General features: G+C 39.5%; 5 protein-coding genes across 6 annotated transcripts; 3 read left to right on the top strand and 2 right to left on the bottom strand.

The window, feature by feature from the left end:
- Positions 1 to 4,004: 4,004 nt before the first annotated feature.
- LOC306758547 (histone-binding protein N1/N2-like) lies at positions 4,005 to 13,101 on the top strand. Its single transcript, XM_079243874.1, has 13 exons — positions 4,005 to 4,117; positions 5,321 to 5,401; positions 5,495 to 5,601; positions 5,688 to 5,984; positions 6,056 to 6,126; positions 6,203 to 6,279; positions 6,357 to 6,430; positions 9,025 to 9,213; positions 9,303 to 9,475; positions 11,043 to 11,119; positions 11,218 to 11,287; positions 11,372 to 11,511; positions 13,037 to 13,101. Exons 1-13 carry the CDS (start codon positions 4,017 to 4,019, stop codon positions 13,041 to 13,043), a joined length of 1,464 nt encoding a protein of 487 aa, XP_079100000.1. The 5' UTR covers positions 4,005 to 4,016; the 3' UTR covers positions 13,044 to 13,101.
- Positions 13,102 to 15,306: 2,205 nt separating this feature from the next.
- Positions 15,307 to 44,033, bottom strand: gpbp1l1 (GC-rich promoter binding protein 1-like 1). 2 transcript variants are annotated; one of them, XM_079243065.1, is made up of 12 exons: positions 43,776 to 44,033; positions 40,962 to 42,355; positions 40,345 to 40,465; positions 34,395 to 34,524; positions 30,817 to 31,145; positions 30,626 to 30,701; positions 30,317 to 30,513; positions 30,071 to 30,214; positions 27,623 to 27,778; positions 25,279 to 25,403; positions 25,104 to 25,206; positions 15,307 to 15,931 (listed from the first exon to the last, which is right to left on the bottom strand). In XM_079243065.1, exons 3-12 carry the CDS (start codon positions 40,408 to 40,410, stop codon positions 15,761 to 15,763), a joined length of 1,497 nt encoding a protein of 498 aa, XP_079099191.1. In that variant the 5' UTR covers positions 40,411 to 40,465; positions 40,962 to 42,355; positions 43,776 to 44,033; the 3' UTR covers positions 15,307 to 15,760. The 2 variants fall into 2 exon arrangements, with proteins under 2 accessions (XP_079099191.1, XP_079099192.1); XM_079243066.1 differs by having other exon boundaries at positions 40,351 to 40,465.
- Positions 44,034 to 44,340: 307 nt separating this feature from the next.
- LOC306758794 (transmembrane protein 69-like) lies at positions 44,341 to 45,989 on the top strand. Its single transcript, XM_079244183.1, has 3 exons — positions 44,341 to 44,472; positions 44,666 to 44,711; positions 44,834 to 45,989. The coding sequence occupies exons 2-3, from the start codon at positions 44,673 to 44,675 to the stop codon at positions 45,536 to 45,538; spliced, it is 744 nt and encodes a 247-aa protein (XP_079100309.1). The 5' UTR covers positions 44,341 to 44,472; positions 44,666 to 44,672; the 3' UTR covers positions 45,539 to 45,989.
- Positions 45,990 to 53,299: 7,310 nt separating this feature from the next.
- On the top strand, positions 53,300 to 87,905 carry scp2a (sterol carrier protein 2a). The gene is made up of 16 exons (XM_079243966.1): positions 53,300 to 53,632; positions 55,235 to 55,292; positions 55,401 to 55,472; positions 56,026 to 56,157; positions 56,923 to 56,987; positions 58,659 to 58,785; positions 60,000 to 60,063; positions 60,147 to 60,233; positions 60,349 to 60,499; positions 60,573 to 60,720; positions 61,909 to 62,016; positions 69,353 to 69,506; positions 73,114 to 73,210; positions 74,883 to 75,012; positions 81,259 to 81,338; positions 87,168 to 87,905. Exons 1-16 carry the CDS (start codon positions 53,579 to 53,581, stop codon positions 87,261 to 87,263), a joined length of 1,623 nt encoding a protein of 540 aa, XP_079100092.1. The 5' UTR covers positions 53,300 to 53,578; the 3' UTR covers positions 87,264 to 87,905.
- Positions 87,906 to 93,195: 5,290 nt separating this feature from the next.
- slc1a7a (solute carrier family 1 member 7a) lies at positions 93,196 to 136,793 on the bottom strand (the record flags this gene model as incomplete). The annotated part of the gene is made up of 11 exons (XM_079243646.1): positions 93,196 to 93,459; positions 97,375 to 97,474; positions 97,781 to 97,915; positions 103,629 to 103,823; positions 104,685 to 104,918; positions 106,534 to 106,633; positions 106,744 to 106,975; positions 110,824 to 110,866; positions 115,638 to 115,853; positions 131,151 to 131,230; positions 136,653 to 136,793. 11 exons carry the CDS (start codon positions 136,791 to 136,793, stop codon positions 93,196 to 93,198), a joined length of 1,740 nt encoding a protein of 579 aa, XP_079099772.1.
- Positions 136,794 to 138,637: the final 1,844 nt, after the last annotated feature.

Here is a 138,637-nt window from a genome sequence, read left to right as displayed (position 1 = left end):
TTGACTGCTCTATGAAGGGTTAAGTGCAACTTTAAATTTAGTAAGGCAAAATCCACACAGAAGAAAAGTGAAGAGGGTCAGAGAGTAAATAACACATTAAAACCGCTTTTCCAGACAAATTAGAGCGTTCTTCTAATATACGGTTAAATATGTTTTATGTTATTTTGTTTGAACTTTATTTAGATACAAATTCAAAAATACCATTTTTATTGTTTTCAATGATAACTTTATTTTATTTTACATAACCTGAACACTTTCATTCTTTAATGCCAACTACACATTAATTAAAAATCTGGAATACAGACAGAGAAGCATCTTCCATATATGAGTAGAAGCTTTCCAGAAGATGACATAATTAGCTGATTGATTAGGGACCGGTGAGGGTGTCAGGACTTGGTATAAAAGTAACATTCCACATAAGTTTGAACTTTCCCAGCAATGGTGGTTTGTAGCTCTTTATTTTGTGTCAAACCCAGTCAGGAAATCATAAACTGGTTTACAAAAACCTTTCTCAATAAAAGATTGGAAAAGAGCAAAGGTCTATCAGCATTTACAATCCACAGTATTTTGAAACAATTCAAGGTGGTTTCTTTTTTGTGGGAAGTGGCATAATGTAACACAGAGATGTTTCTACATAAACTTTTCATTTAAATTTGTTCATGTTTCTAAATATTAACAACTGCTTTGAGAAAACTGTAAAACAAATTCACTTAAACATAATTTAACCTGATTAACTATCTTTATACCATTTCAGAGGCACATCAGCAGCAGATCAATTCCTTATTGTTACTTGTTGCTTTCACAGATAACAACTAGAACAACTCTATCTTAATGGACAACTTTATGAGCACAGTCAAAGGTGTTATACTGTATCTGCTTATTGCAGAGAACAGGTGCAAAACTAAGTGATTAATGTGATTCATATTCCATCTTAATATACTGTCTATGAGGTGACAAACTTCATGTCAGACACTTATTACACTTAAAGAAGCAAAAATCAGCAGAGGTAAAGTAAATGCCACATATTATACTCTCAGTTTCTCACTGAGTCTATGTATTCAGAACTGACAGGGGTTGTTTTCATCTCAAACAGCCCCCCTCATCTCGTTGCCTCTCTCGACTGTCACCAAGCAATATCCTTGCACGCGGTTGCCATAGCACAGCATCAAGGGCCAGATAAGAGGGGGGCACATAATAGCCTTTAGAAGCACCCCAATGAGCGAGTGATCAAACACTGTCCTGTGTTCATCTCCCGTCTCACAAGATCTACATAATTGGTGCATGTGCTCCACTACCGATTCCAAAGCAGCTGGATGTTTCAAAGGTACTTCAGGAACCATCATCCTGGTTCATTCATACCCCCAACTCAGAATAACAAAGCAGCTGTCATGCTACAGATGCAATGGTGGATTGAAAATTAATGAAATCATGATACTTTTGATTCAGTGTTAGTAAATAAATGGTTTCTGTGGGTGTTTATGTCAAGGTGTGCCTCATGTTCAAAGCTCCACATATATACTGTACGGACCCTCGCTGCTATTTAAAGAGACCTAAATTGTTTCCCACAAAGTCCATTTTTCTCCCTCAGTGTTTTGCATTGAATACTCCTCTGTTAGCCCACTGTCATGGGATGGATGAGACCTAACTGTTTCCATGCTTCTATAAATCAATAAATCTGTACAACCAACACTGATGTGCTTAGTGTGGATTTAATCAGGATCTTAACAAGATTGTATCCTTAATAAGGACAGAGGGAGAGATGTTGAGCAGTGAGAGGTCGATTGAGCGGCAGGTTGAGACTTGTCCTGACAAGATGGTGACGCAAGAGAGCCAGCAGGAAGAGCTCAGAGAGGAGGCGTCACTCACAGCAGGAGATGACAGGAGGGTGCAGCACACAAATATATCAGCACACACTTGTAATAGCATAACACAGTTTTTAAAAGTTTTAAATGTGTCAGAATATAATTGTTAGTTTTGTCTGGACCAAAGGGTCAGAAGTGACAGAAAAGATACAACAGGCACATATTATGACCCTTCCACCACCGTGTTCAACACCTGCACATCTCAACTGACTTAAATTTCGCTAAAAGTGCTGCTTTGGTCCCATCTTTCCTAAGAGCTTGTAGTTCTTCAATAAATGTTGTTATATTTCCAAACCTAAGCTGTGCTTCCATGTTTGTTTTGGAAATAAAAGGCTTTATTTTGTCAGCCTGTTCAAACAAACCACACTTGGTTAGCCTGTTTTAATTACACTGTGTTTTTAAACACCATTCAATGGAAACGCCTGTAAATCGTAATTGTTTTTAGTCAAAACATACAAATATCCCTTTTATTTAGTGAAAAACGAATGAAAACAAAGCTACTGTCAGAACTTGAACATTAAAATAGCTAACTGAGATCCATAGAGTCTGGGATGCAGTTTCATAGAGCTTTGTCTGACCTTGGGATGAACTTGCAAAGGATGTCCATGCCTGGGAAGATTAGTTGACTGTTTATATAAATGCTCACGCTTGACAGTTATTCATAAATCAAGTGCACTGAAATAGCAACAGAAGGCTGCTTCATACACTTTTAATGCCTGTGATACCAATAAGAGTCCACATTTGAAGTTTTTTACACAGCTTCTGCTTTCTGTCTACGTGTTTGGTAAATACAAAATGTAATGTCATATTTGCGGTTTAGCTGAAGGTGTAACCAGATTTTGGAACTTTGAAAGGACCAGAAGATTATTTTTTATTATAAACAGGGACAGAAAACATTAAATTGATGTTTTATAAATGTATAATGCACATAAACCCAGTTTGTCTGTCTAAGTCTTGATCTGATCCTTTTATTTGTTCTGTTTCTTCCAGTTCACTTAACTTTCAGACATTCCCACAATATTTTGTTTTTTACAGAACATTTGATTTGATATTTTATGAGATCCTGAGGGGAAAATACAAAACTATAACTCTCAGTAACAAGCAAACAAACAACATTGCTAATCTCTTTAAACCAGGTCATCTGCACATATAACAATATATAATATACATTAAAACTTGAGCGTCACATCGTTATTGAAACTGTATGTTTGCTTTGGGGAAAAAAACCAAGCATGGAAAGTATTCTGTCCACTCCCATCATCCACCTTCTTTATCAGATAAAAAGGTAAAAGGTGATTAAATAGAATTTTTATCCCTTACATGGCCATAAATAATGAAACAGTCTTCCTTTGCTTTCCGTTCATTTTGTACACGTGTGGTATGCTTTAGTTGTGTATTTGGTTCCACTGGTGTAACATACATCCACATTAACCAACATACATTCACATTAACCATTCATCATGTATAAATTTGTATAAAATTTATTCATTTGCTTTGAACCCTGCACAAACACTTCCCATTGCTCATCTTTTTCTGTAAATCCAACCTCCATTTTTTTTCTTTTTAACATTGCTTTTTCCAGTTTTCTTTGATTTTTAACCTCAATGATGGTTTTTTTTCTTGTGTTATTTCGTTTTGAATATTCCTCATCTTATCAATCCCTTTGACCTCCGATGGTAACCATGGAAACATTATTCTTAATCCCTTCAGTTAACTTCTGTATGGTGTTTATTATTATATTTGGTCAGCTATCTGATTAACTGTGATGTTTACTGGAAAAAGACTAACTTGAGTCAAAGCAGAAAGTAGGTTTTGAACACGAACTACTTTTTTTAGTGCGCTGTACCTTTATGTATTCTCCCGCGCTGCGGAAATCCACCGGAAACAGCGCGAGCCTTTCGCGCCAAATTAGAACAACCAGCTTCAATAGTTTCAGTCGGAGCGGCGCGAGAGGACGACTGAGAGGGCCGCGTGCACGCTGAATTCATCATTTATCCACCGTCTTTTCTCCCAGACAAGGTAGGAGACAACTTAATTTAAGATGTTTTATTCATGTGTCACGGTTTTTCTGAACGGTTCCGGCTGAAATGGTTTGGCACGTGGTGTGTTTCAAGATGCCTCCATTGTCTCTTTTTAAGTTGTAGTTTAGCAGTCATGGAGGAGGCTAACAAGCTGGTGGGCGCCGGGAAGAAGTACCTGGTGATGGGGAAGGCGGTGGAGGCGGTGGGCGCCCTGCAGGAAGCCTGCGGCATGCTGTGAGTCTGCGGCTCCTGGAGCTCTGCACACACCGTTCATAAGGAGCTGGCTCTGTTTGTCTCACTTACAGAGCTAAAACTCAGAAATAGCTTCATCTGCACATATTTAGTTTGTACAAAAACCCTTCCAGAAAGTAATCACTGAAGTCAACCCTCGTGTGTCGCTTTAATTCATACCATTTCTGATCACTAGAGGGTGGAAAAGTTTCTAAAACTGCTGTAAAATATTAGATTCCTCAAAACTATTAAGTCAAGATAAATTTTACTGTTTTTTTTTCTCTCTCTCTCTCAAATGAAACCCTGACAGTACAAAATGTATCATGTGTAATAACTAAATAAGGCAAATAATATGATCATAGTGGATCCTTTTGATTTAGTCAATGCTAAAAAAGGTGCCGAAAGAAATGTTATTACTCATCTTTGGTATATTTAGGATTAGGAAGCTGTTTTTATTTTTATTTTTTTCAAGCTTTATGTATTATTACGTATTCTAGTAATATGTGAGAACTGAAGTTCAGTGAACGATTTGAGGAAGAATTGCGGACAAAATATGAATCTGTTATCTTTTTGTTGCAGGTTTTTTGGGGAAGACAGCTGTATATTTTTTTTTACTGGTGTACTCTTGACCTTTTCTAAGAAAATGTTTTAAATTTTATCCCATAATAAAACTACTATCTGACAACAAAATCTTTTTAAAATGGGTCAAATATAATATAACGCAAAATAGAGAATAGAGAAATAAAATAAAAATTCAGAATGTCAAGGGGATCACTATATCTATAAAGCTTCCCTTGGCAAAGTAAATTTGGTCAGCAGAACACAGTATCCAGACGATAATTCTGCTTGCCTAAATGTTGGACAAGACACAAACAAAATAAAGTGAGGCCAACGTAACCAAAATGAAGGTAAAAAATGGTTTAAAAAAAAAAAAAAAAAGACCTGTAGACAAAAGATTAATAACAACTTTCAAGGACTAAATAGGGTCATCTTGATATTTATAAAAAGTACAAACTAGATTTTAAGGGAAACACTTTGACCTGCTATGTAAGATAAAGTAAATTAAACAGAAGTTAATGTGTTCTTTAATGTGTTTTTATAATGCAAACAAGAGGTGTGTTATGCATACATGCAAGCAGGTGGTGATACGTACCGAGAAGTCTCTCAGCTTTCTCGCACCAGCTGACACAACTTTGTCTATTTCAGAGCTAAAAAGTATGGAGACACAGCAGATGAGTGCGGAGAGGCTTTCTTCTGGTGTGGTAAAGCGCTGCTGGATTTGGCACGGTGTGTTTATGGATAAATCATCATGAAATCGTATTTAAGGTATGAAATGATGTCTCTGTTAGACGGCAGGCCTAACGTGCGCTCTGCTCATAGGATGGAGAACTCTGTCCTGGGAAATGCTCTGGAAGGAGTGCCGGAGGAGGACGAGGATGAAGACAAACCCAAAGATTCAAACGTCGACAGCACAGAGAACGTTGATGGTAAAGAACCAGGTTGTCTCCATTTTCCTTTTATGGTTCGTTGTGTGTTCGGGGAGCCTGTCCTGACTTCTCTCTGTCCTCACCAGAGAAGACCAGAGATGAGCTGAGGGTCCAGGTCTACGACGCCATGGCCGAGAAGAAAAACGCTGATGCTGAGAAAGTTGGCGGGAAGCAGAGCGCCGGAGCTGAGGACGCCAAGGCGGAAAAGTCGGAGGATGTCGACGATCAAGAGAAAATGGAAAAAGTTGAAGAAGACCGGGAAAAGAAAAGCGAAGTCGATGGAGGGAAATCGGATGAAACTGGGAAGGAAAACATGACAGAGACTGACAAGGAACCAGCTGGCGAGGAGGAAGAATCTGCAGACAAACAAGAGGAAGCAGAAGGTGATTTCTTCTATTTTCTGTCTGAATGTTGACTGTAGTCGCTGTATATTTATGTAGTTTTACTGTTTTAGATGATGAGGAAGAGGAGGAGGACGTGGAGGGTGATGCAGAGGAGCAGGGCGAAGGAGACGCTGCTGAGAAGGTACGGCCCACATCTGCTTCCACATGTCAGCAGTGTGTTTCCAGATTTTAAAAGCATCTTTATGAACCAAACGCAGGACAGCGAGGATGAGGAGGTGGGAAACCTGCAGCTGGCTTGGGAGATGTTGGAAGTGGCTAAAGTCATTTACAAAAGGTAACGGATGTTAGGAGCTACTGCTCAGAATGTCGTCCCCATCGAGGCGTAAATCCTCTTTAAATGCTTTCCATCAGAAAGGACACTAAGGAGGACCAGCTCATGGCGGCCCAGGCTCATCTGAAGCTCGGTGAAGTCTCCGCTGAATCAGGTACCATCAGTTCTTCATCTGTTTTCCTCTTAACTGGCTCCTGATGTTTGGCTTCATGTCAGCCGAGTGCTCGGAGTGTTAGGGGGAAGTTTTACAGCCTTCCGGTGGAGAACCACAGGATTAAACCAGGTTCACCGTAGGGCTGGGCGATTAATCGGATTTTAATTTCAACTAGAACCAGCTATTATTGAAATAATGGCAAATGTGAATGCCCATTTATTGAACTATGCTGAATGATTGAAATTAAATTGCATAAGTGTAAGAAATTGGGGAGGGAAAGCACAACTGACATTTTATATAATTGCTCCACATCAGGATTGAACCCATGAACTTCTGGATTGAAGCACACTGAGTTACTCACTACACCATTAGTACTCTTAGTTGCACCTTGGAAAAGGCGTTAAAATTTTTTTCCAATTGGGATGGAAACGCCTTTTTTTCACGTCCAGCAGGGTGTAATTAGCGGGATTGCAAAAACATGTGTGAGGTTGAACTAAACTCCAGCGAAGATGTGAAATACATTGTTCAATGTGAAAAACTTTAAAAAAAAAATTTTTTTTTTAAGACTTATCAAAGTGTTGAAATGTTGCAGGGAGCATAGTTGGAACAAATCCTTCATATTTAACTGGGACATTTGCAAATAAATCCCTTTACTCCTTGAAGTGTGCAGCTGAGACCAATAGCTCACATTGAGCATTCTGCAGAACTGCATGCCATCACACAAGCAACAGCCGACAAATGGAGCTATATGTTAAATGCTGTATGTGTACCTGTGTCCTGGTGCACAAAATGGACCGATTGCTGAGCTGAATTCCGTTTTTAACATTTTAACATTTGACAAAAATGTGAATAACTTGAAAAGTTTACATGTTAGAAAGACCAAAAGTCGTAGAACATATCTCCCGAATGGGCTGAAGAGTTTAATATTTGAATGGTTGAAGTGAGGAAAAAGGTGTAGGAGGAGTAGCGTGCCAAACATTTTGCAGGAAAAACAATGGGGATGGCAACTTGATGAACCAGACACTGCAAACCGGTGCAGAGTTGAATCCCTGTTGAAGCAGTTTTCTGCTCATTATGCAAAAACTGACCAATCGCAGAGCTGAATTTTTGCACCATCCAATGGGTTTGAAAGACTTTCATCCAATCACAAGGCTGAAATATTTTATTTTACGAAATGCTTAATATCACAAACTAAAAAGATTTTGAAACGACAAAAGTCGCAGCACACATCTCCTGAAGGAGCTGCAGGGTTTGAGACGCGAACGATTGGAGTGACCTGAACGGCACAGGAGAAGTAGCGCGGCAAAGTTTGGCGGAATAATAGAAATGGCCAAACAGGATCTCAATAATGTGAATGCCCCCATGGGCATTCACATTAATTACGATCTGAGTTTTCAACGATCATAAAACTAAAAGGGTGTGATTATTTTCCTCTCTGCAGTTTCCTCTCCTGCTGTCTTCAGCTGCTAATCGAGCGTCTCTGGCGTTGCAGCGCTGTGCTGTAAATTCCTCCCACAGCCGCTTTGCTTTCATTCAGACACTGTTGCCAACTTGGCGACTTTCTCGCTAAATCTTGTGACTTTTTTTTGTTAAAAGCGACAAATCTAGCAGCTTTTACTGGAGTTATTAGAGACTTTTCTGGTGTTTTGGCGACTGACTTGAAGGCACATATTGTTCTGCAGTTACTGTAAGGAAGGAGCAGCGGGAGCCTCTCCCGTCCTAAAGCACTCCCAGGCGGCCAGTCTCAGTCGGCTCCGGCTGCAGGTCAATGTAGAATAACTGCAGTAGGTTGTGGAAGTTCACCTAAACATAGTTTATACCATTGTCACTGACAACTGGCTGCATTATTTTCATCTAAACGCACAAGTAGTTCTGCGAGTTAAACACTGTAATATCCCTGTTACGGGGCGTTACCATAGCAACGGGTTAATCAGCTGGTTCAGATCAGCTGTCTTAACAGGTGAAAGAGAGAGTGTTGTAGCATAAAAACTACATCCAGGCCAACATGAAATACTTTGTATAATATAGTATATTTAGCAAATGTAAAAAAAAAAAAAAAGAATACAAATTTTTTATAAATTGATTCCTGTGTGGGACCATATTAAAAGCAGATTAAACAACTCTGAACCGTGCATTATTAGGATATAATGCCCGACGCCGAGTTGAGAGCACCACGATGTGCAGCGTTGTTTAAACCTTACTCATATTTATCTATTCAGTTTTCATCAGTATTTGTCAAGACAAAGCTTCATGTAATTTGTCTTTCTCTCATTTCTGGCCACGGTTTAACTATATTCATGTTAAAGATTATGGATAATTGTGTTAAATAATCGAGATCTCAATTTCACTTAAAATAATCGTGATTATAATTTGTTATAATCGAGCAGCCCTGGTTCACCCAACATTTTTCAAACCCAGTTGTTGCCTTTTAAAACTACATTTTAAATAGATTTTAAGGTGAGTCAGATTTATTCAGATGGAGTGAAGTGCTCAACATGAGGTCTCAGAAACATCTGTGACAGACCCGTCAGGCTGAGGACAGGAAACTAGCGTTAAGCCGAGACTGAAAATGTTTTTCTGTCTGATCGTCTCAGGGAATTACACACAAGCGCTGGAGGACTTCCAGGAGTGTCTGAAGCTGCAGGTGACCCACTTGGATTCAGACAGCCGCCTCCTCGCTGAGACGCACTACCAGCTAGGCGTGACCTACAGCTTGAACCTTCAGTACAGTCAGGCCATCGAGTCCCTGAACAGCTCCATCTCCGTCATAAAGAGCCGCCTGGGTAGCTGCAGACGCCTGCTACGCTTTCCTTTTCACCCGACACCGATGGAGTCTCATCTGCAACGCCGCTTCCTTTTATTTTACCTTCAGAAAAGCTGCAGAAGATGCTAGAGGAAGCGGACGGTCCAGAAGCTCTGCCAGATGAGAGGAAGGAGTTGGAGGAGCTGAAGGCTCTGCTACCGGAGATCCAGGAGAAGGTGGAGGACGCAACGGAAGGCCAGAAGACGGCGAGCAGCGCCGCCGAGGCTGTGAAGGGCGTACTGGTGAGTTTCTGATGAGGAGCGCTCTTCCCTCCTGACGACTCGCTCTACGACGTGCACAGGGAACTTATTTACCTGCTCTTCCAGTTACGTTTTTGTTCTGTTTAGCATGTATGTAAGAAACTTTTAACATTTGTTTTGAAAGTATTTTCAATTTAGCTTTATTTGTATAGCGCCTCTTCACAGCAATGTTGTCACAGGACACTTTATGTAGCAGACCCCCCCCCCCCGACTCAAGGATGAGACTTTACTGATGATTTTTTAGGTTTAATGGCAGAAAACCTGCAAATTCACCGTAAGAGCTGGGAAATACACAGAAAAGGCATTTAAGTTAGAATCTACACTCCTTTACAATACATCCTTTACAATAAATTTAAATCTGGCAGTAAACTCATGAAATTGATTTATGTGGCAATATAAACATCCAAATAGTCCCGTTATAAACATATTAAACATACCTTTGTCCTCTAACAAGGGGGCTGCTAATCATCCAAAGAAAACTTTCTTTAAAATGAACATTTTTACCGTCTTTTTAGTTGCCGTTAAGAGCGCTCGCACCGCCACAATTAATGGGCAGCAGTACCTTCATAATAAAAGCGTTGATGGTACGTTAACAGTAGCAAGTGCTAAAATAAAATATTACCTTAAAGAATTACTTGTGGTTATTTACACTTTACATACACATAATTTCAAGCCAATTCATACATAATCTATAATAGAAGCCAACTGATTGCATCAAGTCATGACTTTGATCCATTCCCCCACCCTGAGCGTGCACAAGGCGACAGTGGGAAGGAAAAAAACTCCCTTTTAACAGGAAGAAAACCTCCGACAGAACCCGGCTCAACTGGTTGGGGTGGAGAGGACAGGAAAGACAGAACATCATGGACACATAAATGCATATTTCTGTGGTTTTTGTCATTGCAGCAAACATGAACTTGTAATATTTGAATGCAACATCATGGTTGATGTAAAAGAAATGCCTCCAGTATGCACTGTAAAGATTTCCAAAGATGACTGGTTTTATGGTCTGTGCCCTCATTATGCACTGGTTTCTCTTCTAAACCAGTTAAAATACAGTCAGTTTCATCCAAACACACTTCCTTTACCACACATTAACAAATTTAAATAATCTGATTATTAAGTAATAATGATCTAACCCTGGGGTCTCTGAAGCCAATATGCCCACCGTCCTGCAGGTTTTCCACGTATTCCTGCTACAACACACCTGACTTAATCAAACAGTCCATAAGCTTCAGCACAGTGACTTGTCAGGTGTGTTGGAGCAGGGATATATTGAAAACCCACAGGACTGACCCCCAAGGACTAGATCTGGACACTCCTGATCTAAGCTACTTATAATATAATGAAAATAAATGATGGTAAAAATATAAATATCTATTTTACGCATCGGTAGATGTACCAAAGGCCACTAGTCTTTCATTGTGTAGAAATATTATTTTAATTAAATATAAAACATAATTTTTTTTCCTTTTCAGTGGCTCATTAAAGATCAGCTGGTTGTTGGGTTTACTGTACAAGTTACATTTATTTATTTTTTTCCTGCAAGGATGGAGGCTCCACATCTGGATTCTCTGGTTTTAGTGTAAACAGCAGCGATTCTTCGTCCAGTTCAGGGGTGAGACTGTTTTTTTTTGAGAACTGTCGCTTAAATCACTCACACAGAAGTCTTTTATTGTCTCATGTTTTTATATCCCCCCCCAACAGGTTAAAAGTGCGTCCAGCACCAGTTCAACCAGCGCACAGACCTCCTCGGCCCCGGTGTCCAACATCTCCCACCTGGTCAGGAAGAAGGTGAGGGGTTGGTCGGCCAACGTCACACACATCTGCTGAGGCTGAAAACATTCACCTTGTCTGACCCGGTGTTCTGCGTTTCAGAGAAAACCAGAGGAAAGTCCGGTGAAGGAGGGAAACGTCAAGAAGGTGAAGCAGGACGACAATCACGAGCCTCAAACCAACGGAGTTCACAAAGCCAACGGAGAGTCCAGCGGACAAGCCGGCGACATGGAAGTGGCGAGGTGAGGCGCTGTCCTGACCAGACTTTAAATCATCTTCTTATTAGATCTTCATCTGTTTGGGACCAGAAGGAACATTTTGATCTAATAAAACCGTCCAGTTCCTTCACGCCAACACAAACTGCTGCATGTTTTACAAAACATCCACAACTTCCAGCAAACGTTTAACATTTTTCAGCCGAGTGCAGCACATAGGGTCGTTCGACAAGGAAATAAGTATTTCTCCCCTTTAGGAACGCTGTTGTATTATGTTGTTGGAAAGCATGACTGGTCACCTTAAAGACGCATTCTGTAACTTTTTTTTACCTTAACCCTCTGGGGACGCCGTCATCGTCGGTGATGCCAGGGACTATGTTGTTCAATCGAGCATAACTTTCAAACCATGAAAGATAGAAACTTACTTTTTTTCCCCTCTTAATCGGGAGACTCCGGGCTTTCAGACGGTAGTTCTGGCATCACTGTAGCCCATTCATAGGGGATAGTGTTGTCAAAATAGATGTTCTAATCAAAGCCTTTGTGTTTGGCGCATGACACGTTTTTGTCCAATCAGAGCCGATGATGCCTCAGGAAACGCCTCCAAACAGTGTCAATCACTTTGCATCGGTGTCATTCGCAGTCGGATAGCTGCCTTCTGTATTTACAAGACCGATAAATGATGAAAACAACAGCTTTAACGCACGCATACCATGCGTAATTGCTCAAACAAACATTTGCATTACTCAAGTAATGCAAATTACTAACAGATGTATAACTTGGTAACAGATACAGTGTGTGCAGCTGACAGTGATTTCGGAAAACTGCTGTGCTTCAGTCCCCTTCAGTACCTTTAGTCATGCTTCAAAATTAAAATATTTTATAATTATAAGCAAAGGAGCCTCATTTACATCGCAGTTTATATTTCAATTCAAAATAATAATAAATAAAAAAAAAAGGTATAGGACATTATGGGGCAATGAAAGGTGGTGTTTGTTAGCATTTAAACTGGGGGAGAAAAAAAAAAAGTCAGGTGAGGTTTATTTCTCTAAAATACTCTTGGTCCCCTGAGGATTAAAACGCCGCGTCCCAGACTTGTTCGATGACACAGTGACATCTAGGGCTGTGACGGTAGGCTGTTGTCCCGATTCCATCCAGATTGTTTTTGGGTGCCGATTCGATTTAAATTGCGATTTTCACCATTTGTTGATATTGCTGATTTTGTAGATTAAAAATAAAAAATAATACAAAACTTTTCTCTTTTTTTTTTTTGGGTCATTTTTGTTAATTTCAATTCTGAAAAAACATAGCTAGACCATCATTCTGGTGGGGGCAGATAATATAAGAATTGACTTCTGCTGCTCCTTATTTCATTCAGATTTAACTTGAAGATATGGTCAAGTTTTAAAATGTTTTGATTTATTGAATGAAACAAATAAGAATAAAGTCCAGTATGTAATGATGAGCTGGGTTTATAAAACAGCTCAGTTAGACGACGGTGAAGGTCGACGTCTGCGGTATCACACGTCTAACTCCAACCCGTGTTCTCTTCTAGTCACTGAGGACCCCGACTCGGCAGCGTCGGCCTGAACCTCCACTCTGAACAAGCTCCTGTTGTTGTAAATACGTCTTTCTCAGTGTTTTTTTGTTTCTGTACGTTTTGTGTGAAGTTGAATAAAGACTGTTGGATGAAGCTCAGATTGTGTTCGTGGTCCCTTTAACATCTTCGAGCTTTGACGCATGAACTGGTCTAACGGTGGATACTCAGCTGGTGGTCCAACTCACTTCCTGCAACAAAAAGTCCTTCAGTTTTATTTCACTTTTTAGTTTTACTGGTTTTTAACCATTTTATCCATGTAAGGTTGTTTACCTGGTGCTGCAGCGGTAGTGGGCCCCGGAGGAAGGCCCTTAAAGCACAACATAAAAGCCCACTGCTCTGACTGGAAGTAGAACAAATGGAGGAAAAACTAAAGTATGCAGTTTGGGTTAATGTTAATATTTTTCCATTTTAATGTTTTTTTTTTAAATTAGAAATTAATCAGCCTTGCAGAATTTAGTTGCAGCAAAATCCTTTTTTTCTGTATTGGAAATTAAGGTTTGATGGCGAACAAAGCAGACAGCACAGATTTTACAGCACAGCCTACGCAGGAATCTCCATTTCCAGTCCTGCAGCTTTAAGATGTTTCCCTGCTCCAACACACCTGACTCCAAACTTCTCAGATTGTTAAACTGTGTCTGAGTTGGGTGAAGAGTAATGGCCAAAGAGGTCTGGAGTTGGTGATCACTGGTGGACAGTTTTAACTTCATCTTAACTGGGAGGAAAAACCTTACAAAGTATCAGAAAACCACACCGAATGCAGATCAGGACGCCGGCGGGTTCCTCCGTTTGGTGACGCAAGTTTATTTTGCTGCTTTGGAAAGCGTCTCATTTAGATCACAACTCAGATGAAACTATTATCCTGAATGAACACAAAGGTCCTTCCCACAACAATCATGCAGTCGTACTCATAGGTGATCCTCGACCCAGGTCCTGCAGGTATTAGAAGTTTCCCTGCTGCAACACACCTGATACAAATGCAATAGATCTGACCAGTCTGATGCTGAGCCTTTAATCTGAGTCAGGTGTGATGAAGCAGGGAAACGCTGGAGGTGGGAATCCCTGCTAACAGACTGGAGTGTGTAATCAGGGCGAGAGTCGTTTTAAAGAATCCCAAAACGATTCTCAGTCCCGCTGTCCGTCTCGATCCTTCATTATTTCAGGTTTTCTGCTGAAATAATTTTTTTTTACTTGAAGCCTGTTTTTCCCATTTCCGGTCCACAGCTCCCCCCTTGCCTCGCATGTTTTATATGCAACCCTACTTAAACACACCTGAATAAAATAAAGAACTTGAGGTAGTTCAACCTGACTCGGGTGCTTTGGAGGAGGAACATGTTTAAAACATGCAGGGGCACCTGAGGACTGGAATTGAGAAACGCTCTGTTGGAAACCAGCACACTGATGTAACTGGTCTATTCTTACTGCTATATACTATAAAATATGCTAAATGTCCAAATGACAATAAAAACCAAGTATTTGCACACTGAACCTTTTTTTTTTTTTTTTGCCCCCAAAATAAGACACATTAATATAAAAATCATGTGAATTTCATTCAAGGGAATAAACCCACAAGCCTGTCATCTCAGACCAGTGACCTGCTGGTTTTCTAAGTGTCCCTGTTGCAACACACCTGATTCAGATCCATGTGTATGTAGCAGACATGTGCAGAGCTTGTCTGAGTCAGGTGTGTTGCAGCAGGAAACCGGTCCTCGAGGACCAGGATCTGACCTGATCTCAGACTACAACCACGCGTAGCTTTCTGCATAACCACGTTGTTTAGCGACCGTAGCGCCTCTAATCCAATCAGAACAACCTTCCACTAGACGTCTCCAACGTGATATGGTTCGGTATCAGTAAATAGCAGTCTTTAATCTCGTCCTTCGCCGTTTGTCATCTATGTAAAGCGGTACTGAGGACACAACGCGCCTGGACAATGGAAAACGCCAACACAGTTTTGAGGACCTCCATACTGTTAAAGACAAAGGTCACACGTGATGTTGTGGTACTTTGTGATGACGTTTCAAAGCCTAAAACTCCGGTTCCATATGTCCGCATGCAGACGGACAATTTGCACATCTTCACCTTGGTTGGAGGTTTTTTTTTTGTCTAATTGAAGAAAAAAATCTTTTTGTGAGATACCTGCACCGTGTGGACAAGGCCAGTAAAACCACCGGCTGTAAAAACACCACAGTAGTCGGATTCATATTGAAACATATCAGCTTATCAGGAACCAATTTTTATTAATATCATTAATGTGTCATCAGCATCATCAATGAAATGAGTTAGTCTGTTTAAAGCAGAATCAAGTGTGCATTCATTGCCCTTCTTTTCTTGATGAACACTTCAGTTCCACAAAGCGAGGAAGAAAAAGGTGAAGGAGTTGGAGGGAGGAGGTCGGAGGGGAGCAGGGGGGAGGTCAAAAAGGTCAGGGACTGCAGTGAAGGAGGAAACGCAGGGAAAACGACGTCTGGCGGAGCAGGAATCTCCCCCTTCACTGGGATATGATTGGTTTTTCCCTTGTGCAAGAATGACAACAAAAACAAAGAAAAATCAAAAAGAAAATTTGAAATGGTGCTCTAAAAACAAAGATGAGAGGAAGAAGGGGGTTGCTTGCTGGGATGTGTTGTTGGCTGTTTTTTTTTTTTTGTGTGTTTATTTCATTTTTTGTTCCATAAAGCCACGTTAGGATTTGATGCAGTCGTCGTCGTCAGAGGTCTGGCTGCTGCTACTGGTTTCGGACTCGGAGCCCTCCTCCACGTGCGCCTCCGCCACACTCCTCCAGGGGGTGAAGTGGAGGGTCACGCCTCGTGTCCTGGGGAGAACCCCGTTCCTTTGCATGCCGTTCTTCTTCAGCTGGTCAAAGCAGGCAGAGAATTACTAACAGTCATCACATACAGCGGTGGTTAGACATTTACACACACTCCTAGATGAATGTCACTGTGATTTAGGCTTTTAGTAGTTTATTTGAACCGTTTTTACCCCTGAAGATATGTCTATACAATGTCAACAATGTCTTTTCGACATGTCCGATAATATCAGTGTACCGATATTATCGGTATATATTATTGGTATATCGATAATATCGACATACCAATATTATTGTGTAAAGTTTTGTCATTAAAGGAAAAACAGATACAGATCATTTCCAATATTGCATTTTAATGCCAAAATTGGCAGATAATATCAGTATACCGATAATATCAGTATACCAATATTATCGGTATATCGATATTATCGGCCAATACTGGCATTGAAATGCAAAATTAGAAATGATCTGTGTCAGTTTTTTCCTTTAATGAGAAAACTTTACATAACATGCAGATATAGATCAAACACTTCAGCTAAAGCCCTTCACACACGAAAACAGATGCGAATAAACAACATGTGAATAATTCAGAGGGGAATTATTGAAGTCTATGCACAACAAGTACGACGCCAAATTGTGAATAAACGATGAAAAATCTAAAACAAATTGAAAAAGGTGGATTCCACATCAAGCCACAACAACAGTGTTGATGCTGCAAAGGTAAAGATGAGACAACACAGTGGACACATCACATTCTAGCAAGGAGAGGAGAACTTGGGGAGTTTCATTGTTTCATCCAGGATCTGAAGCTGGACCATGGCCACTTCAGGACGACTTTAAGACATCCGCGGGACAGTTGGAGGATTTAGCAGCTAGCTGCTCGCTTTAAGAAGCAGAGAAGAAATAATAAAGACGCTCAGCCACAATGATGCAAAGTTAAACTGAAATAGCAGCGAAAGTGACGCCTGCATAGCTGCAACCACTGATCTATCAGTCAACAAGCCTTCTCTGATTGGTCGATTATATCTGTCATATGGGAATTAAAAAAAATCTACCTTAGTTCGACAAAATAATACTTGTAAAATTGCTGAACAAAATTTTGTTACTGATGTGACTTTACACTGAGCCGATAAGAAATTCTGCCGTGTGAATTATTTGGTCAAAATGTTTGGATTAGACGCGTAAAGACCTTCAGACTCCTCCAACTCTAAATGACAAAACATAAGAGATGTCATGTATAGTTTTTCAGATATTTTTGTTTGTGTGGCACAACTCATTCCAAAAACATCAGTATCGGTTGATATCGGAAATTAAGACTTGAACAACATCAGTATATCGTATAATGGGGAGGGGGCGCAATCTAACAACCATTTATTTACAAACAAAAGCACAAGTGCCAATTTAAATTCATTTAGGATTTTCTCTAAACCACATGAAGGTCTAAATGATCCATAAAGGTCTCAAATATTCTTACATCCCATCTAATGAGTGGCTGTAGCTCAGGAGGAAGAGCAGTCTTTCTATGTGCCAAAGTGTCAGGTATTTAAGTTGCTTTGGACAAAAGCATCTGCTAAACGACTGTACAATAGAGTAGAATAGTATTTGGTTCAACATGGTGACCGGCGCCTGTGGTCTTAGCTTTAGCTGCTAACGTAACACGTGATGCTGAATAATTTACAGGTTTCTAAACTTTTCCTGCAGGGCGGTTTTCATTCACAACAATGAACGGCAGATTTCCCGTAACAGCAGCTACTGAATGAAGGACATCAGATCATGCTCATCTACATGACCACTTCAGTTATCTGAAAACTGATCAGACGTTTGGTGCCCATGTTAACAGGATCATTAGCTACGTTTCTCGTTAATCCGGTCGGAGATTCTAGCCGACATGTTTACACGGACACTAGAATAAAGTAACCAGTTGATCATGAGGTCTGCTTTATTTTGGCAGGTCAGCTTCATGTGCTGCAGCAGCTTCATGGTATTTCATTTGCAGTGTCTCCGCCGTGGCACGCTCAGATGAGCATCTCACTTTTTATCAATTAATGTTTAGGTTTTTTTTAATTAACCTGCGTTCGGTTAAAGAGACAGTATTCAGGGAATGATGTATTTCGGGGAATATGGGGGTGGGGGTGTGTTTGCTCTCTGTCCTTTTGTGTGAAAAGAGCTTGTGTCTGTATTGTTTTTAAATGTCTTGTTATCTACAGTTTGTTTTAATCCATATGACTTGATTTTAAAGCACTTGTAAAGCACTTTGTGTTGCCCGTGGCATGAAAAGTGCTCAAGAAATAAAGTTTGATTTGATCTCGGGCGATATGCTGGATTTCTTGTGTACTCTGTAGTATTGCTTCGTGAGCAAATGAAAGTTAACGCTTCATGTGCCAAAACTCTGACTAAACTTCGCTGATCTCCTGTTACCAGCCGACCCTCGGCCAGTCTTTTTCAGTCAGGTTGTTTCTGTCATCAGGACTGTTTCCATTTATCTGAAGATGGCAAGCCAGCCCAGAGCTGCCTCTACGGTATAATAAAACTGTCTAATAAGACCTTGTTTAGTCTGCGGGGCTCCTTCTGGATACGGTTTTCATCGCATGTATGTTCTCTTTCTTCCTGGATCTTGGACAATGTGCTGGTCCCTCTGAACAGTTCTTAAAATCAATACCAGACCCATCAACCAAGGAACTGCTGATTGCATAAATATTGTATAATACACCTTAAGGTCAAACCTTGTTCTTATTCTGTTTATTCACACTTAAGCACCCTAAAGAACCACCTTGTGGGTTAGTTGCAAATTGTAGTTGGATTCATCCTCCTAGTCCGTAACTGTTACTTAAAGCTATTTGATCACTTGTATTTACACGATGGACAGATTTTGAATGATTGTAAACATTTTGGACGCACAACGCCTAATAGTTGGAAAGAAGAAGAATTTCCCTTTTTCCCCTCATCTTTAACCTCCTGACCTTCAAAATGCCTGATAATCCTGAACTTTAAGTTTTAAATAAAAACATATCCTCCACAGTCCTGTTATGTTTAGCTGCAGACATTTTTCATGTCTTCCCTGACATCACTTCAAGTACACACAAAAACAACATTTATTCCTGCTGATCCGATGATGAAAAGATTTAAACCAGCTTTTTTCTTTTCTGATCAGCGGACATGTTTACTCTGACTGGACGTTGGGATTGGATCAAACGTGCGTTGCGTAAAACACAGCTACTGAGGCTGCAACAGATTTCAGATCGCTGCATGTTTGAGTTGTTCCTAAAAGTTTCCCTTTCATTCAAAGGAAAAGGTTTGCGTTTACAAATCAACAAAACATGAACAATAAAAGTGTGTGAGGATGATACGTTATGCTGACACACAGAAGAGAGAAGAGGTAGTAAACCATAAGATCTGCAGGGAAACAAATGAATGAGGATTAAAATGATGATCAAACAACATTCACATTCAGGTTTTTGGATGGAAACTAATAAATATCTGTATGGATAAGAGAAACTTCCAAATAAATGTTAATTTCTGGGGGCTTCCAAGATGGCCGCGATCTAGAAGGACACGTTCGAACCTGCTCTCTGCAACAATCCTGCTTAATCCTTAAATCTGGTTCTCAAAGCGCTCCAAAAGTGTGGAAATCGACGTAGAAATGTCAGGCGGCGGGAAAGGGACGAAAAACAAGCCAAAAGCATCAACGCAGTCTAAGTTAACTAACTTTGGCCAGCATAATTTGGACCAGTCCGTTAGCAAGGAAGCTAACACTGCTACGACGGATGCTACTACAGGTAGCAATGCTACATCCACAGCTAATATGGAGGGTACCAAGGATAGCATGGACAGTGCTGCGATGTCATACGTCAAAGACCACCACCAACTGCATCTGGTGAAAGACGAAATACTAGGGGAGATACGTAACCTGAAAGCTGAGGTTACAGGCAGATTTGACAACGTACTAAAAGCAATAGTAGACACGAGGAAGGAGGTAACCGAATGCACCGAGCGGCTATCTCAAGCGGAGGTGCGGCTGTCTACCGTGGAGGACGAACAGGCTGATTTGAAGGCTGTAGCTGAAAGTTTACAAAGGAGAAATAAATTCCTTGAAAACAAAATAATTGATTTGGAAATGAGATCACGTCTGAACAACCTCAGATTGGTCGGCATCCCTGAAAACAGTGAGGGCTCAGACATGTGCGGATTTTTGGAGAACTGGCTGCCTGACGCGCTGGATCTGAACCCTTTGCGTTCTCCGCTAGTTTTGGAAAGAGCACATCGCGTTGGACCAAGGAGAGATCCAGACGTGCCACCGAGGGCTGTAATCATGAGATTTCTAAACTACAAGCAGAAAGAAATGGTTTTTAGAGCCGCAAAGTCAAAGAAAGACTTTCTCTTCAAGAACAAGCGAGTAAGATGTTACGTTGACGTCGCCACGGAGGTGCATCGACAGCGCAAGCAGTTTGACGGTGTCCGCGAACAGTTGCGTCAACTTGGGGTGAGGCATGGCATTCTTTCCCCATCTACTTTGATCCTGACGTACAAGGAGAAGGTACACAAGTTCACTTCCCCAGCGGAGGCCAATATCTTTGTTAAGAAGATCCAGACAGACACGGAAGAAACAGACTAACTGGCTTACAGTAAATAATAAGATCGACCTTTAATGTAAATTGTTTTATAGGCCATGGCTTTTATTTACCTTTTTTGTTGTTCAACTGGAGCAAATACTGATATTGTTCTTAAAAGGATGCATAATCTAAACAGTAAAGCAGGTGTCTGGTAAGACATGTTTTGATATGTCAGCGGTTGGAAGCAGAGTATTTCAGGGGAAAACCCAGGTAGCTGGGAAGGGTTGGGATGTTTTTCTCTTGTTTGTAATTTTTAGTTCATGTTCAGTGTTCTACTGTTTGTTTCCACTCAGGCACATCTATATTATGTATTTTTGGTTTTGCTTAGATGACACAGAAATATGAGATTCAATATACTTCTTGGAATTGCAGGGGCCTACAAAAAACTAGGAAGATCAAGCAAGTTATGAACAAAATAAAAGATTTGGGTTCTAAAATTGTTTTTCTACAAGAGACACATACTCTTGAGGAGGACAATATTAAAATAAGCAGGAGGTGGCAGGGATCTTTATATGCATCTTCATTCACATCTAGAGCTCGAGGTGTTATTACTTTAATTCATAGATCAGTACCTTTTCATGTTACAAACGTTATGAGACAAATTTGGAAGATATTTGATAATACAGGGGTCTATATTACACGAAACATTTAATTTGGTGAATATATATGGACCAAATAACGACGATGACCACTTTTTTACAAATATTTTTTTAACTATTTCCTCTCTTCCAGGAAAGATTATCATTGGTGGAGATTGGAACTGTGCTTTGGATCCTCGTCTAGATCGATTCTCGGGAGTTGACCAAACTCATTGTAAAAGCAGAGTAGTCATCCAGGATTTTATGAAGGAATTACAGCTAGTGGATGTCTATCGTCATTTAAACCCTACAGTTGCAGCATATTCTTGTTATTCTAAAACTTTCAACACATATTCTCGCATAGATTACTTTTTGGTTTCTGCAGACCTATTGACAAAAATTTTAGATTGTACCTACGATAGTATCACAATTTCAGACCATGCTTCATGTAATATAAAATATCTTCAAAAAAATTTAAGGGTAGACCCTCCTAGATGGTGCTTACATCAAAAATGGCTTTGTTTTGTATCAAATAAAATTGATGAATATTTTAGTATAAACACTACGCAGACCACAGCCTGTGTAAGATGGGAAGCTTTTAAGGCCTGCATAAGGGGTCATATAATTTCTTACACCTCTTCAAACTCTAAGGAGCAACGTAAAAAAAGACTACAACTGGAGGAAAGAATAAAAAAGCTGGAGGAGCAGTTGTTCAGAGACAAAAATGCATCGGTAGAAAAAGAGCTGTTGCTGTTAAAAGCACAATATAACAAAGAATCAGCAGACCGTGCAGCTTCTAATATATTAAGGTTAAATCAATCTTTTTATGAACAGGGAGAACAACCCGGAAAGATCTTAGCATGGCAAATTAAGCAACTTGAGGCACAAAAAAATATAACTTCAATAATAAATTCAAAAGGAGAGTCAATAGTGGACCCGATAGAGATAAATAAAGAGTTCAGAAATTTTTATGAAAAACTATATGACTCCCGGGACCAAATTCATCCAAATACTCAAAATTCATTTCTGGATAAGATAACCATACCAAATGTTGCAGATGATATTAGTCAACACTTAGATGCTAAGATCAGTGAAGAAGAAATAATCAAAGCAATTGATAATATGAGCTCAGGTAAAAAAGCAGGACCTGACGGGTTTCCAACTGACTTTTATAAAAAGTTTAAAAGAAAATTAGTTAAACCAATTTTAGAAATGTTACAAGAAGCTTTTATAAATGGTACACTTCCTAATTCAATGACCGGAGCTTTAATTATATTATTGCCTAAACCAGGCAATAAATGCGAGAATATGAGACCAATAAGTCTGCTTAATTCAGATATAAAGATACTTAGTAAACTATTAGCAACCCGTTTACAAGACACTCTCCCTTCAATCATCCATAGGGATCAAAATGGCTTTATTATAGGCCGCCAAGGACTGCATAATGTTCTTAACATCATTCAAGGACTAGATAACACCACAGATACGGCCCTCCTTTCCCTAGATGCTGAAAAAGCGTTTGATAGGGTGGAGTGGACCTATCTTTTCAATGTCTTAACACGTTTTGGTTTTGGTCCCTCCTTTCGAAAATGGGTTCAGTTGCTGTACTTACATCCAAGTGCAGAGGTTTTAACAAACAAAAACATTTCTAAACCAATTCTTATTAAACGTGGATGCCGACAAGGGTGTCCGTTATCCCCTCTGCTCTTCACTATAGCAATGGAACCCTTTGCTATAGCTGTACGGTCACATTAAAAAATTACAGGAATCACAATTGGTCAGGCAGAGCACAGGCTTTCATTATATGCGGATGACATAATACTATTTCTTTCACAACTGAATTCCTCTATACCTGCTTTGATGAAACTAATTGATGAGTTTGGTCGCATTTCAGGGTATGTAATTAACAAATTGAAATCATCTATTATGTTGCTAGATAAAGAAGTGCGAGAGAATCCACCTATAGCCGTTTCACAGTTCACTTCGGTTTCAAAGTTTACTTACTTAGGGATACAAATACTTCCAAATTTAGATTTGATAGTTCAACATAACTATGAATCACTAACTAAAGAAATTACAAACAGTATCAATAGATGGATGCTTCTCCCCATGTCTTTAATTGGTCGAATTAATATTTATAAGATGAATATACTTCCGAAGGTTTTATATGTTTTCCAGAATATTCCCTTGCCGCCTCCTGCTGACTGGTTTAAAAAAATTTAAGAAGTTGATTCTGCAGTTTTTATGGGCAAATCAGCGTCCTAGAATAAGGCTGTCCCTTCTTAATTTGCCTTACAATGAAGGAGGCCTGATGTGTCCAAATATATTATGGTATTACTGGGCTGCCCAGCTCAGATCCATAAGGTATTATTTCAGCACAAAAGATGTTCCCCAGTGGACAGAAATGGAAAGTAACACTTTAAGCCCTTCAATGCCTCTGTACCTCTTCTCTGAAAGTAAAGTTAATTTGATTAAGAAAACTAGAAATCCAATTGTTAAAAACATGGTTAAGGTATGGTATAATGTAAAAATATTTCTTAAAGAACCTTCTATTTTATCTCGGCTCACCCCTATCTGGGGAAATCAGGACTTTATCCCTGGGAGAGCTGACGCAGTGTTTAAGCAATGGGCTTCAATTGGACTGAGAAAGATTCAAGATTTATACTCAACAGGCTCAGATTATATGATGTCATTTGAAGAGCTTAGGCACAAATATAATATTGAAAGGAAACATTTTTTTAAATATCTCCAACTCCGAAGTTATATATTAGCAAAACAAAACAATTTATTAAAAACCCCCAATTCAGAGTTAGAAGAAATGATTACTAAATGTGCGTTAAAAAAGGGAGCAATCTCCGAATTCTATAATTTATTACTATCAAACTCTTTAGATAATTCAATCTTAAAATTAAACGCTTGGAAGGAAGATTTAGATTTAAATGTGTCACTGGAAGAATGGGGGCTGGTTTGCAAAAAAGCTCACAAGCAAACTATCAACTCTAGGTTAAGATTATTACAATACAAATGGCTTATGCGAGTGTATGTTACCCCAGTAAAATTAAATCGATACAATCCAAATATTTCAGACACATGTACAAAATGTGGAGAAGAAAAGGGAACCTTTTTCCATTGTATTTAGGAATGTAGAGAAATTAAAGCTTTTTGGGTTGCAATAACGCAAACTATGAAAGATATTATCTCAAAAAATTTACCATTGGATCCTTCTATTATAATTTTAGGGTTATATCCCAAGAACATGGGGTTTACAAAAAGCGAGCAATATTTTGTTGATATCTGTTTATTGCAGGCCAAAAGGTTAATAGCGTTGCACTGGAAAAATATTAGAATACCAAGTATTAGACAGTGGACTAATCAAATGCTGGCTGTTCTTCCTCTGGAACGAATCACTTTTCTATTAAAAGGAAAAAAAGATGAGTTTGAAAGTATATGGAGACCATTTATGTTGTTTGCCGAAGCCATGGACTTGACTGAGGATGAAGAAGAGGAGAATGCCTAAGAACTGATTTGAATAGATCTGGATACGCTTTAGGGATTGTAAGGCCTGGACATTCGTGGGGCTCTCTGGGCTCTCTACTGGGTCCAGCCGGGTATCGAGACTGAAAATTTGAAGAATAGTATGTTCATTCATTTGTTTAGTGCCACATAGTGTCATATGGCAGTCCCTTGCCCTGGATTTAAATGTAGATTTGACTGCATCAGATTTTATTGTTTTATTTTTTTGGTGTGTGTATCTGAGAGGATGTTTGTTTTGTTTTGTTCTGCTAAATGTTTGTGTTTAATTTTCATTCAAAAAACCAAATAAACACATTGTTGGGGAAAAAAAAAAAAGTTAATTTCTGCAGCTTAATTGTTGTTTTGAAAAAACCTTGAAGCTGAATGTTGTTCAGACATCATATCCTGGAAACAAAGAGGCTCAAATAAATCATTAAAAAGCCTAAAAGGGACGTGACATTCTTACTGGTTGTCTGTAAATCTGACTGGATGTCTGTAAATGGGCTGGATCATCTCACCTGTTCAGTTTTAGTCTGAAACTCTCTCAGTTCATCTTCTGTCAGAGGCAGGAAGTTGTCATCGTTTTCTGGGTACTCCTGCCAACCCATGGCCTTCAGCAACCTAAAACAAACAAACGAGTTAGTTAAAATCTCTATATGTGCATCTAATAGAGGAGTGTTTGCAGCGTCTCACCTGTGCTCTGCCTCCAGGGAGCTGGACAGGTGTTCAGTGTCGGAGTCACTGAGGGAATAGGACAGACCGTTCTCATGGCAGACTTCCTCACTGTAGGCTTTGGGCTCTGGGGTGCTGCTTTCACCCTGAGGAAATTCACACCGGAGAAAATGTTGAGAAAAGTTAAAACAAACTATTCCACTATTTATTTGAGCCGTCGCGATGTGCCACGAATCGGGTCAATAATGATTCAGAAATGTTCAAAACATTTCATGATAGTTAAACAACAGAAACTTGGCTTTAAAGAATGGCAGGAGCATTAAAGTCACGCTGCCGCCTGAACACTTAAATCAGTCTTCGGCAACTAGATTAGACCTGGTGCCAAAATGTTTCTGACCAACCAATGAGCATTCAGTTCCAACAAAACCAGTTATTTTCCTCCTCTTTCCGTCTGGTATATGTGGTCCTGACTGCAACATTTCTTTGATGGTTTAGTAACCGTGCTGCTCTGGTTTGTTGCCTCCAGTACAGGAAACCTACGACAGAAGCAGCTGTTAAACTTTCCGGTTCCAAACCAGCTCGGCAGGCTGAGTAGAGGAGAATCTGCAGCTAGCTTCGGTTTAAACTCCATTCACTTTACCCACCACCTGCTAGCTTCGGTTTAAACTCCATTCACTTCACCCAGCAGCAGCTAGCTTCGGTTTAAACTCCATTCACTTCACCCAGCAGCAGCTAGCTTCGGTTTAAACTCCATTCACTTCACCCAGCAGCAGCTAGCTTCGGTTTAAACTCCATTCACTTCACCCAGCAGCAGCTTGCTGCAACTAGCTTCGGTTCAAACTCATAGCTAGCTGCAGATAGCTTCAGTGTAAACTCCAGTCACTTTACCCAGCAGCAGCTAGCTTCGGTTTAAACTCCATTCACTTCACCCATCAGCAGCTAGCTGCCGCTAGATTTGGTGTAAACCCCCTTCACCCAGCAGCAGCTAGCTGCCACTAGATTTGGTGTAAACTCATAGCTATCTGCAGCTAGCTTCAGTGTAAACTCCATTCACTTTACCCAGCAGCAGCTAGCAGCAGCTAGCTTTGGTGTAAACTCATAGCTATCTGCAGCTAGCTTCAGTGTAAACTCCATTCACTTTACCCAGCAGCAGCTAGCTTCGGTTTAAACTCCATTCACTTCACCCAGCAGCAGCTAGCTGCCGCTAGATTTGGTGTAAACCCCCTTCACCCAGCAGCAGCTAGCTGCCGCTAGATTCGGTGTAAACTCATAGCTAGCTGCATCTAGCTTCGACGTAAACTCCCTTCACTTTACCCATCAGTGGTGAAGCTGACACAGGACTCTGCTGGAACCAGAAGAGCTGTGTGGTGTTTAACGCTAAAGCTTGCAGCAAATCATTTGCATCTGAACGGGCAGTTTCCCATAGCTAACTTCCTCTGATCCTGACGTAGCTGACGTGCTGTACGTTTCTCCCTCCTCTCTTTAGTTTGACCATTCCTAAAGTGGCCAAGCAATTCTTTTAACACAGCTCTGTAAACAGCAGCATGTCTGTGCATTGACAAATAACTCTTGCAATAAGTTTTTAATCAAAAGAAGACGCCTGTTTCCAACCACGGACCAGAAGTTCCGCTTCCGTCCGCACAGCAAATCGTAAAGATACCACAGATACCCAGCAGATGGCAGCAAGTGCCCAGCTCTGATGCTCAAAGGTCACAATCCTGCAGGTTTTTCCCTGTATCCCTGTTCCATCACGCCTGACTCAAATTAATCAGTCATTGTGCGGAATTTCATTGGCTTTTGGATCTGTTTAATGGAAGTCAGGTGTGTTGGAGCAGAGATACATGGAAAACCTGCAGGATTGTGGCCCTCGAGGACAGAGCTGGGCATGTGATATTTACTCATCGGGTTTAAAGACCAGAAATATTCTGGTTTTTATAGACATGAGAACAGACAAGGCCAAGACAAGACCTACTGCATTCGCAAGTTGTTCAAAGTCAAAATAAAATCTTATAGTAATTCTACAAACATTCATTTAGGTTAGAGGAGGGAAAAAGCTGCTGCTTGTTGTTCCTAACTGTGTGTGTTGGATTAATTTATGGTTTGACATAAATAGGAGATAGTGCAAATTAATTTGTTTGGTTACATGAATTAATAGATACTGAATGGAGTATAAAGTAGTATAAAGGAAGCAATGGAGTGAGGAAAAAAACTCTTTGGGGGAAAACAACAATTTAAAATCCTAATAATCATATCGCATTGATTCATAATAGAATCTAGTCGTGACGTATCTAAGCACACCCCTAATAATAATAATCCATTAGTCCCCCGACAGTCTCTCTGCAAAGGTTCCAGAAAGCGAGCTCACCTCTCCTGATGTTCCTGGGCTGCTGCTCGTCGTCAGCTCTCCGGTGCCTTCGTCCTTCAGAGCTCGCAGGAACTCGCTCTTACGATCCGGACCACGCCGCATCAACTTCAACCTTGACGGAGCGATGTCTATGGGAGGAGTCGTGCTGGAAGGGTGCTGCACGCAACAACAGGAACAAGTTACGAAAAGGAGAAAAAAAATTAGGATACTTTACTTAACTATGTGGGTTGACTGTGATGAAAGTGTTTGAAAATTGGGAAAGACATTAAAGCATAGAATGAATCAGGAAGTTAATACAGTTTAATGGAGGATTTCAGGTCCAAGTAAACATGCTTTATCCCCATACATGCTTGTAGGGGAACATCCTTCCTATTTTAATCAAGCTAAGTTATATCTAAAGCCTGCAGGATAGCTGCACTGAGGGCTGGAACTGGACATCTCTGAGTTAGATCACCTCTTAATGTCTGATGACGATTGACCTCCCTCCTTTCTTAAAAACAAGCCACAAATGACAGAAAAGGCAAAAAGATGTTTTGCTTTTACTTTTCTTGTCGCTTCTGTGAGTTTTAGGAAAATAAAATCTACATAATAATGAAACGTGCTTAAGATATGTGTTGTAAAACAAAATGCAAGATCTTGTTATTGTAAACAACAACAACATAACTTAACTACCAGGGAGATGCTCTCTCGGTATGAACAACATGAAGCTTCAATTCACTTTGTGTGACTTCAAACTTACTTTAAGGCTGAAATAAATTAAAGAGCTTCCTCTTGGGGGAACTAAAGGCTTCCTCCCACCATCCAAAGACATACGTCTAAATGTTCCCTCAGTGTGGGAGAATAGTTGTCTGTCTCTCTGGCCTGCTAATTGCTGGGATAGGCTCCAGATCCCTGTAACTGGACTAAGCAGTGGGAATAACTCTTGCTCTGCCACAGTCAGAATGGAAACGAAGCAACTGAAGCAGTAGCATGAGGATGATGCTAAACTCTGTAACGGTTCAGGTATAATCCTTTATGGAAACTGGTGATGTAGAGATTGAGCTCCGACATCATTCACGCACAGAATTGTGGGAGTAATCTGCAGATTTTGGGTGTGACCGCTGACTTTTTAACATAGCTTTAGCTGCGGCTCTCCTATTTTTAATCTCTGTCTTAACCAGAATTTCTGAAGTGTCTTTCATCTTATAATTTAAAGTGTTTACAGCTTCAGGATCGGCGCAGAAAAGGAAAATAACCAGCGGATTTCCGTCCTCTGGTTCTGTCTGGGTGCAGTGAATACATTAAACCTCCCAGAGAACAGCAGATGAAGGCAGAAACTTTTACAGCTGCTGTGCTTCTGGCTGATCGGAGCTTGAATACGAAGGACAGTTTGGGTTTCATGAGAGCAGAAGGAAAGACGGCTGCATTTACAGCGTGTCAGATGAACGGGACAATGACAGAGGAGGGAAGGTGGGAGCGACACCTGAGGATTCATGTAGAAAGTGTTATTGGCTATAAGTACAGGATATTAAATCATAAAGATCTGGATAAAACTCCCATGTGCAGATGAGAGCATCACTTTCCTCCAGCAGAATCTGATCGTTTGTTGTTCTGTCACCGGACTGTTTGCTCTTTTCAGATGTATCTAGTCGGTCATATTGTTCTTGTAATACTGTAAACACAATTCCCTGTATTTTTCATATTTGCATTGCTTCTGTTCCTTAAAAACCAAGACGTTTTAAATTAAATTTCATTTAAATTAGGAGACAGTTTCCCATTGCACAGAGGGAATGTGTGTCCGGGCTTCTGACATAAAGTATATAAATTGCTAAGTAGCTAAAATAAGAGTTTTGCATGGGTAGGTACACATACATAAACGTTGGTAAGTGTGTATATATTTTGTATACAGATGTAAATGTAGTTGGTGTGTGTATGTATAGGCTTTATATATGTGTGCAAGTATATGTATAGGTTTATGTAAGAATCGTATGCATCTATGTATGTAAACAGGCATGGACATGTTTACCACCTGGCCGTCTGATTGAGGCTTCTCAACTAAATACTTTAGCGTCAAAAATGAGTATGCACACTTCTATGTGTTGTTGTTATGTGATGTTGTGGGACTGGAAAGGTTGCTTGTTTGAATACTTAAACTATGAATGTAAAAAAAAAAAAAAACGTTTTAAATGAAATTAATCCTGTATATTTAGACGTCTTTATCTTCAGCCTTGTTCTGAGTCTGAGGTCACCAAACAAAACCAGCTTTAATAACTGATGAATGGATGAACTGCTGTGTTTAGTCGACTCTTTACCAACTACGGAAGCCCAAAGAGAGCGTTGTTGCCGTACGTTATAAAGACGGGCAGGAGAAAAGGAAAAGATTTTTATCAAACAAAACTGAAATTAATCCCTAAAATGATTCCCCTCCCAGCCCTGATATGAAGTCATGAAGTGGCGTTCTGTTCTCACCTCTTTCTGGGCGTTGTGCTGCGGGGCGCTGACTGGCGTGCTGGGTTTGGCTGCAGAGACGGGGCTGGTGAAGACTGAATCTCGGCCTGTCACGTGGAGGCCAGGCTTTGTGATCTCTCTACCGCCAGATTTCCACTGGGTGCTCTGGAAAACAGGACGTGTGTGTGTGTGTGTGTGTGTGTGTGTCAGAAACACATCCACATCTCTGAGGGACTAAATAAAACGCTGCGTAGCTGTTTGCCGTACTTTGGTGGGGGCCACAGCAGGCTTTGGGACCAGGTTCTTGTAGACACTGGAGCCTGTGATGGGTGTCTTGCTGCCATTGGTGGGCAAGGCGCCGGCAGTGGCAAACCCTGCAGAGAAGGCTGTGTTCGGGTCCTCCTTGGAAACCTTCTTTATAACCAGCATTTTGGACACCATCTGTTTGCCACTGGGGGGATTTTCTGGAGCACATGCAGGACAATCAGAGAGGAGGACAATGATTGATAAACTCTTAAATAAAACCACAAGTTGAATCATAACGATTTGCATTAAGTGCAGACTGGAGGTTCCTACCCCACACCCCAGCATGGGGAGCGACTGCTCGCATCTGAGTCCCAGGCTTTCCAGTTGTTTCAGGGTTGAGGGAAGGCTGAAAAAGACTTTAATTATTCTACCGTCCAAAATTTAGCCAATTTAACTCGTGTTTACATCTGAGAAGAAAGGTGCACATGTGAGCTCAGTCTAAAACTCTAAAATCTACTCACAAAGTCCTCCTCCACAAACTTCAGCTTGTCATCTTTGCCGTCTTTGCGTTCCTCGTTGGGAAACTTGTCCTGATACGAGGTTCCCTTGCGGGAATGGAAGTTGCCGTTTCGCTGCCTGTGCCCCCCCTGCCTGTCCCTTTCACCTGCTCCCCGCTTGGGATGGCGTCCCTGGTGGTGGTGGCCATCCTGGGCACCCCTGGGGGCTCCGTGCCAGCTGGGTGTTTCCTTCCAACAAGAGCCCCCCGCCAAACCACCATGACCTCCTTTGGCCACTCCAGAGTCCACAGAGTCGTGTCTCAGTAGCAGCGAAGGCTGCTGCCATCCGTCACCTTCACAAAACAACATACGGTACATGAAACATGCCAATTGTGTTGAAGCAAAGCCAAATATTAAGTGTCTGTTAACATTTATCAGCTGATGATTCATGAAGTACAAACTTGGTGGAGCTAATTTTAGTTTTTTAAGGGGGTGTATTTCTGTGTTGGGAAGCTTTCACTGGTTTCCAGTTAGCTTATTTAACTCAGTAATATCTGTCATTCCAGATGTGATGCTAACAAAAACAATTAAAAAAAACCAAAAAAAAACCATTGAGGACTGCAGACACTCTGACCAGGGAAGGGTTAGAGGATGTGAAAATGTAGATTTCTGAGAGTATAAATATATAGATAGGTGTATGATCACCTGTATAGGTATATATGTCATTGCTTTGTGCCTGTGAGTGTATGTGCATAAGTATATATGCAGATGTGTGCGTGTCTATATGTATTATTTTTTGCATTTAGTTATTTCTTTTCCATAAAACAAAACAAAACAGAAAACTGACTATTTAAGGGATTATTTTAACAACTGCAAGGAAAAAAAGATTATAATTGTAAAGGGGGGAGGAATACATAAGCATTGCTTCATCCCGCTCCTTTTCTGACTCTATAATAATTGCTACTTTTTTAACCTGTTGATTAAATTTTGTCTGAAATGAAGAAATATCTAAATCTAAATCTGAATAATAACTAACACAAGGCTTCACACCTGAAAAGCTTAATTAAATGGGGGTTAAAAAGACTCATTAAGGTGTCTCCAGCTGCATCATCTGATTTAGTTTTCAAGCTGTGTTCATTTGTAATAACACCACAAAGATGGCGAGCTGCTCATCTTTCAGTAGGCTTCAGCAGCTGTTGGGGCAAGATTCACTCGGATTAACCACTTCATCACTGGGCTGTTGTTCTGTCTTGGCTCAGGAATCACTAAAAATAAGTTAAATATATCTTATCAAGTGTCAGAATGAAGGTGTGCTACCATGTCGGAGTAAATTCCCCTGGACCACAGTGGGAAATGAGTAGAGTAATGTCTGATGAGGAGAAGCTAAAGAAGTGAACCTGAGCAGATTTACAGATGTTTTAACAGAGGCGTAACGCAGGTAAATATCTCAGGAAGCCATCGGCAGGTATGTTGATGATCAACACTATCAGTGGTCAGAGTCGGGAGAATCCAGCGACAGACCCCAAATTCACATCAGAAACACCCAGAAAGAAGTAAAGCCCAAAATATTATATGAAAGGAAGCATGAATACTTCACTAAAACACCTCTTTCATCTCCATGGAAACCAGCAGGACCTTTATGATTTATTACAAATAGGGATGCACCGATACCAATACCAGTATCGACTCAATACCGTGCGTGTACTCGTACCTGGTATGAATAAAAGTGTTCTGATACCACACTAGTCAAGCCGACCCAGATGTGTTCGATGACATTCTGACATGTTTTAAAAGAAATAAATGCCTTGAATGTTTAAATGTGACATTTTATGTTACACTAAAAGCTCGATCTTTGTTTCAAAACCACACATTTATAGTTGTATTTAGGTAAAATGTGACAAATCAGAATAAAACTAGCTGAAATTGTTAGATCTGTAATGTTATTATATTTGTATTGGTGAGGGAACTTCAGAAAGGATGGGTCGTTTATTACAACCTAATGAAATCTAACAAAGTTATAACAGCAATAATAACCATAATCACAATAATGTTCATGTTTGTGAGACAATCTGTATTAATAATAAAACATCAGCAGCTGCTAGAGCTTTAACTAGGACTATAGCTTGTTCCATCCTCCATGAGGAGAGAGAACTGAGTTCTTGTTCTCGTGGCTGCAAGAACAAGAAAAAATGTCTTGTTCGTCAGGTCCATCCATCCTCCAGGAGAAGCAGGTCTGCAGTGGGGAGGGATCACTGCGGGGGGCGATGTCTGCTTTGATGTGCGATGAACCCGGTTGTTACCTCCGCCGAGGAGGTTATGTTTTTCTTGTCGTCTTTGTGCTAATGATAACTTAAAAGGTTACGGATGGATTTTTATAAAAATTTTCAGGAGTTGTTGGAAATGTAAATATGAAGAACTGATTAAATTCTGGTGGTGATCCGGATCACTGTTTGGATCCAGGATTTGTTTAAAATGATTCTTTAACATTGTGCTTGGCGGAGGTTTCCGCTCTCCGAGTGCTCTTCTAGTTTCATATTTAACGAGCAACTTCGTGCACACGGCTGGGCCCGAGTGTTTTAATGCCACATGTAGAAATGTTCGTAATTTCTCACCACCTCGATCAGCTGTTTTATCAAAACAGTAAAAAACGCAAAGCAGCAACTCCGCTTCATGCTTTCTCCGTGTTAACCACGCCCACCTCACATGTCCAACCAATCACACGATACTTCTCGGAGCCCCGCAAGAAAAAAGTTCTGCCAGCCCGATGTGTCGAGAACTGCCTTCAAACACGTCCGCGAGAACAAAATGACGTCATTTTTCTTCTCGGAGCCTCGAGAACAAGAAGAAAGTTCTGGCTTCTTGTGGAGAACATAACGAGCTTAACAGGTCTGAACACATCACTCCAGTTTAAACATTAAACTGGTTTCCAGTCAGTCACAGGACAGATGTTAAAGCTTTGCTGGTTGTTTACAGAATCCCAGAATACATATAAACCTGCAGATCTTAGATCCAAAGACTCAGGTCAGCTAGTCCAGACCGGAGTCCAGACCAGAAACCAGACAAGAGACCAGACCAGAGTCCAGACCAGGGACAAGACCGGAGACAAGATCAAAAACAAGATCAGAGACCAGTCCAGAGTCCAGACTCCAGACCACAGGCCAGTCCAGATCAGAATCCAGACTCCAAACCAGAGTCCAGACCAGAGTTCAGACCAGAGTTCAGACCAGAAACCAGATCAGACTCCAGACCAGAGTCCAGACCAGAAACCAGATCAGAGACCAGATCAGAGACCAGATCAGAGACCAGACTAAACCTGGAGAAGCAGCATTTAGCCGTTACGCTGCAGACACACCACATGGAGACACTTTTACATCCAGTTTAAAACCATTTCTTTTCTCATGAACCTTTTTTTTTTTTAATTAGATTTTTTAGATAGATTTTTGCTTTTTCTTGTTGTTTTTTATGCTTTTAATGTTTCATATAAAGCACTTTGAATTGTCTTGTACATGAAAGGTGCTCTACAAATAAACTTGCTTTGACTAATAAAACAAAAGAAAAACAAGACTTTAAAGCAGCGTGCCGTGTGATGAATGAGGCGTTACCTGCTGGAGCGCGCAGGGAGCCGTTGTTGAAGAAACCATCAGAGGAGTTGTGGCGGCGGCGGCTCACAGCAGTTCTTCCGTCTCTGTGGTGGTGAGGCTCACCTTGTTTGTCAAGGTTGGCAGCAGGGGACTGCAGGAGGACAGAAAGGGGACGTCAGTCAAAGGGGAAACATGACAGCTCAACAAGCAGAAAGTTCTTTAATGAATGTGTTTCATGGTCAACAGACAAGGATAGAAGGAATTTCTCTTTCACGCTTTCAGGATTTTCTGTTGGTTCAAGCCTAAGTTTCTCCTCTCCTCATCTAGAACATTTAAGTAACTCAGAGAGCATTCACACCAGGATAGTCGAGGGACTCGGCTCAACTGGGCGGAAAATTCAGAGAAACTTTGCATCTTTTTCTATTTGCTTTGATTTCAGCAACAAGTAAGTGAGCAATAATCCAGCATCACATCCGAAGTCATTTCCTACATCACCTAACCTCTTTAGTTCACTGTGTTGTCTGTTTGCTTTCACACTGCTCCAGGATTCACTTGCAAGTCAACTGAGACACTCTCCTATTAGCAAATCTTGACGCTTGCAAGTTTCCACAATGTCTACGGTTACATGATGTTTTTTAATTTGGAATTAAAAATTCAGAATTAACATATTCTCCTACGAGTTTACATGAAAATAATAATTCACAATGGAGGTTTACATGTAACACGTCACTTAATTCCTCTTTAGAGCGGCGGGTTGGGAAGGGTTCTGATTAGACAGAGGGTGCACGTGACGTATGACGTCTACTGGAAATAAACAAAGTCGGCTCCCTGCTTCTCATCTTTTCAGTCATAACTTGTAAAAACTACATAATAAGTCCCAATTTCACCACTATTTTTATTATAAATGTGAAGTAGCAGCTCAACACCAGCATACTACTTCACTTTCTGCAGCAACTGAGAAGGAGAAGAAAGATAGACCACCGAACACGAAAGGCAAAACAACACGTGTCATCGGGACAGGACAAGGTAACGAGCATGCTCAGAACGACCGGAATAAACTTAGAGCAGAATGAAGGTTTACATGACAGAGGAATGAAATAGATCAGAATTAAAATGTGAATAAACCAGCAGCTTACATCGGAATTAAGTTTAATTCCGAATAGAAATTTGCATTAGGAATTAAGTGGTCTTTTTTCTTTTTTCATCAGTTTAAAGCGGAATTAATAAATAAATAAAGAGGATATTTAAACTCCCATGTAAATGCACGGGATGAAAAGAACATTTAAATAAAAAAAATATTGATGATCTATGTGGAAATGTGTTACTTATGCATGTATCTGGAAGTATGAATGTACCAGTATCTGTATTTGTGTGTACTGAGCCATGTACATATTAACTGATCCAATGTATCCACCTTCATTTGTACCGTCCCCCCCCCCTTTTTTTGTTAAGTTAAAGGGCACATTTACACCAGCCTTTCTGATTCGTATCCTGGTCCGTCACTTCCTGCATGCAGCGTAGCATTGCATTGTGGGTAAACACTAGGGCTGTGACGATATGCTTTTCTCAGATTCCAATTTTTTGGGTGCCCATTTGATTTCAATTCTCACAATTCTTCAATATTCTTCAGCTTTTATAGCACATCACACCGTTGTCTTCAGCTTTCCTCACAGATACTAATGTCTCCTTAGACGGGACAAAGATACAGTAAACGGTTGTGTTTTTATTTAAACCTCCCCACCCGCACGCACGCACGCACGCACGCACGCACGCACGCACACACACACACCTAGAAAGTCTGCTGCTACCCTACTGAGACCTGTTGCTGCTCCTTCGGCACCCCTTGGAAAAGTTTCTAAATTAGTTAAAACGTAGGGAAGGAAACTGAGTTGTTTAATCTCAAAATGTTTTGTGTTTAACAGACTGCGGGTGTTCAGATATCCTAATCATAATATCGGGTCCAAAGGTTTTATTTCTCAGCCCATCCCAGTGAGCAATAAGGAACTATGAATCCTTATAAGAGAAAAAAACCTTCACCACAAACACAAACTGAAGCCTGAACCATGAGAAGTAAATGCAGACTGATCAGTCAAAGTGAAAGTCAAGTCATCGGTCGAGAGGACATCAACTTTGTACTAGTTTAGGTTGTAATGTCACAAACAAGGCCAACCTGCCTGATAAAAACACCCCCGGTGTTTCTCATTACTGTGCCAAGGCCCACAGTTTGAGGCATTCAATGGCTAACCAGGCTTACAAACACAACCGTGAGAACGAAACTAAACACCAAGCTGGTTTGCAACTGATATTCAGCTAGACCTGCTTCCCAGTTAGCCATGGCCTGCTGAATGGATTACACAACGCCCTCGGCTCAACAGTCTACCTTCAATAAATCCTCCTAGGATCGGCCGCTTGTCTTCAGCCTCCCTTTTGTGTCAGTGATAAGTTCACAGAAATATCCCGTCAAACTGAAATGAAGCCGTTAAGAACAGAAACCTGGATGAAGAGACAGTAGTTAAATACTGTCACATAACGGAAGTGCTTTGCAGATAGAGCTGGGCGATTAATCCGATTTTAATCTCAATTATGATCTGGGTTTTCAACGATGATAAAAATAAAAGGGTGTGATTATTTTTCTCTCTGCAGTTTCCTCTCCTGCTGTCTTCAGCTGCTAATCGAGCGTCTCTGGCGTTGCAGCGCTGTAAACTCCTCCCACAGCCGCTTTGCTTTCATTCAGACACTGTTGCCAACTTGGAGACTTTCTCGCTAAATCTGGAGACTTTTATTTGTTAAAAGCGACAAATCTAGCAGCTTTTACTGGAGTTATTGGAGACTTTTCTGGTGTTTTGGCGACTGACTTGACGGCACATATTGTTCTGCAGTTACTGTAAGGAAGGAGCAGCGGGAACCTCTCCCGTCCTAAAGCACTCCCAGGCGGCCAGTCTCAGTCGGCTCCGGCTGCAGGTCCATGTAGAATAATTGCAGTAGGTTGTGGAAGTTCACCTAAACATAGTTTATACCATTGTCAGTGACAACTGGCTGCATTATTTTCCTATACATAGTTCGGTGAGTTAAACACTGTAATATCCCTCTGTTACGGGGCGTTACCATAGCAACATGTTAACCAGCTGGTTCAGATCAGCCGTCTTAACAGGTGGTTGAGAGAAACGCGCTGCAGCCTGACAGCGGTTGTTTGAAATAAAACATACATCCAGGCCAACGTAAAAAAGTTCCTATATAAGCGGAAAAAGCAGATTAAACAACTGGAACCGTACATTAGACGGTTATAATGTGCGACACAGAGTCTAGAACACCACGATGCGCAGCGTTGTTTATAAATACTGGATAATTGTGTTAATAATTGAGATCTCAATTTCAGTCAAAATAATCATGATTATAATTTTTGTCATAATCGAGCAGCCCTACTTTGTAGATGCAGGTTAATGATTTCCAGCACCATTAAACTGCACCTCCTGGATCCAAACGTTGCTCACTTCATTTAAGTTCCACTAAAAGAAGACAATTAGTTTGCACTGCAGGGATGAAAACATTGAGATGAAAATGCAATCAGAGGAGTAGTCAGTAGGATTTATAATCAGCTAGCCACAGATAAAGCTGTTGTCAACGCAGCCCTCAACAACAACAACCTGAATAATCACTTCTAATAGTTAATTAGCCGTTATTTAGGCTCATGTGGGCGCCATCACCGGGCTCATTTTGTGGGATTTCCTACCAATCAGCGCTGCAAAAATCCACACTGTGAGTTTTGTCGACTATTCATCACTTCAGAAACACAAACGATTCAAAGTGAAGTGGCACTCGGTGGCCTCAGAGTGGTGGTTAAAAGTCAAAGCAAAACACAACAGCTGGGCGAAAATAACCTGTCTGAGGCCAGTGTTGATAGCAATAAGTTGTGCAGCAGGCTGTTGTGGATTACCAATAAGCAATGCTGACTTGAGATAACGTCAGGTCTTTTCAGGTCAGGCGTAAATGCGGAGATGTTGACAGAAAAACGGACGACATGCATGCTCATATTTTCTCCTGAGAACCTATTACAATAATATATTTGTTGCAAAGAAATGATTTCTGAACAATTATAGGCTAATCTCCGGAGTGTAGACATAAAAGACTTGTTTTAAGGTGGTAAATACTTCGTATTTAAATGCAATCTGTATCATCTCCCCCCCACTGCTGCTTTACATCTTCACGTCTGTTAGCAACACATCCTTCATAAAGGTACCGACTGTCTTGTTGACCCTCTGCTGAACCACACGATGACTGCACTGTCTGTCCCTGAGGACAAGTTCCCATCAACTCTACACACACATACACACAAGGTGTTTCTGCAGTGACTGTGAGACACACTCAAATTTTAGTCAGCTCACAAACCTTCACACACACAAAAAACCTTACCAAGATACATTTCCTCTGCTCAGTTTGGAGATTATTTTGTTTTTAAAATGAAAATTAAACAAAACCCAAATAAAAACCTAATGCAAGAGGAGAAAATCTCTGACAAAGATCCAGAGTTCCTCTGTGTGTGCAGTAAAAATGACAACGGATAAACTTGATCTAACTCCTGGAGCATGGTACAATTAAATTCAATGTAATCTCAGGAAGCTAATGCTAGGAAATGTCAACACCTGGGAGAAAAAAAAGATACTTTACACAGGCTATAAAGCAAAACAATGAGATATAGCCTGCGTGAAGCCATGATCCCTGGTGAAAACAACAAATCACTAACAACATTTGCACAATGGGCGTCCTCACGCTAACGCAACATCAGCTGCTTCAGCAAGGCTGCAAACTTATAGATGCCACACCTGCCATGTAAGCAGTCATTAAAGAAACGAATCAAGCATTAATCTGAGATTGAAATCATCATGTCCCTTTTTCATTGAAAGATTTTGCTCTAGAGGCCGTTACTGGACAGTGCTCGACAGGAAGGGTGGTCAGAGAAAGACGGGACGATGCACAGCAAGGTGACCCTAAGCCGGATCCGAACCTGTGCTGAAGGAGCCGGAGCCTCTTTATTTGACCCGGTTGCTCCACCAGCCATAAACATCCTGTTTTTTTTGTTTGAATACACGAGTCTCCCCTATCAGTAGTTTTCTCAGAACAACTGATGAGATTTTTCCCTCAGATCTGTTTCTGTACTTCCCCAGGTGCAGCTCGGACACACAGGACGAGCTTTACAGAGGTTGCTTTGGGTTTTTGCTTCTCTCCTTTCAGCCCAGTGCTTCGCCAGAAACAGATGCAGCATTTTCATGTTTTTAAGAGCTGTGTAGTGTTTAATTCTCACATTTCTGGACATCCTCTGTGCTTGTGCTAGTCACCAGCCACTGCTAAACTCTGGGAGGAGACTTAATCCTCCTCAGTTCAGGTGACGCCACACAGATGGGAGGCTGCAGCGGTCAAAATTCATTCAACTCATCTATTTTCTAGTTCATTTCACTCTGTAAACGCAAAAAAATCTCCTGCACTGGTGGGGAAAACGGATCCAAGGAAGGATTAGCGTCTTTTCACATTTCAAAGATGGTAGGATCTTAAAACATTGTACTTGTCAAGTACATAAAGTCTATGACAAGTGAATAGACATCTGATCCCACTCAGGCATAAATATTTGACTTCAGAAACTGAAGGGAAACTTTAATAAACACACTTTATAATTTAAGTTTTGGTTGACTAAATCTAATTATAGATTAGTCCTCTAGTTCATTCATTCAACTTTGACTTAAACTAAATCAAAATTTGCTTTCAAAGATGACCAAAGCTCAGGCAGTCGCCCCAAAAGAGGACATTATACTGATTTCTAATCACTGTGTGAAACCCAACTCAAACCAAATGCTCAGCTTTAATCCATAGCTGCATCCAAGCAGCTCTGCCTCATGAGGACCAACGTGGGAACTCTCCTTCCCATCTACAAGCAAAAGTCCTGAAGTTTGATGAAAAAGAGAATAAATAAAGCACACACCTCTACCTTGGCAGGCTGGGGCGTGGAGAAGTTAAGCCAGGCAGGGACAAAGTCATGCTGCGCCATTTAGGTCCAGTGTTTCCGGTCAGTGGATCGAGGCATCAAACCTCATGGCCAGGATCTGATGCAAAGAAACAGAACAAAACAATGGGACATTTTCTTTTTACCATTTTACAAATGAAAGCACAGAAAAACAGATAAAACTCCTCTGATCTGTGTCCATTTTGGATTATATGTCATCTGTTTCAAGTCATTTGTCTGCCATCAGTGATTCTGAAATTCACAGCACGAAGGTCTCCTGCAGGATGAGCTGAAGACGAGACCTATTCTTAGCAGAAGACAACAAAGCTGCACTTGCTGCAGCTGTGGCTGTGAAGCTGATAACGTGTCGACAGCTCGGATGGAAAAACATCTTGAAATATTCTTTTGGAAGAGAAGTTTGAAATATAAATAGCTTACTGCTTTAATTAAAAAAAACAAAAAAAACCAGTCTCGACTTTAAAACCTTTCTGTTCATCACAGGCAGTGAAGAAACGGCTCTAATCATAATATGTCTTGTGAGAACAGCTGGACACATCTGTCCTGTGCAAGTCAACGAGGCCGAACATGAACATTACCCCAGAGTTTGTGGCTCTGAAGTCCTCTGCCTCCTCTCTCGGTCTGGCTGGGCTCGGTTCCTCAGGCTTGTTGGCACTGATCACAATGCGCTGACAGACGGGGAGCAGCACACCGGAAACTCCCACTCCCACTCCGCCAGGACAGTGAAGCCCCTTTCTCCAGAGGCAGATCCCTTCGTCCAGGGTGAAACACTTGGGAGTCGAGTCAAAGGGTTTGCAGGAATGATCTGGAATGGTGATCCAGAGAGCTGGCCAAGCAGGAAAGGAGGAAGATGATTGAAGCTGAAGCAAAAGATGTCTGCAAGAGGCAGGTTTTCCTTCTTTAACCAGAATCCAAAGCAGTCCTTCTAGCAGTCACGTCTCTGATGAAATCTATCCAACTTTTATTCCTCGCAAGCTGAATCCTTCAGTGTTTACTGTCATGAATAAAACTCAAAACCAGTATAGATTAGATGCTGATTGGCAAAAAGGAATTGATGCAACAGGTGTTTGTCCTTAGTGGTGATGAAAAGCCAACCCGTGTGATTTTTTAATGTGAGGAAAAAGTCTGTGAAAATCGTCCGCCCTGAAACATGGACAGTAGTTGTTCAACAGTTCCACTTTGACACCAGATGGAGGAAGAGAGACAGGTGTTGTCCTGCCACACTGTGTGCCAGAAAGCGTCTGAGTTGATTCACCTTTCACCGAATCATTTTAATATCTACTTGATCGCATGCTAAAAAAGAAAAAAAAAAAAGAAAAAAAAAGAAAAAAAAGGAGTTCAGAGACAGTCTTTCATTGGCAATGAAGGTCACTGGAAACCACTGCTCACCTCATTAAACTGGTGAAAAAGACTGTCTTCAATTGAAGAAAAATAATAAGCAAAAAGTTTCAAAGTCACATGACAATGAAGGAGGGAAGGCCCTATGTTACATTGCTGTCATTTTTAGGTTGGGTTAGTGAAATAGAGACGTCGCTGAACGGTGCATCGTCACGCCAGTTCTACTTTCACGTATTTTACAATCACATTTGTAAGACGCCCATTTATACAGCACAATTTCTCTGACTGAAGCAGATAGAGAATTCAGCTCTGATTTCATAGATGTGTGAGGTTAAAAGTCAAAAGGCCTTCATGAGCATCCTTTAGCAACAACTAAACTTTGTCCAAAAGAAAAAAAATAACCTCCGAGGAAACGCTTCATCAACTTCTTTTTCTGATCATGAAAAACTGCGGGGAAAAAAGAGAAAACAAAATAGCATGCATCCACCACTGGTAAAAATGGGTATTTTCTTTCCTTCTTTTTACACGTTATTTTGCCTCCCTCGCAAAAAAAAAAAGAAAAGAGGAAAATTCAGTGCAGTTTTGAATTTTCTTGCCGATGGTTCACAGTAATGTGCACAAGACCAGACTGGATCTGCAATAAAGACACAAAGAGCATTAGAAAAATGATTTCAATACTTCAGGCTCAAATATAAATAGTCACTTCAGTGGTTTACTAGAGGACTTTGCTTGAATTAAACAGAATGCTATAAAAAAAATTTAAAAAAAACCCATTAAAGATGCAAACACTGAACGTATTTCTGTTGAAGCACAGAGTTGTTGTCTGGGTTAAAGTTGATGTTGGTTGACTGAAAAAAAAAAGTTTGTTAGTCTATTTTCAGGCTAAATAAATAAAGCACACATAAATTTTATTGCCACTTTAATCAACCCTCTTAAATATGGTTGCATCAGGCTTTTTTAAGAAGAAAAATACAGTTTAAACTGACCATTTCCTACAAATTTCTGCAGCTAGTAGCTGAAGCATGTCAAGACTATTAAAGAAGCTACTCCTTTACCGAATACTCCTGTAACAACCCAAAATACCTTCAAATTCAAGACACATCCAACCTTACAAAGAAACTACTTTGAACCTTATCATATAATTTGAGAAGTGTGTGAATAAAGCAAAACCACGTCACGACTGTGTGGATCCATTTCACACTGAAATCAGGCTCTTTCATAAAATTCTGTCGGCTTCTGCACGTGAAATATTTATACCAGCATAAAAATAACACCAACTCCATCTTCTTCTGCACTTCTCCCCAAGACTGCTGCATGTCTAAACAGGGCCCAGTATCCCTATGCTGTCTGTAAACATGCTGAGAAACTGGGCTTAAAATCCCAGTCTGAAAATCTTCAAGCATGCATTGATTAAATCAGCTCCAAAACTTAGGCTTTTTGCACAACTAGACACTACAGATAGTTAATGTAGAGTCACTGAACTATATTACGTAACAGCTCAACATCAATGAGTTGGACATAATATGCAGCATAAACTTCACTATGAAACAATTCTCACGTGAATAGCAACGACACCACTGCAGCTATGTTTCAGTAGCAGTCTGTTTAATACCAGGATAAAGTAAGCGAAGCCCACATGCTTCAAAACACTGCAGCAAGACCAATTCAATACTTACACTACACGCACGTTTCACCAAGCTAGCAGGCTAAATGATATGGTTTAAAGTACATCAAGACAATTAAAGACGAAAAGCGGTATCGGTATTTCGTATCTAGTCTGTATTAATCATAAAGCAATAAACATAATAAATCTGTCTTAACTAAATAGCTAGAAAACTCTGTAATTAACCAAGGTTTAAGTTAGCCTAGCAACTGTTAGCCGACGGCTAACGCTACTTAGCCTGCTAAGTCGCACCAACTGAACTGTGAAGTTTTTTAAATGACTCATTGCAGTCATCGAGCTTGGCCAGGTAAAAAACTGTTTGTTAAGTTTAAATAGCATAAAACAATCTTTTTAAGCAACTGTCACAAGCATACAAAGGAGGTAAACAGACCTGGCTCGACTGGAACAACACTGTTTCAAAATGGCTACCTTAGCAGCGGTAGCACACATTTATCTGCTAGCTACGTGCTAGCGAGCTAACTTGCAGTGTTTCATGGCGAAACCGCGTACTTTCTTCTTTCCACAAAGCAAATAGTCCCAGATAGAAAATGTTGAAGATATACATATAAGATCTGCAAACACTAACGAAACTGTTCTTTTTCACAATTACAAACTTCTTGGTGAATAGGGCTGTCGATGTTTGTTTGGGTTTTAGGTGCGCTTACCACTGGCGCTGGCACTGAGCAGACTCAACTGAGCTACATTCAAGAGTTGTCGTCATTTTGCAACGTAATGAAGATCCAATGTGTTTTCCGAATCCAAACTTTCTAAACAGTAGAATTTGTAAAAACACATCTCTTTATATATATATAGGACTAATAAAGCACTTACACTTATTAAGTGACTTATTATCAGACTATTTGTCTGATAATACAAATAATGGGAATTTGTAACTCTGAATACAACTTAATACGTCCCCGCCACTGACAGAAAGAGCAATCGATACCAGACTCTGTCTTACTCAGCCCAAGAAGACAGGCGTTTAATCGACTACGGATAGAATGGCAGCGAGCAAACGACCTCTACTTTAGCTAGTTGCCATTAACTTTATTATTTATTTGGAAATACATTTTATCGACCCAGACAAGGTATTTACTGTAAAAAAAAATCTTAACCGGTAACGTTTAGGTACCTGAGGTTGTTACACCATTTGCATTGTCTCAGAGAATGCTAAGATTGATAGCAACTTTAGCTTGGCGTGTCCATATAAACACATGTAATATGTGTGCATGATATTGAGTGTGTTTTATTATTAAGGCTAACAGAATATGTCTTTTGCAGTTTAGAAATGATGAGATTTGCATCAGGAAGACGGATAATATCAGGGGTAAGAATAAAATGACTTATTGCAGCTGATAAATAGTTAATTAATCCAATAGTAGCTACTGTGTTTGTCAGTATGTTGAGGAAATAATTATATAAACTCCATTCTGATTGTTAATGTCCCAGATTCCGGTGTGGAGATGCATCCAGCAGATTATCAACACACCAAACTGCACATCAAAGGCTCTGCAGAAGTGTCATGTCCACACCGCCGTGTTTCTGCCCCTCAGACCTACTTCCACAGACAGGTTGCTGAGCATCAGGTCCATGAGCTGGCATGCCTCACGTCTGTGCCATGGGAAATCACATGACCCTTCAAATCAAAGCAGCAGCAAAGAAGGTTTTAGCATGAAGGCACTCATCCAGGCACCCAAACCTGCTCTGTACCTCGGCTTCTCTGGGCTCATCCCCTTCCTGTCTGCGCCTCTGCTGATGGCTGCCACACAGTCCTTCTACCCTGAAGTTGCATATGCTCAGATGGTGTATGGAGCCTCTATAGTGTCCTTTCTAGGAGGTGCCCGCTGGGGATTTGCCATCCCTCCTGGCAGCCCTGCTCAGCCAGACTGGATGAACCTGGGTAACAGCGTAGTGCCGTCGCTTCTAGCCTGGTTGGCACTGCTCTGCAAGGACAATATAACAGAGGGAGCCCTCATTGTCATCATGGGACTGGGTCTGTCGCTGCATTATGACCTGACCTTGCTGCCTGGCTACCCTGCCTGGTTCAAAGCCATGAGAACTGTCCTGACTCTGGTTGCCACCTCCTCACTGGTTGCTATGCTGGCACTTAAAAAATTCTGCACTGAGAGAAAAATAAAAGAAATTCAGAAGTGATTTAAGGAAAACTGTTTTTCACAAAGCCATCTGTACTTAATAAAAGTTCAAAGATTGTCCAGGATGTGCAGACAGCTTATTCATTCTGACAATTTACAGATCCAGTTTTTACCAATTATATGATGTTGGAAATATTTAAATTGAACTTTTTTTTTTGTTTTCTGGACAAATGTGGTTTAAATTTTCTTTTTATTTAGGATATTGGAAGGAAAGGCAAGTAAAATTTTCAGCTTGAGGATCCTTCATGACAATCTCTGCAGGTTAAAAGTACACTACTAGTCAAAAGTTTGGGCATACTGGGTTTAAAGTGTGTCCAAACTACATAGGTTACTTGGAAATAGATGTTACTATAAAACATTTGAAATTGTTAATAAACATCTCTTGAATAGATACATATAACATTGTCAGCCATATTTATCAAATAAATATAAATTATATAAATATGTTAGTAAAATGGGTCTTTTGCTAGTATGACATATACATATAATATATTCATCAGTTATGTAATAAAATATATGAATAGACATTGTTCCTGATTTATTGAGCATGTAATAGAATTATCTTTTATTAGTTTTTTTTTGTCAATGATACATTTACTTTCATTTTTTGCTTGCCTATAATGTGAAATGTTCTGCTTTCTGTGTGTCGGACCCCGGGAAGAATAGCTGCAGTTTTGCTGAAGTTAATGGGGATCCAAATAAAAAGATAAGATAAAGATAAGGTTTTTCTAAAGGAAATGCTTAGTTGTAGAGAGCAATGCTGCAAAAATTAAACAAAAGTTTTATGTGACAATAAAGTTACATGCAGAGCCTTCAACACCATGACCAGACCTGCTGGATCTGTGAACTAAATGATCAAACCCTTAAAGATGCATACACCAATTCACTCAAAAAATGGGGTCCTTCAGAACAAATTTGATGGAAAAAAAGTGTAAATGTCTATGGCAACTTGTATCAAAAGGTACAAGCATTCATGCATGTTGGTGATGGCTGCAAAGCAAAGGAAACATTACACAAACATCCACTTTAAATCCATCATTAACAGATTCGGGGGTCAAAATCTAAACCAGAAATTCAGCTTTATTGTGCTATGATGCTTAACGACAGAACAATCCCGCTATATGATCTGCGGCAGTCCTATTTATAAACATTCACAAAAGCTCATTTCTAAAAATGATCAAACTAAAAGTGCGTCACATCTCTAAACGTCCTACATCATGAGGATGTGGACAACATTGGACAAGAAACGCCTCCAGGAGAACCAAGAAGGGGGGCTATTTGACTCAAACAGCTTCTTAAATATTAACAAATCAGAAATTAGATATAGACTGCAGTCAGAATAGTTGGAAGCACAAAGGCACTAATTCTAGCTTCACTATTGAACATCTGTTTTGTTGTGTTGATCGGTGTTACAAGTTTGTAAATAGTTGTGGGTAACACGGCACATGCATAGGCATTTACTCTTCAGGACATTTTTACTTTTAACTCATCAAGATGTGGAACTAACTGCAGGTGATGTCTGCCCGTTACTTTAATAACTGAACTCGTATCATTCTGCCAAAGAAAAATAGTTCCTAACAAGTAGGATCCCCTTAATACATGAAAAGTGTTTGAGGGAAAAATAAGTGGTTACATCATGTTAGCTGGTTAAATGATGGCAGTTTTGAGCCCAACCAGCAGACACTTAGTGGAGTAGCTGTCCTTCCACAGTTTAAAGCGAAGTTCGTTTTGTGAAGTTAATTAAGTCAAAAGTGAAACACGGCGTGCAAAAGTCATTATTTTTGTGGTGTATCATTTTCAGGAGTTGTTTGCAACAGTACATGTCAAATAATACTGGTTTCGCTCCAGTTGTGTAAAAACAAGATGAGCTAAATCAACCAGTTAGCGGAAAAAATTCAGGTAATTATCTCTAAATAAATATGTTTTGTAATTCAACGTTCAGAAGTTAGACTGCAGATGCCACGACAACTGACAAGCAGTGGAATTTACAGCAGGATATGTTCACAAAGTCTCCTGTAGAAACTGAGCTGCTGCTGCACGGCTGCGCCAAATATTCAAGTTTAGAGAAAAGACTGAACATGAAACGTAAAATGTCCAAACGTTTAATTTGCTCACACTGTCTGTTAGGTTCAACAGGTTTAACCAAGATGTACCGAAAACACCTCGCACTTGTCTTTCAGGGACAAAAAAAAGCAGTGCACACCTCATCACATCATAGCCTAGAATATAATTCTCAGTCCTCACAAGCAAACTAGTTCAACCAAAACACTATCAAAGACATTGTTAGCTCTCCATCTGCATGAAAATGAATGAATATATAGATATAATGTAATGTAACTTCTGAGTGTTATATTTTATTATTAACAGAGCAAAATTTGGATTGTCTTCATTAAATCTTACTCCAAGGTTTTTGGAAAGTTAGCAGCCGTAGTGTACCAGGAAATGTCTGTCAGCAGTCTAAACCTATCGCAGCATAACTAAGGGATAGCTAGATAGCTAATCTAACTATAGGACTTATCAAAATATTTTAACTTAAAAGCACGTTGTTTTTTAATGTTTTACAGTGATCTGTATCATAGCAATATCTCTGCCCTTTGTAACAAACCAAATTGTGAGGGAAAACGGGTAAAAATCCGTGGAGTTCTTGTCGTGGTTGGACCTACACCTTACAAATAAATGCATTGGAGGCGCATGGAGACCCATCCAAGATGGCGGCGCGATGAGACGTCAGCTCGGATAGGCGGCGTGATACAATCTACGTACTATAAATACCTAATTACACATCAAGTTAAATTGACCAAACTCTGCTGCCAACAAGCTCGCGTCACACCCAACCTATAAGGCTCCGTCAGTGCATGGTGATGCCAAATAGAGAAAATAAAGGCTGTGCAACATGTGGCAGGACTGGATGAGCAATTAGGCAACGTTTTGACGTGTTCAGGTCACATGACTAAAAAGCTATTGAACTTAAAAAAAAAAAAAAAAATTCACAATAAATACCACAAGATGAAAATAGAGAAAATAAAGGCTGTGCAATATGTGGCAGGACTAGCTGAACCATTAGGCAGTGTTTGAAGTGTGTAGGTCACATGACTAAAAAGGTATTGAACTTCAAAATATTAAAAAAATTCATATAAAATCCCACAAGATGAAAATGAGGAAAATTAAGGCTGTGCAATGTGTGGCAGGACTGGATGAGTAATTAGGCAGTGATTTTAGGTGTGTAAGTCATGTGAGTAAAAACCTATTGATGTTTGAATTAATTAAAAATTCATATAAAATAGGACTAGATGAAAATGGCGAAAATAAAGGCAGTGTGGAACTCACAGATAAATCGTAAACTGTTTAAAATTGTTTTGACATTCATAGCCCCTGTGGTTGCGGAGATAGTTATGTTTAAATTCTGCTATCGTTAATTTGTTGACGGTCCCTAACTATCCGCCGGTGGTGAAGACCGCTGTGGTGAAATTTGCTGTCACAACCCCACGACAAAGCAGCTTAGGGTTGGCAATTCATTACCAACCCTAAGCTGGAGACTGGGTGTTCGAATATAGATGGAAGGTATGAAGTTGAGAAGACCGTTGCATCGTGCATCTTAACCCCACGACGAGGTGGCTTTGGGTCGGGAGACTGGGTGTCCGAATATCTGTTGAATATCAAACATCAAACTAACTTTACCTCGCTGACCAGGACGTGGTGCGAGCCCTGCATGTCAGGCGAGCAACACTCATGCCTTTGATCATCTCAGAAGCATGATGTATCTGAAGAGTCCTGCACTGGTTTAGAGAAAGATCCTCTTTGATGAGGACTTTCTCCTTGATCCCATTCTCTACAGCCTTGTTGCAAAGGGACAAAGTAGAGTTACATTATAAGATATATTTGGTCCATAACATGGTTTGAAATGTGGGCTAAGTTGCTTTCTGAGCACAGGAAGATGCCACAGTTGTCATTGTCCCTCCGCCTCCATTGGTTGGGAAAGGTGACCCTCCATCCTTGTAGTCCTCCATGGTTCCTGAACACCTTACTTTAAAAACAAGGGTAAAGTCCAAAATTAGAAAACGGAGAGAATATGAGAAAAATATAAATACTGCTGCTTTCAAAAAGTGAGTAATATTTAAAACCTCAGAAGAGTGTGTATTTAATTAATATGTTATATGTAGCCCTACACACTTTTAACGTCATAATATATATATATATATAATATAGATCAGAGATATTTTCAGTTAAAGTTAAATTTATTATTTTAGGCTGAGATTACTTCACTTGACCCAAGTGCTTCACAAGAACAACAGAACCTCAGATTTTACATAAATAAATAAAAGGTTTACAGATATTTATATTAATAGAAGGAGGGAAACCAAATTTGTTGTGTGGATAAAAGATATGTTATCAATCCATCTTGTCCCATCCCCCCACCCTAGCAAAAAAAGCTCCCTGTTGCCCAATGGGCAAAGGAAATGAGAGAAATTTACAATGTGTAAATGTGTCCAAAGTGCAGCTGCATTTTCAAAGAGAGAAAAGGTAACCTCGTTCTTATTTTTAAGTCAATCGAAATATGAACCTATATGTTTTGCAACTTTTATTATAATTAAAAAAAACCATCTCTTATTAAAAAAAAAAAAAAAAAAACCACATCTATTATAAAGTGGCACAAAAATAAGCTCCTTTTTTTGCTTTTTCTACCCATAGGGTTCTTTGGAAAGGGAAAATTTGGCGAGCTGATTGGAATTTATAGTGATGAACAGGAGTGCTGTGACAACTGTGACATGTGAAAGATGTTTTATTTCTTTATGTCTTGTGTTGCTTTTGTTGTGTCAAACACATTTGTACCTAAAATTACAGATGTTATTTACATAAAGGAAATAATTGTAATAAAAAAAAACAAAAAACAATTTAGCTCATTTAGTCTTGTAATGTCCTTTTATTTCATAAGCTTATAATAACAGCTATTTTACAGATGTGTTATTTTGTTACCAGATATTTGAAAAGTAAATGACTTATTAATCGTATCACTTACCAATGAATGTGGGTTTAATCCTGGAGTTTAACTATCAGTTTTGGTTTCTTATTATGGTAATAAACATGAGCTCCAACAAAAAAGGCCATTAACATCAACAGGCCAGACCAGCAGTGCCCAAAGTTGATCCTCAAGGGCCGCTGTCCTGCAGGTTTTCAATGTATCCCAAAATCATTACTTCCATTAAATCAAATTTAAAAAAAAAAGTTTATTTATATAGCACCTTTCAAACAAGAAGCAGCTCAAAGTGCTTTATATATATTAAAACAACAAGTAAAACAAATAGACACATCATCATTCACCCACACATACTGACACACCCCCAATCTCATGTTGCCTGATAAAGCTTCTAAAATAGTCTTCCGTCTCTTTAACCGAGAATAATAGTAATAATAATAATAATAATAATAATAGTAAAAGAATAAAGATAACAGAGGTAACATCTGGCTTGGCAGAATGTGAGGAAATGATATCCTGGGGGTCCCCTCACACCAGGGGCCAGCACACCCATAACCATAGCGTGCTTCGCCACTGGAATGGCCATACGTAGGGTTGGCCCCGATCCGTACCACAGCCAAATGGCTGTAATACAAGAGCCAACCTGTCGGAGGCCATCCCCATGGCAACGACCCAGCAAATTGAATAGGCAAGGCCCCCAGTGTGGTGGATCCCCATGATGAAAACTCTGGAGTAATAGAACGTAAGATAAAAAAAAAAGACTATAAGACCTAAAAGGAATCAGCTAAGAACACAAAATGAATAAATAAATACATAATAAAAGTGAGCATAAGACAATTAAAAGGATTCGACAGCCAATGAGGTTCTGAAGAAGGACTGATTATTTTGAGTCGGATGTTTTGGAACAGGGATACATGGAAAACCTGCTAGATTGTGGCCATCAAGGTCCGAAGATGGACACCCCTGGGCGAGACTGCAAAATGCACGTTTAGCTAGCAAATAAATTAAGTAAGCCAACAAACAGCAAACATTTACAAACTCTAAGATGAATAAGTTTGCCGTCTAACCAGTGACTCGCCTTTGGGCACTGCATGGTCTCAAGTTGGTCGGTTCATCTTTGTCACAGGAAGACAAAGTCAACAACTGTCAAGAGTAATAGAGGTAAACAAGATATAAAGAAAACATAGCAAAAAACCAAAAAACAAAACGAAACAAACAAACGTACTTAAACTGAAACCAGAATCACTGAAAAAATAGATTAACTTAAAATGTCTGTTAGTGCGTAAACCTACAGGACAACACAGTGTCACATGAAAAATATATGGGGTGAAAAGTGTTCAAAGGAGGGTGAGCATGCCAATGGAACCCCACCTACACAAAACTAAGAGGACACCAACATCTGGGCGATTGGCAGCCATCCCCGAGATCAGATCCCAGCCACATGAGCCTGAAGTAAGTGTCTGCACAGGAGGTCGCAGAGGGAGGCCCAAGCCAAAGACATCCACTATCAGTTCATTGGTACAGGTCCAAATGAGACGAGACCAACCGGGAACCCGCCGGTAACTGGCCGCCAGGGGCAGACAGAGCACAGGATGCACAGCCCCAAGAAGCAGATTATTTGGTTTTATTTCATTTTTTTAATACATCAATCGTCCATGGGCAGTCACTCCAGATGTGTCTCTGATGAAGTTGTATCAAAGCCCCTTTATACGCATACATGAGCCCTTTCATGCATGAATTAATAAAAAACAATGCAAGATTTTCTTTAAATACAGTATTTTACCTCTACAGACAAATGCAATGATACTCTTTCTGTTTATTCATGATATTTACAATTGATAATGACTTATGATTTATTTTAATGTATTCAATAAATATCTGTAAAATAGGATACCATGTAATCAGAATTATACTATGTAACTCTTTTAAAAAATATAGCTTTATCATTTTTTTTTCTGTTTTATCACAAATGCAAACTTGCATAATTACTTTTTGCTCAATGATACCATATATTGCTTTATTCTTCATTGAGTGCCTAACGGATAACTCTAACATCCACTCAACTGGTTTATTTACAAAAATACCACCCTCATTCGTAAATATGCACAAAAAAACGCTTGTAAATAGATGCCCACTATAGGGGACACTATGCATGAAATGATATTATTTATGGTCCTGATTTTTAAGCCATTTCCCACAATGTTGCGCCCTCTCCTGGCGCCAGTAAGAATGGCCATTGTCACTGTTCAGGAACGGCAAATGCCTTTTGGAAACGGCAAATAGCCGCTTTAACAGAACGACAAACACCGTTTCCAAGCGGCAATTCAAGTCTAGCAGTTTTAACAAACCTATCTCATGACAGACAGACAGACAGATAGACAGACAGATAGACAGATAGATAGATAGATAGATAGATATCCATCCATGATTAACAGGCCGGGTAGGCTAAGATGGTCAAGCTAAAATAAAACTATAAAGAATACCGAAGCATATAAACCTATAACCGATGCAAAAGATGGCAAGTGGTGTTTTTTGTTTCTTTTTCAAAAACATGATTCATTTTAACAATCGAAAATGTGGACAAATCCCCCGTAGGAAATAAATGAATAAATAAATAAATTAGTAAATAAATAAATAAATAAATATATGTACACAAGGTTCCAAATTAGCAAATATTAAATGTGCTTATACTTTAGTGGGTGGTCCTGCTGTAAGAGGTTCACGACCAATCAATCATGACAAACCAGTTAGAGGCGGAGTTTGCTGTTGGGAAGAGGCGTTGGCCGTTCTGCAGCAGCTTAAACATGTGAAGAGGTGTCACTTAGCCTTTAAATTAAATTAAAATGGCTTCAACAGCCAAGTTTCTGCACATTTAATGGGCATCAGGTGTTTTGGAGCAAGGATACACCGGAACCCTACCAGACTGGAGTCTTTATTAGCCAGTAGAGAAAGACATCTGTTGTTGTATAGACGATCTTTGTTGTAGGAGTTGGACTGAGGTTAACGCGCACTGATCTCGCGCACAGACAGCTGTTTCTGCGTGGAGACCCAGCTGGACAGACGACCATGGCACCTGGGAAGAAAAACAGAGTGTTTGTCATTGGTGTGGGAATGACAAAGGTATTTTATTTCTATCTTTTGCATCAGTTTTAAGACGCTTCCGTGGCGAAGTTTGGGGGTTAGCATAGCTAGCTAACGCAAGTTAAACTGAGATAACTAGCAAGTAAAGTTAAAGTTAACCAGGAGTTCATGGTGTGAAGGACTGAGGGGGGTAACTTGGCAGTTCTTGTTGTGCAAACAGTCCTCTGACTGCTCGTGGTACATACCAAAACATTACCAAACCCAGTTATCCCAAAATAAACTAAAATCCATGTGTTTAACATGGTTTATTGTAATGATGAAGTTACCTAGTTAGTTCCTAACTAGTGTTAACTGAATGGCCTACCTACTTCGTAACCATATCTACTTATCTGATGCCTGCTGTTTCAAGGTTTCTAGATCATAGTTCATGTTCAGCAGAGGAACAAAGTGGGTCAAAGGTTTTCTCTTCAGTGGTCAGATCTGTTAAAGTAACAACACAGCTAATGTTATAACTAGTTAAAGTGACAATAAAGAGGTTTCTGGGTTCCTATCTGCATGACAGCACATCTGGTGGATTTAATTTGTTTATACTTATTAAAAACTAATTTCATGCTAGCTAGTTAGATTTAATGGGGTTTGTAAAGGTAAGTAAAAGATCTAGAGCGCAGATATGTTTACCTAATGTCAAAAAAGGACAAGAATACAAGCTGGGAGGGATGCTTGCACATTTTGTTTGTTTTATGAATGCAATTTATACTAAATACCTTCAGCTCTAAGATGGCAAAGTCAGGAATGTCCATAGTCATTGATACATTAAGATATTAAGTCAATATGCTAGATGTAGGGGTAGTAGTTTCTCGATACAGAGTTAAAATATTCCAGTTTATATAGCTGAAGAAACAATGTTGGAGTCACCACACATAAAAATGTCTGTTTAGTTTTTTAAAATTTAGACAAAGGATAAAGAAAATGCCTAAATAGTTTTATTTAAACAGCTGATGTGAGGGGGCATAGACTGCTAAGGCAAGGGTGGCCAATTCTGGTCCCTGAGAGTCAGATTCTTGCAATGTTAGGAGTTTCCCTGCTGCAACACACCTGATTCAAATGAACGGGCAATTGGCAGACTTGTGCAGAGTTTGATGTAAAGCTCTGCACAGGCTTGCTAATCAAGTCTGATGTTTGTCAGGTGGGTTGCAGCAGGTAAATTTCTAACTTTTGCAGGACTGCAGCTCTCGAGGACCGCAGTTGCCCCCGCTGCACTTTGGTATTTCTGCACATAAAAATGCAGACTGAGGACTCAAACTCATGTGGATGGCCATGGAGTCAGAATTGAGAAAGGTGGGGGTGAATAGATATTTTTATTAGATCTTTTTTTTTGTTTTCTTCTTCTTTTTATGATTATTATTGTTAATAATATTAAGTTTTTCCACCTGTGTGTTGTAAATAAAGTGTGTGTTTTGATAAGTATGCATTATGAGAAAGTGATAGACGAAAAAAACTCACCCTCAGGCAGCATAAATGATATCAGTGTCCACAGAAACACTATCTGTTAATAAAATACCTTTCAGAAAGATTGAATTTAACATGTTTTTCGTAACATGTTATCCCTGATTTGCCTGAATTTTCTCTGTTTTGGTGCAGTTTGATAAGCCCGGAGCCAGAGACAACTATGACTACCCGGATATGGCAAAGGAAGCAGGTCCTCATATTTTTACAATTATGGATGTTGTTCATTCACTAAAGTGACACCATGTATAAGTATTTACATCTGTTATTAAAATTGTTGCAATTTTTGTCTACAACATAGGTGAACGGGCTCTAGCTGATGCAGGAATCCCATATTCAGCTATTGAACAAGCATGTGTGGGATATGTCTATGGTAAGATGTTGTTAAAACATGTAATACATAATATAGGATAAGTTTATTCAGTCAGCAATCATCAGTTAATATAAATACAACAATAACGCCAAATGTTTCACAGACTGAGCAGGTTGAGGCAGAAGCTAAATGCTCATATATGCGTTGCCTACATTATAAATTAAAAACAACTGTCAACAACTGAAAATGGAAAAGAAAATAGAAGTAAACCAAAAAGAAAAATAATTTGTGCTTAAATTTCTCAAAATTTATTTTACAAACCACTATTTTAAAGACTCGTAATGAATTACACATCTAAATTGTTCCAAAATAAATACATTTTTTAATACATTTAACAGCTTTTTGCACATTAAACATACAAACACATCTGATATACTTGCTTTCACGTGTTGAGAAAAACCTTAGAACAGAATCTGGGAATAAGTTATGTTAATATCATCACTGGATTCTTGTTAATAGTCAGCTTGCAAAAGGTGCAAATATTTGATCATTTTAAGGCCATATAAAATAACTTTAAGGACATAATACGCCTTATTTGGCACTTCTGTCTCAGGGGACTCCACATGTGGGCAGAGAGCCATTTACCATAGCCTGGGCCTGACTGGGATCCCCATCATCAATGTGAACAACAACTGCTCAACAGGCTCCACGGCTCTCTTCATGGCTCGCCAGCTGATCCAAGGAGGTGAGACGGAACAAAACCTTCAATATCATAAAGTCAGAACCTTTTAAATGGTAATGGTAGCTTTCCCCAATACAGATTCCTAATGGCTGTGGTTTGATGTAGGTTATGATGGCTCATTATGATGGCTGTTCCACTAGGTCCACCTTGCTAGTACAAGGTTGGACCTTGTTTTGCCTTCAGAACGGCCTTCATTCTTGGTGTCATGGATTCAACAAGGTGTTGGAAACATTCCTCAGAGGTTTTGCTCTGTGTTGACATGAAGCGTCACACAGTTGCTGCACATCCATGATGAGAATCTCATCCTATATGATGAGTCTCTGTGAATTCTAGCCTCAAATTCCTGCTCTTAGCTGACAGAAGTGCCACCAGATGCGGTCCTCAGTGGTTATTTGAGTTCCTGTTGTCTTTAAATGATCTCCAACCAGTCTGCCCATTCTCCTCTGATATCAACAAGGCATTCTGGTCCAGACAACTGCAGCTCACTCGATAGTTTCTCTTTATCAGACCATTCTCTGTAAACCCTACAGATGGTCGTGTGTGAAAATCCCATTAGATCAGCAGTTGCTGAAATACTCAGACCAACAACAATGCTGCATTTAAATCCTCTTTCTTCCACATTCTGACGCCCAGTTTGAACTTCAGCAAGTCGTCTTGACCACGTCTACATGGATTGAGCAGATATTTGTTCATAAAAAGTGTCTGGTCCATGTGAATAGAAACAGTGTCTGCAGAAATATGTCTGGAAAGTTTTCTTTGACTTCGCAGGTCTTTCTGATTGTGTGCTTGCTCTTGGTTTTGAGAAGATGGAGAGGGGGTCTTTGTCTGCCAAGGTATGCTTCTACATGCTGTTTACAGTAAATGACGAGTCGGAGTTCATAAAATATTGTTCACTTTGTCATGTCTGGAATTCTGTTACAAATGTAATTGTTGCTTTGTGTGTTACTGCTGGTCATTTTTACTGGAGACCAAGTAGTTCCTGCTGAGATGACTGGTCAAACCTCGTCCCCCCCACTAAGTTAACACTGACCAGCTGTACTGACTGCAGGAACTTTGGGGTTTATTTCCACAACTACTTTAGTTTCCTCCACTGCAGGAGAGATCATTTACTCCCAGCATTTTATTTCTTCTAATATAGAAAGGGATAGCATTTGCAAGAATTTGATAACTACAGTTATTGTTTGCAAATTTACCAGATCGTAACTGTTTCACCCTGTTAAGCAATCTGTGAGCTGGAGTAGTTACACAAGGTTAAGAATTAACAAGCGAGAGAACCTGTTCAGGGAATAAAAGCATTAAATTAGCTCAGTATAACACCAATCTGTGGATCAGGAGTGTCCTGCTCTGGTCATTGAGGGCCACAATTCTCCAGGTTTTCCATGCATCCCTGCTCCAACACGCCTGACTCAAATGAATCAGTCATTGTGCTTAAATTCAAAGGCTGTTTGATTAAGTCAGATGTGTTGAAGAAGCAGGAATACATGGAAAACCTGCAGGACAGTGGCCCTCGTGTCTTTGGACACCCCTGGCTTAGATCATTATTATTTTATAATTAGATTATTTAAACTACGATGGACTGGCGAGCTGTCCAGGGTGTACCCTGCCTTTCGCCCAAAGACTGATGGGATAGGCTCCAGCTTCCCGCGACCCTTCATTGGACTAAGCAGTTAGGATAATGAATGAATAGATTATTTATATTTGTTAATGTGTAACAAAAGAAATCGTGTTTGGATGAAACTGTGACTGTATTTTAACGATCTTGGAGAAACCTGTGCATAATGTGGGTAAAGGCCATAAAACCCAGTTATCCTTGGAAATCTACAATAAATTCAGGAGGGTTTATTTTTCCTTTTACATCAATCTTGATGTGTCCCTGCGATGGACTGGCGACCTGTCCAGGGTGTACCCTGCCTTTTGCGCAAAGCCAGCTGGGATAGGCTCCAGCTTCCCCGCGACCCTGAATTTGGATTAAGCGGTTTAGAAAATGGATGGATGGATGGATCAATCTTGATGTCACATTCAAATATTCCATGTATCCCTGTTCCAACACACCTGACTCAAATGAGTCGGTCACTGTGCAGATCTTTATTGGTTGTTGGATCTGATTACTGTGAGCCAGGTGTGTCAGAAAAGGGATACATAAACACCTGGGACAGTGTAAATGGGTCCTAATCATGGCGAAGGTCACAGCGGTGGCAGTCCTGTAGCACCACCCCAAATAAACCTGTGACAGGGTTTGGTGTGATTCTTCTGTCCCACACTGCTGCAGTTGTGTTGAAAGCCTCCTCCCAAAAGCCTTTCAGCATCTGGCAGGACTGGAACAGGCGATCGGCCTTACACTTGGACCGTTCTCGTCACACTGCAGTTAAAGTCAGATAACAACACAGCAGTGGTTATATCTCTTATAAAGAATGTCTGGAATGTTTCCATATACAAATATATGTTCTTTCTCTGACACTCTGGTTTTCTGCCTTCTTTACAAACTTTGTTTAAAATGCTTGTAGTTTATGGATCGGACCAATCCCATGGACAAGCACATGGAGGTCATGATCAACCGCTACGGGATGGTGGCAGCACCAGCGGCACCACAGATGTTTGGCAACGCTGGCAGGGAGCATATGGAGAAATATGGTAATACACACAGCACAAGTGCACATGGCAATTTTAAACATCTTTATACTTTTCATTATGTAGAAGTTTGGTTGTTTTTTTAATTGTTCCTATCGTAACATTACTGTTAACTTGAGTAACATTATCTTCACTCTGTCACCATCAAATACATGAACGAGAGAAACTAAGTAACAGTAGAGACTCACATTGATTTCAGAGCTTCATGGCAGAGAACAATCCAAACTAAAGGAACTAGTTCCCATTGGTTTAGTAAAACACTGCAAAGTCAGGAAATGTGGCTCAGACTAGGGCTGCTCGATTATGACAAAAATTATAATCACCCTTATTTTAACTGAAATTAAGATCTTGATTGTTATAACACAATTATCCAGTATTTTAAACAACGTTGCGCGTCGTGGTGTTCCAGACTCTGTGTCGCGCATTGTAACCGTCTAGAGCAAGGTTCGGAGTCGTTTAATCTGCTTTTACCGCTTATATGGGGACTCTTTTACGTCGGCCTCGATGTTACTTTTTATGCCAAACAACCGCTGTCAGGCTGCAGCGCGTTTCTCTCATTCACCTGTTAAAAGACGGCTGATCTGAACCAGCTGGTTAATGCGTTGCTATGGTAATGCCCCGTAACGGAGGGATATTACAGTGATTTAGCTACCAGAACTATGTATAGGAAAATAATGCAGCCAGTTGTCAGTGACAATGGTATAAACTATGTTTAGGTGAACTTCCACAACCTACTGCAGTTATTCTACATCGACCTGCAGGTGGAGCCGACTGAGACTGGCCGCCTGGGAGTGCTTTAGGACGGGAGAGGCTCCCGCTGCTCCTTCCTTAAAGTAACTGCAGAACTATATGTGCCTTCAAGTCAGTCGCCAAAACACCAGAAAAGTCTCTAATAACTCCAGTAAAAGTTGCTAGATTTGTCGCTTTTAACAAATAAAAGTCTCCAGATTTAGCGAGAAAGTCGTCAAGTTGGCAACAGTGTCTGAATGAAAGCAAAGCGGCTGTGGGAGGAGTTTACAGCACAGCGCTGCAACGCCAGAGACGCTCGATTAGCAGCTGAAGACAGCAGGAGAGGAAACTGCAGAGAGAAAAATAATCACACTCTTTTAGTTTTATGATGGTTGAAACCCCAGATCGTAGTTGAGATTAAAATCCGATAAATCGCCCAGTCCCAACTCAGTCGTTACATAATTTGAAAATGTTGGCTTCTCTTTCAGGCACAAAGCCGGAACACTTTGCCAAGATTGCCTGGAAAAACCATAAACATTCCACCAACAACCCGTAAGACAGCCATCGCTGCAGTCGTTCTCTTTAATACCATCTCCACAGCTGTTCATATGTCGTTTCTGTTCCTGTTCCTGCAGCTATTCCCAGTTCCAGGAAGAGTACAGCTTGGAGCAGGTGATGAAATCCAGGAAGGTGTTCGACTTCCTTACTCTCCTGCAGTGCTGGTAATTATCACAAGCATCAAGACTCTGTTAGCTTTTGGAACTGTGAACATAGCTGCAGGGAAGAAACTAAAAAAAATGGTCATTCCTGACACGACTACTGTTCCTGTCTCATCAGCCCGACTTCAGACGGCGCAGGCGCTGCCATTTTGGCCAGCGAGGCCTTCGTCAGGAAGCATCATCTGGAACAGCAGGCAGTGGAGGTTGTGGCTCAGGAGATGGTGACTGACCTGGCTTCCACATTTGAAGAAAACAGCTGCATTAAGATGGTAACACTAATGAGAAATGTCTTGTGGAAAACTTCACTCCTGCAAGTGTTTGTGACAGTTTATATTTGTTTAGGTTGGATACGACATGTCCCGGTTGGCAGCAAAGAAGTGCTTTGAAACTGCAGGTCTGAAGCCGAGTGACGTCAACGTGGTCGAGCTGCACGACTGCTTCTCAGCCAATGAGCTCATCACCTACGAGGCTTTGGGTTTATGCGCAGAAGGTATGAATGGAGCTCCTGGACTAGACTCCAGCTCTGAAGTTGTTGGAGGATTAGAACAGGAGCGCTTCTTCCATTTCTTTAACGTGCACAGATTCAAGGATCCATCATCGTGGTTCGTGTTTAATCACAAATGGAGAGAAATTTATACATGAAAACACCTAAGTCAGTTTATTTGTTTAAAGTAGGAACAAATCCATCTAAAGTGGGATGTTGACAGTGGAGTCAGTAGTTCTATTCTAATTATATTATATTATATTATATTACATATTATATTACATATTATATTATATATTATATTATATTGTATTGTATTATAATTCTAATTATTTTATATTATGTTATGTTATGTTATACAGTCCTTTTAGCAGAGGCTTTTCCCAAAGTGATTTACGTATAAGAGTGAGAACAACATAAGCATGAAATCAAACAGTTGAGGACATCGAGGTGCTGGTGGACTGCTGTGCGTCCAGTTGGACGCAGGCGTTGACATGTAGCGCTACAGGCTGTTTTTGTTTTGTTAGTGAGTTTACATGTTCTAAACCACCTCTGGTTTTTATTGCATCTATGTCCTCGTGTGTAGAGATATGTAAGTGGAGTCATGCTGCAAAACATAGATACAAAACATGGAAATGGTAAAAAGATTGGTTTACGTGGTTTATGAAGACAAAATAAATAATATTTGTCACCCAGAATGATCCTTGAGGGCTGTTTTGCTTTTTATTCTCATCAACCAGGATTCAGCCTTTCTCATAGACTTCTATGTTTCCAGCAGAAGTATTTGGAGGCTAAAACCATCACACACCTGCAATATACTGTTAGTTAAAGATGGATTTATAACAGAAAATAATCTGAGAACTTGTAAGTTCATGATTGAAGCCTGATTTTCTAATTGCACATGTTGTTTTCCCCCCTAATTTTTACATTTACACAATAGAAATTATCACAGACAAAACTACAGGAACAGACATTTGTGATTTTTATTCTGCCTGATCAGGTTGGACTGACATCTGGACCCGTGTCACAGCGCAACCTTTTTATTGATTTTTTAACTGTACAGTACCAGTGCGACTGAAATACACGACAAGCTGGATGGACTGGAAATACAGCCTCCATATATGCAATGTTGTATTTGGTTTGGTGATTCCAATGACTGTAATAAAACAGTAAAAATCACGTCTCTGTTTGCAGGTAAAGCTGGAGAGCTGATCGACAGAGGAGACAACACGTATGGCGGCAAGTTTGTGGTCAACCCAAGCGGTGGTCTCATCTCTAAGGGACATCCTCTGGGTGCAACAGGTATGCAGAGCTCATGACTCCACTTTTAAATGGTCACATCTGCTCCATAAACCATTTGCTGCGGATGTTTTCATGGCTCGTTTCACATGTTAGATGTACAGTTCGAGGCTCCAAACGGACTTCCTCATAATCAGTAATCAGCGTGTCTGAGAGCATGTTTATCACTTGTTAAACTGTTGAAAATATTTGACGAGGGCTGTTATGTCTCCAACTTCATTAAGTAAACGCCTGCTTTCACATGACTGTCCCAAGACCGTTTTAATTGCTTCTTGTTTTTCATGGATCGTTTCTATGGACAGCACACAAGTGAGAAATATCATTTTATAAAGCCTTTTAAAAACTATTTGTTTCACATTGACAGTATATTCTTTTTTTTTCAATTCAGCATTTTCTTCTTTATGATGTTTTGCCTTTAAGGAATAGCTGTAATATTTGGGCATTCGGATGATTCATAGCAATGCTTTCTTTCCAGAATATTGTATTATGATGAACAACTCTCCTTCATTTGGGTAATTCTTATAAATTTGGTTTCATTGTTGAATAACCTTTCAGAAATCGGTCACTTTCAGGATAGATTTCTCCTCTTTAAGTGCATATTCAGGTTGTTGTAGTTAAGTCTCTGGCCACCAGGTGGCATCAGTCTCATGCTGATGCCTTCCTGGTTAGCAGTAAAAAGCGATCCTGTGTGTGAGGAGCTCGGCTGCGATGACTCCTTACCATGTCATTTTTATGTCAGCAAGGACGATCAAACCGTGCAGCTCCCTCACATTGCTCTATCAATAATGACTTGTTTTCTTTATGGTAGCATAATATATAGTAATTATAGTACTCGCTGTGAGTCATTACCCCCCCACCTCTCCCTGTGTGCAAACTGAGCACGTTCAGCAGAAATATTTGCAGATGCTGTGCTGGAACTGCATCTCTGGAGGAAATTATTAATTTTTACATGATGATGTGACTTTCAGGGATCCCTGATCGCCATCAGTTCATCGCTTACCATCTTTGTTAAATTAACACATCATTTCATTTCCCTTCAAATGTGAAATAAAAAGAAGCTTCTCGACACATTTTTGCTCTGAGAAGAATCATAGAAGAGCTACTTCTTTATCTGATATAGAGGAGTAAAAGTGCCACAATGTATTAATTAGATAAATGATTAATTAATTTATTAAATGTGTCATTCATTTATTAATGCATTAAAAATAGAATTAATTCATTAAATGTGTCATCAGTTATTTAAAATTGAATTAAATGCACAATAATATAATTAAATATATCAGTAATTCATTAATTGCATGTCATAGTGAAATAATTTTATTATATGTGTGTATATGTATGTATAAAATGTATATTATTATGTCTATTATTATTTATATGTATAAAATGATTTCATTAGCATTTTCATTCATTCATTCATTCATTTATTATCCTAACCGCTTTGTCCAATGAAGAGTCGCGGTATCTGAGCATTTTGAATGTGAAATTGTGGGAATTTATCCTTATATTAAATTTAATTACATACCAACCTGCCTGCCAACCCTGGACAGGGATGGAGCGACCTTGATGCTACACGTCTATGATGAAAAAGTAAATGAAAAGTAAAAGTAAATGTTGTTGTTCCCCTTTCGGCTTTTTTCCCTGAAAGGTTCGCTACAGCCAATCACCAGCTTTCTAACTACCGAGCTGTGATGGAGGAACTATGGGCTTGAACTTTGGCACGTTTTATGTCGGATAGCCCTCCTGACGCTGACGCGTCCCTCCGCATTTATCCTCAGAGAACACTTAAGCCCCCCATTAACCTGCAGTGTAGGGGGAGCAGGAATCAAACTGGCAACCTTGAGGCGACAGAAGCTCTACCTGCGGCTCAGAGCCACCTCTCTGAAGAGTTCTGTAGCTCTGCATTGAAATGAGCTCATTGGTAGATATATATTGAATTGGTATTTAGACAAGTGCTTGAGACTAAGCAAGTACAGCTGATTATGAAAGGCAAACAAGTCCTTCCCCTTTAAGTCTTTTAGCTCGCTGGGATAATGGGAGAATTCAAATCTCATTAAGCAGACAGGATAAAATGCTTAACAATAGCTATAGCCCGAGAGCTGTCACTGAAGCGATTGCAGAGTAAGTTGTCAGATTAGGAGTCATTATGGCACCTCTCTCAGCGAGCATACTGCTTTACATTTAGAGACTTCTCTGGTCCTTTCACAGAATGTCGATCATTTGCTTATTTTAAGCAATCAGGCCCGGTTTTATATAAACAGAAACCATAAATGACCACCCATGCTCTTTTTTTTTTTTTTTTGTTTTGTCAGCTTTTGCTGTAGGGGTGGCAGTGGCTCAGGTGGTAGAGCCTTTGGTTTGAGTTTCTTGAGTCTTTGAGAGCTAAGGTAGGATTCAGGATGGATGCTGAATTAGCCGTCAATAGGAGGCCTATGATGGGGAAACATGGCAAAAGTTCTGTAGTGTGTCTTTAAAACACCCAGAACTGTTATGATGAAGTGGAGATGTGGACCCAAACACAGAGATGAGAAAGCAGGGAGGTGTAGATTCCAGAAGGTTTAATTAACAGAGGTACTCAGGGAGACTAACAACCATGTAAGGCAACAAAATGATCCAAACACAACTGAAACAGAGGGGTACAAAACACTGGAACAAAATGAGACACAGGTGAAACAAATGAACCCAGGTGAAACCAATGAACAGAAAATCAATGAAGCTAAACAAGAACCAAGAGAACTAAACAGGAAAAAGTACAAAATAAAACAGGAAACTAGAAACTAAGGCACTGAATGAAACCACCACATCAAAACAGAAACCACCACATCATAACAGTACCCCCCCCCTTAAGGGCCAGCCACCGGATGGCCCAAAAAAGTCCAGAGTCCAGAGATGGGTGGGAGGAGGGGGCCCGGAGGAGGGACCAGGGGAAAAGCAAAGTCCAGGCGCACAGGGCCGGGGGAAGAGACCAAAGGGCCCAACTCTGGAGGACGGCCGGGAGGCCGAGACGACGGGGGCAGGCCTGGCTCTGGATCCCCCTCATTGGATACTGGAGATGGAGGAGAAGGAGCGACCTCCTCGCCGGACACTGGAGACGGGGGAGAAGGAGCGACCTCCTCGCCGGACACTGGAGACGGAGGAGAAGGAGCGACCTCCTCGCCGGACACTGGAGACGGGGGAGAAGGAGCGACCTCCTCGCCGGACACTGGAGACGGGGGAGAAGGAGCGACCTCCTCGCCGGACACTGGAGACGGGGGAGAAGGAGCGACCTCCTCGCCGGACACTGGAGACGGAGGAGAAGGAGCGACCTCCTCGCCGGACACTGGGGACGGAGGAGAAGGAGCGACCTCCTCGCCGGACACTGGAGACGGGGGAGAAGGAGCGACCTCCTCGCCGGACACTGGAGACGGAGGAGAAGGAGCGACCTCCTCGCCGGACACTGGGGACGGGGGAGAAGGAGCGACCTCCTCGCCGGACACTGGGGACGGGGGAGAAGGAGCGACCTCCTCGCCGGACACTGGAGACGGGGGAGAAGGAGCGACCTCCTCGCCGGACACTGGAGGCGGAGGAGAAGGAGCGACCTCCTCGCCGGACACTGGAGACGGGGGAGAAGGAGCGACCTCCTCGCCGGACACTGGGGACGGAGGAGAAGGAGCGACCTCCTCGCCGGACACTGGGGACGGAGGAGAAGGAGCGACCTCCTCGCCGGACACTGGAGACGGAGGAGAAGGAGCGACCTCCTCGCCGGACACTGGAGACGGAGGAGAAGGAGCGACCTCCTCGCCGGACACTGGAGACGGAGGAGAAGGAGCGACCTCCTCGCCGGACACTGGAGACGGGGGAGAAGGAGCGACCTCCTCGCCGGACACTGGAGACGGGGGAGAAGGAGCGACCTCCTCGCCGGACACTGGAGACGGAGGAGAAGGAGCGACCTCCTCGCCGGACACTGGAGACGGGGGAGAAGGAGCGACCTCCTCGCCGGACACTGGAGACGGGGGAGAAGGAGCGACCTCCTCGCCGGACACTGGAGGCGGAGGAGAAGGAGCGACCTCCTCGCCGGACACTGGAGACGGGGGAGAAGGAGCGACCTCCTCGCCGGACACTGGGGACGGAGGAGAAGGAGCGACCTCCTCGCCGGACACTGGGGACGGAGGAGAAGGAGCGACCTCCTCGCCGGACACTGGAGGCGGAGGAGAAGGAGCGACCTCCTCGCCGGACACTGGAGACGGAGGAGAAGGAGCGACCTCCTCGCCGGACACTGGAGGCGGAGGAGAAGGAGCGACCTCCTCGCCGGACACTGGAGACGGAGGAGAAGGAGCGACCTCCTCGCCGGACACTGGAGACGGGGGAGAAGGAGCGACCTCCTCGCCGGACACTGGAGACGGGGGAGAAGGAGCGACCTCCTCGCCGGACACTGGAGACGGGGGAGAAGGCGCGACCTCCTCGCCGGACACTGGAGACGGAGGAGAAGGAGCGACCTCCTCGCCGGGAACTCTGGACAGAGGAAGAGCGCCCCAACCTGGGACCCCCTCGGGAACACGGGACAGAGGAGGAGCATCCCAACCTGGGACCCCCAGATCGTAGTTGAGATTAAAATCCGATTAATCACACAAAATATAAAAAAGTTACCGCTTGACTGCGTCTTCTTACCTGCACACTCACACACACAGACAGCTCATTGCAGCGACCAAACACCAACCTGTCTAGAAAAAATATTTTCACTTTAACAGTTTATTTTATGCAGGAAACGATTTAAAGCAACCAGACATAATTCAGCAAAAAACACATTTTCAGCAGAAAATTGGTTCTGCAGAAACACAAACAGACACACAACACATCTTCAAGGACATAAAAAGCACCTAAAGCATTTAAACAGTCTTGGTGTTGTTGTAGTCCTAACGTGACATGGAATTTTCCTCCAGGCTTTGGTCAGCAGCACATAAAAGGAAGATCTTTGTCCATAAAAGTTCTTATAATATAGTAGTGGCAGAAGTCTATTTGTTACTGATGTGGGGTGGGGTTCGGGCATCAAGGCAGCTAACGCCACAGATGGGCACCTTTTGAACTGGTGAAAGTATAATTTGATCCCATGGGTCAGTACAAAATTCTGAAATGACAGTGCATGTGACAGGGACAGAGCAGAACAATGATTAGTCCTGCTACGGAGCCTGTGGTTAGCTACACAAAACACTGCAGAAACAAAACCAACCTGAGCAGACATAAGACATGAGATAAAACATCTTCACTGTAAAGATACAAGAACAATATGAGAAACTGCAGACAAGTCACAATGAACTATGGGTATTTAATCATCCTACCATCATTGTAGCTGCGCCTTGTGTCATTTCCTGCAGCAGGACAGAAAAACCTGCAGGTAGACATCATTCTGTTAACAGCCCAGCACCCAAAGTACTGAAAAATTCACCTCATTAGAGGAAAGCACATCAAAACCTACGCAAGATCTCCTCTGTTCTTGATCCTTATTATAGAAACCGGAGCCATGCCCACCTCATGTAGTCGTGACAACAGCATCACCAGCATTATATCTGACTGTAATTAGAATTAATTCCAGGTTTTTCCCCAAGAAATAACAACCATAGAGCAAACAAACAGAAATAATACTATTTTTCTGTGTTGTTGCACCTGGAACACCAACTACCTGGTCATGGTGTCACCTGTTCCCGACTGCTTTGAACTCTGAGAAGCTGGAGCGCACCAGTCGCAGTTTTCCCACTCACCGTTGTGATCTGTACGGCCAAACCAAGGGGCTCTCTGAAGTTTCCTCTCAGATATACAAGGCTCATCTTGGCTTGGTTCTGATCAGTCTGTCTTCACGTCTTCAATGAGTCATAACCATTATGCCGTATGGTGTGTGTGACTTATCCCTTAAATGTTTCCAGAGTCTGGACTGACCTGGGGAAACAAGCTGCGCCTCGGAACATCTTACTGAGCTGAAGATGTTGGAGCTCATTTACTACCTGGGCATTTTGTTACTTTTTGCTTTCCAATTCAGTTCAGCTTTATTTGTATAGCGCCACTTCACAACAGTGTTGTCACAAAGCACTTTACATACACATCATTTCAAGTCAATTCATACATATCCTCTAATAGAAACCAACTGATTACATTGAGTCATGACTTCGATCCAATCTCCCATCCTGAGCTGCACGCGGCAACAGTGGGAATGACTGACATCAAGAATCTTTTGAAATTGAGTACTTGCATCTCATGATCTCAATGATGGCACTAAAAACTTGTTGGGCTGAATGAAGTTGCTAAAATATTAATTATTTTAGTACACTTTGTGGCATTCCTTTTTTTTTTTTTTTTTTTTTGACATGCACTGATGTCCTCTTGACCAAGCCACTTGTTAGAGTCAGATTTATTATTTTACATATTATAATTTAATTTAAAGAAAAGGTAAAAATATTTTAAAGGATTTTGAGCTCTGAAAGTTTATATTTGCTAAAATGTATAATTTTACATTTCTTAAGTCACCATACGTCACTGAAAGCTGCTAATTAGTCAGATTGAAGCCTGAGACGTTAGAAGCAACATAGTGTGATCCTGTTCATATTTTGTTATTTTTTCTTCTTAAAACCAGAAGAAAGCAGAACTGGTCTACTCAGGTTTCAAGTTTAAGTTGCTAGACTTACTTCCAAGTGGTGGTAAAGAAGAAAAACGACGTGCCACCACACCACCCATGCAAAGGATCTTGATGGGATTTTATTCCGGTTTATAAAGGATTAATACGGACAATAATCAGATAACATGACAAATTATTTAGTCCCTTTTTTTTTAAACTCTTAGTTAAAATGTTATTAAAATGTTAATAAAATGTGTGAAACTCAAGGATCACTTGAGTTTCTTCCACAATTGAAATCACATCTTTCAGCCAAGTTTAAGATATTAAAGAAGGCTTTAGATATTGTGTGAAATTCAAGGTTTTTTGTGATTTTAATGAAACAAACTGTTTTTTTTTTGTTTTTGTTTTTTAAGCATGTGTTTACTTTTTCCATTTGCAGCAAAACATGAATGTGGATCAGATTTGTATTAAAAAATCTGCAGTATGCGTCTTTTGAAATTAATAAACTGGGGAGCTTTTAGTTCTGTGCATTAAGTGCATCTTCATACTAAAACGAGTGCATCTTGCTTTAGTTCTGTAGTCTTACTAGCAATAAACAAGCCTGTTTTCCCCTCCTGTAAATGGATTCATTTCATGTTCCTGTATTTCACTGTGGTTTTTTTTTAGTCAGTAGAAGCAGATTTCCATTTGGTTTTTTTTTTTTAACCGTCCTTGTCCTCGGTTTCTGTCCTTGTCTTTCTGCTGATTCTCCCACAGGTCTGGCCCAGTGTGCAGAACTGTGCTGGCAGCTCCGAGGACAGGCGGGCCGGAGGCAGGTCCCAGGGGCGAAAGTGGCCTTGCAGCACAACATTGGCCTGGGAGGAGCTGTGGTTGTCACACTTTACAAGATGGGCTTCCCACAGCAGTCTAGGTGACAGATATGCTTCATTTATTTATTACCACTTGGTCAAATGATTATTTAATGGCCTTCAAGTGTTTGTTGTCTGAAAGGCCTTGTTTACACGCGCTGTTTACATGCATCGTCAGTGATCTGATTAGAAGCGGACAGCTCTGAGCAACGATGTGAACAAACATGTGATGCATGGAGAACACACAGATCCAAGCCATGTTTGGAGGCAGTCTGGGCCCTGTTCATGTTAGTCTGACTGCAGATTTTTCTTAATTTTCCTTACAGAAAGGGGCCACTTCATGTAACTCTGCAGCTGAACTAAACAAAATGCTGAAATATAATTTAATCTTTCACTTTCTTCATAAATTAATTATTTAACCATTTAAGTGACAAAGTATGACTGTGTGGACTCTATAGTATGTTCATTTCATTATATGTAATAATGTTATTTAGGTCACTGACATTTTTTTTGGTAATTTATAAAGACATGGGTGGACATAATGTCCTGTTTGTTTCCTACAGCTGGCTGTGTTTAATGTAGCTTACATGAGCATTTGTATTTAGAGCGTGGAAGTGATATCAGGTCAGATGGCACTGGACAGGGATGTGAATAAACAATTTAATGTGCATGATTTGCAAACACTCCATGTTTATAAGAAGTAAATTAACAAAAGGCTTCTTGGGGTTAGACTTTAAAGAAGCATGACGTAACTTCGTCCGACCATAACGTTTTATGGTCGGACGTAACTTTCCGACCATAAAACTTCACGAAGATATATATATATATATATATATATATATATATATATATATATATGTGTGTGTATGTGTGTATATGTGTATGTGTGTATATATATATATATATATATATATATATATATATATATATATATATATATGTGTATGTGTATATGTGTGTATGTGTATGTATATATATATATATATATATATATATATATATATATATATATATATATATATATATATATATATATGTGTGTATGTGTATATATATATATATATATATATATATGTGTGTATGTGTGTATGTATATATATATATATATATATAATATAGACAAAACAAGAGTCATTGTAAGATCGTCTTTTGCTGGTTGGGGAGAGTGAACAGGTTAGGAAAGATGCTAGATGTATGCTGAATAAGCCGTCTATAGGAGGCGCTTGATGGGGAAAAGCCTTGGCACTGCTGATTACTAGGGGTGGGAGAAAAAATTGTTTGACATAAAAATTGGGAATTTTGGTTTTTCAATTTTTAAATTGATTATTTTGGTGATAAATTGTTGTTTTTTTTTTGTTTCAGTTTTAAATGTTTATGTTTCGATGCCAGATGGAAAGAAGTTACAACTTTTCTCCAGCAGGGGGCGAAATGTCTCTTTTTCCACCGTCTAATAACATGATGTTATATCTTGGAAAACACGTAAACAGAAGACGGAGAATGGCGGACAACCTGTACAAATGGGCAGAGATAAAACCTCCTCCATCACATTTTAAGTTAAAAGTGTGGACACATTTTGGATTTTTTTGCTTTAAAGGGAAAAGCAGAGCTGAACACATCAAAAGCTGTTTATAAACTCTGTAATACACATGTGATGTACTGACAACCGACATTACTGCCTACCTAGCCAGACGCCATCCTGAGGTAAATACGTAGCTAATAGCCAAGCGTACAGCAGCGGAAAGCCAACAGAAACTCAAACCAGCACTTTTATATGCAGTTCAAGCTTCTTAAACAAGAGTATGAGTTTGAACAGCTGCTTCAGATATATTGCTGCTGAATAAATTTTAAAAACTGACACACAGTTGATTTTTTTTTTTTTTTGGAAATCTGGCTCGTGATATAATCTGTGAACTTGGTCATCGTGCAATTTTTTCACATGCTCTGCTGTTTAAAACGCAAAGTAAAATTCACCAAAACCGAGAAATCACAATTTAAATTGAATCGGCACTCAAAGAATTGTGAAAACTGATTACAGTTCATTAAGGTGGAACTATTATGTGCATTTCAGGCTAATTTATTTTAATTTCTGAGACCAGAAGGGCTGAGATTGATCGAGTTATTGTCACAAATGGCTTTATATCCGACCCTCTCCGTAGGCTGTCAGATCAGCCTGCGGGCAAAACGAGTGGATTGAGACTCTTCCGCATTAAGCCCCGCCTCCCGCCACCGCGCTACATCGGGAGCGCGCACCGCACCTGCTTTTGCTGTCATTGTAACATCTCATAAACAGAAGGATTAGGCTAATATGAACTCAATAAAAAAACAAAATACCATGTCAACACATAGCATACAGCCCTACATGTTGGAACCTGAATCAGACCCTGAAAACGAAGTGGAAAACAGCAACCCACAGCAACGAATGCAGCAGGATGTCTCTCTTTGGTAAACTCACCAGCCATCGTTGGAAATAACTTTATCCCACGTTTTCCACCCGCCTGATGTATTTGTACATGCCCTTGTTAACCAGTAGAAGGTAACCAATCACCGAACCTTATCCCCCAGGATGTCACAAGGATTTCCAAGTAGAAAAAACTCTCTAAAACGACGCATTTTTCGTCGCCATGGAAACCGAACGGAGAGCGTGCTGGAACTCAAACTCAAACATGCGTTTAGGTGATAAAAAAAAACAGTGCCGTTCACATGTCTGATGAGGATTCAACACTGTAACACTGTAGAAAGCTCAGAAAACTCCAAATACCATCATAGGACCCCTTTAAACTCCCATAAACAAGAAGCACGAGGATTTCTGTTATTGATACCTTCAGTGTGTTTGGAAAAATCTGAATGATTTGATTACCAAACATTCACTTTGATGCGGTGTGAACAGGGCCCGTAAGGCGGAAATCTGCAGCTGAGGAATAAACCAGAGGAAAAAAGTTGTATCCTTTAATTGGTTTGTCTAAAAGTTTACCTTCTTTTTCCAGTAGTGCGTGCTTTAAATCTGCATAACGCAGGGTAAAAAAACCCCCAAAAACATCCAGTACCAGACGCAGTATGAACACCACATGAGGCAGAGGAGCCTTAACGCCATCATTATGCATTTACCCACAATGCAATACTACGTTAAAAGCAGGAAAACCTTTTGGTAGTCCTCTTCCTGTATTTGGTCCGCTTGAAACGGACCGAGACCTGCGTTTGTAGGCAAACCGAATCCGCTTCTTTGATCCGAATCAGAATTTGTTTCATACATTTACATTTCGCCAAATGAAGCAAACTTTCCAGGCAAACCGACTCGGATTTGAATCAGAAAGTAAATGATAAAATGTAAAGAAAAAGTAAAGAAAAAAGTAGTACGTAGGGTTTCGCTCAAGCTCAATCAAGTAAAAGTAAAATGTGGTGCAGTAAAACTACACTTTTATTATTTTACTAGTACTTTTATTTTCTTCAAAAACTTGAGTAAAAATAATTTGTTACATTGATACTTTATATCTTTTTCACTTTATTACTTACTTTAGGATTATTTTTCAGTGTGCTGTCGTTGTATTTTAGGTCGGTGTAAGTCAGCGTGCCTACGGCGCATGATTCAGGACAAGACTGAACTAGTTTTACGGAAACAACCTTACACAACCAGAAAGCATTGCACTGAGTTCGTATTACTTCCCTCCAAAGGTTCCTCGTAGGTGCAGCCGCCAGCAGCTCAGGCAGTAGTGTGGAGGACTTTAAAGCTTACCCCATCTTTAAAGAGATTGAAAGACATCTAGAGCAGGTAAGTTTCTCGTTTGACTCCCACTTATTTCCTCCTAATTTGCTTGTGATCTGAATGAAGTGTCGTATTTATGCATCCAGTTATGTGTTCATCCTTAGACTTCTGTTTTTCTTCATAGCTCAGTGTTACTTTACATAAACATAAACAGGGGTGAGGTGTTTTAAATTCTTTCCTTTACTCTTGCCAAAACCTTTTCTCTCTCTCTCACTTCATGAATTTTAAAACGGCAAAGTCAAAACCCAAAGAAGACATTTCAGTGTTTTCCTGCAGGTTACCTGCAGGCCTGTGGAGTGGGCAGGAATTAAAAACACTTCACAATATGTTAAGCTATTTCTTTTATTTGAAACATTCATGAACATCCAGCATACAAGTCTCTAAGAGCATATCATAAGCTCGCGAGCAAAAGTTGAGGACAAGTTGTAGAAAACGTCTCAGTTCAGTAACCATAAAAGATAGAAACTTGCTTTTTTTCCTCCTCTTAATCGGGAGACTCCGGGCTTTCAGACGGTAGTTCTGACATCACTGTAGCCCATTCATAAGTGATACAGTGTTGTGTCAAAATAGATGTTCCAATCAGAGCCTTTGTTTTTGGGGCATGACACGTTTTTGTCCAATCAGAGCCGATGATGCCTCAGGAAACGCCTCCAAACAGTGTCAATCACTCTGCATCGGTGTCATTAGCAGTCGGATAGCTTCCTTCTGTATTTACAAGGCCGATAAATGATGAAAACAACAGCTTTTACACACGCATACCATGCGTAATTGCTCAAACAAACATTTGCATTACTCAAGTAGTTTATTTCAACATGAACGACACGACGGCGTCGTAACAGATGTATAACTTGGTAACAGATACAGTGTGTGCAGCTGACAGTGATTTCGGAAAGCTTCAGTCCCCTTCAGTACCTTTAGTCATGCTTCAAAATTATAATACTCTTTATTTCAAGCAAAGGAGCCTCATTTACATAGCAGTTTGATATATCAATTTAAAATAATAAAAAACAAGGTATAGGACATTATGGAGCATTGAAAGGTGGTGTTTATTAGCATTTAAACAAAGAAAAAGTCAGGCAAAGTTTATTTCTCGAAAATACCCTTGGTCCCCAGAGGGTTAAATTTCCACAATATAAAATCCATGTACTTAAAATCGTAACACTAAAAGAGGTTTGTGCGCCAAGTTTGTTTTCCAGTGAGTGTTGGAGTTTATTTGTACACTGTGCTGAAATGCAGATGGTACAAAGTAAAGAATAAATGAAAATAATCTACACTAAACTGTGGCTGACGGGTACTCTAGTTACCCATCTGTGTTGTAAAGGTTGTAGTTACATTTTAAAACTTTAATTGGTTGGCAACGTCGTTTCTTTGCAAATAGTCTTAACTTGATGCAGTAAAATGAAAACAGACTTGGAGTTGGTCTCATGCAGATTCAGAACAACACTTCCACTTTTCCCTGTAGTTTCACTCTGCTCGTTTTCTTGTGTTTTTTTTTTTAGCAGTGCAGTACATTTAGACAGACGTGATTTTGATCACACTCGTACACGTCAGGCTTTTCACTCAACAGCGAGGAACTTCAGAATTAGATTTGCTAGAGTGAGCAGGATCTGTTTATCTATACCTACTGCATGCCGAGAAATACTTCATGGAATTTAAAAATCCTGTTTATTTCTTGCAGGATGGAGAGACGCTTGTCAAGAAGATCGGTGGGGTGTTTGCTTTTAATGTGACGGATGGTCCTAATGGGAAGGAGGCAACTTGGGTTGTGGATGCAAAACATGGCAAAGGCTCCGTGTCCTGTAACTCAGGTATGTATCCAAACAGATGTTTACTCATACGATCACAGTCAGATTAAAGACTTTATTATTAATTAAAGGCTTGTGTTTAGTTCTAGGTTTACATGGTGCCCCACCATTTGATTCAGTTACGATTCAGGGCTTTATGAATTGATTAATAAACAGTTTTCAGGATTTTTAATGGAGCTTCTTCACCATTCAGTTGTTTTTTCCCTTTTCTCCATGGCTACTTTAATACGACTCTATACTCCGATCTCTTTCTAATAATTCAAGTAATTCACCTTCACTATCTTATATGTCAAATCATATGTAAATCCAATAAACTCTCGAACAAACTCTTCATATTATGATCAAATTTTCCATGTAATTTACAGGAAAATGTGTTAGCAGTAGTTGGGAGCAACAACCAGCAGCTTTTTTCTACTCCTCTAACCTGGGCTGAAACAGCGCTGCTGTCACATGCTGGGAGTCACTGTTGTGTTTTATTTTGGCTTTGAACAACTTGCATATAGAATAAGTTTAGTCTCTTCTCGTGTCTATAAAAACCAAAATGTTTCCAAGTGTTGGCCTACAATAGCTGCAAGTCAAGCCGCCTTCTTGGTGTCTCTGTTTAGTTTGCTACCGGCGCGTGTGATCGTTATGTTCCTGCCACACTTTGCAGCAGAGTTTCTGCCTTTAAATCATTAAGAAAAATAATTGTTTTTTTAACATTTATGAATTAATTAAATCGGCGTGTGTGTCACGTTGCGATGACTCAATTGAATATTGAATCAGCCCACATCTGTTAGATTCTGTTTGTAAAGATGCACTACAGAACTTTTGCAGAATCTCTCAGTGACAAACGCACACATCGATGGTAAAGCTGCGTTTATACTCGCACAACGCCTGAGTACAAGTAGGGCTGGCTTGTCTGATGCTGGTGGAAAAACACTTTTGGACGTGAGCGTAGGGATACAGCGTTGTGTTGCGGTTTCTCTTCTGGGTCTGAAGAAGGCGGTACGGCTGGTTTCTGCTACACCAGATGGAGTTCTTTTGAGGGTTCACTTCAGTTCCGACAGGCATTTCCATGGTGGAGTGTCTTCAACAGCTCGTGCAAGCAAACAAAGAAATACATATTTTGTGTGTTGTTTTTTTTTAAAAATAATAGTGGTTATCGCACAGAAATGTGGTCACAAACCGGTCAATCCCAACAGAACAGTGCATAACTGTGCTTGTCAGACAGAGCGCACGGTGGTGAGACCACTGACCTTACGCAGATGCTGTGGAAATGTTCCAGATTAATATGTCCATAGTTGTCTCATATGTCTCAGCTTTCTTTAGAGATTATATGATTATACATGATGATTATAAATACAGGGGTATGGATGTGTAATTACAGACAGGAGGCAGAACACAAGCCTTTCTTGTATTTTATTTTCGTCTGATTGGATCCCGATCAGCTGCAGCCGACAACTGTTGCTGTTCTTCCCTTGACGACCATTTCCTTATTTCAGTGAAGATGATGATGATGATGATGATGAAGAGGGTAACAGTTTTTTCTGAGCTCATTCTGTTTTTTTGTTGTCAAAGAGAAACATGATCCAAAAAAAGGTGGAGAAATTTTAGCTAATAAACATTCTCTCTCATTGAAAGAAAAAAACAACTTTTCACTATCCGCAGATACACACACACACACACACACACACAGTAACATGTACACACAAACAGAGCAAGTTTCATAAATTTCCGCGTGACTCTATTCCATTTGGTAGGCTCTCTGGTGAGTCAAGGGGAATCTTAGCCATTATTTTTCAGCCCTCTTCTGCTTTCTGAAATGGAAAACAAATGGTCAAGGACATCCTTAAATGCTGGTTTATATCTATTTTTCCAGGATATGGCCTTTAAAATGCTTGTTGTTGTTTTTTGGGCTTTTAATGGCATTACCTGCAAAATGGCATTACCTGAAACCGGGGTTATTAGTTTAACCCTTTAAAAACTGCAACAGAAATGGCCCATCTATGCCTGCGTTCACGTACGTCATATTTCTATGATCTGTATCTGTGATTTAAACTAAAAGGTTGCAATGGGCAATAATTAATGTACAAGAGTTTAAATTATGCCTTAGATATAAAAAAATACACAAACAATAGGAACATTGAAATGGTACAATGGTACAAGTACAAATTCAGTAATGGTGTGGGGTGGCCGTACAGCACTCCATGTGCTCGCCAGAGGTAGCCTGACTGCCATTAGGTACCGAGATGAGATCCTCAGACCCCTTGTGGCACCATATGCTGGTGTGGTTGGCCCTGGGTTCCTCCTAATGCAAGACAATACTAGACCTCATGTGGCTGGAGTGTGTCAGCAGTTCCTGCAACATGAAGGCATTAATGTTAAGGACTGGCCCGCCCGTTCCCCAGACCTGAATCCAACTGAGCACATCCGGGACATCATGTCTCGCTCCATCCACCAACGCCAAGTTGCACCACAGACTGTCCAGGAGTTGGTGGATGCTTTAGTCCAGGTCTGGGAGGAGATCCCCCAGGAGAACATCCACCGCCTCATCAGGAGCATGCCCAGGCGTTGTAGGGAGGTCATACAGGCACGCAGAGGCCACATTAAACTTTTCATGCTCTTACACTAATGTCTACTGAGCTAAAAACTACGAATATTAGGTTAAAAACAAATAAAAAACTGCTTAGTCGCTAAAGAACTGTGGTAAAAAGGAGCAACTAACTATGCTGAAACTACTGACAAACTGTGGGAAAAAACAACCAAAAAATAAATGGTGAAACTATTTCAAATACACTGGAAACAATGGTAAAATATTCTCTCTGTGTATATGTCAACAGTGCGTCTCCTACAAATCCTTAGAACCACTGTATGTTTATATCTCTGCTCTGCACTGCATGTAGCGTTACATGATGATGCCATCCACTTGTTACATCTTAAAAGGCAAAACTCTTCTTACAGCTAAAAAAAAACAACTTCTTAGCTATTTTAGGCTTTTAAGGGCTGGATTGTTTATTTTTAAATGGTGTAACATACAAGAAACAGATGTGTTATGGTAAGTAGGTAAGCTAATGTTAGCTCTTTGCTAATTATTTATATTGTGAATCCAATTGCAGCCTTCATTTTAGCATGCTTTGTTTCACATGAAGACTTCTGTTCCACAAAAAGAAGGAAAAAAATAAAATAAAAGACAGCAGATCTTAACCAGCAACGTTCTCTTTGTTTCCGGCTTGTTTGCTTCTTTTCATTGGTTCCCAGTCACTTCCAGTGATGACGTCTTTAAAGCAGCTGACTTATGATGTGGTCACAAAGGTCATACTCACTTAAAAGCGGACATATACAAAATCCCTCTTGATATTATCCCTTTTGACATCAAAGACAATGAGCACCACCCCCCCACCTCACAAACAGATCTTTCTGAGCAGTAAAGATCTGCTTTAGCCATTCAAAATGAGCAGCTGCCTCACGTTTCCCCGTTGCTTGTTTCATCAGTCGCAGTTAAATCACTGCATCTGCAGCGTCAGGACTGTTGTGACTATGATGTCGTCCACTGGCTTTTCTCACACTGCTCAGGTCTGTTGTGAAAATAGCATAATTCCTGCTTCACAGCTGTTTTCATGTAAATGGAATAACTAAAGAGACACTGACTGAATTGCAGCTTCTTAAATGTGTGTTACTGCAACACAACAGGGAACCACTTTTACACCAGGCGTCGATATCAAGGGGGCAAGCAGCAGGAAGGGGGTTACATAACATTACTCTGAGCAGATATGATTTCTGTTATATTGTAGCTCATTTACCAATATTTTCTTACCAATAATCTTTAATTTGTTCTTCTAAATTTTCACTTCAGAAGTATTTTTAATGGAAATCCTCCAATAGATTCATAAACAGGTTCAGAGACCGTGAAATTGTTGTTTTTTTCCTTTTAAAGTGATGGACATCACTTTGCAAATTGAAGCGACATGTCAGCGTCCACTGTGCAGATAAATAAAAGTACTAGACTTACATGCCATGAACAAACAAACACAGACCATGTGAGACAGATGGGGAAACATGGAAACCAGAATTATTAAATAATAATAAATGTGCATGTAAACTTGAATAAGGCGATACACATGGTTTATAAATGAAAACAGTGAGTTTTACAAATCCCAAAACAACTTATCCAGATCTGTGATATGTTCAGAGAATATAAACCAAGCAGAGCTCTTAGATCCAAAGACTCGGGTCAGCTAGTCCAGACCAGAGTCCAGACCAGAGTCCAGACCAGAGTCCAGTCCAAACCAGACTAAACATGGAGAAGCAGCATTTAGCTGTTACACTGCAAACAAGTGGAACAAAGTATCAGATTAAACTTTAACCAAATGCAAACACTTTAAACCAGTGTTTTGTTTATCATTGCGCCTGAAATCTGCACACAACTTTAAAGGTGGAGTATGTAAGATTTTCAATAATTAAAAAAAAAAATTAACTAAAAAATAACTACAATCATAATTAGATAGTTTTTTTTTTTTTAACATGTAGGTTCCAGTCTGTCCATATTTGATGTGTTATTAAATTACAAGTTTAATTAATGACAAAGACCCGTCTTAAATGTTTGCCTACCAGTAAAAAAAAAAAGTGCTTTTTGTCATTTGTCATTAATTAAACTTGTAATTTAATAATGCATCAAATATGGACAGACTGGAACCTACATGTTCAAAAAAACTAATTATGATTGTAGTTATTTTATTTAATTTATTTTGAAAATATTGAAAATCTCACATACTCTACCTTTAAACTTATCTTGTTTTCAGGTATTTTAATTTCATTGATGAGTTTATTGTGATTTTTTTCCTTTAATGTTTTTTCTTTGCACCATATGTAATGCTGATAATGTTTTATGTGAAGCACTTTGAATTGTTTTGGAAATGAAATATGCTTTACAGATAAACTTGCGTTGCCTCATGAAATCAGTTGGAAATGGGTAAAATGCAGACCCTCATTTCCAAATTAGGATTAATAAAGTAAAACTTTTTAAAAAATTATTATTTTTAACATGTTCTGAAGATAAATAAAGCCTGCATTAAGTTATTAAACAGTCTTTCACAATTTCACACTTATATTAAAGCTTAATCAAGGCGCATTCAGAGGCCACAATCCTGTGGGATTTCCATCTGTCCCTTCCCCTTACTCAGGGTAATAATTCATTGCACAGATCTTCATAGGCTGTTGGAGCCATTTAATTGGGTCAGGTGTTTTGAAGCAGGAAAACTGAAACCTGCAGGACAGTGTCCCTTGAGGACAGACTTTGGACACCTCTGGCTTAAACTGTAGCTTCTATGATTGTTGGTGACTTCACTTCTCTTGTGTTGCTGTCACCGTTTATTTATTTATTTATTGCTAGTTGCATTTCAGTTCCCCCTGGCCATGTCCAGTTCCAGTCAAATGTTTGGACACATTTCCACTTTGGATTTAATGAAAAAGTCTGTCCAGACCTTTGGCTGTTGATGTATCAGACATCTACTCGGTGTTGTTGATATTTTCTTGGAGCAGCTTGAGTTAAAAAAAATTTCTTTGGAAAATTATTTTCTTACAAGTTGGGCAATATAACAATTAATGATACTGAATATTTTTTTAAGTGTTGCTACAATTTTGTTGTTTTTAGGTATGAGTACTGAAATACTATTAAAGATATTTTCAGTATTTCCACCTCTGGTCTGTAACTTTGTTGTCAATATTGCCTGACCACAAGTTCTTAAGTTATTCTCTTCATTTTCTAAATATACGTACACATTGAAAAATATTTCTTAAAATAATTGACATGGTTGTAATTTGCACCAACAGATAGATTTTGACATTTGGGAATTCGATTGGTAATGCTGCGTAAACATAGCAGGAATAATTTTTGCTCTAAATATCACAGCAGTTTCCAGATTGTTGCTTTCATAACAGGAAATGTTGAAATATATGTTTATATTCATATCTCACTGCATGTTTGTATACATGAAAACACTGATCTGTGCCTTTTATAGCTTCATATTTGGAGCATTTCTGGAACTAACGAGGTCACTTTTTGTGTGTCGGTAGTACGTACAATATGAAAAAATGTAATTTTTTTAAAAACAAAAGCAAATATTTTTATGCTTTATGAAAAAAAAACTAAACTTTTTCATAAAAGCAAAAATGTCCATCGTTCTTTATGTGTGTAAATTGATCTGTTTTAATGTGAAAATGCAGTGGTAGGGGTTGTAATAAATCAGTTATTTATGGATTGTCTTCTAGGTGAAACCGCAGACTGCATTTTCTCCATTGGTGATGATGATTTACCAAATCTGATGACTGGAAAGGCTAGCCTTCAAAAGGTAAATATTGATTATATCTACTATTGTTTGAAAGTTTTCATATATATTTTATTCTTTTTGCATTAAAATATGTTTCCTTGTTGGTATCAAGGAAGTATTATTCAATTCAATTTAATTCAACATAATGTAGTCAACAGTACCTCAAAAGAAACTCATCTGATATGACTTTATAAGTGGACTTCTTACTTGTTGTGATGGTGCAACAACATACTGCCAAGCATTATCCTGAGATTTAGATACTGCACTTAGCAACTTTGGTGATGCTCAGTGCTTCACTTAATAGCAACAATTTTTCTTCAGCGTATAGCATCACACGCTAGCAACTGCATGCCAACACACTGGGCGTTTTGAACGTGCGCACTATGGCAGATTCAGCAAACAGAAGTAAGAATACATTGTCATGGAAGGGAGAAAAGTGACAGCAAGAGATAAGTCAACATCACAGATTTTTACTCGCTTGAGAGAGTTAAGAGAAGAGATAGGGTTAGTTCAGTAGTGGGGCTTCAAAGGAGATATTATATTGAGGGCGTCCACCTTTTTGCTGCCATCTCACGGCTTTATAAATATATATTATGGACATTTTATTGCTGAGAGTGGCTTTGATCTCTGGACCCAAGCTGAGATAAATATGGTTTACGTTCAGATTCCATTTAAATCCAAGTACAGTGTAATCGTTAAACGCAACACCCAGAGATGAAGCAACAGGAGAGGGAGTTTTAAGTCTTGATGGGGTCACATCTGAACCTGTCTTGAGTAATATTTAGCTTTTTATTTCTCACTAAGCAACTTCTCTCCCACAGTCTTTTGCAGAATATCGAGTATGCTGGATATTTAGCCACTAATCATATCTTTCAAGTGTTCAGAGTCTTGAGATGTGATGATTGGACTCCACTTTGCCCCCAAAGCCATGAAAACTTGTCTTAAAGGTGTGAAGTATAAAATTGAAGGATTAGCTTTGCTGCTGAAAGCAAACCTGACAAAGCAAGTAGTTCTTTTCACAGAGGACAGTTCGACTAGTCAGTCCAAATCATCGGACTGCTGTTTTAATTTAGGATGAAGTTTTGGTTCAGGTTTGTTGTTGTTGATCTTTGATAGTTGTAGTTTTAAGGATTGCATGATTAAGAACAGATCTGTTTAAGGGCACATTCACATCAGCCTTTTTGATTCAAATCCGACTTTGTTTGCTTGGAAAGTCCGCTTTGTTTGGGGAAATGTGAACGCGCCAAACAAATTCTGATCCAGACCAAAGAAGCGGACTCGGTCTGCTTACAAACGAAGGTCTCGGCCCGTTTCAAGCGGACCAAATACAGGAAGCGGACTACAAAAAAAGTCACTTCCTGCATTTGACGTAGCTGTGGGTAAATACCAAGTGATCACGTTAAGAGTCCTCGTTTGTTGTTCATACTGCGTCCGTTGTTGCAGTGTATTTCTGCAGGATATTTAAAAAATTCTTAAATAAAATATTTATAAATACACTATATCAATATTTTATATATTTTAATAAATGTAAACTGAATTTACATTTACACCATTTCATTCCATTTCCATTCCTTCCAAAATCCCACATTTTGACGTGAATTGAACCCCGCCTGTAACGAGCCAAATCATAAACACGAATGACAAAGTGCTTCATGTTTTCTCTTAACCAAAAATATTTTGCGGTGGTTAGGGGGTACTTAGCTGAAAAAAATGTTTTAAAAGGGATACTGTGTTGCAAAAAGGTTGAGAACTGCTGTTCAATGCAATGTGATGTGTCACCGAATTATCCTTTTGGGGTATAAATTGATAAAGTAAAGTGAAGGATCAATTTAACATATTAGATTCTCTAAAGCCGTTTTCATGCACACACTCTTCTGGTAACATTAATACAACTAAACACTCTGGCTTTATGTGTGAAGGCATCACTGCAGTACCATTTTCTGTGAAGGTTGCAACGGCCGTCCCAGAAGGTCAGACTTGGTAACATCTACACATCACAGCAAAATCCAGTGATCTTTGAGTGATTTTCAGCAGGCCTTATCTGTACTTGCAATTTAATTTATTTAGTCTGAATTGAAGAAAAGGATCAGTTATGCCATGTTAGTTTATGCTTCCCATTAAACATGTATTTGGCTGAATCACCAAATAGAACAAAATTATGAACGTGATTGAATAAAACTGGACATTTTCTCTGATAAAATCCTGAGATTGAGTCATTTACCATCACACCAGCTTTTTTAGATAAAGATACACAGTGCACAATATAAGAGAAAAGAAATAAAGTAAAATGCAGAAGGGTCTGTTTATTTGATTTATTCTTTTTTTTTTATTGCACCAGACGTATTAAATTTCATGTGTTTGTGTGTGAACGTGCACAGCAGACAAACTTCTGTCTGTTTTGCTGCAGGATTTTGGGGCAGCCCACCCATCTGCTGTGTCATAAAAATGTTTTTTGTTTTCACCGAGTGATGTCTGTTGTCTGGCGCTGACTAAATACCCGTGTCTGTCTGATTAATGCCGTTTAATGGGAATTTTTGAAGCCATCTGAAACTAAAACCTCTGATTTCCCACAAGCTGAACCGTGCTGACTTTAAACTTTAAACATTTTGCCAGCAATGTGCACAATTGACTAAGGCCAAATTAATTAATTAATTAAGCATCATTATTGCAATAAATGCTATAAAAAAAATACAATGATCAAAGTGTAAAATTTGAAATAAATTTTGATTTAGCATGTTTAAAATATACAGTTTGTTTCATCATTTATATTATTTTTACTTTCAATTTGACTTGATTATTTTCCCCCTTATTTTATCATATAATTGTGATGAAGTAATTGTATCATGAACTTATAAATGTTAGTTTTCCACATTTCTTTCATTTTATCCCACTTCTTATTGGTGTTTCTAAGTTTTATATTTCTGTCTGAATTGTTGCTTTATCATGCGGACGAATGGATGTGTCATCCAAAGTGCATCCTGGAAGCTATGATACAGTGACCACAAGCTAACTTAGCGTGCTATCAGAACATTGTATCTGTTCGATCCAAACATGTAAAAATCAATGATATGTTAAGTTGATTTATAACTGAGGAAACTTTCTCTATCAATTACAGAATCTCTTTGCATCCTAACTGTGTGACATTAACAACTATTTTAGCTACTTAAGTTGCTGTTTTGAGACGGGATTTCTGAACCTTGTTTTTATTGAAATGTCAGAGTAACAGGCGCAGAGTCGTTGTGAGTTCCTAATCATGTCTGAAAGGCACTGAGCTAATGTGGTAACTGGAAAACGTTGTTGCTTCTGGATTAAGCCTGCACAACGGGACAAAAAGACATACATTGGAAGGATTGGTTAGCATTTGGTTAGCAGGTGAAGCTGGAAAGCTGATGTTGAAACAAGTGTGATCCATTTACAGTTCTATGTCATGGTTACAGCGACGCTTGTCTAATGATAAATAACATGAGCTGCAGCCTCCCATCTCTCCAGGACCTTTATGTCTCCAGGACTCTGGGACAAGCAGGCCGGATAGCAGCTGACTTTTCTCACCCTGGACATGGACTATTTGAGCCACTTCCCTCTGGCAGACGGTCCATTCAGACCAGAACCTCTCGCCATAAAAACAGTTTCTTCCCCTCTACTGTCAGACTAATGAACAGAATACCTGAGCTGGACACTTATAACTCCAGTCACTTAAAGAAGTCATGTCACATCACTTCATCTATTGTACCGTCAATTTGCAGGGTCGTTCGAATGCCACGGTACATATCTGTGTGTATATATCAAGCGCAACCTCCGGCGGTTAAAAGTGAAGCCTATGCGGAGGTGCATGAAGCTGCAATTCCCCCTTCATCCACTAGGGGCTGGCTGCAAATCCCCATAGACTCCCATGTTAAAAAGGCCAACTTCCAAGCAAAAATAAACATGTTTACAGCCTGGTTCAAAAATCCATTTTAGGTTTATAGGTTTATAGGTCAGGTTTACCTTCATGACAACTGTGGGGGGAGAGAATTTTTTCCTAACTCGCCCGTTTAAAAGTAATTTAATCTCGAAGTTCGGCATATTTAGGGGCGTGTCCTTTTGATTGACAGGTACCAATCTTCGGCTTCGCTTAAGAAGAATGTAGAACAACTGTGGTTTTTGACAGGTTAATAACATGACTTAGCTTTAGCCCGCTTACCTCCGTTAGCTGGTTAGCTCCCGTTATCTCTGGGTTAGCTCGGTTAGCTTTTAGCTACAGAAAGCTTGGAGTGCGCTTGATGTCAATCATCCACCATGACACTCACAGCCCCCTTTTCAGCTCCACCTCTTTGTCCATATTTGAATTTTCCGGGCGAGACGACGCGCATAACGCTGCTAACATGGCGATTGTAGGAACCGCCCCACCAAGCTTCAACTCAGCTCTTCATAAACCTCTGGGTGACGTCACGGAGACTCCGCCCATCTCTTTATATACAGTCTATGGGATATATATACTAGATTATTTTCATCTATTGCACTGCCAATTTGCATGGTGGTTCGGATGCTACTGTACATACTGTACATATCTGCATGTCTATATACAAGTTTAGATTTACCTTTACTTGTTATTATACATTTTTAACAAAAAAATTATATATATAGAGAGAGATATAGAGAGAGATATAGAGAGCGATATATATCTATATATCTATATATCTATATGATATATATCTATATATCTATATAGATATATATCTATAGATATATATCTATATAGATATATATCTATATCTAGCTGTATTTCTGCTTTCACATTATTATTCAGTGTTTTTATTGTTATTTTTATTATTCAGCACCTTATCACTAAAACCAGTTCATAGTTCTTAGTGAATTGTTCACAAACAGTGGCTATAAAAGTCTTTCTGATTCTGAATACTTTCTATGTCCATCCACACCTAGTGCTTCTCAAAAATGTGTCTGCTCATCCTGCAAGTATGATCATGAGGGATCCTTATGTCCCACCTTGAGGATCAGCTGATGGCTGACAATCTGAGCTTTACTCGTTTCCTTTAGTGAAACAGAAAGCAGAAATTTGTTTTAAAAATTAAAAAGGAGACATAGAAATGTAACAACTCTGCTTGAAAAAGAAAAAAATAAAGTAGGAGCAGTGATGCTTTTACTATCAGATTGCCACAGCCCTCTCCTCAACCCAGCTAGACCCACCACTCCTCCCAAAGTCCAGTTCATTTATTCTGATATCGTTTTCTAAATGATATCAAGTCACAACAGAATTCATTTAGTTACCTTTCCTCCAGCTTTATTCTGTTATTAATCTGCTTTACACAATAAATTAACTTGCACACACACACACACACACACACATGCACACACCCCCAAAAATAAATAAAAAGATTAGGATTATATCATTATCAGTCATTAATCATTAACAGTCTGACATTCAGCGTGTGACTCAATCAGTCCTGATATGTCCGTCGTCTTTCTCTTTCATTTTCATTCTCTGTCTCTTCATTATGAACTAAATTGATTTTATTTTTAGCCCAACCAGACAAATCTCCCCAATAAATAGAGGTAAACTCTGGTTCCACTGAACTCCTGTCGATTTATTTCCATTATTTATCTGGTTAGTTTATTCATGTCTTCTTGGATTGTTGATGCATGGTGTTTGTCAATAACTGGACAGTTCTGATCTGTAAATGAAAAACTTTTCTAATAAATAGATTAAAAACAGAAAATAAAAGCATAATTAAATCTTTTTCAGTCTTGTTTGCAAAGAAGCATTTTGAGTTCCAGGTTTTCAACAGCGTCAGGTTGCGATTAAGATGAACAAGTTGAACTTTTTCTCTTTTTCTTCATCTCTGTTCACACCAGGTGTGTTCTGAAGGGAAGCTGAAGATCCATGGCAGCGAGTCCATGGCCGTGAAGCTGCACAAACTCTGGAGAGCGCCAGTCAATGCCAGGCTGTGAGAGCTTCTGCTCACTTCTACTGCGGAAATTCAGAAAAAAAACTCAGTTTCTCTCTTTGAATTAGACCAATTAACAAGTTCATTAATTCTTTGATAACATGATTGGTCTCCGATGACGGAAACCTTCGCTTGCAGCTGAAAGCACAAAGCTCAGCTCTGTGTAGATGTTGGTCTGATCTGAGGCATCAGGGGGTTCTTTAGAAGTGGAATTCACACGACACACCATGTTTTATTAATCCTCCAGTCAGAAAACTTCAAAGTTAAGCTGCTCGGGGTTTGAAGCTGTTTTGAATTTAATTATTTTCTGAAATCCTTTTGCAAGTAATCTTTGAAAAACTGCAATTATTGTAATTTTAATGAATGAAAATTTTACTGATGACAACGTCTGGAGTTTTTCTCCCTTTAAAAGAAAGAGCGGGTGTGTGATTGATCAAATGAATGTGTGTGTGATGATTAAATTCAAGGAGTTTTTCAGGGTTCAGAGTTATTGTCTGAAGATGATGAAGTTCATGTGAACAGAAATCACCCATGAGATATCGCACGCTCAACCTGTTATCGAAATGATGTATTTTTAATTTTGTGCTGCCATCTGGAAAAATGAGATTTACTGTCTCTCAATTTAATTAAAAGACAAAAGACAAATTAAAAGACAAAATAAATGTGTATGCAGCCGTGTAGTTTTGTTGGCATGGCAACACTCTACAGACGGGATTTCACTCATCACAGTTTGTGTCCTCGTTTTTCAGCCTTTGTGTCCCATTTCCCTCATTCTTCTTCACTGGTCCAGTTTCCCAGTTTCTGGCATGTTGATCCAGACTTTTCCCTCTTGACCCCCCCACTGCATGCAGTCTGTCACATCCAGTCTGCTCTCCTCATTCATATCTTATCACCTAGTTTACCGTCCTGTCCCTCAGCCAGCTGACCGGCTGGCTGGACTCTGATGTACAGCAGTGAGCTGCTCTGCATCTGTGGTCAATACGGATGAGCTGATGCGTCTTTAGCAGATAACAAGTACGAGGTGGTGGGCTTGGCTGAATCTCAGCAGTTCACACTGACCTAATCTGGTTTGGTTTACCTCAAGTCATCTTTGGAAGCTTAGCTAGCGCTTTTACTACTTCAGGATTATATTTTCCTGGGAAGTAAAAGGAAAGTTTAAAACACTCTTATTCAGTATTCTGCACTGTTTTAAAAAAGTCCTATTAGCTGTGGGGAAGGTCCCTGTGCATCATCATCATCCACTCACCTCCTTCACATCCGTGCTGCTCATCAGGCTGCTGACACACATGTGGAACTTGTTTATTTCCTCCAGTCAAACTATTACTGGTAAATTCTTTATTAAAGAAACCTAAATGTGTGGAATGAATATATTTGAGCTGTCAGTCATTCACTGTGATGGACTGGTGTCCACACTGCAAAAACTGAAATCTAAGTCAGATTAAAAATCTTAAACTGAGTCCACATATGGGTTTTTTTTTTTTTTTTTTTTTTTTTTTTTTTTTTTTTTTAAAGGTAAGATAATTCTTAGTTTTTATGCCAGAGAATTCCTCTTGTTTTAAGAGTATTTTTTACTTGTTTTGGGAAGTCTTGACAAGCCAAATTTTCTTGTTCTGTTGGCAGATAATTTATCTTATTTTATCTCATTTATTTATTTATCTTATTTATTTTATAATTTATCTTAATTTCTCTTATTTTAAGCAACATTTACCTAATTGTTGTATATTTTTTTCTTGTTTTTTAAGGCTGAGTTTTTGCAGTGCAGGTTAACCCTGCCTCTTGCCCAGTTAATACTGGGAGAGGCTCCAGCTTCCCTGTGACCCTTAGTTGGACTAAGTGGTTAAAAAAAATCAGAAATGAATGAATGTCAGTCATTCAAAATCTTAGGAATAGAATAACTCACTTCAGTTTCTTGTTGTATTTACTCACCTGAGGTTGAATGACTTTATACACACACACACACACACACACACACACACACACACACACACACACACACACACACACACACACACACACACACACACACCACTTAGAGCTTCCTTGTCTTCATTTTAAAATGACATGCATACACAGCCGTGTCAAGCCAGGTGTTTATTTCCTCATTAATATACAGTTGAAGAGACAGAAGTTGGGTCTGGAGTGCAGAATAAGGTGGGGGGTGTTTGGGTGTATGAGTGCATTTGAAAGAGAAGAAGCTTTAAAGTCAACGAGACATTCTGGTCCAGACAAGTGCTGGAAATTTTCTCTTCTTCAGACCTCTGTAAACCTCAGAGATGGTTGTGTGGGAAAATCCTGGCAGAGCCGCAGTTTCGATAATATTCCGACCAACATGCCACAGTTGAGGTTACCTACATCTGATGCTCAGTTTGGACTCCACCGAGTCCTCTTCACCATGTCTACATGACTAAATACATTGAGTTCAGTATATTCACGTATCAGCTGACCTCATTATTCAGACACATAACTAATCGGCCATCGGATTGGCTGATCAGTTATTAGCTATTTGCGTTCACAGGCAATTAATCAGTTATAATAAAAATAAAAAAAAAAGGATGAAATTTGTATAATGTTGAAATTATTTGTGTTATGTGTAATTTTTTTTTTTAAAACACCTTTTTGGGTTTTTTTCTTGCAATTCTTACTAGATGCATTCATGTTGTCTCAGGCCTGAACTGCCGCATTTTACCTCAAACATCATGAAACATAAACATCCCAAAAAACACTGACAAGACAAACACGATGCTTCTGTATATTGATATATTTTTCTTTGCTTTTCCATTATACAGAGTTTTGGACTACATTGAAATGTTTAATTAAACAAAAAAAGAATAGAAGTTCTCAGAAACACACTGGCACGAATAGCAAACTATGTTGTTTCTTTTAAAATCTTTTGAAATACATACATGTAGAGCATACGTCACATCCATATGAGCAGAGTACCGCGTGTGGCCTTGATGCTTGTCTCAGTATAAATCAGCAACGTCCTGATTGCTTCTCCTTTGGTCATTTAAGGCAAAGAGGGACAACAGTGTGAGGCAAGGACAAGTTGAGAAAACATCTTCATAGGGACAAACACTCCACTTTGTTTCATCATCATCAGTTTGCTGTGTACTAATGCAGGTAAGAGGTGAAGGACCCACATGGGCTTGGGACAACAAGGCAGAGAAGAGAAGTGTGTGGAAAAGACTTTGATGGGGAAACATAAACTGTGAGCTGGAAATGATAGAAGCCAAATTGGACTAAAGTCTCAAGTCCAGTTGCATTTTTCCATTTGCTTTTTAAGCTTCCGCTCATTTTATAAAATGGTTTATTGCTGAACCTTTCCAAGCAAACTTCAACCAATCAGAATTCAATAAATAAATATTATGTTGAGTTTATTAATCGTTAGCTGTGTTTTGTAATATTTTGCATATTTATGTCTGTTGGAGAAAATGTCCGAATGCGAAGGATGAGAGAGCTTCAGCAGCATGCCTCCGTAAAGGTCAGAAACAACTCTAAGCTGCTCATATGTTAAATATCTTGTTATCATGTAATGGATGGGTTTTAATCATGCGAGTTGTGCAGGCTTGTGTTCCTGCTGGTGAATGAAATAGGAAGTGGCTAATGGTACGCAACGGAGATGTTAGACATCCGAGTTTTATCTCAGCTCTAGTGCTTACAAGTCATACTTTATCAGGGTTTAACCTAGTAAATAGGGTTACAGAGGTATTGGGTAATTACTGCATGGGTTAGTGTCTTTCAACTGGCAACAAGTCATCTAACCCCAACTAATGCAACAAGCTTCTCATTTCTGAACCAACCATGTGGGAAGACACATCCTGTGGTCTTGGAAAAGATGTTAGTCTGTTTCAGAAGGGCAAATCGCTGGCATCAAGCAGAGAAACTACTGAACTGGGTTAATAACTGTCCAATGCATTGTTAAAAACTGGAAGGATAGTGGAAAACCATCGTCCAGGAGGAGATGTGCACAGAAAAACATCCTAATTAATCGTGATTGGTGCTCACCTAAATGTTTGGTGAAATCAAATTGTACAAAAACAACAGTAAAACTCGGGTTATGTTTTAATAGTGAAAGTCAGAACATTTCCACATGACCAACGTTAAGGAAACTTAAGGGTCTGAACACCTGTGTAGCTGTAAGAAAACTGCTAACTGGAGCAAAATGCTTCGTTTTGTAAGGAAGCATAAAGACTGGGCTCTGGAGCTGGAAGAAGAAGGTCACATGGTCTGATGAGTCCAGATTTCTCCTGTTCCAGAGTGATGGGGGGGGGCATTGGGGTTAGAAGAGAGGCAGATAAAGTCATGCAGCCATCACACCCAGTGCCTACTGGACAAGCCTGTGGGGGAATTCTATGATCTGGGGTCGCTGCAGTTGGTCAGGTCTACGTTCAGCAACATTATGTCTGAATAATGAGGTCAGCTGATACCTGAATATACTGAATGAGCAGGTTATTCCATCTGCCATGATGGCGCGGCTTTATTCCAAGATGACAACACCAGGATTCCTGGGGTCAGATTGTGAAAGAGTGGTTCAGGGCACAGGAGACATCACTTTGGACATAGACTGGCCTGACCTGAACCCCATGGAGAACCATAAGGATGAGCTGAAGGCGGCTTTGTGCAGCAGTCGGACTGTCTCATCATCACTTCAACATGTTGATGAAAAAATTAACTAAGCATTAGATAGAAATAAATATTGTGACATAGCAGAAGTTTATCAAAACTTTGGGTGATTCCCAACCAACGTAAACGAAAGGTGTTTTCCTGCCACCTAAGACGCACTCTGGTCGTCAGAGAGCCAGGAGACCACCTTTTCATGTTATCCACAACTTAAAAGTCTGCTGTGAGGTCATGTATTTACCATGTTGTCTCGTCATTTACATGCTTTACTGAATCTGCACATCTAAGAGAATTATTTTCCATCTTTTTTATTCAAGCCAACAGAATTTTGCTTGAGATTATTCATAAGAAACACAGAGACAAAATCGCTGCATAAAACTTCTGCCAATGTTATGCTAATAAAACGTTCCATATCGTAACAAAATAAGAAGATAAAACAGAAGATGTATTTTGGTCCACGGAGGGATGGAGACTTTTCATTAACTATGAAGTGGATTCTTGGGTTCAGTAAATAAGATCTCTTCATCTGTCTCATTTCTCAGTTGTTTGGACGTTTTTTTTTTTTATTTTTTTTTTTTATCATCAGGCTACTTCCACAAACTCTCCTAATTCTTCATATCAGTTCTGGTTCAGTCGTCTTCTCGCCTGCTACTTTCAAAGCCAATCAGATCTCTTTTCTTCAAAACTCTCGTTATGGATATACAACAGTCCGCCTCCATCTTTTCTTAATAACAGAATACCCCCCATCTGTCTCTTTTAATCCGAGACGCTCATTAAGACTCTAAACGGGGTGACGACCTTTCCCCTTCCTTTGTTCGTGTCATTACGCCACCTACATGAGGCATCGGGGTCCAGTTGCCAAACAGAGACAATTCTTACACATCAGAAAACTGAATTCCCTCTTTCTCATCTGTCTTTTATGATCCGATATAAGCTACGATGTTCACCGGTTCTTTTTCTCTGAGATGTGGTAGCTCAGCTGTGAGTGAATCTTGCACAGGATCCATTCTTTGTTTTCGAATGTCAGTCACAGCAGCAGACTTTTACTGCTGCTACCGTATAATACTTCTCTGATAAATATGTACACACAAACAGAAACAAAAGTGGGTCATCATAATGATAATGTAGAAAATAAAATAGTCTTTTTTTTTTTTTTTTCCCCATCTCTCGCTGCATACATCCATGGTGAGTGGCTGTCCTTGGAGGAGAAAAGCATGTGAACTTTAAGCAGTCATCTTGGCTCTTTGATGCATTTTTCTGTCCTCCCGGTTCTGCAGCTGTGGGTGTATGAGTAACAATTACCCGAGCAAATACTTCTATACATTTGTCTCCAGCCCATTCATGTCAACAGAGCAGTGGTCCTTGTCCCTGTGCTCTCTCTTGTGATGGACGCCGTGAGAGTGCTTCTTCTTCTCTACTGGCCGAATCCCCTCTTCTAGCTGGATCAGGCGAGCCACATCTGGGGAAACGTGGTCCTGCTTGTTGCCCGGTGGAGGCTGGTAGCAGCCGTTCTTCTGGTTTTGATACGACATCATCTGCTGGATGCTTATCATGGGTTTTGTTTCACATATCAGAGGCACCTAATGGATGAAAAATCAAAAAAGAATGTCTTATTGTTAGATACTCAATCCAGAGTACCACGCTTGTGATAGCCAGAAAATAGCATTTGCATTTAAATGGAAAACACATTGTAATTAAAAAAAAACAAAAAAAACTGCAAAACAAAAAAAATTACTTGCAAAAACCCAAGAGACTGGCAGAAAAAGACAGAAAAATCCATAGAAATCTACATGACCACCATTCTTGAAAGTTCAACAAGCAGCCGACTAATTGATGATTGGTAAAGGTGTCATAATTGGATATAAAAGGAGCATTTGCCATTTGATCTTAAAGTTAAACCAAACAAACAACAACATAAAAGCAAAAGCAAACTTTAATCTTTCAACATCCTCACTGCAAGATACTGTGTAAAGAATAAGGCAGTCTGGGGTAATCTCTGGGCATAAGAGTTAAATATGGAAATAAATCTTAGGTGGACATGATCAGTTAGCTCAGTGGTGGTACTACAAAAGTACCACTTGTATCCCAGTGAATAATGTAGCCATAGAGGCTTAGAAATACTGTGGTCCCTCGTCATATCGCAGTTCATCTTCTATGGTCTCGCTGTTTCACAGATTTTTTTTTGTATTTAAAATAGCTAATTTAACCCTTTATGAGGCAAGTGACTATTTTTGATCACTTCATTTTTTTCATATTCAGCATGAAACTTTTTTTCTTTTTTTTTTTTTGTTAATGTAACAACAGAATGGAGGTCTTGGTACACACCAGAAAGACAATTTTAGGTAAAAATTTCTAATTTATAGGGATTTAATTAAGAGCCCTATAAAGGGTTAGATAGTGTTTGTAGTTCCACTCATTACAGTTCTCCAATATCATCAAAAGTGGCATGTCGGTGTATAAGAACATTGCCACGCAGAAAAAAAGAAATGCCAGTGAGAAATAAGACGGCAACACCCAGGCCTTCTGTGAAAACGATGTTACAGATGACGGTGGGACGCAGCGCCAACAGAGAAGCCAGAATATACTTTACGGGGTGAGTAATTATAATGAAATTCATGTTAAATATATGTAGGTTTCTGAGAGTGTATAAAGTATGTGAGAATGTTGGAAATGTTCATGACAGTTTGGGAAAGGTTTATAAACACTCGTGAGGAAGGATAATTAGGCCTTAACATGCATTTGAACTGTAAAAAAATTTAATAAAGCTGTAATTTTGGGCTTTTTATTAATCACAGAGTGTTTTCAGAAAGTAACCTCTGTAAGGAACTTGGGACCACTGTATCTTGAAAAACCATTTTCAGTCAACATGGATTTGTAATCTCAAACTGTTTTATATAAGGAGGTCTTTCTGGGCAAGCGCTAACGTTAATGCTAATGTTAGCTAATGCTTTTTGTTGCGCTTCTATCTGCAGAAGCTAAAGATGGAGAGCATCCAGCTGTGATCTGTCATCAGCTTTTGAGAATGCTATATATGTGCTGCGAGACCTATTCTGACTTCTTTTATTTCCTTTTAGCATTTCAGATTTGTTTATGTTTTCTAAATGAAATGAGTTTAGCTGGCGAAAACAAAAAGAATAATTTCCTTGGATGAATATCTTGTAAATAAATGTTTAAACAGGTTAATAAATGAAAAAATAAACTTTGGAAAAGTGGTCTGTTTACAAGTTGATTAATGTTCAGAGATTTTAATGAATAGATGCGGCACATGGACTGCTATTAGAATTCATATGCAGCATCTCACAATGTCAAGGTAGATGTTTATTTACACTGATATTTTTATACGCACATTCAGTGAAGAGATAAAGTAGGGATTACAGCAGGGATCTTCAAGCCAGGTCCTCGAGGGCCGGTGTCCTGCAGGTTTTCCCTGCTGGAACACATCTGATGCAGAGCCAGACAAGCTCCGCCCATATCTGCTGCACACACACCGATTTGAATCAGGTGTGTTGCAGCAGAGACACTTTGAAAGCCTGCAGGACACCGGCCCTTGAGGACCTGGATTGAGGACCCCTAGGTTACAAGTTATGTTTGTGTGTGTGTGTGTGTGTGTGTGTGTGTGTGTGTGTGTGTGTGTGTGTGTGTGTGTGTGTGAAAGACAGACTGGACTCAGGTGTGTATTTTTAAACTGAAAGATACTTTGGCTGTTTTATGTTGTTTCATATGTATAATTTATTGTATTATATCGCACTTAGTGCTGGTCTTTGCATGAAAAGTGCTTTATAAATTAAAGTATTTACAATATCTCAGTGCATCATTTGAGGCTGTACAATGGTGTGGTGTTTTTACTGTAACTGTTTCATTACAGCACAGTGTTTCCTGCTTTTGACTGGGACTTTACATGCTAATTTACATGTTCTTGCATGATAAAAACTAAGTGCCAGCATAGGTTTTATCTCTACGTACACCAGCTTGTTCTAATAGTCTACAGGCAGGCATACTGGGTGAACTGGTCCACACTGACCCCTAGTAGATAATGTGCACATGCATGTTTGTTTTTCTTAATTATCTCCACATTGACCCCGTGATTGACTGATGATGACCTCCAGCTCCTCCCATCACCCTGAACTGGTCTAAGTAGGTGGAAAATGCATGGATCTTTTATTTATTCATTACAATTATAGCTAAAAGGGTTTTATAGTTGTAGTTTTGCATGAAATGTGACGATACGTAAAGATTTTAAATATCAACTACAAATGCCTAGATATGTGCTTTTTTACTTCATTGCAAATAGATGAGATGTATCTCAAGTCTGCACAAAGCAACAACACCTTTTCTATTCTATTCTATTCTATAGTCATTTAGCAGACGCTTTAATCCAAAGCGACTTACATCTGAGAGTGAGAACAACACAAGCAAGAAATCAAATAGTAAAGGACATCATAGACATGTGCTGTTGAGACTGCTGCGAGTCCAGTTGGACACAGGTGTTGCCATGTAGCGCTACAAGCAGAGATTTTTTTATTTTTGGAAAAAGATGATTAAAAAAAACAAAAACTAAGGAACAGAGTTGTGGATTTGTCCTTACACCAGATCTAGAGCCTCTTACTGATGTGCAACCAGGTGAAAGGATAAAAAACATCCCAGTTTTTTAAAGTGGAACTATTATGTGCATTTCAGGCTAATTTATTTTTATTTCTGAGACCAGAAGAGCTGGGATTGATCGAGTTATTGTCACAAATGGCTTTATTTACTTCAGACCGACCCTCTCCGTAGGCTGTCAGATCAGCCTGTGGGCAAAACGAGTGGATTGAGACTCTTCCGCATTAAGCTCCGCCTCCTGCCACTGCGCTACATCGGGAACACGCACCGCACCTGCTTTGGCCATCATTGTAACATCTCATAAACAGAAGGATTAGGCTCATATGAACTCAATAAAAAAAACAAAATACAATGTCAACACAGCCCTACATGTTGGAACCTGAATCAGAGCCTGAAAACAAAGTGGAAAACAGCAACCCACAGCAACGAATGCAGCAGGATGTCTCTCTTTGGTAAACTCACCAGCCATCGTTGGAAACAACTTTATCCGACGTTTTCCACCCGCCTGATGTATTTGTACATGCCCTTGTTAACCAGTAGAAAGTAAACAATCACCGAACCATATCCCCCGGGAAGTCACAAGGATTTTGAAGTAGAAAAAAACTCTCTAAAACGATGCGTTTTTTTGTTGCCATGGAAACTGAACGGAGAGTGCTGGAACTCAAACTCAAACTTGCATTTAGATGATAAAAAACAGTGCCATTCACATGTCTGATGAGGATTCAACACTGTAACACTGTAGAAAGCTCAGAAAACTTGAAATACCATAATAGCACCCCCTTCAAAGATACTCCAACTGAGTCAAAGCAAATGCTTTTTTAATAATAAAAAAAAATCCATATTTTTCTAAATAGTCGCCCCATCTAGATCTAGAGTTTTGACTTTATTGTTTTTACCTGCTCTCCTTCTTTGACAAAATCTTTCCTGCAGATGTGCGCCATGATTCCCGTGGCCAGAGCGTCGCCCATCACATTGACCATGGTCCTGAAGCGATCCCTGGGCAGCAAAGCCATTCAGTGTTGGTGAAACACGTGAAAAAGACTTTTTTCACAATAACTCATCAGTTGGATTGATCAGTCTTTTTATTTTATTTATTTATTTTTAGTTCATTACGCTTATTTTTTAACATAATAAAAGAAAAAAGTGAACAAAGAAGAAAAAACAGTGATTTATCAGATACATCAACAGTGCATTTATCTACATAAATGTCACTGATTCTAGAAAATAAAGAGAAAAGAAAAGAAAAACCCGATCGTTTCCTGGAATTTTTTTTAACCAATGGAAAGAGTAGACTGTACTTACAAAGCCCAATCAACAGCAATGATGAGAGTGATGTCATCAGTGGGCAGGCCCACAGAAGTCAGCACAATCACCATGGTGACAAGTCCAGCCTGTGGAATTCCAGCCGCGCCGATGCTAGCCGCCGTAGCAGTGATGCTATAGGAGCAGACAGAAATAATGTGGCACAAAATGATGAAATCATAAACATTATGTCTCATTTACAGCTAAACATTTTTTAAAAATTATTTTTATTTGATAGGGACAAGTATGCTCCATGAATGATGGCACACACTGCAGCATTTTAGCCAAGGCTAATTTTCAATGCCCACCCCTTGTTGGGCATTTTACACAATAAGAAAGTATACACAGATTACATTTCATTGCGAAAATTAAAAGTTACACTTATATGCCTTTATATATATGTATATATATATATATATATATATATATATATATATATATATATATATATATATATATATATATATATATATATATATATATATATGTATATATATACATACAAAATACAAATACGTGTACAAAATGTAAAATTAAGTAAAACACATTCAAGGCTGTCCATAAAATTAATCTGAAATAAGAACATTGTCAGTACATTCAATCTAAACTACCATTTTGCCACCCTAATACTAAAGGTATTGCAGAATTAAGTCTTCTTAATTTTGGCTTAAAAAGTCAAAATAATTGAATGACTTAATATTCTTATTAGATTTAATATGATAAAATGCAATAAATCACCTCATAATTTGTATAATCAATTACCTTTAGATTAGCCGGTACATATTATATCATGTTCATACAATATGAACATTTTTAAAAATGCACATTTTAATTCTCCTGTTTATCACTGAGACAAACTTGGTAAAAGCATATTAATTATATAAAACATACATTTGTTCTCAGTAAGTAGTGTATTAGAGGACTCCATATTGTCCACTGTAGAGGCTACGTTTCCACCCATGAAAAAAAAATAAAACAAGCCTCTAAGTCGCCCTCTGCTGTAATGACCACCATGCATTAAAGGGTTATATATAGCTTGCAGTTAATCTTGCAAACCCTAAAAAATCAACCCTGGCTGACTAAGAGGAGACATGGATGGGAAATACAACAACTTCTCACCCAGAAAAGGACAAATTCTGCTGCACATCTCTGATTTGTTGCTTTTATCCAACAAAAGTCTGTTTATTAACCCTTTAAGATACTGGCCTACCATTTGGTAGATGTAAATTTGCAGTGACTTTGATGAACTTCTTTGTAAAAATGTGGAAATAAACCTGCTTGAGCGTCTCTACCAACTGGTTTGGGTATGTAAAAGCCAAACTGAGTGTTTCTTATAACACTACTGTTTCACATTTCAAACATTTCACTGTTGATTTATTATTAATTTCTTCATTTTAACATCTCAACCATCTGCTACAATAATTTATTCTGTTCATTCTTGTCCAAAACAACCAGAAAAGCACAGAGGGACATTTTTCTCTGGTCTGTTAGTGTGGAAGCTAAAGGGTTAAACTCATGACTGAATATCCGATGAGCAGTTATGAAGGAAACTGTGTGCACAATGATCAAATCAGCAGCTTTCTGTGCTTAGAAAAGAGATGCGATGTGATATTAATCAGGAAAGTTTAACCTCTGCCTGAACTTGTGCTGCACATTTACTGCGATAGATTCATGTTATTTTATTTAATCATTTTTATCTGCACGTTGTGTATCTAAGAGCTTCCTGTGGCAGCATGAAGGTAGAATTATGAGACAATGAGCAGTTTGGATTTTCCATTGCATTGTAACGGTGTCATTCTGCCGGCCAGGGAGGGTCAGGGTTGGGGTCGAGTCAGTGTACAGATGGAGAAGCCAAAAGGCACCCGGACAGGGCACAGGGAGGAAAATTATTATAATTCTGGCGTGACATGGGAGATGAGTAATACAGGTCATATGGGTTTTACCCGCAGAGGGATTATAATAATGAGGGAATGTGCACAGACTGCAGCCGTGACGAGAGCTCTGCTCTTAATGATATTAAAGTCAGACACATCCTTAAATGAGGTGAACGTCTGGAGTTTTTCCTTCACACATGGAGCCTCTTTAACTTGTTAGCTGAAAACATGGTGGCGAGGTGTCAGGAAGATGGTGGTTGTTTCTGTTTTGTCTGGTCGTCTCTCCGCAGAGCTTTGAGACTGATTTATCAGAAATCAGATTAGACTAAGAAGCTCATATGAGCCGTAATCTGAGTGATATTTACATATATGAAAATCTAGTAAATCTCATAATAGTTTCATTAATTCAGAATTCAACTCAACGCGTAATGTTGGATTTTATTCACGCTTAAACTCAAAATATCTTAAATTCTACTTTTTTTTATTTTACATTTTATCTAATATTAACTGAGATCGTCAAATTTAATTTATGTTAATTTAATTAATTAACTGTAAATAAATAACAAATAAAGAACAGCAGAAACATAAAAGCTTAAAATTTTAGAAACTATGATTATTTATATATATATATATATATATATATATATATATATACATATATATATATATATATATATATATATATACATACATATATATATATATATATATATATATATATATATATATATATATATATATATATATATATATATGTATATATATATATATATATATATATATATATATATATATATATATATATATATATATATATATATATAAACACGTCAGGCTGACGTTAGTTTGAGTGAAAAAATAATCCTTGTTAGACACATATACAGTCGTCCTCATATGTATTCATACCCTCTCATTAAAGAAGGACTAAATCAGCTGCCTGGGAAATAAGTTGAAATTGACAAAAGTAATGATAAATAAAAATGTTATGAAGATCATGACATTATTATGATGTTCAATAAAAAGATCTTTTGAAAAGCAAACATATCTGATAAAATATTATATGTTACTTCACTCATACACTAATATTTAGTTGAATAATCCTTTAATGTTTCCGCTCCAGTCAGGTGTTTTCTGTTCCTCTCAGTCAGACTTCTGCACCTGTTGACGGGTATTTTGTCGCACTGTTCAACAGAAAAGTTGATGGGCCTCATAAGGACTGGTGCCAGTACCAGGAAGGACAATGCCAGCGGAGACCTGAGGAGGATGGTGGCTCGTGATGTGGAGCGCATGTGACAGATCTGGAGACGCTGTGGATGTGTGAGGACGTGTCAGGACGGGAAGAGGATCCCGTGGTGGAGCTGGAGGCGACAAAGAAGGAGCCAGTGACAGGATGCGTCGTTGGATCAGCGGAGGGGGAGCGTTCGGCAATCCCCCTCCTCTAAGCTAAGTTCTCCCTCTTTTCCTGCGGGTGGTGATAAATGTCCCACCCCTTCAGGCAGACTAGCAGGCCCATTCAGTTGCTGATCACCTGTCCCTCACACAGATCTCTCCCCGGAATGGAATCGGAGACACATCAAGAGACTGGGGAGAAAAAGGGGCGACATCAAAGTGACTCCATTAAAGGGCCGTGGCTGACGACCCTTTTTAGCTCACCTTGGGGACATTTTTAGTCTTTTTTTTTTTTTTTTTTTAATACGAAGGTCAAATACTTGCGGACAAACTTAAATCTCTTCTTGCATGTTTATTCATATAAAATGCTCCCCTTAGAAACCAAAGTTGGAGGTTATTACCCCGTGACGCTTGCAATGGTGTGTAATGTGCTTTGGAAACATGCAATTGTAATAAAGGTCTGTCATTGCAAAAGTTTGTTTAGCTTTAGCATCTTAGCCTGACTGATTTAGGGTTGAATGATGGATGGATGGTAAAGGAATGGAAAGATGGCTGGATGGATGATAAAGGGATGGATGGTTGGACAGACAGACGGACGGACGGATAGATGAATGATGATAGATGGATGGATATAAAGGGCTGTATGTATGGATGGATATAAAGGGCTGTATGTATGGATGGATATAAAGGGCTGTATGTATGGATGGATATAAAGGGCTGTATGTATGGATATAAAGGGCTGTATGTATGGATATAAAGGGCTGTATGTATGGATGGATAGATATATATTGATGGATGGAGACTTGGATGGATAGATGGATGGATAGATGTATATTGATGGATGGAGACTTGGATGGATAGATGGATGGATGGATGATAAAGGGAGGGATGGATGGATGGATGGATGGACGGATGGATGTCCAGACATCAGGTTACCATAGTTTCTTACATTGCTGTACAACAGCAGTTGCTGGCAAAGAGCGACAAACATCTTTCTCTTCCAGCAGCTCACAATGTTGTACAACGGCAGGTCACCAACTGACTGCTGAGTTACTGTTGTTGAGAGAGTGGTAGATTTTGGATCTCTGCGCCCTCTAAAAATAACCATTTAACCAGCAGAGTATAGAAAGCCATTGAGGGTCATGCCTGAGCAGGAAAACTGTCAAACTTTGGGAGGGTGTGGAGATCAGCCACAGAATTTTTAACCCTGCAATTCAAATATTTTGGAACAAAAATCTGTTTTGGACTCGACTGAAATAATTTTACAACACATGGTGTGCATAGACAAATGTAGATATTACACCTCTGATTTGTTTGCAGTTTCATCCCATTTATTCGCATTGGCTGCAGTGTGTGAAGGCCTTAAGACTTAGTTAGTTTGCCCCTGTAGGCCAAACCAGTGGTTGTCAAACTGGGGGTATGACAACATGACAGGGGAAGGAGAGACACTCCAGACCACTTGGTGGCACTAATGCACCAATTTCTTTTCAGTGGAGGAGGAGGAGAGGAATAAGATGATGAAGAAGAACAACAACTGTGGGACAGAGATCAGGGTTTACCAAACCAAACAGCATGGCAGGAATAATAGAGACGTGGATAAACATAACTAGTGTGGATATCTTCTATTTAGTTTTCCAGTAAATGTGTATGTTTTCTTACATCAGGAAGTCCTTCCAGTTTTCACGATGAAACTTAAGCTGAAAGATGAAAACCTGCCGGGTTCCCTCAAGCAGTAAACGGTTAAATAAAAAGACATTTTACATCTGAAGTACAGGAGATTATGGATGGTGTTTAACTGGCCCATCTCAGCCACGTAGTTGGCAAACCGAATGAATTAGATCTCCAGCCACAAGCAGAGTCAGACATCTCCTGCAGGACTGAAGAATCCTTCAGATGATGGTTTGGGATGAACATGGTCAGCAACACCACTTAGGTTGGCTGTGATGTTTGAACCATGTCATGTTGGTACTCAAAGAAACTACCCTCCCACACCATCACACCAGCAGCAACCTGAAGCGTTTATCCTGACGGCAGGAAGGATCCATGGTTCCAACAGATTCTGATCCTACCATGTGAATGTGGAGCTTAAATGGAGACTCATCAAACCAGCAACGTTTCTCCATCTTCTACTGTCCAGTTTTGGTGAGTCTGTGTGAATTGTGGGTTTCTGCTACTGTAGACCATCTGCTTCAAGGTTCAATGCGAGATGATGTTGCATACCTTGGTTGTAACCAGTGTTTTTTTTTTTTTAATATCAGCCATTCTCTTCTGTCATTGACAAGGAATTTTCTAATCCACACACCAGCTGCTCACTGGATATTTTGTCATATTTGGTCAGAGCATGCTCTGTAAAGCCTGAAGATGATTATCTGAACTACTCAGACCAGCCTGTTCGGTCATCTCGGTTTTTCAGGTATTCCAGTAAAATGATAAAACCTGTGGTTACCCTGTAAAGGTTCACTCTTCTCTCTCATATTTTCAAAAGAAGCAGTGAGGCTATAAATAGGTTTGCAAGCATCTGTCAAACCACCCAGTATCTACAGAAATACTGCACAAAAAGTTGGAAATATCTAATCACATCTTACCTAATGGTGATGATTTGCCCAAAGTCAAGCTCATAATTATTCACTTGGGCAATAAAGATGGCCGCCACCGCCTCGTAGAGAGCTGTACCGTCCATGTTGATGGTGGCCCCGACCGGCAGCACAAAGCGGATGATCCGCCTGTCAATGTGGTTGTTCTCAAGGAGGCACTTAAAGGTGATAGGCAGAGTGGCAGAGCTGCAGCATGAAAAGATGAGAGAAAACAAAAGGTGTAAACAGCTGCATTATCTGCAATGATAGAGTAAAAAAATAACCTCCACCGGAGTTTCATTGTCATTCTCCCGGTAAAGCAAAAAACTATGATGACTTTCCGTCCGGTAAATAAAAACAAAAAACAAAACAAAACACCTTGTACATACAGAAGGCTTTATATTTGATATAGGCCTACACTTAAAGGCAGGGGTGCCGAAGTTGGGTCTTCAAGATTCACCAAACTGAAACTTTTAGATGCAACCCTTGTCCAACACACATGAATCAAATGATCGTCCGCAGAGCCGGATGACATGCAGGAGAGGGATGACATGCAGGAGAGGGAAAGCCATTTGATTCAGGTGTGTTGGAGATGAGATGCATCTTATAGTCACAGGACAGTAGCTCCCAAGGATCAAACTTCGGCACCAATGCTTTAAGGCCTTTAAGGATCTTCATAAATAACCATTCATTGATGTTGGTTATGTCATTGATACTGCACCACATATTGCACTTTTATATTCTAAGAGCAGAATACACATGAAAAGTGCTATTTATATATTGCTATATGCTTTATTTATGCTGTTTATATATAGCACTTAAGTCATAAGAAGAGCAGCACAAAGCGCTGTACAATATAACAGCAATATTTAAATAATCAAATTAAAAATAAGCCTCCACATAAGTATATAACCTTACTGATTGAAAAACATGCACCTAATCATTTCTGAAGCCCCCCCCCATCCCATTTTCCACAGACAAACTTCGATCCCCGATAATATGCTTGATGTAATGAAAGGACAGGAATATAAAGCCTGTGGTGTTCATTCTGAGAGGTTTCCCTATTACCTTGAAGAGGTGGCCAAGGAGATGAGCAGCGCCTGCAGGATGCCTCTGATGTAAACTATGGGACTCTTCTTAGTGATGAAGAAGTACATAGCTGGGAGGATGAACAGACCATGCAGCACTAAGCCCATTACCACAGTGATGGCGTAAAAACCCAACTTCTTCCCCATGGCTGAAGGGTCATCCATTTCTAAGATCTTCCCAGCAACCAGGAACACAATTCCAAAGGGAAAGTACCTAGAAGACAAAAAGGATAAGTACAGATGAGAGGAGCCGTTGGCTGGAAAAGAAATGATTCATTTGAGAGGTCTGAGTTTTGATCTTGTCGCTCCATCAGTTGAAATGTTGGTGGGCGAGATCGCCCAGCATTGCCCCTCATATGATCATGCTAATGTTTAAATGAAGCTTTGGCAAAAGTTTAATAAAGGAAATCTGATCTATTACATTTACACACTTCTTCACCACTCTGGCTCTTCCTGATACCGCCATCTTTCCTAATCTTTCCAATTTAATTAAGACGTCACATTTTTTCATAAAGGCAAACTTGTTTGATTACAATGTAAGCGTCTATGTTCAGTTGTATCATATTTATTTATTTATTCTTCAGTGAGTGGTAATGTATTGGTTGACTCACTGACATTCACTGAAGTGGCTCATTTACAAAAATACCATCCTTATAATAATGATAATTATCATTATAATCATAAAAAATAAATAATAAACAATAATATACATTATGTTAATATTGAATTACTATATCACTTAATAATATATCAAAGCATTAATAATAATAATAATAATAATAATAACTAGAAAAGCACTTGGAGAGCGCAGACCTCCGCCAAGCATATTGTGATTAACACCCAAAATAACTTCAAAGTGATCCAGAATCCAGAATCTCTTCTGGATCTCCACCGAATTGTAACCATTTGTTCCTTGTGAGACCCCTAACAAACCCTGAAAATTTAAAATTCATCCTGAACTTTCTGAGTAATGTTGCTAACAGACAACCAAACAAACAAATTCCAGCAACAACATAATCTCGTTGGCGGAGGTTAATTAAAAGACCAAGTAAACAAATTCCGCAGAAATACGTAAACAAAAATATTGGACCCTTGTGTCCACCCAGCGGCATGGAAATGAACAAACAGCACTTCTACTGAAAGCACACATCTAACAGAGTCCAATGACCAAGACTTGCTATGACCAAGATATACTCAATCAGATTCAAAAGAAGGCTGAATTTATGCATCACGTTTGAAAAACATCATTACATATTCTGTCTTACCTTTGCTGTTTTACCTCCAAAACTTTAATCCAACATTATAAAACTGCATTCAGTAAAGCAACTATGTTTCCCAATGTGCTTTGGGAGTAGTCACAATCTTCTGCCCGGTAACATCAGTTTGATTGGACGACAACTGGTGTCAGTAATTCTGCATCACAAACATTTCCTGCTTTGTCGGTGCCGTTTGGTCACATTTATGTAAACGTGATGACATCTGCGTGATTCTACCGTATCATGCAACTAGAAAGAGGGGTCGGTCATACTGATCGGCCAATCATTGCCAAAGTTACGCACATTACGCCCACACCCACTGCATACGATGACGTGGTAGTCAGTGGCGCGGCGCCTGCTTTGTACTTTTTATTTAAAAACCAGAATCCAGGATCTCTTCCAGATCTCCACCAAAATTTCATCATTTGTTTCTCATGACACCCCCAACATATCCCGAAGACTTCATTAAAATCCATCCATAACCTTCTGAGTAATGTTGCTAACAGACAAACAAACAAACAAACTCCAACAAAAACATAACCTCCTTGGCGGAGGTAAAAATAACATTCTTACCAAATGACAATGGCAACAATCTTCAAGACTGCCTCATTTAAACTCTGGCAGAAGTTGACCAAAGCACTTCCATTGGGTCCCATTCTTCCCAGCATTATCCCTGGATTTAAACAGAGGAATGAGTAAAAGGTTAGTAAAATAGTCACCTTTGGTACACTACAGTGTACATTTTTACTATCATATTGAGGATTCATTCCACATAATAATTACCCATAGTTGCAGAGAAGATAACAATCCCAAGCACGTTCATGCCTTCACTGGTACCAGGCGACGTTTTCACAATGACGTCAGGAGGCGGCGTCAGATCCAGGGAGAAGTTCTGCACGTCCGTGCCGTTGTCATCCTGGATGCCGTAGATGTACACCCTGCGCGTCGTGGTTTCATCCAGGAGCTGCGCCACGGTTGGTTTGGGAATAAGCTCTGCGACTCTATGCGTTCGATACTTGAAACCAAAACAAAGCATAGGTCATCAGAACAGTGAACAGTATGCTTAAAAAGACACTTAAAGTAGCAGCTACTTCATCTCTCTGGAGTCTTTATAGGTTTCTAAAAATAATTTATTTATATATTATGTACATCTTGAGAGGAAGTGGGTTATGCAAATGACTTATGCCATTTATAAATTGACACCTTGTAGCCACATTAAATTTGAATCAAAGGCAAGCAGCTAGTTAGCTTAATACATTAATATTATTATTTATTGTTTAGAAGGATCCCCATTAGCTGTCTCCACAGTGGGACCAACTTGTCTTCCAGGGGTCCATACAAAAAGACGAAACAAAACACTGAACAACAATACAAAGATGTAAATTTTAAATGCAATAATAATTTAAAACAGTGAACTTTTGCAAAAATCCCAATAAGCAGGAGAAATTATTCACAAAAATCATTATATTAATGGGTATCACATTGCATTTATACAATAAACGTATCCATTCCCTACTCACAAACTGAAGTAGCATATTGTCAGTGTGCACTTGAAAGACACTTTGCTATTCATCAGTACAAGTAGAGGATTGTTAACTTTCTCTTAAGGCCTACAAAGGCAAGAATAAAGAAATGTGTGAGAAAAGAACAATATTGTTCAGAAATTTAGAGTAGTCATGGTTTATATGGAGACGCGACAGGTAGGAAGTCTTTTCAGCTGATGTGAAGGATTCAATGAGGTGTAACTGATTTCAAAGTACAGCTGGTGGAAGGAGTGAGTGAAGTCTAACACATCATATACGGTGAGATTCTCCAGCTCTGGTCCATTAGGGATGCCATCTGCAGGATTTAGATCCAACAGCTTGTTGTCAAAGTTCAGTTCCAGTGATTTGAGCGTGTTGTGTTGAAGCAGGGATACATCTAAACTCCACAGGATAGTAACTAGGGCTGTGATGATATGCTTTTTTCCCAATCCGATTCCAATTTTTTTGGGTGCCAATTTGATTTAAATTGCGATTCTCATGATTCTTCAATATTACTGATTTTTTGTAGACTTAAAAAAAAAACCCAACTTTTTTTTGCTCGTCATTTTTCTATATTTCAATTTGGAAAAAACAGCACAGTAACCAGACCATCATTCTGCTGCTATAATGCCCAAGAAGACAAGTAAAAAGATCAATAAAAACAATCAAAATGACAAAAATGAAATAATGGATTATTTCTATTTATTTAAAAAAAAAAAATTAAATATTTAACAAACAAAAAATCTGTTTTAAAATTGTGAAGCAAAAAATCCCAATTTTTTGATTCAGTTTCCTAACCCTAATAGTAACCCTGAAAGACGAGAGCTGAAGAGCCTTGATGTAAACACATACACACACACACACACACACACACACACACACACACACACACACACACACACACACATACTGTGAGGTACTCGAAAGTAATTTACTGCAAAGTGGTAAATATCCTCACCATTTTCTTCTTGTTGTCGCCACATAGTACAACAGACTAAATTATCTGTTCTTGTGGCATATGTACGGGCCTTTATATTTGAATTAAATGAACAGGATGGGACATGCTCATGATATTGATCCCAAGGGACAACACTCTACATAACACAGTAAGGAAACTACAGAGACTGTATCCAAATGTCCACACTATTCCATAACCCCTCATTTACTACACTGGGCTGTACTATATAGTGAACCTTTTCTATTGGCAATTCAGACACCAAACTGGCTGTTTTTCCTCGTCACAGATCACGTGACTACCAACTATCACCGCAGCAACCGCCACGTGTCGCTTCAAATTCAATCCATACTCGCGTGAGAATATTTTATTTTATTATATTTTCTATTTTCTTTTTTCTTTTTTGCATATTTATTCAACAACTACAGATTTAAAATGAATTATCCATTTTTTTTTTAACCTGCTTTGATGTTCGTGTCACTTGCGCCGCTTTGAGCTCCATTGTGGTCTACATTGACACGTCTAGTGACCATCGATGCTCGCTACTTTATTTTTTTTTATTTCAACTTTTTTATTCTCTTCTCCATGATATAGCAATAAATTAAAAAAAAACCCCAGAAAATACATTCCAGAGTTACAATAATTATAAGTCAACAATTGTAGTACATTTCATGTAAAAGAAAAGAAAAGAAAATTGGAGTAGGAAGAAGAATTATTTTATTACACCCCAATCCTCATTTCAAAGTAAACCAACTAGATGGCCTCATCTACGGCAAACACTAAGAACTAAACACAGGTAAGAAAAACTCATTTTATTTTAATTTTTTAAACCCTTTTAACAATTCTTTTCATACATTTTTAGTATGAACTCCTTATATTTGAATTTAAATTGAAAATGATTAGAACAACTTTTAAAAATACTTTTAAGTGCTTTCCATTGTTTTACACCAACCACTGAGACACCTGTTTGTTTGAGTGTAGTTCTTGCAAAAGGTGTTTAAAATCACAATTTCATATACTTGTTTCATCATTTCCAATAAAAAGAGTTTCAGTCCTGCTGGCAACAAGAATGTTTAGCTTTATGCATAATTATTACCGTTTTCAACACAATCAAATCTTGCAATTTTAGCAGTCCCGACTTCCAAAACAATTTTGTTGTACGCTCTTTGGGAGCAGTTTTGTTAATTATTCTTATTATCCTCTTTTGTAAAATAATTAAAGCCAATAAATTCATTGTATAGGAATTACCCCAAACCTCCAAACAAGACTTTAAAGATTTGTTGTGTGTATTTTTCTTTTTTGTGTCTTGTCCTGCATTTAAGCAAGGAGAATGATGGTCTGGATGCTGTGTTCTGCTGAGCAAATTTCACTTTGTCAAGGGGAGCATTACTGGTATGATCCCCTTGATATTCTGCATTCTTATTTTATTTCTCTATTTATTTTACATAATTGTAATACAGAGTTTCTACTGCTGGACCAGACCGGAGAGGATAGAAGAGAGACAGAAAGACAAAGGGAAAGAGAAAGAAAACGCCTCATAGAGGAAAAGAGAGAGATAAAGAGAGAAAAAAAACCAGACATATGCATATACATACACATATATGCCCATATGCATTTGCCTGTATAAGTGCATGTACATACACATACACACACATATACACAAACAGGCCAACTTTAGATTCCCATTCCCCCTGCGGAGGACTAAGCTATGAACTGTCAGGAGCACCTAAAACTATCAGGTTAAATAAAAAATGAGAGACAAAGAAAACAAGCTGCTGTTAGTGAATAAACCTGCAGATGACTCAGTGAGTGGGTAATTTTGAGCGCACTACTTTTTTCTCTCTGGACATTTGGACCCCCCCCCCCCCTAAAAAAATGGTGGGAACACTATATAGGGAACTATGTGGGAAGTAGTGTGGACATTTAGACACAGCCAGAGTGCTCAGTCAGAGGCTACTTCATGTAAACTGAAAGACAACTTTTCCTGCCAGAACCCTCCAGGAGACTAAGACAGTCAATTAATTATCAATCAATTAGCAACAAAGGATAACAAACAAAAAACCTAAACCTTATAATTTATAATTATAACCCCAAGATAAATAAAATATTTTTAATTCCTTTTAATTGCATTTAGTACTTTTAAAAACAATCAAGGTAGCCTCCTGTTTCCATCCTTTATGCTAAGCTAAGCTGTTCTTAGCCCTCATTTCACCACTTACAAAGAAAGTGATCAGACTTATTTCCTTAGGCGTCATTTTCAAACCTGTTGTTTTGAACATGACACTAAAATGATTAAATAGCATGTTAGCTTTTCTATTTTCAGTACAAAATAGCATGTTAGCATGTTTTCTGTTTAGTACATGTGCAGTTAACACATTAGCTTACCTGTTGAAACGTAGCTTGAACCAAGTTAGCTGGAAACATGTTGCTGTGGAAGAGAGTTTGAGAAATGGGTTAAATTTCTTTAGTGACCATCAGATGTGACTAGAGACTAATCTGTGCAAACACTAGAAGTAGAAGACCTTCTGCCATGACTGAGGGGGCTTTTCTGTGCACATCAGAGAAGAACGGATGAGAATTGGATTAATTAGTTAGCAATGTCAAATAAATTTTGGTAATTCAAAAAGCAGTGGGAATCTTTAAATGTGGCAACAAACATTAATGAATATAATAAAATATGTGAATGCAAAGAACGCAGCTTTATTTTATGAAGATGTTTGCAGTCGGAGACTGTGGGGGGGTTAGTGGTTGACACAGTTTTCCTGTCGATGTTGGTGTGTTTGCACTGGAGCGGCTCAACATGCAAACAGAGCAGAGGAAAAACAGCATGATGTCATGGCTGAAGAAACACTACATGTTATTAACAATAACAAAAACACAGAGAACAGTCGTCAATCTGACACTAAATTCTGTGTATCCATGTTGCCATCCAGCTTGAGCAACAGGTAATGTTTGTTATGCTAGTTAATGCTAAAGGACTAGTGACTGGGAGCCACCTGGTGCGTTGGGGTAAATAGCAGCTGCTTAGCTAGCTTATGCATCATGTCAGCTAAAGGATTAACTTAGTTTTATTAGCTTTTTAAAACTCGTTTGCGTTCAAACAGTGACTGGTGGATGAAACAGGAAGTCTTGGTGCAGATATTCGCTGATGAAAACAGCAGTTGGACAACGCTCACTGAAACCAAACTTCACTGACATAAATAACATTTTTAACTTAATTTACTGACTTCTATCCTCTGATTTTCACTGAAAACAATGTGGTTTTCTTTTAGGAGAAGATTATCATTTGCATTTTCTATTTTCATGCTCCTTTGCCAGAAGTCTACACAGTAACTGAACTTTCTCTTGCTTTAAATCATTTTAATTTAATTTATGAATTTGTTGTGGTTTTTGCTCTTCGTTGCCGCTTTTGCCACATTTGAATCTTTTTCGCTTTTAATCTTCCATGGAAAGCACCTTGAATTATAATGTAATGTGCTGCACAAATAAACTTGCCTTGATGATTGAAATGATGATTTCTTTTCAAAATCGAAAGTTTCAAAGTTACATCCCTTCTGACCACCACAGTAATAACAAGAAACACGAAGTGATGACTGAAGGAGGAAAATGTCTTTCAGTAATAATTGTCTTTCTGGTCGACTGCAGACAGAGGAAGTATTAGTAAACTAACATCGCATTGATCTGTTTTATCAGAGATTTGTCTTTCTCTTCAGATCACAGTGCAGCTACCAGTAAAATACTGTTGTTATGCGGAACCGTCAAATTATCTCCATGTTTGCATCATTCACCGCGGCGGTGTGAAATTCAGTCAGATACGCAGCGGCAAACAGACCCAAGTTAAAATCAATCTCTCTGGTGTCTCATCAGAAAGAAAAACTTTGAGTTCCTGCCAAAAGGTTCGCCACCTCCTGCTCCTTCTGGCTCCAGCTGGACGTCATGATGAGACAACGTTTTTAATCGCAGAGTGACACACGCCTAGAGGGACTCAACCTTTTTCACCTTTTGGTATATTGAACACTAAATATAACTGCAGCATAAAACAACTAAGGGGCTTTCCTTCAGCTGCCTGGAGATTGGATGACCCCCAGCAGGAAAAATGAAGTTTTCTGCTTGATTTTGATCACATGAAGTGAAGTTGTAAACACAACCAAACATTCATCTTCTGGAAAAACAAAACAAATGATTGTACTTTTACATTTATATATGATTTTAATAAAAAAAAAAAAAAAAAAAATTCTATAGAAACAAGTAAAAGTGAGCTGCTTTTAATAAAATGCATTTCTTTTCACATTTCCGTTTGCCTTCAGAGGACACCAGCTGCTTTAAATAGACTTATAACAGTGTAAGGAATACCTGCGCTGAGAGCAGCTGAGGTTACAGTGCGTCACCTGCCATGTGCAGCCGCCTGGATATATTTAGAGCACACGTACAGAAGATCTGGTTCAAGATTTTTAGACCATATGGAGCTTACAGTGTCCTCCTGCACCTTCGCTGCTGCAAAAGCCTTCCAGTAATCCCACATCCAGATGAAAGAGAGCTCCTTGGAAGGCAGGAGTTGCCAGATAATCACATGAGGTCTCAGCAGAAATCGTGTAATGTGATTGTCATTGCTGAGATTTAATGACTAAAAGTCACAACCATGTGACCAGAAAATGAAAATCATTCAGTCAGTGACTCAAACACATTGTGTGAACTAATTATAACAAAACTACGTCAAATAAAGTCTTTGCGAAAGTTTGAAAACTTTTAATCAGCTAATATAACATGATTTGTGTGGATTCTAAGTTATTAGAAGCAGTTTGACACATCATAGTTTACACTGATGCCAGAATAACTTTGACATCTTTGACATCTGGTTTATTAAAACATTAGCTGCATCTCTCTGCTCCAGTCATCTATTTCTATTTCAGCTTCCTCTTTGAAGGTAATGATTATAACCATGTGTGCTCTCTTCCTGTGTTATTGGTATTGATTCCGTGAGTGCAAATCAGATGGAGCTCCTTTTACAGGTTTTCATCAATGCTCCTCCTGCAAGTAATCTGTTTTGAGAAATGTGCATTTTCCATTGATGAATAAAGAAATTCATTACAGCTACTTTTCTATGAACTGAAAGCTACACAGTCGGGATGGTACCTTTTACTTCTATAAGAAGCCTATCTGTAATCAGTTATCTTGTTGAGTTCTGTGTCTGCAACGAGGAAAAGCAGCATTGTGGACTTGATGATGGAAGAGAAACGAGGGAAGGAAGTCGATGATGAACTGCTCTAAGACATAATAAGTGGGTCTACTCAACTCCCATCATACAAGTTTAACCACCAATGGATTGCAGTAACATTAACAATTACTGCAATTGTGCAGCTCAGGATGGGGGTTTAGATCGAAGTCAAGTTTTGATGCAATCTCTGTTGCTTTTCCTTAACTAGACTATTTATTATGAATCGGCTGGAATTGATGTGTTTGTTCAGAGCCCTGGGATGTGATTGTTGTGAAGTGGCGCTATATAAGTGAAGATAAATTGAATTGAAAGCTGGAACATTTTGTTAGACTGCGGCACACTGTGGATAATGTATGTTTGTATATATTCAAAATATGAGCACAGAAAAAATCAAGGCAACGCATCAAAGATGAATAGGACAAAACAAATATGAAAAAAAAGCACATTTTTGCAATTGCATTGTAAAGAATAGTGAAAAAACTGTCATAACATGCAAACTTGAAGACCTAATGCCTACCTTTAACATATCTGACACAAAGCTTTACTTTAGGCTGAGAGGTTTACGCTGGTTTGTAAAATATGCATTGAATAAACAGCAGCGTTGATCAAATCCAGAAGGCGAGAGCATCATAAAGCTGTTCTGATTGCTTCAAGCTGTGCCGATTGCTGCCTTTATTGTTTTCTAGAAGAAGAGATGTTATGTATGGAGCATTACCTACACAACAAACAGTGTCAGTCAATCAACAAGGTCAGCACTGCATTAGAAGTGTCTGCAAATCCCACGTCAATGCAGATCTCCATCGGAACGCAAACTGTACAACTCCGATAGGAAGAGATTAGAGGACATATTGTGTTTTACAACTCGTGCCTTAAACAGATCGATGTAAAAATATTCTGCACTGATTGGACCACTCAGCAGCTCAGCAGACTGACTTCTGATTGAGACAGAGCAAAGCAGGGGAATGAAATCACTCCGACCTCAGGTATCGTGATAAAAACTGCATATTTTCCTACATATTCATGATATGCAGTCATAACACGCTCACCAAAACACAAACACACACAAGCACAGACGCTTGGGCCCGGTTGCGAGTGTACTGATATGGCAGGCCTATGCCTGTATGATAGATGAAGGCTGTAAAGAAGCTTTGCAGGATAAATCCGAAGCACAGCTGTGCTCTGTAAAGCACACACACACACACACACACACACACACACACACACACACACTGAGCGACAGAGTTTCACCACTGCACATGATCAGTACATACTTGGATTTTATGAGCTTGGCCAGTTTATTACTACAACCCTCTTTCCTTTTTTTTTTTTTTTTTTAAAATGTATTTCTTTTTATGTGTTGTGGCTGAAACTGAGTTAACCAAGCATGAAATCCTGCTCTGTACATGAAAATGTTCCCAATCAGCAGGATATAAACAGTTAGGTATGACTTTATAACTATTTTATTATCTGTTTTTATGTTTTCTTTCTTTCTCTCAGCCATTCAGGATGAATGAAAACAATCCAGTCGCCACCTCAGCAACTCGGTTTTCCTAAGATGTTGACTTTGATCCACTGACCGACTGACTTTAGTCGCCGTCGTGACTCTCTCGGCACGTTATCTCTAACTCAACAAACCTGGACTTCATCAGGACTAATTAGCTTAGCACTGTAACCCACTGGCACATAAGGCTTCAGGCTTACACTCTGACCTCCAGCGTTTTGGACGTTAGTCTTCTTGGGCAGTGTCCAGGTTGTCTCTCACTGCAGGGAGTTTGACTGAATGTTAACCGTAGCCAAACGTCCATGCAACGCATTTCTCACAGTATCTCAGTTCCTCTGCTGCTTTTGAAAATGAAATGCTTCCCTCATGTAAATACAGTCATGTGGATGCTTGTTTCTGTCGGTGAAATGTGTTGCCATGGCGATGCTCGTGCAGTTTTCATGTGAGCCCAATGGCATGGACATTTTCACAGCTGCCTCTTACCGAATGAGATCCAGAAGAGCGTCAGCAGAGCTGGTCATCGGTTTCTTGCTCTCCTCGGAGTCCTCCTTCTGGGCAGCGCCGCCTGGGTGGATGATGTACACCATGACGATCCCCACAACCACAGCAACGAAGGTGGTCCATAGATAGTAAGAAATGGTCATGATGCCCAGTCGACTTGAACATTTGGCATCCAGTGCAGCAAGACCAGACATCAAACTGAGGGGAGAGGGGTGATGGAGAAAGAGGAAAAGTACATAAATAAAGGTTAGAGATGGGTATGGAGAGCGACTGCTGGGCTTGAAGCGCTGCTGTCAGCCTGTAGTCCAGTAAATACTTTAAATACCGCGTAGAAAACATGAACGTGCTCTGATATGTTAAAAATGTTGAGCTTGTAATCATTTATGCATGAAGGACTCAGAGCGCTCAGCTGTTTATATTCAAAGTCTTACAAATATGAAAAAATGTTCTATCAATGCAACAGAATAAAAAAAAAAACAAAACTCAATGAAAGACCAGATGATGCGTTTGCAGGGGGTTTATGTTCCATGTTCAGCTTGACTACGGTGCTTTAAGCATGGACACAAACAAGCCTTTCATCAAACCAAACTTTATTCACAAAGCTCTTTTTTACTCGACGGACGGTCTCCTCATGATGTCTTCAGGTCAAGACTCACTCAGAGCTGAGTTTTTTTTTGTTTTTTTTTGTAAAAAAAGGTTGTTTTTAACAGAAAACACAGAAAGACAAAACATTTCTTGGTACCAGATTCTCACATGAAAGAAACAAATGACTGAACATTATATAAAAAGAATAGAAAGCATACAAACAGTCCTGCATGCATAGCTCAGTGGTTCATTAACATAACAACAATCATGAGTCTGTATCAGAAACTGATATATTCTCAAAACAGTTTAATCTAAATTTCTCAACACTGATTCACCGTCCAAACATCGGAAACTTCTGGCCAGAACAGAAGAGTATGCCTTCATGTTTGATTAGAGTTCATTTAGAAATGATTCTGAATAAAATCACACCAAACAGTGAAATCAGAGAAGTCGACCAGATTGTTTCGTCCTGCTATTCTGACTATTCAGTTTGTTTCATTGTTTTAATTCCGTATTCCTTGGATGACCTGTTGTTTTATTGTATTATTTATTTGCATTTTAACAATTTTATTTTGGTTTTATTTTGGCCAAGTGTGTACAGCACTTTGTTACGACTCTGGTTGTTTTAAAGGGCTGTATAAATAAAATTGAGTTGAGTTATTGTGGAGTAAATCTCACAGAATCCATAACATTGTGGCTGGATGGATGAATGTTTTTTAAACTGTGCAGGCCACTGAATCTGCAGAAGCCATTTAAAACAACCAGAGTTTCACATTACATGTAAAATATGCAGATTATATATTTTACATGGAATGACTAACACATTTGCTGTTCAGGTTTTCAGAGCTTTGCGGCCTTTTTGCTTAGAAAGCCTGAAAATGTGGAGAAAACAGCTTCACATTACAAGTACAGGAGATAAATTAGCATTTAAATGGGCTGTAAAGAGTATTTCAGCTTAGAGGCTTATGTCCACTTCACTGACACGTTTACTTTTGCTGCGTAGGGCTTCAGAAAGTTACTATTTACCACCGTTTTAGCTCAGTCTGTTACCACCAACAGTCAGAATTACATCTAGTTCATTTGGTAAGTGTTAAGTTTGATAATAAATCTCTTTTTCTCTCTGCTGTGCAAGTTGTTAATGTTTAATAAGACGTTACTGCATGACAGCAAATTCCAAAATAGCAAATGATTGAAAAAAAAAAAGGTGTAAAATAACTGTGGCTTTCTTCAGGCCAAACATACAGCAGCTAAAATCCCTGCAGCACAAAGTCACATTTCTAAACATAAAGCAAGTTTGGTAAAATACGCTGATAGAGTTTTAACATGCATCACAGGATAAGACGTGATGCATCTGCCCCAGGCCGTGTCCAGGATGAACCTGCTTCTCGCCCAGTGATTGCTGGGATCGGCTCCAGTTTCCTGTTACCCTGAATTGGACAAAGCGGTTATGAAACTGGATGGATGGCATCAGCACCAAGTCAGATCTTCCCACTGAGCGAAGACAAACATGGAGCATGGCCCTGGCTTACAGAAACAGTCTGTTTCTGTCTTTCAGCGTTATTACTGTAAGCAAATGATGACACAGCGTCATATCTCATGTGCTCCACCTCATCTGACGTTGTGTGTTCATAGCAGCTGTTACAATGTGATGAAAAAGTTTTATGTCACGATGTTCTAACTTACAATTAACTAAGGATGTTTTTTCTTTCTTACGTGACCATTAGTGTGCTGCCAAATTTCTGGAGAATGAACTGCAGACATGTCGTTAAGTTTGTTTTATTCTTGTTTATTAGTCTTAAAACTAAAACTTTAGCATCATCTTTTGGAGACTCTGAGTTGACAGAATCAGTAAGAATCTGTGTTCAGGTTGATAAGTTATGTAAAAGATGAAACAAATGAGATGAACATGAAAAGCAAGTCCTTAGAGTCTCGTCTGTTTCTGAAAAGTCTGTTAAAGGAGGAAAAATCTCTGGAGAGACTGGTAAAACTATTATTTAAAACCAGGAGCCAATGTGACGCCATCCAAATCTGCATCAAAATTTGCCTTTTCCAGCCTCCATGTTGCCAGCTCAGGGTCGTTGTCCCCTGCAGGCTTATGTTCAGCAGGACACAGATTGCAAGGGGAGGTGGGGGACGCTGCATGAAATCCATGGCTGGTAGAGGGGCTTACTGTATATCCACAGTCAACATCTACTGAGTCAGACGAAAGGTCACGTCACAGCAACAGCTTGGCCACATCTGGTTGTTGTCAAATAATAGTTCACTGTATCAGAAGTGTTGCAGCAACCTCATTTAGCCGCGCGGAAGCTGCCAAGTTTCTAACCTTCTTAATCACCTGCTGGTGCAGGACGGCTGATCTGCGGCGGGTCCTGCGCCGCCAGACATCAGGGCAAAGTCAGCAGAAGTAAACTGCTGGGAAGGATGCAGGGCCGGTCCAAATCTTCTCCAAACCACCTCAGTACCACTGTGTTTAAATATCACTGATGTTTGATCATTTTATAAGTCAACGTAACACACACCCTCGTTTGGCTTACATCATACCAGTATCATTCTTGCTGTGGTTTTTAATCTTACTGGGGAAAATAGCCTGGGATTAATTTTCAGTTTTTAATATTAAAAGTGAAGCTGGGATCCTGAACTTTTGTTCAGAAGTAACAGAAAATATCAACATGCTCAGAGTAAGAAAGTTGAATAATTTAATTAAACTAAAATTTCATGGTTGACACACAATCATGATAAAATAGCAAAAAACTGAGTTTTTATGTGCATCATTGTTTTAATTTACAATATTCAATCATATATTTGTAATTATTATATATGTCTTTTCAAAACTCATATGTTTACATTTGACCTACACCTGGGAGCCACCTGGTGCGTTGGGGTAAATAGCAGCTGCTTAGCTAGCTTATGCATCATGTCAGCTAAAGGATTAACTTAGTTTTATTAGCTTTTTAAAACTCGTTTGCGTTCAAACAGTGACTGGTGGATGAAACAGGAAGTCTTGGTGCAGATATTCGCTGATGAAAACAGCAGTTGGACAACGCTCACTGAAACCAAACTTCACTGACATAAATAACATTTTTAACTTAATTTACTGACTTCTGTCCTCTGATTTTCACTGAAAACAATGTGGTTTTCTTTTAGGAGAAGATTATCATTTGCATTTTCTATTTTCATGCTCCTTTGCCAGAAGTCTACACAGTAACTGAACTTTCTCTTGCTTTAAATCATTTTAATTTAATTTATGAATTTGTTGTGGTTTTTGCTCTTCGTTGCCGCTTTTGCCACATTTGAATCTTTTTCGCTTTTAATCTTCCATGGAAAGCACCTTGAATTATAATGTAATGTGCTGCACAAATAAACTTGCCTTGATGATAGAAATGATGATTTCTTTTCAAAATCGAAAGTTTCAAAGTTACATCCCTTCTGACCACCACAGTAATAACAAGAAACACGAAGTGATGACTGAAGGAGGAAAATGTCTTTCAGTAATAATTGTCTTTCTGGTCGACTGCAGACAGAGGAAGTATTAGTAAACTAACATCGCATTGATCTGTTTTATCAGAGATTTGTCTTTCTCTTCAGATCACAGTGCAGCTACCAGTAAAATACTGTTGTTATGCGGAACCGTCAAATTATCTCCATGTTTGCATCATTCACCGCGGCGGTGTGAAATTCAGTCAGATACGCAGCGGCAAACAGACCCAAGTTAAAATCAGTCTCTCTGGTGTCTCATCAGAAAGAAAAACTTTGAGTTCCTGCCAAAAGGTTCGCCACCTCCTGCTCCTTCTGGCTCCAGCTGGACGTCATGATGAGACAACGTTTTTAATCGCAGAGTGACACACGCCTAGAGGGACTCAACCTTTTTCACCTTTTGGTATATTGAACACTAAATATAACTGCAGCATAAAACAACTAAGGGGCTTTCCTTCAGCTGCCTGGAGATTGGATGACCCCCAGCAGGAAAAATGAAGTTTTCTGCTTGATTTTGATCACATGAAGTGAAGTTGTAAACACAACCAAACATTCATCTTCTGGAAAAACAAAACAAATGATTGTACTTTTACATTTATATATGATTTTAATAAAAAAAAAAAAAAAATTCTATAGAAACAAGTAAAAGTGAGCTGCTTTTAATAAAATGCATTTCTTTTCACATTTCCGTTTGCCTTCAGAGGACACCAGCTGCTTTAAATAGACTTATAACAGTGTAAGGAATACCTGCGCTGAGAGCAGCTGAGGTTACAGTGCGTCACCTGCCATGTGCAGCCGCCTGGATATATTTAGAGCACACGTACAGAAGATCTGGTTCAAGATTTTTAGACCATATGGAGCTTACAGTGTCCTCCTGCACCTTCGCTGCTGCAAAAGCCTTCCAGTAATCCCACATCCAGATGAAAGAGAGCTCCTTGGAAGGCAGGAGTTGCCAGATAATCACATGAGGTCTCAGCAGAAATCGTGTAATGTGAACATTTACGCTGCTGTCCAAAACATAGTCCATAGTGTGGAGGGAACGTTCATGTGATGATGGAAATTTACAAGATATGACCGTAACTTTGGAGAATCTTGTCACTGTTTCGCTTTTTTTCTTTTTCTAATGTAAATCCAGTTCTTATCTTTACAATGAAATCTAAACACCTAGCTGTCAAGGTTCATGGCTGAGAGAAAAATAAGTCGGGTCAGAGGGAAGTAAAAAACAAACAAACATGCAATGAGCGTAGAAAACATCGGTCACGCAGGGTCTTAAAGCAGAAATCTCTTGCACAAACGGACTGTGGATTAGCACCTTCTGCCACCCAGAGTAAACTCTAGCAACACGTGGAACGTGACCTTTGACATGCAGGAGCAAGTCCGATGCCCTGCTGATGACGAATCTAAGCTGCATCAGGAACAGAGATCAACATTTATGAACAGTTTCAAGTTTTAGTTTTATCCAAATCTTTTTGTAAGAAAAAAAAGATTTACAGTTTCGGAGACAGGAATCAGATTTGTGACACGTCACGTTGATATTTGAGCCTGTAGTGTGTTTTTACCTCACGAAAGGAAATGAAAGGGATCTGCACAATGACTCAATAATTAAAATAGTGTGTGTGTGTGTGTGTTGTTGCAGGGATACACAGAAAACCTGCAGGGCTGCAGCGCTCGCAGGACCGAGTTGAACAGCAGATAAGTGTATGAATGTATTTACAGGACAAAGACACTTTTAACAGCATTAAACTTGAAGTTAAGTTGACTATTATACGGATATGATGAGAAATTTAATCAAGTAACAAGTCACAAGTATCTTTTTTTCTAAAATAGAAATGTTTGTATGTTGCATGTATGTAATGTCTGTATATTTGTATGTTTTATGTATGTAACTGACACATATGCTTCTTTATGCTACTTTACACCAGACAAATAGATTTGCTGTGTGTTTCTGTGATCTTATTGGTATTAAAAATACAGCAAACATGAAGTAATACAGTAAAACCTGTAATATTACAGATCACCTTTGCTTTAGGCCTGCTGACTGTGGCTCTTATGGAGTTGGAGAGAGAGGAAAGGAGGTCAGAAAGGGGGTGTGACGTGCAGCGCAGGGTGTCAGGCTGGGATTTGACCGTCTGCCGGCTGTGTCCAGACCGGGCAGCTGCTCAACCAGTTGAGCTAAAAGCCAACCAGTTTGTGTTCAGTGTTTTATATTTTGGATCTGCTGCCACTGTAGTGTTGTTTTGGTTGTTATTTATAAAGTTTTGTGTAAAATAAAACAGGTTGGCCCTGCGATGGACTGGCGAGCTGTCCAGGGTGTACCCTGCCTGTCGCCCAAAGCCAGCTGGGATAGGCTCCAGCTTCCCCGCGACCCTGAATTGGAATAAGCGGTTCGGAAAATGAATGAATGAATGAATAAAACAGGTTGCATCAATATTCAGCTCATCACTCGGGTATATTTCCGAGCATAAAGTTGTGGATTCAAACTAAGCTTTATTTATGACACCTTTCAGATATTCCTTTATGGAACCCAAGTGATGATTAATCTGACAAACAAAAGCTTTTCAGCTGTATTAAAAGCAACAGAACAATCCATTTAATCATTAAATAAACATTTGTCAGGCAGGTTTCTCAGTCTTGGCTGTGTGACCATCAGGACGAGCCAGGAAGGGAAACCCTCACTACTTTGCTGTATTTATCCATCTCTCTCTGTCCTTTGAGATTAAGAAAACCAATTTTCTATAAATCTCTTGTCCATCCAACTCTGCTTCCTGACCCACCAAGCAAACCAAGAACACTCCATGCAGCTGCAGAGCTGCTTGTTTTCCTACACTCATCACAACCAACACCTGCAGCTTTGTTGGTTGAAATAATTAGAACACATAACTCAAATCCACGTAAACCGAGTGCCTCATCATTGTGATGTCTCTGCATGCTTTATTAGCAGCACAAGAGAGGCTTAGTGAGGTGAATCTTAAAGATGAAACAGAGGAACCTGCAGGTTGCAGGCATCTCATTAGCTCCAATGGCTTTTTTCTTGGAATATCTGTCAATTGTTTATGACATTTATATAGAACCTTTGCATCTTGACTTTAAGTCAAAACCTTCTCTGTGCCTCATCTTTAACTGGTAATTACTCAGCGCTGTGAGCTGCTACATGATCAGCAGAAGGTAACATCATATAAATAACTCTTTTAACCGTCATAACTGAGGTGAAACTTACTGCAAGTCAGTTTTATACCTGAAACTTCTGGTTACTGTAGAAAGTGAAACGATAAGCAAAACACCTGTGTTAAATGTGTAGCAACTACCTGTAAGACTACAGCGATACATAGGTATTTTAATACCTATGTATCGGGAGTTAAGATGTAAAAAAATAAAAGTACGTAATGATTAGAAAATGTGGACTCATAACAGAATATGGAAAGCATATTACTGAAAGTGAAACATTTTTGTATTTCATGTTAAATTCAAGTTCATTTTCAATTAAATGGCATCAAAACATTTTCATGTTTGTCGCTGGGTGGCGTCCTGACTTCCTTTAACAAGAGGCCATACACACCAGACACCTGAGGAGACCAGCTGCTGGACAACTGAGACACCAAAGTTCACACATTTCTGTGTAAAACAGGACTTCTACTCAACAGTTCTGTATCTTCTTTGTTGTTTTTATCTTTCAAGTTGTTTGCGGTTCGTAAAAGGTGTGAAGTGAATTGAAGCCAGTCCGGACCAGTGTCTGGGCTTGGTATGTGTTTGGTATTGTTTTGCTGAGATGTGCAAAACTTATCCTAAAAAGACATTTTCTGTAAATCATCCAAGAATTTGCATGTAAGATAATTAGTCTCTCTAAATTCCCCCAGAAGGGATTGTGATTGGTTGTTGGTCTGTCTGCGTTGGTTCTGTAATGCCCTGATGTTCTAGTCATTTAACATGTATGTATGTATGGATGGATGGATGATAAAGGGATGGATGATAAAGGGATGGATGGATGGAGGGATGGATAGATGGAGGGATGGATGGATGGATGGATGGATGGAGGGATGGATAGATGGAGGGATGGATGGATGGAGGGGTGGATGAATGATAAAGGGATGGGTGGATGGATGGATGGAGGGATGGATGGATGGAGGGGTGGATGGATGATAAAGGGATGGGTGGATGGATGGAGGGATGATGGAGGGGTGGATGGATGATAAAGGGATGGGTGGATGGATGGATGGATGAATGAGAAAGGGATGGATGGATGGATAGATGGATGGATGGATGGATGGATGGATGGATGATGGATGAAAATTAACTTGGATGGGTGGATGGATGATAAAGGGATGGATGGATGAATGGATGATAAAGGGATGGATGGATGGATGAATGGATGATAAAGGGATGGATGGATGGATGAATGGATGATAAAGGGATGGATAGATGGATGGATGGATGATAAAGGGATGGATGGATGGATGAATGGATGATAAAGGGATGGATGGATGGATGAATGGATGATAAAGGGATGGATAGATGGATGGATGGATGATAAAGGGATGGATGGATGGATGAATGGATGATAAAGAGATGGATAGATGGATGGATGGATGATAAAGGGATGGATGGATGGATGAATGGATGATAAAGGGATGGATGGATGGATGAATGGATGATAAAGGGATGGATAGATGGATGGATGGATGATAAAGGGATGGATGGATGGATGAATGGATGATAAAGGGATGGATAGATGGATGAATGGATGATAAAGGGATGGATGGATGGATGAATGGATGATAAAGAGATGGATAGATGGATGGATGGATGATAAAGGGATGGATAGATGGATGGATGGATGATAAAGGGATGGATGGATGGATGAATGGATGATAAAGAGATGGATGGATGGATGATGAAGGGATGGATGGATGAAAATGAACTTGGATGGGTGGATCAACACAATACTTTGTATTTTTAACACTGATGTTGTCTGTCGGCTGCATGGTGGCACAGCGGTTAGCACTGTGAGATAAGCAAAAAGGTCGCTGGTTCAATCCTTGGCTGGGGCAAGGTTTGGTCTTTCTGTGTGGAGTTTGCATGTTCTCCTCATGTACATGTGGGTTCTTTCCAGGTAATCCGGCTTCCTCCCACCATCCAAAGACATACATATTAGGTTAATTGGTTACCAGATTGCCCATAGTTGAGTGTGAGTGGTTATTTGTCTCTGTGTGGCTCTGTGATGGCCTGGTGATATGTCCAGAGTGTACCCTGCCTTTCGCCCTTTCCCTGTGACCCTTCATTGGATTAAGCGGTTAGGATAATGAATGAATGCTGTCTTTCTAGGTGTATAAATTTCCAATTTTATCCCCAGATCATCCAAAAGGCAGGATCTGCTCATCATGATGACAAGATGTCTATGATTCAGAAGACTTTCAAATTTTGAATTTTTCTTGTCGAGAGAGGATAACACTGCTTCTGGATCCTTCTTTGCGTGGCAGAGCTTTATCTTGTGTTTGTGGATGACATCATGAATGTTGTTCTTATTTAGAGGTTTTGGGGAGTGTTTCTAATCCTTGTAGTGATTTCATGACAAAACCAGAAGCACAGACTTCCACAAAGCCAATGCAATGTTTGTTTATTTTGCCAGTGACTGAGGGCTACATTGTTGAGTTAGAAGTTCTAATAGCAAAATTATCCCCATCTCCTTGTATTAAATAATATTAGAAAAAAATTCTGGATCACTGGCAAAATATAATCACTTGTTCCTGATTCTATTTCTGAGATTTTATGAAAATGTGACCATAATCTCTTAAATTATGTTGCGAACAGACAGACAGACAAACCAACACTGTTTGTGACATGAAACTGTTTTTAATGCAATACTTCTGGGGAACCACAAATGACGAGCATCCATCAATAACTCCTGACTCATAAAACCTAAAATCATTCCATAAATCTGCAGAGAGAGTTTTGTCACAGATTGCTGAACTTCTCAGAGACTCTGCCTCTCTAAGGTGCTCTTTTGTTTGCGTTCATGTTGCTGTCTCTTTCCAAATGGGCTTCATTAGCTGCAGCATGTCCGACTGGCTGTTTTCTTTTGAGTTAAACTTATTTTTCTAACAATTTGTTGCCCTGTCTCAACTTTTTAAAACGTTTTCTTCGACAAATAAAAGGATGAGTTAAAATTTTCCTTGAAATAATAATAAATGTCCCACATTCAACATTTCTACAATATGTTGTCGTATTGTCAATATTTACTACAATATTGAATTTCCTTGGGGATTAATAAATTATTTCTGTGTTCTGTAAATGAGATATTGCTTAATCAAATCAAAATAAAGTTTTACATTTTACACAATATCTAAACTTTAAAAAAAAAAAAAAAAAAAAGGATTTTAGTTTTTGAGTACTCGTTTGTGTTTTGTTGAGCTTTTCTGCTGAGCTTTAAAGAAAAAACACCCCCAGATTTGTCCTGTTATACTGGTTCGGGTATGGTGCTGGTTAAAAGATCTTTTAGATTTAGAAAAAAAAGAAATCTATTATATTTGCAGTTGTTTCGATGTGCAAGTTGCTGACTCTGTTTTCCAAAACCCAAGCGATCCTCAATATAAGTCAAATTTATTTATTTATTTTTCTGAATGGCAATATCTCCCATTTATTAATCATTAAGTAAATATGAGTCAAATTTAGACACGTTAACCTTTTAAAACCCTTTAATTTTCCCCTAAAACAGATGTTTTTGGACAAAGACTTGTGGTTGGGCTAACTATTTTGCTGGACGCTGGCTGATGAAACAGAACTGTTGTTGTTGCAGTATCATCCGCAACAAGGGTAATGAATTAGTACGGCTTCACTAATAAATTCCATCTGCAGAATCGACATGTATTATTGTAGCCTTGAACAGTATTCATCATTCACACTTTAAGAATCGTAGCCTTCCAGTGGTGAATAAGGTGGAGATACCCTACAAGGAGACTGAGTAAACACACACTTGTCACATCCAACTGGTACTAATGGTTAAAAAGGAGAAGTCAGGAATTTATTAGAGAAGAAAAGGAGGTTTAAATGGACGGTATTTAAACACTTGCTTCTCTGGCTCATCATGTGGCAAATAAAAAGGATGAACTTGAATATCTGACTGAATCTGAGGAGTGCAGAATTATGTGTTTCAGTGAAACATCATAAGAACATGTTCCTGACTCCTCTGCCCCTATAAAACACATTAATGACCTGATGATGATAGGACATAGACATGCATTTATGTTTCTGAAGGTGGATTTTTTTTTTTTTCAAGAAAACAAGACTTACAGCCCTCCAAAAGCCAACAGTGCCTTGCTAATGATGTTTGGCCATGCTGATGCTTATAAATCAGCTTGAATTAACAGGACAAAATGATACAAATCACACAGACAACAGCTGTGCCAGACAATCGCTTGTATTTTACCGGTTAGTTAGCTTTGATCAGAGAAACAGCTTGTGTCAGAGCAGATAAAAGTTCATCAGCATGCATGGAATCAGCAGCAAACAGCTCAAACTGCTTCATATCTGTCTGAAACTGAACCCACGTGGCAGCAAAAATGGAGAAACGCTCATTTATACCAACAGTATAAATGTGATGGGACTGCAATACATTTATGGAAGCATTTGGACACATCGTTATGAAAGAGCACCTTTGCATCCCCAGAGTTTAGACTGTTGCTTGTGTTTTCATAAAAAGAGTTACCTGCATATGATGTCATCACCTCACTTGTTGCTAAGCAGCAAACAAAAATCCCATTCATGGTGATGGAGACGGTGGAGATTACAACCACACCTCTGTCCCTGCTACATGAACAACTTCTGAACAACTTTTGTTTTTCATTTTAAAATATTTTTTCTCTTTATTAATTCTTATAGTTGCAACTTTATTTCTATTTAATGATTTATAAAGTGTTATTTTAATTTCAGTTAATTGGATTTTAGTCAGAAATAGATCAACAAAGTCACACGTCTCTGTCTTCAAATCCACACTGGCCCAGTTTTTGCCAACAGCCTGACAGCATAACCGACCACTAAGCTTCCTCTGCTTTGGACTTTCGCGGTCAGGGCGACTTATATGTTGGGTTAATGTGCAAATTTGCAGAGTTCATCCAAGGTGCAGGCTGACATTACAGCTGTTTGATTTGAATGAAATGCAACGCGGTTGGAGATGCTGATGTAATAAAGCCACAGAAACCAGAAACAACATATACTTCCTCTTAGCAAGTTTGAATTGTTTGTTTGTTGTCCAGCATATAGTCTATATATGTAACCAGTTTAGCAGGGCTGCTGATTAATTATTGTTCCTGAACAGAGTGATGGGGGAGAGCCAAACAAAGGATGTAAAATAGTTTAAGAATTAAAAATCAGGCTTATTGTGTCGCATAAATGCAAGTAAAGCTTTCTGCATCAGGCTGGAGGGGAAATAAAATTGACAGACAGAAAGACGACTTTGCTTTTGCAGCCTGGAATCAAATGACCACAATGTAAACAGTTAGCATGTGTTTCATTTTATACGGAACTGGAAGTGACACTGAGACATTTTCAGGTGCTGTACAAGTAAATCAGTCTGTACTGAGACTAATTACATGACAAACCACGCCGTTCCTGTGTAATGGCTGACACTGAGTTCTGATCTGGCAAATGCTGAGCCACCCGAGCAAATATATTGTATAATATCACTGGAACAGGCTTTTCCAAATGTGGCTTGTTGGTTTAATCTTAAATCCAAAAGGCAGGAATAGCAAATGGAAATCGGAGCAGGGTGCTCAGACTTAATAAAACACATGCTGTTCCATGTTTGTCGAACAGTTTTAGACCCTCTGACCTGCACAAAATCCTTAATCATACTTTTAAATTTCCGGCAAACCAAAAAATGCCTTTGTGAGGCAAAGTGGCTTAGCTCCGAACAAAACGTCCTCCTGGTGGTTTGTGCATCATATTTCTCTATAAGACCTTGTAAACAACCTGCAGGGTGTACCCAATCAGATCTGATTACATCTGACCATCACAACGCATCTTAAATGAGCAAACAAAATAATGCAAAAATGCCATAAATAGATCTGTTTGGTCGGTATTTTATCACTTCAAACAGTATTTTAATTGAAATGCCTGAAAAAAATAAAAGGAGCAGAAGATGAGCAGGCAGTAAGCATAGTGGCCATTGATTCTGCATGACGCATTCATGGGATAATCTGGTTTCCGCTGTGGCTGGTGCGCAGATGGCGCTGGGAGGGGAAAAATGGGGACAGACCGGCTATAGGGCGAGGGAGGATATTCACCCCTAGATAAGCCCTACTGTACCATGCATCATGTCAAGCAGCCGGTCTGCGTATCCCAGTTTGATACTCTGACAGCAGAGAGGAAAAAAAAAAAAAAGCAGGATATCCGTCACTGTTTCTGCGTCTCAGCAGGCATGCATGTTGTCAGCGGCTTGTGGAGAAACAGGGACGCCCTGCAGATCATCTTAAATTGGCCGGGAGCAGGTGATCAGTGATGAGTCAGAACACAGCAGCTGCAGGATGCCAACAACACCTTCCATCTCCTTTTAGCAATTATTGCCTGAATCGAATGGCAGGCAGGTATGAGGAGGAAGACGCCACGCGCTGCAGACCACGCACAAAGTATTAGATGTTTACTTTTACAATTTAATGTGCACTGAAGCAGTGCGTGGGCCTGGTTGTGCTTGCCACCCCCCCCCTGCCTGTAGGCAATGCTTCAGATTAGTTGTAGTAAATGTCTCTCACTGTCACGTGCTTCATGTTTGGCAGGAATCATGCACTGAAGTGATACACTGCCCCGAATCTGTGAAGCTGGGGGGAGATCATGACGTAGCAGTCATGTGTTTGTAAGACAGCGTCCTTCTGATCTCTGCCTTGTGCTTGTAGTGCAGAGAATAAGTCATGCAGTAAAACGTTGTAAAAAATGCACATAAACACTGAGAGATAGAAATAAAAGCACAGAGGGGACGCAGCCAGTGAGAGACAGAGAGGGGGGGAGGATTAACTTCTCATCCAGTCTTTGCTGTTGCATGGATTATAAGTAGCTTATTGCACAAAGCACCCTGCATGTAACCGGTGCGTTTGCATGATTTGTTTGGGGAGTTTTGTGTGTTAGAGACATCACTGACCTCATGCAGGCAACTAAGAGCTTTAGGCCTAAAATAATCAAACTGGAAAATCTGGCGCTCTCCTGAGAATGCATCCCAAGCAACAAAAGGACATCAGATTTACTTCCATAGAGACGTTTCTCTTTAATCTTTGATGGTTTAAAAAAAAAAAAAAAAAAAGGTAATTGGGTGCAGCAACAATCTCCTCTAGTTTGTGCTTTTCATCCATCCCAATCATCATGAAGCGGTGCAATCGGAAACCCCTGCAGGCCAGACGTAACTAACTAATGATGCTGCATGGAGACTGCACCAGAAATCAGACGTGGACTGCTTTATATGTGGTCTCATTGTCGCAGATTAATTGCAGACATTTTCTCACTTGCAGTTGTTTTCTCACTGCTTTGTATGCTTTGAGATGTTTTCCATTTCACTTATTTTTAATTAAGACTGTGACAATTGCAGTTATTTATTCTCATCTCACTCTGCATTTGTAATTTTACATTCCTCCCATGTTTTATCTTCCAGCATCTAACATGTTAAATCACCATTTTTGCAGCTTTATGATGCGATTCTATTCAGTCACTTCTTATCAGTATTCAAACAATCACCTTCATGCAGAGTCGGTGTTCTCCAGAGAACATCTAAATTGCTCCCAGAACAGAGAGTTTTTATATTTCATTGATCCAGGAGATGAGGTGAGACAAAGTAAACAGCCATGATTTCTCACATGGCAACAATTCACAGTCATATTAATCCCTGCCAGAGGCAGCAGCTCAATGCCAGTGAAATAATCCTGCATAGTTTAAAAAAAAAAAAAAAAAAAAAAAGCCTCACATCAGGTCTCTTTAATTTGTCTCACTTTACTGCATCACTGTACAAAATGACATAAAATCATAATGCAAAGCTGTTTTCACTTCCTACTTCTGGCAATGCAAAAAAAAAAAAAAAAAAAAAAAAAAAAAAAAAAAAATATATATATATATACATATATATATATATATATATATATATATATATATATATATATATATATATATATATATATATATATGTATATATATATATATATATATGTATATATATATATATATATATATATATGTATATATATATATATATATATATATATATATATATGTATATATATATATATATATATATATATATATATATATATATATATATATATATATATATATATGTGTATTCATTTTGCCAAGCTGTGCAAATCCAAAGAACATTTTCACACTTTTATCTACTGCATTGTGTACACAACGTATGGAAAGACTGGTGTGTGTTTAAGTGTTGCTGTCTCGTACAGCTGCACCTCATACCTGGATACGACGAGTGGCAAAATTAACATCTTCAGCATCCTCATCAGCAGCTCTCCAGGAAACTGGAAGTACTTCACTTCCTGCAAGCAGCAGAGAAAAATAATATTTCATCAGTCACTGTGCTGGATGTTGCCTTTGTATGACAGACACTACCAGTCAAAAGTTTGAGCACATGCTCTTATCAAACCCAATGGAAAAGTGTGTCCAATGTAGATAAATGATCTATAAATCTTGATAAAACAGTATATGTAGACGTAGAAGTCCTAACAAGGACATTTCTTTGGATACAGCAGGTTTTAGAATTGACAGATGAAGAGTAATGAAGTTTTTGGGTGTTATTATTGATGAATTCTGAATAAAAGTGATGAATTATTGAACTAAATAAGGTATATTGACTGAAAAATATTGCACTGGATCTGTTTTATATCTGACTTATCGCAGTGAAATAAGAAAACTTAATGTAAAATATGCTTTAATCCAGTTTTCATTCCATTAAAGAAGAGCAATGTTGTTTATGCTTCGGCTTTTTTCCCTTGAAGGGGGTCGCCACAGCGAAGCTTCGGCTTCCAGCTGGTACGGAAGCCTGTGTCGCGCTTTAGTACATGTTTTACCCCGGTTTCCCTTCCTGATGCAACCCTCTGCATTGAGACTGGCCCTCAGGAACGGCTGGTGTCCCCCTCAGGGTGACCACTGGTCACAGGCTGTCTGACTCTACCACCTGAGCCACTGCCACCCCCATCACAAAAAAGAGCAATAAGGGTCATTATTGGATGTAAATAGAGATCCATCTGGTTGATTACTTGGATTAAGATGTAATGATTTAGATGAAACAGTGTTCTGAAGGTATAAAACTAATTAGAAATGTTTACAGATTTATATCCAGGAGAGATTTGAGACAAAGCCATTAGAGAGATGTGAGATTTTCAGAATAAAAGCGTTGCACTGATGTGTGGAGACATCGATGGCATAATCTGGATGAAGAAAATAATAAAGTAAAATCAAATATTGCATTTGAAAACTTGTTTAAGCCACTTTTATAAGAAAATACAACAAAGATGTGAATTCTTTTAAATGCTTCATGGTTTGTGTGTGTGTGTGTGTGTGTGTGTGTGTGTGTGTGTGTGTGTGTGTGGGAGGGGGGGTTTGGTAATTATGTATTATTTTTCCTTCCATTCAAGCTGTAAGACTCGAGTTTGGACTGATTGTTTGGTTGAAGAATGAAATAAATCTATAGATAGAACAAACAAAGATTCCTTTATCTCGTTTTTAATGCCTTGAATGGAGTCCGGCCTTCGAAGCACGTTGTGCACGGACTTCTCGTCTCATCTAACTTCTCCTTCTGAATTCACCGAGCATCTTTTATTGACTGTGTTTCTGCTTACAGCCGAAGTTACAGGAATGTCTTCTCTTCTTTCACAGATGTGACTTAAAACATAAAAGATCTTCGCAGAAGTCCTGACAGTAAAAAACCAGAAGGTTTGTCATTCAAAACCGCCTTTTACAAGTCAGTGGTATTCGTAACTTTTCTACGAAGAGCTCGGACCTGTTGAGTTTCTTCTCTTCAACTCTACACTTCGCTCTCTTTAATTGGATTTTCAGCTTTTATGAAAAAGCAGCTGTCTGTCGCATGGAGTCACGGTTACTGGCTGACCTCACAGCCAGCTTGAAAAGATTAGACAATATCAAGAATAATTGAAAAAACAAACAAACAAAAAGAGTAAAAGAACTCACAATCTGTGAGACGGAAACAAAATGATCAGGACCTGACTGAATAAATTTACTGCAATAAAGCCACTGCCATAATAAACTTATCGTGTTTATCATGTCACGGTTTCCCTGCTGCAAGCAGACATTTGGGTCAGGGAATGAGGAGCCAACAGGGTATAAATAACATCCTGGCAGTTATTGCCATTAATTTATCCGATGGTTCGCTAAACAGCAGGTACAACCGTGGATTTCCCCTCAAGTAACTCCCAACAGAATCACCCTTACGGGGGGGCTGAGGACTGGAATTGAGAAACACTGGCTGACATGAATGTGTTTACACGTAGCTTAAAAGGCAGCAGACATAGGGACACATTTTTCTGACTACTGTTGTGAAAAAGGCAAAACACGGGTAAAGAGTTGGGAATAAATAAATAAAGTTTAAGAACGTCACATCTGTGCTGTGAGATAATGGAGCAATAAAAGCTTTTTGCTTCTGTTTTGGTGTAGCAGAGCTTTTAGGCTAAATGAGCTTGTGTGTGTGTGTGTGTGTGTGTGTGTGTGTATTGTAGGAGAGGTGTTGCGTAGGTTTATAAGGACATACGGAGTATATACACAAATACACTTGCTCATACATGTGTGCTAGGTTGCATTGTGCGTGCCTGTGCAAGCTAGACTTTGCATGTGTGTTTGAAGGACATCCCCAGCTGTCATTGCATCTGCTAAATGAAGAACTAACACACACATGCACACACACGAATACACACAAGACCATTTGATCACATATGTACCGGTTCTAAGAGGCATACAGGTTCTGCAATAAGGCTGTTTTTGAGTCTTTGTCTTGATAACAATCGTCTGATGATTATATGGTACTGAAATCTGCAGCAGCAGACACCAGTCCAACCAGCCTGTTAATACTCCCGTTGTCAGATTTTGTCAGCATGTGTCGTACAGCTCTCTCTGTTCAATCACAGGGATCTGCTTCTGAAATTTCTGTATTTTTTGTCAGTTTTTTTTCCTGATACTTTTGTGTATGCTGGTCTGATAATTACTTTCGATCATGCACATATAACCTGGCCTAAATAAAAAAAGCAAACAAACAAGCAAACAAAAAAAAACATAAGCACCAATTGAAATAGTTTCCTTTGTCTTTTATGGTGATATTATCTGCTTTAATATTACCTCTTGATCTCTTCTTTCCATGTTAATGAATCTAATGGTTAGTGACTTTGCTCAAATATATAATTACTGGTGTTTTGCCAATAATTAAATCTGTCAACATTTGCATGAAACATTTATTCCAGAGCTGCATGACTGGAATCCTTAACTCATACCAGCTTGCTCACAGAGGAAATGTTTGCTTATATAAAGAAGATGTAAGATGTAGGTCACCTGTAAGGTTTAACATCATCTTCCACAAGTCTCACGTCAGCATAGAAAGTATATTCCCACCGTTTGTTGGCAATTTCCTCAAAGGTTTGGTCACACTTTCCCATTAGATTTAATGGGAAAGTGTGTCCAAACTTTCTGTCCTAACATTATAATTGCTGAGTCATAAGCTATGATGGTGACATGCTAGCACAGTTTCTGTTTCTACTCAAGGCATTATGATTTCTTAACTTTAATCAAATAACAGCAATTTTATGCTCAACCTTGATTGAGTAGGTAATGTGTTCTAACAACAATGAAACTGACTGAAAGCATAAAGAAGCCACTTAATCCTAAAATGACATTTTCATGATGAATTTACTTTGAAACACTTCTGACAAAAGTCAAATTTGTTTTTTTCATTAGCATTGACATTTCCACCTGCTCAGTGTCAGCCATTTTGTGATTGTTTCATAAACTGTGATAATAATGTGCTCCTCTTTGTGATTCTTCTCATGTCCCATAAAAAGAATGCAGCTTTTTGTCAGTGTCAAACATTAATCCAAGTGTCTGGTGCTGATTAGCAATGTTTGCATGCTAAAAGGTTAAATTAGGCAAGTTAAGTTGATATGTTTTCATTCTAACCAGTTAAACTAAACTAAACGTGCGTTGTTTGCAAGTTAATAGGCTAAACAAACCACTGAACTTGCTATGATTATGTTAAAAGGTTAAATAAACAGCTAAACTTGCTATGTTTGCATGCTAGCATCTAAAACAAGCAAGTGAATTTGCTTTGTTTGCATGCTAATTGGTAAAACAAACTACTAAACTTGATATGCTGGCAAGCTAGCATACTAAACAAACAACTGAACTTGCTAATTGTGCATGCTAACATGCTTAAAAAACTACTAAACTTGCAATGTTTGCACGCCAACATCAAAAAACAAACTAGTGAACTTGATTTGTTTGCATGCTAATAGGCTAAGCAAACTACTAAACTTGCTATGCTTGTATGCTAATAAGCTAAACAAACTACTGAACCTGCTATTGGTGCATGCTAACATGCTAAACAAACTAGTAAACTTGCAATGTTCGCATGCTAAGCATGCAGTGTGCTCAACTAAAAACAGTTTACTTTTAAAGGACTCTGACACAACTGGTGATGAGTACAGGGTGCCTATTGCCAAATGATGATGGGATAGGCTAAGTGGTTCAGAAAATAAATGAATGATTGGATGACTTTGAGAGCATCAGCATGCTATCCATATATCTGGAGCTGTCTCCATTCATTACAAATCAGAGCCAATTACAGAACAATCCTGTTTTCCATAAAACATCATATTTTTTAATCTAGTTTGGCATCCTTTCCTAGCAGGCTCCTACCATTCTCTGAAATCTGACTATTTAATTCCTCTTCCCTCTCAGTCTTGTGTGAATTATATAAGTAAGAACAAATGGTATGATGCTGACTTGATGGTTCTGTGGGCGATTCACAACTAATCTCCCCTTAAGCAATCCCTTGCCATAGACTCACTAAAGCCGTACACAATCTAAGCAAATAATACTGCTTCACTTCTTTTCTGTCTTCCTTTTTCAAAGGGGGGAAAAAAATCATGCTGCTTATTTTTTGTAGGGAGTGAAATGTCCCTTTTCTCCCTTGTAGTAGCCGGGTTTGAGATTGTAAATCATTCTGACCTTGATTTATGAGAATGGGCCATGGTAGCCATCATGGAGATCATGGAGTGTAATCAAAACACCCAACCATTGAGGTTTTTAACTGGAATTTTGGCTCAATTTTGCATTTGTAGTTTAAGCCTTGTGTTAGTCCTTTAAATAAAACATCTATTAACTCAGTCCTCTCATCTGTAAAGTGCAATCCTTCAGAGATTACATTCCACTTCCTTTTTTATAAAGACCACTGTGTGGCCAATCATAGTCATGAAACCTGCACTATTTATCAATGGGCAAACAGGTTTTTCTCCTGAACTAAGCATCTCTATAGAAGTGTGGTTGAGCATTTTCTGTATTTAACTCTTTACAGTACAATAATTTCCTCCTGACTACAGATAAATCAGTGATAAGTAATGATTTGGAGGTTAATTTGGCTTTTTAAGGTTAGAATTATGTTTGATTTGAAGTTGCGGCAACGCCGCCATGAACTACATATAAACCAGCAGTGTATCCCTGCAAAGGTGGAGTCAAAGCAAGGAGCTGTAGGGATGAAGGAACTGGTTTCTGTCTTGAATTTAGGTTGTGTTTGAATCCACACTGGCATTTAAGGGGATCATGTTGAGACATTTGAGGTGGGGGGGATAAGGCAGGTAGGAAAGGGGGAGGGTAAGGCAAGTGTCTGTTTGTTGTCAGGAAGTGTGGGTTGTGGTGGTAGGAGGGGATCCCATTCAGCCTCCAGTATTTCAACCAACTGACCTGCTCGGAGAGCTGCTTGCCTCTGAGGAAGAAGCCGAGCAGACAGCCGATGACCACAGCCAGCACAGACAGGATGAGCAGTCCGTTCTGCTTGCAGACGTTCTTCACTCGGCCCCACACTTCTTCCAGAGCCACTGCCATCCTCCTCCTCCACCTGTTTGTCCTGGTCCTGACTTCAACTACGCAATCCCTCAGAGAAAACCACCAGAGCAAGCTCCCCCCTCACACCACCTCATTCAGCCATACAGAGCCAGTACAGAGCCAACCACTGTCACCACACTGCCACAAGTATCAGGGCGGAGATGCAGCAGGTGAGGAAAGGTGGTTGGACGTTTGGTGATGAAAGAAAAGCTGGGCTCGTGAGACAGAAAAGTAACCATGAAAGAAAATGTGTTCAGAAAAAATAACAAAAAACAAGATTTGATTTAGATAATGAAGAAGGATGAGAAGTTAAATCGAGGTAGTTGTCCAAAAAGAAAGCACTTCTGGAATTTTCTCCTCCGAGCTGCAACCTTCGTTAGTTCACGTCAAACTAAGAGCATCACACAGACTCACTCTCTCTATCCCTGTCCATCTGCATCTGCCTCCTTCTCTGTCAGTCAACCCCCTCCACCAGCTCCCTTCCCACCCCCCACCCCCCTCATGGACACACTTCTACCAGCGGCCAACAGAGGGCCACTGCGACAGCTGGTAGTATTGTCATCAGGGTTAATACTACGTCCTATTAGGCTGTGCTGCACAACGCAGATCTAAGGCTGGATTAGAGTGCTCTCTGAACAATTGGACAGCAGATTGTCCCTGACCACCAAAAGTAAAAAGACGAAAAAAAAAAATCTAGGAAGATAAGAAAAAAAATCCTGACAAGAAAAAGACTTGTGCAAAACACAAAGCAAGTACAAAATATTTCTTTTGATTACAACTGAGGCTACATAAGAAAAATAGAGATGCAGCAGTTAGACATGATGAGGAGTTGTCAGAGCGTCTGTGTGAATAACAGTCCTTTAACTCTCACAGCCCGAATGTAGTGAGGTTGTGCAGCTCTAAACCTGTTATCTGCCAGTTTCCTGCATCATTCTGTAATGATTATGTTTGAAGGCTAAGACAGACTAAATGAGTTTTCCATGCAAAGACATTTAAATAAGGGACTAGGTGTGTGATGGTGAGCATTTATATTTAAAAGGATAAATAGAAAAGCACTCGGAGAGCGCAAACCTCCCCCAAGGGCCACAGTTCTCCCCATTTTGTGATGATTTGTTCTCTTCCTATGATAAAAATTCCAAAGGCCTCCTCTTTTGTCATATTCTGGATCACAGACTCTGGAATGATTCCTTTACCTGGATCAATATATTTTACAACCTGTTGGAAGCTTGTCCTGGATTTTTTTTCCCTAAGCGCTCCAACCATTTTCGTTGGAGTTATGAGCACAAATGTTGAAAATGGCCCTATCTCACATTGTTAAAGAATCCTTTAAAAAGTTCCTGGATCCAAACGGTGATCCGGATCACCACTAAAATTAAATCAGTTCTTTCTTTTTACATTTCCAACAACTCCTGAAAATGTCATTAAAGTCCCTCCATAACTTTTTGCGTTATCTTGAAGACTAACAGACAAACAGATAAATGCCAAGTAAATAAAACACAACCTCCTCCATATCCAGACACATGACAGAACTTTTGCCATTTTCCTGTCACGCACCCCTATCCAAAAGCTAATGTGGCATCCATCTTGTGTCCTACCTGACCTGTTAGCTCTCTCCAGCCAGCTGAAGACAATCTTACGATGACTCTTGTTTTGTCTCTTTTGTTCTTCCAGCGTTTCTTTGCTGAATCAGCGACGTTGTGTTCAAAACAGCCAGTTACTTATTTTAATGTGAAGCAAAACGTCACGTTGCATCCCAGATGTAAAAGTTGTACAGTGAGGTTTCTCAGCCTCAGGACGTCGCTGCATATGATGGATACACATGATAGATGTCACTTTATCATCGA

Source organism: Telmatherina bonti (assembly GCF_933228915.1).
Source record: "Telmatherina bonti genome assembly, chromosome: 7".
Lineage (NCBI taxonomy): Eukaryota > Metazoa > Chordata > Actinopteri > Atheriniformes > Telmatherinidae > Telmatherina > Telmatherina bonti.
This window is presented reverse-complemented; position numbering and strand designations above follow the sequence as displayed.

Bases quoted from the DNA above. Each gene is read 5' to 3' on its own strand.
- LOC306758547 (XM_079243874.1), top strand. From the start codon at position 4,017: ATGGAGGAGGCTAACAAGCTGGTGGGCGCCGGGAAGAAGTACCTGGTG. The intron at 5,602-5,687 runs GTAAAGAACCAG...TGTCCTCACCAG, and splicing joins CAGCACAGAGAACGTTGATG to AGAAGACCAGAGATGAGCTG. The intron at 11,288-11,371 runs GTGAGGGGTTGG...TCTGCGTTTCAG, and splicing joins CCCACCTGGTCAGGAAGAAG to AGAAAACCAGAGGAAAGTCC.
- gpbp1l1 (XM_079243065.1), bottom strand. From the start codon at position 40,410: ATGGCGCAGCATGACTTTGTCCCTGCCTGGCTTAACTTCTCCACGCCC. The intron at 30,702-30,816 runs GTGAGTAGATTT...AGTCTTTTTCAG, and splicing joins AGTTTGTGGAGGAGGACTTT to CCTTCCCTCAACCCTGAAAC. The intron at 15,932-25,103 runs GTGAGATGATCC...TGCTTTGACCAG, and splicing joins TTCAGACTAAAACTGAACAG to CTGAAGAAGAACGGCATGCA.
- LOC306758794 (XM_079244183.1), top strand. From the start codon at position 44,673: ATGATGAGATTTGCATCAGGAAGACGGATAATATCAGGG. The intron at 44,712-44,833 runs GTAAGAATAAAA...TTAATGTCCCAG, and splicing joins GAAGACGGATAATATCAGGG to ATTCCGGTGTGGAGATGCAT.
- scp2a (XM_079243966.1), top strand. From the start codon at position 53,579: ATGGCACCTGGGAAGAAAAACAGAGTGTTTGTCATTGGTGTGGGAATG. The intron at 53,633-55,234 runs GTATTTTATTTC...GTTTTGGTGCAG, and splicing joins TTGGTGTGGGAATGACAAAG to TTTGATAAGCCCGGAGCCAG. The intron at 62,017-69,352 runs GTATGCAGAGCT...ATTCTCCCACAG, and splicing joins ACATCCTCTGGGTGCAACAG to GTCTGGCCCAGTGTGCAGAA.